Source organism: Cyprinodon tularosa, unplaced genomic scaffold (genome assembly GCF_016077235.1).
Source record: "Cyprinodon tularosa strain WSP-4 unplaced genomic scaffold, ASM1607723v1 ctg26, whole genome shotgun sequence".
In the NCBI taxonomy this organism is placed as follows: Eukaryota; Metazoa; Chordata; class Actinopteri; order Cyprinodontiformes; family Cyprinodontidae; genus Cyprinodon; species Cyprinodon tularosa.
The window spans coordinates 1,456,097-1,577,992 of NW_024038961.1; the positions used below are offsets into that span (position 1 = coordinate 1,456,097).

Consider the following 121,896-nt stretch of genomic DNA (forward strand, 5'->3'; position numbering starts at 1 on the left):
ATACTTCAACTTTTACCAAAGCGATTTTAAACTGCAGTATCTATACAGTGTTAATTTCGTCAACCATGATGATGACGAAAATATTTCGTCAAAGCCCCTTTTTCCCGTGACTATGACCAGACGATAACAAAAAAATAGATTCCAGAAAATAAAAATATGACGAAAACAAAAAATGATTTGTCAACGAGACTACTACACACGAAATTTACGATCCATTGACGAATGGACATTAAGAAATGTAATGTAATTGTTTATGATTGTTTATGATTCATTTTTAATTGTTAATATAAGTGTTTCTTGAGCGTCATAGAAGATAAAGTGTTGTTGCCCTGTTTGTCCCTACACGGCGCCTGTCACAGTGCCTCGTGCCGCTCAGTCGGTAGTAGCAGAGGGCTTATACTCATAGCTCAACTTCGCAGTCATTGCGGATACTGGTGTGCGGTTTGTTAAACTACGCCTGGATGTATGGAGCCATTTCGTTTACAACGCAAAGGAAAACACCGTAGGAAGGATGCCACCAAAGAGTCTGCAGCTTCAAATAGGCAGGGAAGAATACAGCGAAAATCAAGCGACATCTGAGGAGCCAACAGCTGACATATGGAAGACAGTAAGGAACGAGTGGGCCTATAGTAGCGGGAACGGGTGTGTTAGTGCGTGCATGGGTGCATGCATGTGAATGTATATTTGTGTGCGCGGGCTCGCATGCATCTGGCTGTATGTGTGTGTGCCTTCCTGTGCCTGTGTCTGTCTGTCTCTCTGTCATAGAAGAAAGATGTTCTACTGATAAACTGGATATTAATTGTTTAAATTTCTTCCTCCCAACTAGATACTTGACACAGTGACACCACAGCCATATCAGAGGTTGGGGTAGGAAGGAAAGTCTGTTGCACAGATGCAACCTAACCCCTGACGCCAAAGAGCAGAAAGCCCTGGAGAACTCAATGGCAAAGTGGATTGGGCGTTCTGGCCTCACTGCAGGGACCATTGAGGATGAAGACTTTATGGATATGATGAAACAAGCTGACAAAAGGTTTAATGTTTACAGTGTGATATATGTTAAAAAGAGAAGCAGTGTGTGAAGTTATATTCTGCACAGTGTTATATAAATAAAATAGAGAAAAAGAGAAGCAGTGTGTGGTGAAGTTTTATTCTGTACAGTGTGATATATATGTTTAAAAAAGCAGTGTGTGGAGAAGTTCTATTATTTACAGTGTTGACTAAAACTGGACTAAGACTAAAATTGATTTTCATCATTTAGACTAAGACTAAAACTAAATCGGGAAGGCAATGACTAAATATGACTAAGACTAAAATTGATTTTTGTCATTGTGACTAAGACTAAGACTAAATTTAAAAAAGCTGACGAAATTAACACTGTATCTATACTTCTACTTAAGTAACAAATGTGTGTACTTCTGACACCCCTGATGCACACACACTCACATCTAAGACAATGTAGTGATGCCTATTAAAATAACAGTATTGTTTATGGACTGTGGGAGGAAACCACAGTAACCAGAGAGAACTCACACATGGATGGGGAGAACTGTACCCAGAACCTTCATGCTGCAAGGCAATAGTGCTGCAAACTGCACCACCATGCAGTTCTAATACAAAAATATATATTTTTTTCACAGTTCCCTAAAAAAGTTTTAGGTTAAAGACCTGGAAAATGAAAATCAAAGTAGGCTTATAAATGATGATTGCAAGGGTATCGATTAGACAGGTGTTCAAGTGTTTATATATACATACAGTACACACCAAAGGTTTGGAAACACCTTCTTATTCAAAGAGTTTTCTTTATTTGCATGAAATGACTATTGTAGATTCACACAGAAGGCATTAGAACTATGACTTAACCCATGTGGAATTATATACTTAAGAAAAAAGTGTGAAACAGCTAAAAATATGTCTTATATTCTACGTCCATCAAAGCAGCCACCTTTTGCTTTGATTACTGCTTCACACACTCCTGGCATTCTCTTGATAAGTAAATTAATTCCACATGCTGTTGTGCAAATAGAATAGACAGCAACTGCAAACTATTGGCAAATGGCAAGACACACTCAATTTTTCCAACTCCAGTAACTGCTGCTTGTGAAGCGCATTATGCGCCTCAGATGCTCAGAAGCTCATGAATCGCTGCTTCAATGCGTCAAGATGGGCTGCTTGTGCTGCTCAAAACATGCTGCAGGACCTTGTCATGCGCCTTGACGCACATCAACCTTTGACTTTGCATGTAAAGCAGCTGCTTTGCTTTGCTGCTTTAGCAGCGTGCTGTCTGAATGTAGCATGATGCAGAATGCAGAATGGTTCATAACTGGGAGCAGCCATTGAAAGGTGATTCTTAGGGAGCATTTTTTTTCAAGGTTCTCCAAGTCATATTTTCAATTTCATATTCCAGTCACTCCTGTTGCACCCCCTCCCCCACCTACTTCTGGTCTTGTTTAACCTCTTTAGGCTTATGTATACACCATTGGGAGTAAGGTGTGGGAAAGTGTTAAAGTGTTCATACCTTATATGTATTAAATAACCAGAAGACATGACAACAGATTTTGATAGAAATTGTAATCTTACTCAGAACAGAGAAATTGCTTAGAATATACAGAAGCCAGCTGCTCACCTCACAGGAAGGGGCCCCTATTAATAGTTAAAAAGGCATTTTATACATCTGCAGTCTGCCACATCATCATATTTTACATCATACATTATATCAGATTATTAGATATCCATGGCTCCAGCCATGGATGTCAAATCATGTAAAATATTACACTTTGTTCTTAGCTGAAGGACACCACTCTCATTCCATTTCCAAATCTTTGCCACGTACAAAATGAAGAATTTAATTGTATATCCAGACATAGGAACTGTCCTAATTAGATTAAAATGTCAGTTCTGATGCGCAATAGGCAGCCCAAACCAGGGTGTGATAGACTCACATATCTTCAATGATAATTATCCTAGCAATTCCCCCTGAAAAGGTTACGTTTTCAATGTAACCTTTAAACAAACCCATTAATGTCTGCTCATGACCAGGATATTAATTATAGAAGAAAACTTTAAATGCTGTTTCTTTCAACATCATAGAATCATGGAATAAAAAAATAAACAGTCCCCCCCGATGATGTAGCATTAATCAGGGATCAAAAGTAATCACAATCAAAACTTCACAGACCAAATGTTGTCATTCAAGACCACAGTTTCAGCATTTAACTACAATTTGTGTTTCATCTAATTAAAGGAAAGCTGTTTTAGTTTCCTATGCGCACATTATTTTAATTTACATTAGACTAGGTAACCTAAGTCTATTACTCTAATAAGGTCAAATTTATCTACCCTCATTTCTGCCTGGAGGCCTCCTAAATGTGACCGCTCATCGTGGATAAACCATCCATCCAAGTTTACCAATTATCCAGTCACAGTAGTCTCCATCGGGAAACCCTACCTTCTCTAAAAGATAGTAAAAACCTGGGTTGACCCCAAGGAAATCCCACACTCGACCAATCTGAGCAAGAAAAACCTTGTTTTGAATCTGACAATTATACCAACTAATTAAAGAACCTTTAAGCCAGTCAGGTTCTTAGTCTTTCTATATCAAAGCAAAAGTGGCATAAAACTTGATCTTGGTGGGTCTGGAGCAAAATGTTTCCATGTTTTTATCAAAACAAAATCATAATAAATCAAACATATAAATCACAATAAGGTAAAACAAAGAATTATCCTGGCCCGAGTTAAAGGCAAATGATGAACATCCCTGATGATAATGAATTCTTTCAGTGTCTCTATTACTCATCAATCTAATTAATCAATCAGAGTCTCGTATGGCCTCCTCCACAGCCCCTTTGGTCTATGCTTTCTGATGGCAGATAGATGCTGAATCCACGTGGTGGTACTCATGGAGTGTTCTCATCCCAGTTCATCAATCCATTCCTCCAGGATCCTCTGGCACACAAGAGAGTGCAATTAATGTTCTTATCAGAATAAGCAGTGTCTTTAATGAGTAATTCATTATTTACTCAAAACCTAAGTGCCGTCACAACCAGATATTCTCATCCACAATTACTTTCACTTTATCCCTAATGTCATCATTAAATTCATTACATTTAAATGATCTGTAGAACGAATGTTTATTCAACAGATTATTTCAGAGTCGATTAAAAAACATTAAACATATCTTATGTTTCAATGCCTGGCAGTTGAAAGTTATTTATAACAGAATGTATTCAGCCTGAACATCCTATGGGTGTTTCAGCTCATTATTTTATGCATATAAGTTCAAATTACAGCAACTAATATAATCTCATTCAAGGAACCTGTAGATATGAAGAAAGCATTTAACCCTGTTTTACACATTGTAACATTTAATTAATGGACAACAGCTAGAAAAAATTTAAAACAATTTTTTACATCACAGCACGTTGAGTTTTAGCTTCGTCTAAACTTATAATTGCATTTTTAGTTCATTCTTATCCTCTCCCCATTGAAAGTGATTAAAGTTATTCAATCTCTTAGAATAGCCAGCTTGACGCGGATTCCCCCCTTAAAATTCCTTCGTCAGACTTAGTAGCTTTGAATGTTAGTGTACGAGAGAACATCATACCCATGTGGACCCTTGTGCATCCTACGAGTCCTAAACCATGTGTGTGGGTGTGTTAGTGAGTGAATGTAGGTGTGTGGGTGATCTTGTTTTACCTACAATGTGAGGGAAGTATTTCGTAAAATATCCTACATGCGAGGACTTACAGGTACATATGGGGGAATTCAACTGGTCCCTATATGGTAAAGTTCTGTTCTTTGAGTTGGGGTTAGGTTTAGGACTAAGGTGTGAATTCAGTTTAGGTTAGGAATTGGTACATCTTGGTAATGTTTAGGGTTAGGGTAAGGGTATGGGTTAGGCCATATAAAATGAATGCAAGTCAATTAAATGTTCCCATATGTCTTAAAAACAAAGCTGTGTGTGTGTGTGTGTGTGTGTGTGTGTGTGTGTGTGTGTGTGTGTGTGTGTGTGTGTGTGTGTGTGTGTGTGAATCGGTGTGAGTGGATCTATATGTGGGAAACTGGTCATGAGCCATCCTGCTAGTGGTCTTGGAAGAGAAAGTATCCTCTCCAACATGCAAAACATGCAAAACAGTTCAATATTAGGACAGCTTTGAACCATAAGAGTCTTGGGGCCCAGGTGTCCCCACACCCCCTGAGGGATAAGTCTTTACCAGTGTCATCAACAGTATCACATAGAGGCAGAAGGAAATAGAGCATCAAGAAAGGTATTCAAGAGGAAATTTCATATTTAATTGTTCATCTGCTCAGAGAACAGAATTGTACTCTGAGTTGTTTCTACGTTCCCAAACTTTGGCAATTCACAGTTCCTGAAAATGCTGAATTCGACTGAACCTCCTCTATGCAAAGTGTCCAGCTATAGTCCATTGAAAATATTCTCCATAAAAAAAGTGTTCCGATGAAAAAAAACAAACAAAAACAGTTTTAACATCAGAACCAGTCAATAGTTTGTTGTCATATCTGGACTCTGATCAGATCCAAAAATGTGCAGGAAATAGAATAACCTCCCACATGTGTTAAATCCAATAAACTACCGTATTAAAGCTGAAGTCTGTAAGTTTTTAAAAATCACTTTTTTGTCATATTGGCTAAAACTGTCCCTATGCCCAGACAGCAGTACATGTGATATGTAACCTGTAAAAAACTGCTTCAATTGGTCCCGCCTACTGCCTGTATTGCAATCTGGAAAGAATATTTAGGGACAAGACAAAACAACTAATCACAGCCAGAGGAGCGTCTGATGGAGTGTCAATCACAGCTCACACACGCTGAATCCCGCCCCCTCCCTCTTACCGCTGAACCTGCCGCTGCCGCCCGGCTGCCGCAGTCAGGAGGACGCGTATTGAAGTCATGGCGGAGCGACAGCCACCAGCGAAAGAGAAACTGCCCTTATTGCCCCTGCCGACAACTGCTTACACGGCAAACTTTGGTATAACCAGCATCTTATATCTAGCTGTTTGGAGGTGAGTGTTATCGCTCTTACTGGTTCACACTCCATGCCGCGTACGCTGCTTGTACGCTTCTGGTCGCATGCGGTAGCCGCGCAGATGCTGTGAGAGGGGTGGAGCTTGGAGGTGGGGCATGAGTGAAGCAGAGAGGGTGGGGAAGTGGCGTGAAACCTGTTTTTCTTAAAATTTTCAGTCGAAGTCTGCTCTCTTCTCAATGTAACAGACTGCAGCTTTAAGTGTGCATGTTCCATCTAATGTATTGAATGCAGCTGCAGGTGAAGATTATTTTTAGGCCCTAGAGGCCCTTTTTGTTATTTTTGAAAGTAGGCAGACAGGAACTAGTATCATGGTCACTGTCATATAGCGGCCACCCTGTTGGTCACTCTGGTCAATATAAATCAGACAACAAAACACATTTTTTTAAATAACATATTTGATAACTAAGCAAGACAAATGGAGAAGTTCAAAAAAAAAATGGCGAGAAAGAAAAATTTATTCTCAGTATACTACACGTTTTCACGTTTCATATTTTTAGCACCCTGGGTGACGCTTTTGCTGTGAGAATTTGTTGTTGCTTCCCTGAACTTTTCATGTAAAAATAGTATACTTGAAGTTTCCATGCTTCCAATACTTGAGTATAACTTATCTATGTTTTATTCTTATATATAACCGATGAAGAATCTGGTGCAACTTTAACTCTACTGTGATACATCCTCAGTGTCCCTCACACCCCCACCATGGGCTGTTCTCCATGCTGCCCTCTGGAGAGAGACTTTGCAGCATTTGCTGCATGACTTGCAAATTCTGGTACACCTTTTTCCTCACTGCTATCAGACTCTAATCAAGACTCTGCATTACACTTGTAAACATCATATTTGCACTATCAGCATGTCAGATTTTTTCATAATCTATTTAAATAGAACACAACTCAATGTTCTTCTGAATTTTGCACCCTATTTATTTATTTTCACCGCACTGAATCTTTCCATATCAATGCCTTTTGCACCATGTCTATAAACTGGTTTTCCTTTTCTCCTTCACTGTTTACATTCTGATCAATAGACCTTTTTCACGACAACCGGAAGCTGCGTCTGAAAGGGCTGGAGCACTTCCTGTTTTACTCTGAAAAATGTCTCTCCTCCGGTGCTTTTCGTCATCCTTACTTAGTTTGCCAACACTTTCTTTCGCGGATGTGGAGGAAATCGCTGCGGCAAATTCCCCCACCAACAAATCTGTGAAAGGATACAAGTTCTTCCACGAAGAATATATCCACAGCTATCAAGGTAAGAAAAGACGTAGCTTAGCGAGCTAACCGCTAGCTGCAAGATATGAGCTACACAAACATCGTAATAAAGCCTAACTTAGTATCTAAATTATGTGGAATATTGGAGACGGACATAGTTTAAACTTTTCAGTTATATTTTGACATTCTGAAATTTGTTTGCCACTACAGTTTGTGAAAAACAGCATGCTAGAATGTTATGTTAGTTCTGAGATTCTAGATGATGCTTGATGTTGAAACTATGCTTTATTTCTGCATGCCTGTAGTGTCAAATATTGTCGAGGGACAGGTAGTTGTCAGAGCTAGATGTTTCAGATCCATGAAGAAAAATGAGGAACCGCACAAGCTGCAGGTTTGAAACAGTCAGAAAGCCGGTTGGCTCTTGTTCGTTGGTTCGAGTTCCTGTTCATGTTTGACGGCTGAAGAACTTTCACGTACGACTTCTGGACTACTTAGAGCTTATTCTAACATGTTCCTGTTCAGTTGTTACTATTTGTTTTATGTTTCTGTTGCGGTTGCAACATAATCTGTGGGAATGCATGATAGGACAGATATGGCTCTTTTCTTGCCCCACATAAACAACCAGGTACAGAACAAAAACAACTGCGCCGAGACTGAGCCATTTTCTTAGACTTTTATGCTAACGCTATAGCCACCGGAAGTTGTCAAACCCCACATCCGCTTTAAAACCCGGAAGTGTGAAAAAGATCTATTCTGCACTTAATGGAAATGTTCTAAAGTGAAATGTTCATTTCACTGCTAAGCTGCTCATTCGCTGTTGAAAAGCTGTATGCGTCGACATTTCATTTTGTATATACTCTGTGAATAGAACATGACAGTAAAGTTTGTCTAATTATAAGTCTGATTTATAATACAGAGACTAAAGTATGTGTTCTTCAGTTGGAATTTGACGTCATTAATGTCAAAGGTGGAGGAAGTGCAAATTAACACCATCTGAAACGTTGGGAAAACACCAAGGACAACGTTACACATTGATCAGCTCTGCAGTTAATCTTTATTGTCATGTTTTTATGTGTAACAATATCTATTTATTGCAGCATAATAGATTTACTGGATTAACTGCTTTGACCTAGATAGTTGGAAACTGGGTCAATTACAACAAAAAAGTTAATTCACTTAAAAAAAATACTTTATTAATCCCAAAGGAAAATAAATGTTGCAACTTAATGGCTTTTTTTTTCATAAAAGTTGTTGAATATGTTAATGGCTTTAGGCAGGTAGGATCTTCTGTAGCAATCTTTCTTGCAACACAGAAGCCTTTGACTGAAGACACTAGGATGGATGCTCACTGTTGTCGATAACGTTTGTATCTTTATGAAGAATTCTTCTTTGTAACATCATCCCAAGAGGTTGTACAGGAGTTCGTAGAACAGATCCAACCTTCTTTATCAGCTTGGGCAAAACACTTCACCCACATTGCTGACTGATGATAGTCAGAGGGCCCAGAAGTGTCTATGTACGACAGCGATCATGTGTCAATGAGCCCTACTGCAGCTGTGGCTTCAATTTTTCTGTTGCTAAGGACAAAGACGAGATGCACAAACAAAGGGCTTTGGCTTTGAGCATTGATCATCATTCCATTTAAAGTTCGGATGTATGTTGGTGTATCCGCAGTGTTCATCTCCACCAACATTGTTGGGCTCTTTTTCAGCCCAATTAAAAAATGTATATTTGGACCCATCAGACCACATCCAAGCTCCTTCTTTGTGAACATCGGTAAGTCCAATCCAGGTTAATTCCTGAGTGGGGCTGAAGTTCTTGATCAGGTAATTGACAAAATTATGTTCCTCTTGGCTGTGGATGGATACCAAGTTGGCCCCCTCCGACACACAGTGGAGCTCTGCTTCACCCCAGGTCATGCGAGAGGAAACATACTTGTAGCAGCGGTAATTGAAGCTGTACCAGAACATGGGACAGCCGCCACGCAGAAGCTTTTGTTCCTGTCCATGTGAGGGAGTGACAGCAGGCAGAGTCAAAGCAAACAGGAAGAGGAGCCGCATCATCGTGTAGTCTTGAAGAGTCTTAGGCTGGGAGGTTTAAATGGCTAGTTGGAATTTGTCTGGTGCGGTAGATGGTAGACTGCTAAACTATATATCCAACAAAAGAGGAGTCTCCCTTAACTGAGAGTATGTGATTGGTTAGTGCATCTTGAAACATTAACAGACAGTATCTGCATAGAATCAATATAATTGTAGGGTATTTCCTGTTTATTCCCCAGGAAAAATCTGGATTAGGTTTATTAAATAATTTCTGTTTATCTAACTGACTGTTATGATTTTATCTAAAGATCTGACCCATATGCAGAAAACCAAACAGAGAGACCAGGAAAAAGTTTAACAGGTTTTATTGTGAGTATGTAGTGAGGAGTCCAGAGCTGCTCTGAATACTGTCGAACCGGGCCTAAAAAGTGAAGGGGAAGGTTCTGCGGTTAGTTCAGGCTCAGTGGGAAATTTGTGTCTTTGATTTGAAGAAAGAAATAAAGGCAACAGGACTCACATTTCCAGAAAAAGGTGTGTTTTGTTGAATCCAGTCGGTGTGGGTTTTTCCAGTAATATACTTGTTCATTGGAGAGCAGACAGGGTTTAACCAGGTTGAGGTGTTTCCTTGAGGAACGGAGGAGCTTACTGCCACTTAGATTTCTTGCGGTACTTGAACGGTTTCTTGTGGAGAGGAATCCCCTGCTCAGAGAGAAGCCCAAACTGTCCTTGGGGAAAAGTAGATTCAAACCACTAGTTTGAATCTTCAGCTCAGTTTGATGTTCAGAGAATCCTTTAAGGGGGGAGAAGGTCCAAAGACATCCAGTTTGCAGGATGACTTCCCACCAAGAGGCAAAGACAAAAACAACAAGATTAAGACTCAGGTGACAAAACTCAGTTTGACTCAGCAAAACTCAGCTTGGCTAGAGTACCCAAAACTGGCAAACACTCTAGCGACGAGGTAGTGGCAGTCAGCAGCTAAGAGTCCTCCGGTAATGAGGCAACCATCCGCAGGTGTGTTAGGAGGCCAACGAGAACCAGGCGCCACCTGGTGGTGAAGGGAAAACAAATAAAAGCACAACCCACACGAACTGGATTCCTAACACTGACAATATGATAAAGCCACTGAAACATGTGACTTAATGTGTCTACATTTCTTCTACCTAAAAAGTAATAATTGGTTAAAGGGATCATAGACTTATCAATTTAAACTAATTCACTGATCTTAAAAAACAATTTACAGTGAATACAGAGATTCCAAAAAAGTTAGAAAAGCAATCCACTCAACTTTGTTTCCAAGCTTGAAGACGTGTGCTTCCCGTCCAGGAAGCTTTTTAAATTCAAAATGTCAGAAAAAATGGCGTTGAGTTCGAGGCTTTAGTGAGTGGACCAAACACAAAGCCTTGTTTTGGCTTAGAAAACAAGCATACTGAACCGGATTAACGGGTCCGTCCCTTAAGAAAGGCTCCGCTCCGGTCCGGCCAGGTCAAGATACGCTATAGCAATCACACCAAACAGGAAAAAGAACGGCGAGAAGATCCGGTTTGTCAAATTAAAATATAGTAAAAACAGATCGGTAACTACAAATTAGAGCATCATTTTTCTATATTTTAAAAAGCTAATTAATTAATTATTTAATTATTTTATCAGTTGTAACACTGAAACTGTGCGTCAGATTTCATCTTCATATCCAGTTTTGAATCCTTATCCAACCAGGGTTTACATTAGCATTCAGGGGACAGCATTTCCCCATTGTTGCTTTAACGCTTTGTTGCTGTCCATTCACTTCACACTAGTAGCAGCTGCAGCTTTCACCCCTACAGTATATTTTCAAAAACATCAGGAAAAATGTGCTGCTTTGACGCCTCCACGGTTGCCTCCATGCTGCTGTGGCTTCCATGCTGCATTTTGTTTTGATGACGCACGCGGCGGTAGGCCACGACACTGGTAGCTGGTGTTGCCAGATTGGGTGTATTTCCCGCTACATATTAAGGCCTGTTTACGGTGTGATTTAGCCGGGGTTTCGCCTGGAGGGCTCTATATAAATTTGGCAACCTGTTGAACGAAGTTGAACTGAGAGAGCGTGCCGTTCACAGACACCAGAAACAAACAACTGAAAAACAAACAAAACAAATCTTAAAAAATAGCACTATTTGAACATGAATTTTGCCCTCCTTTCCTTCTGCCCTGCAAATTTCTCAATTACATTCTTGTTAAAGTCAGTCATCTCTGAGACTAGTCTTTTCTCCATGGACAACATGGCCAATGCATTCAGCCTGTCCTGAGTCATTGAGTTTCTCAGAAAAGTCTTGATTCTTTTCAGAGTTGAAAAGCACCTTTCAGCTTCTGCTGTGGTCATGGGTGTGGTGATGAGGATCTTCAAGAGCGTGACAGTTTCTGAAAAGACTTCTTCTAGATTGTTTTCCATAAACAGCTGGAATAGGCCCACAGCACCACAACAGGCTTTGAACTCTTCCTTGCTGTAGATGAGAGTAAGCTCTGTCTTCAGCTTACCTCGATTGAGCACTGGATAGGCTTTTAAGGTGTTGCTCAGTGCATACATAGACACTAGGTGGTGCTAAAGTACTAAGAAGTTTGCCCTTTATCAAAGAAAATGCCCTTTTGAAACTCGTTTTTTTTTATTGACTGAATTCTGACAATAAAAAAAAAAGATTAAAGTCAGAAACGTTTTCTGTTGTATAGGTTTTGTTAGGCAACATAAATTAACACATTTTGGTCACTTTATTGTCTTAATTGTATATTGATTTAATAATTGCAGCACAATGCCAAGAAAGGAGGGTTAATCATATTGAAAAATCTTAAAAGCTGTTCACATTTTATTTTTAAGTGGTTTTTGCAGCAGGTATTAAAATAGCTATTATTTTGTAGGCTACCATAAGTCATATCCACGTGACAAGACTTCCCTAATAGCCCATTATTTAAACTAATGTGGCATATTTGTTAAAGCTATTATTATTACCGTATTATTATTATTATTATTATTATTATCATTATTATTGTCATGATGGTTATTATTAATATATTGTAGCCAGTCACAGCAGGGAAGCTCTATACCATCAACATCTACCAGGACAGGAGATGAGGAAGAGTTCAGGGAAGACACAGAGACAGAAAAAGACCAGGATGAGGGAGAGCAGATGGATGAGGGAAAACGGGGAGATGAGCCAGATGAAAGAAGAAGAAAGATGAGCTTTAGTCTGTTCTGTTGGTGGTGTGACTTTTTTTCATTGAAAACTCACGTTTAGAGAATGTTACAAATAAAAGTCAAATTTCATTCAACATGCATGTATTTTTTTTTATAATTAAGTGTTCCACGTGCGCTAAAAAGTGCCCCGCCCCCCCTCCTGAGCACCTGCCCCCCAAAATGTCTGTGCACGCCTCTGTAAATAACAGTACTATAAACCATTGTAACAGTGATTTTCCACAACAACTCACCTCTGCAGCAATCCTTTCATGGTCTTCTACACTGAGTATCCTGTTTTTTTCTTCAAGTGAACGTTTTGTAAAAGCATTTTTTTGTAAACCACTCCACTTTGCAAACGTAAACGTGAATCGACCTAACGAACTGCAGCTGCTGCTGCGCTAATGAGTCAAATCGGGGATTGTCCAATCCCACAATGTTTAAAAAAAAAATTAGCCAGTACTGACACTCTACTAGTAATGACACAACAGAATGGGTGTGTCCGGGACGCAGAGCGCTGCGCCCTGCTGAAAACCTTAAATAACCAATTAAAAGTCAGCCTCAGATCACCTGCTTGCCACAAGTTGATGCGCCTACATACACTCTCATTAGAACGGCGCCCTGCAGGATAGGAAGTGTGTACAATGTGAGCAATTAAATAGAATTATGTATTTACTATTTTAATAAATTTAACATTTCTATTCGACACACAGTAGGAATAAATATATTTCTAAGTATTTTGCAGTTCAGAAATCATTTATTATCCAAACAATTTAAAGGGGGCGGCGCCCAAGCGCCCCCTACTGGCCAGCCGCCACTGCTTGCAACACAGAAGCCTTTGACTGAAGACACTAGGATGGATGCTCACTGTTGTCGATAACATTTTTAACTTTATGAAGAATTCTTCTTTGTGAAATTATCTCAAGAGGTTCTACTAGAGTTCATAGAACAGATCCAACCTTCTTTATCAGCTTGGGCAAAACACTTCACCCACATTGCTGACTGATGATAGTCAGAGGGCCCAGTGGCGTCTATGTACGACAGCGTTCATGTGTCAGTGAGCCCTACTGCAGCTGTGGCTTCAATGTAGTTTGCCACCATCAATATGTGTGTGAATGTCTGAATGTAGTGAGAATGCTTTGGTCAGGTCCCCTGACTTGAAAAAGTTGTATATAAGTACAGGCCATTTACCATGCTTTTACCACAGCAGATGATGACATAATAGATGACACTCTGCACAAGAACTTATAGAACATATGCACCATCTTGCTGCAAAAAGTGAAGAACCTGAGCTTCTCAAAGTATAATCATCTCTGTCCAGCCTTTCAGATGACTTCACAGTAGTGTCCTCAGTTGTGTTGTCCAGGTGAATGCCAAGGTGTTTATACTCCTTCAACACCTCCACTTCTTCTACCATAATGTTAACAATGTTCAACTTGCTCCTGTTTCACATCCAGTATCAGTTGACCGGTTCCAATCAATGCCATAAAGTGATTCACCAGCTCCCTGTAGTCAGCTTCTCTATCTCTAATGCACATGATTGCAGAGGCATCAGTGCATTACTGCAGATGAGAGGACTCTGCCTTCCACTAGAAGTCAGAAGTGTACAGAGTAAATATAAATGTTGAGAGTACCAGAAGCAGGAACAGACTTGTTTTAGGGCATATAGCACATCCTCACCTTTTGGCTGCCAAGAGGGCACTTTAGCATCCATCTTGGCTCCTCAGAGGATGGTTTTGATGTGCATTTTATGATGTTCTAACCTGTTTCTAAAATTATTCCAATATTTATGCCTATTTAAGCAAAACAATCTCCTCATTCCCCTTAACTGGGCCTTTGAATTATCATGCCTGCCCACTGACAACCTCATTGTCACTATCTACAAGCAGGGCAAAAGTAAATGACTCCTCAGTTTTGTTACCAAGAAAAAGCAATCAAACAGTTCATCAATTAGTCAATAGTTAATCATTGCATTCACAAAAATTAGTAACGTTAGTAGAATTTCATAAATCATGTAAAGAAAGTAAGGACCAGATGAACAGGGAAAAGATAAGTGTTAGTAATGATTAGAGATGCAAATTAATCAGTTTGTGCTTAGGCAGTTTCCAAACGGCATTATATACACTGATAAAGATAAGAAAAGGAGGCTGAAAACCCAGGGTCAAGTCACATCGGAATTGTTTTTAACTCTCCAGCCTCGCTTATAAAAGTTTGACCCTAGTGCCCTAGCTCGCCGCATGCCGAGACAACCTGCTCCTCAGTTTTTAACTGCATTTAGACACTGGACACATGAAACAACAACAGTTCGCAATCACCTCTGGGGGGCGGGCCGCGGAGTGTGTGTGTGTGTGTGTGTGTGTGGGGGGGGGGGGGGGGGGCGGGTAGGTGGCCATGCTGTCTGCGCGGCCCCGCTCCTGACATGGCTTAGCACTGCCTCTCAGTTTTAACCGCAAACAACACACATTTTACACATAGCCATGAGCGGGGGGGTGAGGAAAACGGGATCCTTTGATGCCCTGGCCTCCCGGGCGCTGCTGGGGGGAGGGTGGTGGCTGTTCAGCGGGCTCAGGGTCACGGCTGGCTATGCTGCGGGGGGTCGGCTGGACCCAGGGGGCGCCTGTTCTGCTGCGCCTGGGGATGGGGGGCGGTGGTTGGGGTGGCGGGGGGCGGCGGGGGCTTGGGGCTCGCGGAATGATGTTTAGGGGTTCCTGTATAGACGCACCAAGGTACTGTGTGAGTGTATCCTTTTTTTTTTTTTTTTCCTCTCTCTCTCTCTCTTTCTCTATTTCTCTCTCTCTCCATCACTCTTTTTGTTTTTTTTTTTCCTTTATCTCTCTCTGTTCCACTTTCTATCATTGCCTCTTTCAGTTTCGTTTTGTCAAGCCCAGCGATATGATGTAAAATGTTGCTATAAAAATGTGTAATTAAAGAAACAAAATTAATTAATAAAATAATAAATAGGTTCTCAAGGGGAACCCCCAAGCTCCCCTTGGCAAAGCAAAATCTGTTCAACACAATAAAGCAACCAGACTACCATTCTGCTTACTATGATGCTGGACAGGACACACAAAAAAAAAAAAAAAGTTTGACCCAGCTAATCTGTTGAGCTCTTGAGTTTATCTTAACCATTTGCTTAAGAACTGGTATCACCCATAGCTTGGTCACACATCTTCAATGATAATTATCCTAGCAAAAGAGAAAAAAGAAGACACTGCAGGATGAGTTGATGAATGGAAAATGCTTGGTGACGTGATTGTTGAAAAACCTTGAAACTCATTTGTGGCTCCGAAATACAATATCATCACTCAAGTGATGATATTCATCCTGTTTTGATATTGTTTTTATATCAAATTTTTGCAAATGGAATACTTTTTTTAGATTATTTTTAGGCCCTAGAGGCCCTTTGTGTTATTTTTGAAAGTAGGCAGACAGCAACTAGCAGTGTTGGGAAAGTTCTCTTTCTACGTGAACTAGTTCAAAGTTCAGTTCACACATTTTAAAATGAACTAGTTCTGTTCATAGTTCATAATTAAAAATTTTGAACTAAGTTCACAGTTCCAAAAAATGAACTAGTTCATAGTTCTTTTTTTTTTCTTTCATATATTGCTCAATTATACCATAGCCTACTGTAGAACCACAGACAGCAATTATTTTATCAGTTGTAACACTGAAACTGTGCATCAGATTTCATCTTCATATCCAGTTTTGAATCCTTATCCAAGCAGGATTTACATTTCCTTATTGTTGCTTTAATGCTTTGTTGCTGTCCATTCACTTCACACTAGTAGCAGCTGCAGCTTTCATTCCTACAGTATATTCTCAAAAACATCAGGAAACATGTGCTGCTTGAATGGTCGTTTTTATGAGGAATTATTAAAAGAAAAACAGGAAGGTAGTCTTTAAGATGCAAATGTTTTTTTTTATTTTTTATTATTTTTTCCATTTGAAATTCCATTTCAGTACATACTAAAAAGGAATACTGGAATCCTGGAAAATTATACCAGGCAGGTTTACATGAATAGTAAAACCCTCAAGAACATTTTACTAACACAAACTGAGGGACCAGGCTGAGGTAGGAATTTAAGGTTACTGAAGTGCAGATTTTTTTTACTGAAAGCCGGCGGGCAAAGTTTGCAGAGAAATGTAAGATTGTTGCCATCATCCTCACCGACCACCTGGTCATAAAACTGTTTTAAGTGATCATACTGCTGCTTTGTCGCCTCCATGCTGCTGTGGCTTCCACGCTGCATTTTGTTTTGATGACGCACGGGGCGGTAGGCTTTGACACTGGTAGCTGGTGTTGCCAGATTGGGTGTTTTCCCCGCTACATATTAAGGCCTGTTTACGGTGTGATTTAGCCGGGGTTTCGCCTGGAGGACTCTATAGAAATCTGGCAACCTATTGAACAGAGTTGAACTGAGAGAGCGTGCCGTTCACAGACACCAGAATGAACGAGTTCACAATAACGTTCATCAGGCAGTAATACAGTACGTTCAGTTCACGTTCGCCCAAAATATGAACGAGTTCATGAACTTTCGTTCAATGAACGCGTTCAGGCACAACACTGGCAACTAGTATCATGGTCACTGTCGTATAGCTGCCATCCTGTAGGTCACGCTGGTCAAGATCACTCAGTCAACAGGACACTTTTTTTTTTTTTTTTTTATAACATGACTGATAACTTAGCAAGACAAATGGAGAAGTCCCGCAAAAAAGGGCAAGAAAGAAAAATGCATTCTACGCATACTACACGTTTTCACGTTTCATATTTTTAGCACCCTGGGTGATGTGTTTGCTGTGAGTAGTGAAATTTGTTGTTGCTTCCCTGAACTTTTCATGTAAAAATAGTATACTTGAATTTTCCATGCTTCCAATACTTGAGTATAACTTATCTATGTTTTATTCTTATATATAACCAAGGAAGAATCTGGTGCAACTTTAACTCTACTGTGATACATCCTCAGTGTCCCTCACACCCCCACCATGGGCCGTTCTCCCTACTGCCCTCTGGAGAGAGGCTTTGCAGCATTTGCTGCATGACTTGCAAATTCTGGTACACCTTTTTCCTCACTGCTATCAGACTCTAATCAAGACTCTTCATTACACTTGTAAACATCATATTTGCACTATCAACATGTCAGATTTTTTCATAATCTATTTAAATAGAACACAACTCAATGTTCTTCTGAATTTTGCACCATATTTATTTATTTTCACTGCACTGAACCTTTCCATAACAATGCCTTTTGCACCATGTCTATAAACTGGTTTTCCTTTTCTCCTTCCCTGTTTACATTCTGATCACTTCTGCACTTAATGGAAATGTTCTAAATTGAAATGTTAATTTCACTGCTAAGCTGCTCATTCGCTGTTGAAAAGCTGTATGCATCGAAATTTCATTTTGTATATACTCTGTGAATAGAACATGACAGTAAAGATTGTGTAATTCTAAGTCTGATTTATAATACGGATACTAACGTATGTGTTCGTCAGTAGGAATTTGAAGTTATTAATCTCAAAGGTGGAGGAAGTGCAAATGAACACCATCTGGAACGTTGGGAAAACACCAAGGACAACGTTACACATTGATCAGCTCTGCAGTATTGTCATGTTTTTATGTGTAACAATATCTATTTATTACAGCATAATAAATTTACTGGTTTAACTGCTTTGACCTAGATAGTTGGAAACTGGGTCAATTACAAAAAAAAAAATCATTCACTTAAAAAAAAAAAACTTTATTAATCCCAAAGCAAAAATAAATGTTAATACTCCATGGCTTTTTTTCCCCATAAAAGTTGTTGAATATGTTAATGGCTGTAGGCAGGTAGGATCTTCTGTAGCAGTAATGAGAAACCCGGCAGAGTTAAACAGGTGAGTGGAATGAGCAATCAAGCCAGCCACCAGTGCCAGGATCATGACAAAGGAAGGTAGCTGTAATAAAACCTTTACTTAAGAACCCCATGACCAAGAGGCGAAGAGCACCCACTGATGGGACTTGGAGGCTAGGAGCACCTGCTGATGGGACTTGGAGGCGAGGAGCGCCCACAGCTGTTTTGACAGAAATTATTCTAAAGCTAAAATCTTTCTTCCCTCCTTCCACTGGCCCTGTCCCTCCTTAATTTTTATGGAGGCTTGGGACACTATAAGCCTGGTTGTTGGTGAGATAACTAACAGCAGTCTGTCTTTTGCAACTGTGCCTTCTTTCTGTAAAAAAGAAGCTGTTGAACCACTGATAAAAAAATAGTTTTGATGCCATGATTCTTTCTAATTATTGACCAATTTCCTGTCATTAAGTGGGACAGATGGACCCAGTATACAAGGTGAGACAGTAAAGTTCAAAACATTTATTAGATGAAAACAAACAAAACTAAAGTGGAGCTGCTAGGATCTGCGGCTCGTGGATGCTGCAGAAGGGGGGCGGGGCACCGCCCCAATCTTAGACACTCTGGTGGGAGTAACACAGGTAAGTGACCACAATCATCTGAAAGAAGATGATGATCTCAGTGAGTCACTTACCTGGTTCAACAGTCCAGTCCATCTCCCTGGAAAGGGGCGCAATCCAGCCGCTGGACTGAAGACAGACACGGCATGCGTTACTCAGAGTGTCCCCGGTGCAGCAGTCCCAGAGGACTTGCAGGATCAGACAGAACAGGCAGGATCCAGGGTTCCAGGCATCCTAGAGCTCCGAGGCAAGTTCAGAGTCCAGAAGCGTGACCAAGCGGCAGAGATGGGCAGTAACGAAGTACAAATACTTCGTTACTGTACTCAAGTAGATTTTTCTGATATTTTTACTTTACTTCACTACTTATTTTTATGGCGGCTTTTTACTTCTACTCCTTACATTTTTACACAAATATCTGTACTTTCTACTCCTAACATTTTAAGAAATTGGCTCGTTACTTTAGTTTTGAATAATTTCAATGGATTTACCGTTATTATTTTTCACGCCATCAATACCAAATTCAATCTTATTGGATGGGAATCTATGTTGCATTTGACGCACCACTACAAGATGAATCGACAGATTCGGCGGTATTCATTCGCGGCAAATCTTTGCAGCTTAATGGCGGTGGCGTTATCATAGTAGTATGGACGACGAGATGATTGAAAATGAACACAACAGAGATCTAGTCCTATTCGCAGACATCCATTTAAAATGTAGGCAACGGCATGAAAAAAGTGGTTTCTACTTTTACTTTTATACTTTAAGTAAATTTACAAGCCTGTACTTTGTTACTTTTGCTTGAGTAAAGAAGTTTTATCAGTACTTCCACTTTTACCAGAGTATTTTTTAACACAAGTATTTGTACTTTTACTCAAGTACAGAAAGTGAGTACTTTTGCCATCTCTGCCAAACGGACACGCACAGGAGCAGACAGGATCAGGTGCAGACGGGCAGGCTCAGTCGAACGGGGTAGCCGAGACAGGACATGGAACCAGAACTTCAGCAGGACCTTTAAACTGATCTCCAGCTTGGAGCCAGGCTTACTGGAATAAGAATTGATCCTCCCCGTGTATAGAGGCAAAAACCCAAAGGACTCAGCAGGGGAGGAACAGTGGACAAGCAGGAGACGAGACAGACACAAAAACCCTCTTTCCACTGGCCGCCAGGATCCAGGACATGAACCATGGCATAAACTTAACAGACAGACTGAATGAACAGAAAACAAAATGATCTGGCCATGATAGCTGGAACTGAGCCCAATAGTAGGGAAACTGGCAGGTGGATGAGATGAATGATAATTAGGAGCTGGAAAGAGTGACGCATGATGTCTATGCAAACTATTGTCAAATTTATTTGCCAATTGCTTAAAACAGCCACTGCCCCCTGACCTCCTTACTGGACTGGCTGGGTGACGTCAAGGACTTGTTATGAAAAAAAATTCTGAAACTAAGTGATGTGATGGTGTTTGGCAGTGCGATCTCTGACTTGGGACGATTTTGCACGTTCCAAAATAACCAGCCTTAGTGTCACCATGGACAGTGATTTTAAACTGGACAGACAAACAGCGTTTATATCATCTCCTTCTTTTATCCAAGAGCCAACAAGCTCTCTCTCGTCTGCAGTTAGTCCAAAACGCAGTGGCTCATCTTTTAACAGGGACAAGAGAGCATCAACACATTACACTAATTCTTGTGTCTCGGCATCGGCTCCCAGTTCATCTTAGAATTCATTTTAGGATTTTATTGTTTGTGTTTAGAGCTTTGAATTGTATGGCTCCTCAATACATTACCCTGCTTAAGATGAGGCTTACGTTACATTGCCCCTTCATAGACAAACAGCCTCCACAGTGGAGTGTTTTAACTCTCGTCTTAAGACCCACTTTTACATTTTGGCTTCTAACACCACATAATAGTGTGGTCCTCTGTGTCCTTCATTTTACACTCTTCTTGCTTTTTTGTGTGTGTGTTGGGTTTTTTGTTTGTTTTTGTGTATAGCATATTGGAAAAATTTTTGTTATTAATTGTGCTATATAAATAATGTGGCTGTGGTAAAAGAAATCTTGTTCATAGGTTGCTACTGTGCCTTGTATTTACGTTTTACATCTTTTATTTAATTTAAGTGTAACTTTAATTGTGTTTTACAAGTGATCAATGATCACCATTCCAACTTGAAAAAAATGAAGATTTATTTTGATATTTTCTATGTGGTCTGAGCTGTTCTGATATTTGTTGTTTTTATAAAAATATGCAATGACAACAATTTTATAAAACAACGCACAGTATGCACATGCTATATCTAGAAAGCAAAACCTGACATAAGACATTTTAACCTAAATCAACACATATGATAGTTTTGATCCACCAATGCTTGGATGTAAACAGGCATGTACCAGCTCAAAACCCTGTTCAGCCACAAATTTGACCTTTTCATTGTGTAAGTTTTTATCTATTTTGTAAGAGACTCGAAAACCATGGTAAACGAGCCATGGCAAACATGCACACAAGTTCATTTCACTGGCATACTCTTATGAGGAGTAGTATGAACAGGGGTCCAAAACAGCTCATTATATTTTTTTCTCCTAATAATTATTGAGCATGGGTTCAAAGATAATTTCATGAGGATATGTAAAATACTAGGTTATGGCTCCTTTAGCTATTAAATGAAACAATAGGCTTATTACATGATATGTGTGCTGGCTTATCTTTATTGGCCACTGTGTACTTTACAAAATATATGGCTCTCTGGACTTTTGAGTCCTTATAGTGGAACAAGAAAAGATAAAGCTACTATGTGTATCATTAACAGGAACAAAGCATACAAATTACTGTAAAATAGACCATGAAACACGGAACAGTTGCATTGTTCCATAACTTCTTTTTTAATAGGATTAAAACAGAAATAATGTTGCTGCTTGTTTAGTTTTGTGTGAAAATTCAAATGTGTTACCTGCATTTAAGCAGCCTTGCACTGGACTGGCAGCCTCTCCCAGGTGTCTCCTTAAAGACTGCTCAAGAGAGACACTAACGCCTACAAGATCCTGAAAAGAAAGTTGTATTTAAAGATGGATATAGGGGTTTAACATGTTTTTATATGTTTTTAAATAAGCTGCTACTTTTTAACAGATATACAAGAACTGCTCTTTTCTGTACAGAAGAACATGTTAAGTAAGTAGAACATTTACCAATCAGATCACACCCACACTGTAGACGCCCTTTCCAAGGGATATAAAAGAAAGAAGCTTTTCATATGTCTGTACATATGCCTCTTTAAAATCTATCACTCCAGAAGAATTCAGCACCAGCAAGAATTGAGAAACTCTCCAACGTAATGACATCACTTTCCAAGATGATGCTGTTCCTTTTCTTGCTTGCTCTGACCCTGGCTGCTGAACCCTCCTCAGGCGGACAGGAACTGAAGTTGGTGCGCGCTGGCTGTCCCATGTTCTGGTTCGGTTTCAAGGGCCGCTGTTACAAGTACTTTGGCTCAAGGGTGACGTGGGGTGAAGCAGAGCTCCTATGTGTATCAGAGGGGGCCAACCTGGTGTCCATCCACAGTCTGGAGGAACACAATTTTGTCAACTTTCTGGTAAAGAACTTTGATCCTACTCAGCAACGGGCCTGGATTGGACTCACTGATATTCATCGAGAGGGCGGTTGGATATGGTCTGATGGGTCTAAATATAATTTCTCCTTTTGGAATCAGGGACAGCCTGATAACGGCAGTGGAAGTGAGCACTGTGGACACACCAATCATGGAGACCAATTTTACTGGAATGATGTTTCATGCTCAGTAACATATGCTTTTGTCTGTGAATCTCGTACAGTTTGTGCTTAGTCTTGAAAAGCATCAAAACTAGAAATATTAAATCTGAAATAAAGGCAAATATCTAGAAATGTCACTGCTGCTTTTAATGTCTGTATAGCTTGTCTGCACTTTAACATGACCATCAATGTTAAATGAATCATTGTGTTTATGTGATTTTTTTTTCTAAATGCCGAAATTAAAATTCTGTATTTCTGTGTTTTTTTGTCCAATACATCATTGGAGAAATATGGAGAATATTACACTGACTCAGATGTAACTTATTCTATTCATTTAAACATTAAGAAATAAGGATTACATATTGTCATGCTTAAAGATTTAAGTGTTTCACCTGAGTTCTTTCTTTGGACAATACATTTTTCAATGAAGTTCATCCCTCCATCTTCTCCCACTTATTCCGTCAGGGTAACAGTGGGGCCAATGCTCTCCGGTCTCTCATGGTCTTGGTTCTGTTGTACTTTACTTTGCTCCTTGTTTTCTAGTTTTATTGGTTTAATTCCAGTTTTGTTGTAATTTCTACATTTATGTTAGTTCTCATGTTTTTCTGTTGTCCTCTGTTGCCCTCGTGTGTGTGTGTGTGTGTGTGTGTTCCTTTCCCCTCGGCTCCTTCGTTGTCTCCTCTCACACCTGCTCCTTTGTCTGCTCGTTAGCCCTCCCTTTGTCTCTGTCAGCTATATATGCTCTCCCTCTGCTCTCACTCTTTGTTGGTTCCTTGTTGTTGCTGGTCCTGTCGTCGCCGTTGTCCTCTCAACTCGTCTCTCCCTGGCTCCTTGTGCACGTTTCCCTTGATGTCTCAGTGGTTCTGGTCTGAGTTACATTTTAGTTGGATTTTTGGATTTTGCCTCTGTTATTAGTGTTTTCATTAAAACTACAAGAATTTACCTCAGCCTCTGCATTTTGGGTCCTCTTAACTACAACCAAGACGTGACACCGGCAGTGTATGAGTGAAAGGCGGGGTACACCCCTGACAAGTAGCCAGTCTGTTGTAGGAAAACGAGACACACAAACACACACCAGAGAAGTCAAGTAACGAAGTACAAATACTTAAAGGAAATAATTAAAGGAAGCTGTTTTAGTTTCCTATGTGCACATTATTTTAATTTACATTAGACTAGGTAACCTAAGTCTATAACTCTAATAATTTCAAATTCATCTACTCTCATTTCTGCCTGGAGGCCTCCTAAATGTGACCGCTCATCATGGATAAACCATCCATCCAAGTTTACCACTTATTCAGTCACAGTAGTCTCCACAGGAAAACCCTACCTTCTCTAAAACGTAGTAAAAACCAGGGGTGACCCCAGGGAAATCCCACTCTCGGCCAATCTGAGCAAGAAAAACCCTGTTTTTAATCTGGCCATTATCATGACCAACTAATTAAAGAACCTTTTAGCCAATCAGGTTCTTAGTCTCTCTATAATCAAAGCAAAAGTGGCATAAAACTTGATCTTGGTGGGTCTGGACCAAAATGTTTCCATGTTTTTCATCAAAACAAAATCATAATAAATCAAACATATAAATCACAATTAGGTAAAATCAAGAATTATCGAGTTAAAGGCAAATGTTGAACATCCCTGATGATGATGAATTCTTTCAGTGTCTTTATCACTCATCAATCTAATTAATCAATCAGAGTCTCGTATGGCCTCCTCCACAGCCCCTTCGGTCTCCATGCTGTCCAAAGGCAGATAGATGCTGAATCCACGTGGTGGTTCTCATGGACTGTTCTCATCACAGTTCAGCAATCCATTCCTCCAGGATCCTCTGGCACACAAGAGAGTGCAATTAATGTTCTTATCAGAATAAGCAGTGTCTTTAATGAGTAATACGTTTTTTACTCAAAACCTAAGTGCCATCACAACCAGATATTCTTATCCACAATTGCTTTCACTTTATCCCTTAAATTATTAAATTCATTACATTTAAATTATCTGTAGACTGTGTGTTTATTCAGCATATTGTTTCAGAGTTGATAAAAAAAAAACATAAAACATAACCTACCTTTCAATGCCTGGCAGTTGAAAGTTATCTAAAACAGAATGTATTCTGCCTGAACATCTTATGGATGTTTAAGCTAATTATTTTGTGAACATAAACTCAAATTACAGCAACTAATATAATCTCATTCAAGGAACATGTAGATATGAAGAAAGCATTTAACCCTGTTTTACACACTGTAACATTTAATTCATGGACAACCAAAAGAAAAAATGTTAAACTATTTTTTACATCACAGCATGTTAAGTTTTAGCTTTGTCTAAACTTATGACTTCATTTTTATTTCATTCTTATCCTCTCTCCATTGAAAGTGATTAAAGTTATTTAATCTGTAAGAATTTTACTCTACCTTGCACTAGAAGTCAGAACTGTAGAGAGTAAATATAAATGGTGAGAGCACCAGAAGCAGGAACAGACTTGTTTTGAGGGCAAATAGCATGTCCTCACCTTTTGGCTGTCAGAGGGCACTTTAGCATCCATCTTGGCTCCTCAGAGAATGGTTTTAATGTACATTTTATGATGTTCTAACCTGTTTCTAAAATTAATCCAATATTTATGCCTATTTAAGCAAAACAATCTCCTCATTCCCCTTAACTGGACCTCTGAATTATAATGCCTGCCCACTGACAACCTCATTGTCACTATCTACTAGCAGGGCAAAAGTAAATGACTCCTCAGTTTTGTTACCAAGAAAAATCAATCAAACAGTTAATCAATTAGTCAATAGTTAATCATGGTATTCACAAAAATTAGTAAAGATAGTAGAAATTAATATATCATGTAAAGAAAGTAAGGACCAGATGAAAAGATGAAAAGAGATGCAAATTAATCAGTTTGTGCCTAGGCAGTTTCCATACGGCATTATATACACTGATAAAAATGGATAAAAACAGGAGGCTGAGAACCCAGGGTCAGGTCACACTGGAATTGATTTTAACTCTCCACCCTTGTTTATAAAAGTTTGACCCAGCTAATCTGCTGAGCTCCTGAGGGTATCTTAACCATTTGCTTAAGAACTGGTATCACCCATAGCTTGGTCACACATTTTCAATTATAATTATCCTAGCAAAAGAGAAAAAAGAAGACACAGCAGGATGAGTTGATAAATGAAATATGCTTGGTGACGTGATTGTTGAAAAACCTTGAAACTCATTTGTGGCTCCGAAATACAATATCATCACTCAAGATATTCATCCTGTTTTGATATTGTTTTTATATCAAACTTTTGCAAATAAAATACCTTTTCTTTAGATTATTTTTAGGCCCTAGAGGCCCTTTTTGTTATTTTTGAAAGTAAGCAGAAAGGAACTAGTATCATGGTCACTGTCGTATAGCGGCCGCCCTGTAGGTCAATCAGACAACAGGACACATTTCTTATGTTTTTTAAATAACACAACTGATAACTTAGCAAGACAAACGGAAAAGTTCCGGAACAAAATGGCAAGAAAGAAAAATGCATTCTCGGCGTTGTACACGTTTTCACGTTTCATATTTTTAGCACCCTGGGTGACGTGTTTGCTATGAGTTGTGAAATTTGTTGTTGATTCCCTGAACTTTTCATGTAAAAATAGTATACTTGAGGTTTCCATGCTTCCAATACTCAAGTATAACATATCTATGTTTTATTCTTATATGTATAACCGATGAAGAATCTGGTGCAACTTAAACTCTACTGTGATACATCCTCAGCGACCGCTCACACCGCCACCATGGACTGTTCGCCCTGCTGCCCTCTAGAGAGAGACTTTGCAGCATTTGCTGCATGACTTACAAATTCTGGTACAGCTTTTTCCCCACTGCTATCAGACTCTAATCAAGACTCTGCATTACACTTGTAAACATCATATTTGCACTACCAACATGTCAGATTTTTTCATAATCAATTTAAATAGAACACAACTCAATGTTCTTCTGCATTTTGCACCATATTTATTTATTTTCACTGCACTGAATCTTTCCATAACAATGCCTTTTGCACCACGTCTATAAACTGGTTTTCCTTTTCTTCTTCACTGTTTACATTCTGATCACTGCTGCATTTAATGGAAATGTTCTAAATTGAAATGTTCATTTCTCTGCTAAGCTGCTCATTCGCTGTTGAAAAGCTGTATGCATCGACATTTCATTTTGGATATACTCTGTGAATAGAACATGACGGTGAAGTTTGTCTAATTCTAAGTCTGATTTATAATACGGAGACTAAAGTATGTGTTCTTCAGTTGGAATTTGAAGTCATTAATCTCAAAGGTGGAGGAAGTGCAAATGAACACCATCTGGAACATTGGGAAAACACCAAGGACAACGTTACACATTGATCAGCTCTGCAGTTAATCTTTATTGTCATGTTTTTATGTGTAACACTATCTATTTATTACAGCATAATAGATTTACTGGATTAACTGCTTTGACCTAGATAGTTGGAAACTGGGTCAATTACAACAAAAAAGTTAATTCACTTAAGAAAAATACTTTATTAATCCCAAAGGAAAAAAAATGTTGCCACTTAATGGCTTTTTTATTTCATAAAAGTTGTTGAATATGTTAATGGCTGTAGGCAGGTAGGATCTTCTGTAGCAATCTTTCTTGCAACACAGAAGCATTTGACTGAAGACACTAGGATGGATGCTCACTGTTGTCGATAACGTTTGTATCTTTATGAAGAATTCTTCTTTGTAAAATCATCCCAAGAGGTTGTACAGGAGTTCGTAGAACAGAGCCAACCTTCTTTATCAGCTTGGGCAAAACACTTCACCCACATTGCTGACTGATGATAGTCAGAGGGCCCAGAAGCGTCTATGTACGACAGCGATCATGTGTCAATGAGCCCTACTGCAGCTGTGGCTTCAATGTAGTTTGCCACCATCAGTATGTGTGTGAATGTCTGAATGTAGTGAGAATGCTTTGGTCAGGTCCCCTGACTTAAAAAGGTTGTATATAAGTACAGGCCATTTACCATGCTTTTACCACAGCAGATGATGGGATAATAGATGACACTCTGCACAACAACTTATAGAACATATGCACCATCTTGCTGCAAACACTGAAGGACCTGAGCTTCCTAAAGTATAATCTTCTCTGTCCAGCCTTTCAGATGACTTCACAGTAGTGTCTCCAGTTGTGCTGTCCAGGTGACGATCAAGGTGTTTATACGCCTTCAACACCTCCACTTCTTCTACCATGATGTTAACAATGTTCAAATTGCTCCTGTTTCACATCCAGTATCAGTTGACTGGTTCCAATCAATGCCATAAAATGATTCACCAGCTCCCTGTTGTCAGCTTCTCTATCTCTAATGCACATGATTGCAGAGGCATCATAGCATTACTGCAGATGAGAGGACTCTGCCTTGCACTAGAAGTCAGAAGTGTAGAGAGTAAATATAAATGGTGAGAGTACCAGAAGCAGGAACAGACTTGTTTTGAGGTCATATAGCGCATCCTCAACTTTTGGCTGCCAAGGGGGCACTTTAATATCCATCTCGGCTCCTCAGAGGACGGTTTTGATGTGCATTTTGGCTTTCAATAGGACAGCAGACATTTTACGAAAGTTGGGCCACAAGCTCATCAGAGACCACAGCACATACAATACCAATGAGAGGAGAGGGGGTGTGGCCGCTTTTATTAATAACCACTGGTGAAGCCCAGAACATGTTACACTTACTGAGATATTTCAAACAATTGAAGTGCAATTACATTGAGCTGTTGTACTGTAGTGCATGTTACTTAATGGGGTAAATACTTTTACCTTATTGCCATCAATAACAACATTATTCTGTTCCTCATCTGTTCACAGAACAGTTGAACTTGTGCACGAGGTTGATCGTCACATTTATGACACTCCATGCCTTATGTCATAGTTATCACTGAAATTGAAAATGATTTAGCTCACCACTAGATGGTAGGCCTGTGAGGAAATTTTACACACTGGGGCTTTAATTAGTGTTGCACCGATACCTATACCAGTATCGGGCAGGGCCCAGAATTAAAATGGTACCAGTATCGGCAAGTACCAACAAATAGGGCACCGATACGATTTTAAGACCCAAAAGTTTATTCAACTATTGTCACACATTCTTGTCCCTTTCATGTTTGATAGAATTATTGCCCTTCTGCTGCCCTTTAGTGGCTAATTTAACAGCACAGAACGCTTTTCCTGATGCTTTGCAGCTTAAAAAATCTCTCACTGGATGTTCTCAAAAACTGTATATGAAAAAAAAAGAAAGAAAAAAACTCAATCATCGTATAGCAACTTCAATTGATCTTTTCTTTGTCATGGATTTATATTGTTATCCTTATAGTTGTGCTCACATAACTGACTAATTTTTTTTCAGTGATTTTTTTTTTACACCTTTTTTTGGATTTATTAATATTATTCTTCTAGTGTTATTTTTAGCTGTCCGAGTATGTTGCTTACAGAATCTCTGTCCATCTTCTATCATTGTAATAATGCCATAACTGTGGCCGCAGGTATTTTTGCTTGTGCCGTTTCGAAGTAATAAAATAGAGCAGAAACTGTGTTTACGATTAAGTTTCAGATTTAAAATAAAAATGTTTTACTTGGTAGATGTTACATTTGTATATCATCCACCCATGAATTTGCACAATTTGGTTATTAAAATATGATCTGCATGTCCTACAATTCACAAGCTGTAGTTATAAGCCTTCAGCTAATCCAAAATGCTTCAGTCAGAGATCTGATGAAAATAAAAAAGAAAGATTATATCGCTCTTATCTTAGCTTCTCCTCACCGATTTCCTGTTAAATCCAGGATAGAATTTAAAATCCTCCTTGTCACATATAAAGCCTTAAAATGCCAAGCTAAATTTTTATATCAGGGATATGATTGTACCTTATGTTCCTAACGGACTACTTTGTTCTCAATCTGCAGGTTGACTAGTGGGTCCTAGAATTTCTAAAAGTAGTATGGGAGGCAGATCTTTTAGTCAACAGGCTCCTCTCCAGTGGAACCAAGGATATTTAGATTCCCAAACCACTAATCAATGTTATCTCCCTTTTGCTTTTTCATATGTCTTAATTAAAATAGGTATATATGTACATTTATTTCTGTTATATGTTATTTGTAATGGAAGCATTATAAAAATTAACTTTGAACATTTTGATATAACACCTTTATAACAGATCATTTTATCCTACACAGTTGGATACATATGTTAAAAAGTATAAGATAAGCACCCAAACATTACCCGTGATTCAGCTTTTTCTTGGATGTTGTAGGGAGAAAAAGATTTTAACAACCATAGAACATTAGAAGAAGTCACAGAAAAGTATTATACATTTTTTCTGTTGCTAAGGACAAAGACGAGATGCACAAACAAAGGGCTTTGGCTCTGAGCATCGATAATCATTCCATTTAAAGTTTGGACCTAAGTTGGTGTGTCCGCAGTGTTCATGTCCACCACTATTGTTGGGCTCTTTTTCACCCCAATTAAAAAATGTATATTTTGACCCATCAGACCACATCCAAGCTCCTTCTTTATGAACATCGGTGAGTCCAATCCAGGTGAATTCCTCAGTAGGGTTGAAGTTCTTGATCAGGTAATTGACAAAATTATGTTCCTCTTGGCTGTGGATGGATACCAAGTTGGCCTCCTCCGACACACAGTGGAGCTCTGCTTCACCCCAGGTCATGCGAGAGGAAACATACTTGTAGCAGCGGTCATTGAAGCTGTACCAGAACATGGGACAGCCGCCACGCAGAAGCTTTTGTTCCTGTCCATGTGAGGGAGTGACAGCAGGCAGAGTCAAAGCAAACAGGAAGAGGAGCCGCATCATTGTGTAGTCTTGAAGAGTCTTAGTCTGGGAGGTTTAAATGGCTAAGTGGAATCGGTCTGGTGAGGTAGATGGTAGACTGCTTAACTATATATCCAACAAAAGGGGAGTCTCCCTTAACTGAGATTATGTGATTGGTTAGTGCATCCTGAAACATTAACAGACAGTATCTGCATAGAATCAATATAATTGCAGGGTATTTCCTGTTTATTCCCCAGTAAAAATCTGGGTTAGGTATATTAGATCATTTCTGTTTATCTAACTGACAATATGATAAAGCTACTGAAACATGTGACTTAATGTGTCTAAATTTCTTCTACCTGAAAAGTAATAACTAGTTAAAGGGATCATAAACTTATCAATTTAAACTAATTTACTGATCTTAAGAAACAATTTACAGTGAATAAAACACGTTTTAAAGAGCAAAGTGTAACACAAATTCTTCACAGAGATTCCAAAAAGTTAGAAAAGCAATCCACTCAACTTTGTTTCCAAGTTTGAAGATGTTTCGCTTCCCATCCAGGAAGCTTTTTAAATTCAAAATGTCCGAAAAAATGGTGTTGAGTTCGAGGTTTTAATGAGTGGACCAAAAACAAAGCCTTGTTTTGGCTTAGAAAACATGCAAATTGAACCGGATGAACGCGTCCCCCCCCTTAAGAAAGGCTCCACTCCGGTCCGGCAAGTTCAAGATATGCAATAGCAATCACACCAAACAGGAAAAAGAACGGCGAGAAGATCCAGTTTGTCAAATTAAATATAGTAACAACAGATTGGTAACTACAAATTAGAGCATAATTTTTCTTTATTTTAAATTACCAACACTGTTTATTTAAAAGATTAGATGCAACCTATTGGTACTTCAACATCCCAGGAAGCAGATTTCTCATCTTGATCAGAAACCGCACATATGCTGGATAGTGATGGGGATTTTTTTAATGTCATTAAATTAAGCATACATTTCTGCATGTTTTAGTCCTACAAATTTAATTATAATATCCCGCATGCTCTCCCTGAACTCTAAGGATAAGTCTGAGCGCAGCAATACAGTAGGCTTTACCTTGAGCAGGAGGTCTGGAGCTCTGCGGGGCAGAGCGGAGACGGAAGATGTGGGATTTCGGGGTAATTGGAAGCGGCACAAGTGACATTTAGACACTGTGTCAGACAACATGCGGTAATTTATAAATGTTTTAAATCAGGTTGGGTCCGGATCAGGACTGCGGTCCGCTAATATGTGACCTCTGCATTAAAGCTACAGTGTGTAATAATTACAGGGATATACAGTCAGAAATGTAATATATTATACATAACTATGTTATTTATCATCATCTACGAGCTCAGCCTCTTAACCTTAATATTTGCGTTGCCTTAGAATTCGTTATTTATAATTACATAGGAGCGGGTCTCGCAGCCATGGAGGCAGACATCTTAGCGCTACGGCAACGCAGAGCAAACAAACTAGTGATTGCGAGATCGCCCATTACGCTCGAAAGTAACTACGGCAAGTTGAGAGAGATGAACTGAGACGGTACTGAACACACAGACTAATGAAATACTATATGTAAAATTATCTATGTAAACAAACCTCCTCACTTGAGAAAGTAGGTGATGCGGACGTCGTGGAAGACATTTTGTCCCATAACGCTCGCCGTACTGTTGGGGGGGAGAAGCGGTGGGGGGGAGATGTTCATGTTGCTGCGGTCTGCAGTCTGAACGTTAGATGTCGCTGAAAATTACACACTGTAGCTTTAAACCGAAGCCAAGAATAACGAGAAACATTTGTTTAAAAAATGTAAGGAATAGAAAGTACAGATACTTGTGTGAAAATGTAATGTAACAAAATCAGAAACACCGCCAATCACAATACTAATTCTTCAGGAACTTTTTATCTATATCTTTAGCTAAGTCTATCTGTCTAATAAAGCTGTGACAATCTCAGCTCTGTTGCTGGTCTGATCCACCAATCATCACACCTTGCTCTCCCATTAAACTGACCCTGCCCGCCTGTGAGTACCGGATTCTCCCTAACCCTTGTGAAATCTCTAAGCCTGCCTATTATCAGATCTGGACCGGACTTGGACCTCCTCTCGGATAAAACTACCTGTACTGCCGCTGGATATCTGCCTCTCTGTGTATGGACCCCGGACCCCTCTGGATAACGCCCCTGGATAACCCTGAACGGAGTGCCTGCCTGCCTGCCTGTTGGCCACGCCAACAATTAACCCCCAAAGCCCCGGACCAAGTCGCATCCCAGTACCGGACCTGCTCTCCGACATCTAGTCAGTTCTCCAGGCTCAGTAGCCCCGCAATCAGGTTAGTGATACAGTGTCTCTCACTCTTGCCCATTACTATCAGCTGATCACTGACCTGTTGTCTCTGCTACAAGAGGTTTCCTGCTTAGGAGCGCGCAGCACGCCCTCGAACCCTCACTCTTTGAGTGTTTTTAAATAAAGTTTGTTACAAACGTCCCTGACCTGTGCTGGTTTGAATTCTGAAAAGATATTTTCATTTGTAAAATCACATTAATGGCCTCGAATATCAAAATCCAAATAGTAACCTTAATAATTTTTTGAGACTTATTTTTTATTTTTGTCCATATTTTATATTAAATGTTTTATTCAATATCTGGTGATTATAACATACTGGAAGCAGAAAAAAAAACATTAAAGACAAATATAAGATTGCATGTGTTTTGTTTTTTGTTTGTTTTTTGGGGTTCACTGTTTGTCAAGGTTTTATCTAGTATTCTGACCCCCATTTAGAAGGGCTCTTAAGAGAAAATAATGCTGGGAAGAAATTATATTTTTTATACAGATTATATGAACAGAGGTGATTCATTGGGGAGGCAGCAATGGGAGTCACTGAGAAGAGTCAAAGGAGACAGAGAGTGAGGAGGCAGTTGATGAACTGGAAAGAAAGAGGCTGATCAGAGAGGAAAACGTAAATATTTGTTATTCCACTATAATATTTTTGTTATTTCTTTTGTGGCTTAGAAAAACAGTGTGAGTTAAACAAACAAATGTATTTGTATTTATTATTTCACATCATTCCAGTAAATATTCCATCCTTACGATTCCTAACCACCCCACTAGATTTAGGCCCCGTCCACACGAAGTCAAAACGAACACGAAACGCTAATATTTCCAGAACGTTTGTCGTAAAGACGGAGACGTAAAATAAATGTGATCATCCACACGAATGCATGAAAACACTGCAAAATGTATGCAAGGCCTGTAAGTGACGCTGTCGTGCCAAAGCATAAATAGGCGACGAAATGTTGGGCATGCGCACTAATATTTATACATGGTTGCCCTGCAGGTCCATTTTCGTGGTTCAGTCAAATTCAGGTGCTGAACTATGTTGTCGATATTGCTCTGTTCTTCCTGGAGATATTCCAGAAGAAGAAGATTCTGTTGTAAGCCCGACAGCAGGGTGAGTAGCATGAGCAGCAACCATTCAACACAGTACGGCGCCATTGTTGTTGTGATACTGTGTCGCGCATGCGTGTTTAGAGGCGACGCTATGACGCATGCGTGAGAAAAAAAAATGCGGTTAGAGCTTAAAGATGGAAACGCGAAAACGGCGTTTCAAAATCTTCCCACTCTGAAGGCTGAATAAAAAAAAGATAGTTTACAGACCCCCGAAACGCCGGCTTCGTATGGATGAGAGGCTGGTTTGGTGAAAAATTTGTGCATTTAGGCCAGGGTTCGGCTTCGTGTGGACGGGGCCTTAATGATTGACTGGTAAATATACCATTTCAAGTTTACCCTATTGCAGAAGTAGATTTTAATGTGTTGTAAACAGGTTCAGATTGGAGGTACTAAAATTGATAAAATAATGAAACACACATGGCTCTAAATGAACTGATGAATAGACAATCTTAGCAATCACTAGCATTGTATTGAAGCATAACTTCTGTTGGCCCTAAGCTCTCTAACGAGTTTGACTTACGTTTTTTCCTTTTTAACAAAATAGTTTGAAGTCTTCAAAACTGAATTGTTGCACATATCAGTTCTAGAAAAACATGGTATCAGCTCAGTATTACCATTACACAATTCTTTAACTTTTCTGATAAAGCTGGCATTTTTAATACCACAATATAGCAAAGTCTTATTTTTCATTATAACTATTGTTAGTTCTTTAAGTTTCTTTTGTTGTTTTTTTTCTCCTAGGTGAAATTAGCCATGAATAGATAAAAAAAACACAAAAATAGTGAGCCACAATTCATTCCAGTTTAAAGCCTTAATTTATTCTATAAGCCACCATTATAAACCATTTCAGTCTACACTCCTTAATGTTTCAACATAAGTACTAGTGGCCAAAGAATGACAATATTACAGCATTTCTTTTGAACTCTTTTCTCAATCATCAGTATCAATTATCAATATTTAATTTTACTTTGGTCATAACAAAGTTCATAGAATTTATTCAGACATAAAAAAGAAAACATGTTTCCACACCTTTGCCTTTGTCTTGACATTTGTTGGAAAAACTGATACTGAGTAGACAGGCAGCAACATATGTGAAAAAAGATAAAGGATTTTTCTTTTCATTTTTTGTGACTAAGGACAAACTGTGCGAGAAGCACAGACTGTTGGGAGCTGGAGAGGTTCCACCTTTCTCCAGCAGAGTCCGCCGTGGATCCTCTGAGGGAACCTCCTGCACAGCTGCAGCTCATCAAGATCATCAGAGGATCCACTACTTAAGCTGTCTTCAGACCTTGCCTCAACGCCGCAGTGTTGTTCCAGTTGGTCAGCGCTTAAGCCTAGATCCTCAGTGAAACTTTATGACTGTGAATCCAGCCTGGATTCTAACCATTGTCTCTGTCTTCCAGGAAAACAGTGTCTCCTCTGTGAAGCTCAGGAAGAGCTAACCTGCCGAGCCGTCCCTCCGAGCCAAACCTGAAGAATCCAAGAGAACCTCCAAGCAGCTCAGGGCTAAGAGCTGGAAAACCCAAAGCCAAGGTCTGTGCATTTCTAGAAGTGAGACGCTGAAGCAGCTAGCGGACTCTGCTGATGAACCCCTCTCCAGATCCAACAGAGATTCTCCCAAAGCTAAACCTCAAGAACCCTCAAGGTACAATCAGTAAGCTTCTGGAAATCAAACCTCTGTTGGCAACGCTAACTGAACTGTCTCTCACGCAGACTCCGGTGAACCAGTATCCAGGCCCCGAACCTGTGTGCTTGTGCAAAATAAACTTGTTAAACTTTCATCCCTGTGTCCGTCAGTGGTGTTCTGCATTCTTGGGTCGCTTTTAGTGAACCCATCATGACACAGACGAAAGCCAATTTCTTTGAGAACACATAATCATTCCAGAGAAATTGGTTGCCAGAGCTGGTGTGTACACAGTGTTCATTTCCTAGGTAGTTGTCAGGGTTATCTTGACTCCAAATGGAGAATCTGTGTTTGGACCCATCAGACCATATCCAATGTCCCTCTTTATGAAAATCAGTGAGTCCAATCCAGGTTAATGCCTGAGTAGGATCAAAGTTCTTGATCAGCAAATTGACAAAGTCGTGTTCCTCTTGACTGTGGATGGACACCAGGTTGCCTCCCTCTGACACACATAGCAGCTCTGCTTCACCCCATGTCACCCTTGAGGCAAAGTACTTGTAGCAGCGATCCCCAAAACTAAACCAGAACAATGGACAGCCACCACGCATCAACTTCAGTTCCTGTTTGTCTGAAGGAGGTTCAGCAGCCAGGGTCAGACCAAACAAGAAGAGGAACTGTATCATCTTGGAGCTTGATGGCATTAGTAGAGAAAGATTGTTCATTCTTGACGCCGTTTATCTGAAGTGATGGATGATAAAGAGAAGAATGTAGAGGTGTATGGAAAACTGCTTTCTTTTATATCCCCTAAGGGTGTGTTCACTGTTGGCATGACACGATTGGCCAGTGCTCTAGTAAACATGCTGTATGGTATAAATATATATAAATATGTTTCAATCCATATGTCTGTCTGTCTGTCTATCTATTCATCAATCCATCTGTATATATATATATATATTTTTTTTTTTTTTTTTATTAAAAAGCAATTACATTAATTCTGTTTGGACCCTATTGAAAAAGATTTAAAGAACTCAAGTTACTGGTCCATTTTCTTGCTTTGTCCCTGTTAACGTGGATGTTACACATGGCAGCTTTATCTTTTCTTATTACATTATGAGGTTGCAAAAGTCAAGAGAGATAAGGTAGAGCCATGCCTTTTATTAAAAATTAAACTTGGTATCTGATCCTAAGAAGACAAGAACCCAATTTAGATTAGCCAACACAATGTCATGTCACAAACCATTAGTTTCCTTATTGAGGTTTAAACTTATGCATTTTGAACTGTTTGTACTCATCAAAGCATTTAAGGATTACATTTAACTGTTGCTTTTTTCTGTATAGATGCAGTTGATCATAGCCAGCCAAATAACAATTTGCTCCCTAAAAATTTTTGGAAACAAATACAATTTTGTGAATCAGATTTGACTAAATTTACCAAGTATGCATATCAGTTACAATGAACAAAAATGATTGAATTGGACAGTTAGGCAGAAAGCTTTCACAATTGGTTTTTTATTTTATATAAAATTAGTTCTGTATTTAACTAATTTTCCCCCTCTTCAGCCAATATGTTTTAAACTCACACAATATCAACTAAAGATCACATGTAGAACTGCTTCTGCACATCCAAGCACTAAAGTATTAAACCTAACAATACATTACAGAAATGCATACATTAGTTTTCTTAGCATTTGTAACTTGTTAAATTTAACAGGACAGTTTTATTATCTGCTATTCAATCAAGTTTTCTTATTTATTAGATTTCAAAATCTGTCCTAATACAGTCATGAAATTAGGTATTTGAGGTATTAGAAATTGTTTAATAGTTTGTATTTATTGTGTTAGATGGAAAAACTGTTCAGTTCTACAATGTTCTATCAAAGGTTTTACTTCATTAGTTTATGGTTAGGGATGCAACTATTGGTTGTTTTAGTAACAAAATAAATCTAAAAAGATACTTTTATTAAATAAAAATTTAGGAAAACATTTGGAATAAAGAAAAAAAATTTAATTTGCAAATAACTAAAAATATCTATAAAATATTTATGAAATATTTAAAAATCGAGACTTCCGGTGACTCCAACATGGAGGCAGCATAGAGTGCGAGCTCCCGACCGAAGTTTTTTTTTTTCAGCCCTTTCTTGTCAATTAAGGAACGAAAAACAGATAAACACTAACCGATATAGGGCGTTTAATTATGTCAAAAGGGAAAAGCGCCAGAAAATCTCAAAAATCGGACCGACACGACAGAGCGAGCCCCGAAACGGTGAAGCTAGATGCAGAGCTAGCTACCCTGGACAGAGAGCCAAAACGTACAGCAGAGGGCGCGGAATCAAGCCTGAAAAGTCGAGACGACGAGTCCCAGTCTCCCCTGAATATGGCAAATTTGGAAACGATTCTGACCGAGCTGCGGGACTTTCGGCAGGAAAACTCAGAGAACCTCAAAGAAATAAAGAACGAGATTAAAGTCGCCAACAACAGAATCGACCATGCCGAAAACCGGATTCAGGAAGCGGAGGACCGTCTGCAGCTTGTGGAGCGGGCGTCTGTGGAGCTGATTGAGTTACAGAAACGCCTGGAGGCACGACTCGTGGACCAGGAGGGACGTTCGAGGAGAGACAATATTAGGATCCATGGTCTCAAAGAGGGAGCGGAGGACGGCGCGGGGTCAGTGGCGGATTTTATTGAGAGCCTTTTGAGAGAAAAGCTGGAGTTGCCGCCATCGCTTCCCATCCAGATAGAGAGAGCTCACCGGGCTCTGGCGGTGCGTCCCTCCCCGGGAACGCGAGTGAGGTCCGTCGTGGTAAAGTTTACAAGCTTCAGAATTAAAGAAGAGATCCTGAAAAAAGCATGGGAGAAGAAGGGATTTCTGTACGAGGGAAATAAAGTGTTTCTGGACCATGATTATGCTCCGGAGGTGCTAAAGAAACGGAGGGAATACGCAGAGGCCAAAAGAGTTTTGAGAGAGAAAAATATAAGGTTCCAGACACCATTCCCAGCCAAAATGCGTGTGTTCTACGAGGGAGAAACGAGAGTCTACAACTCAGCAGAGGAGGCGACTAAGGATATGGCAGAGAGGGGACTCCCTGTGTCAGTGATAAAACCAACGGAGGGCAGCCTGGAGAAGATCAGACGCCTGACATGGAAGACCAGCGGAGCCCAGAAGGGATCAACAACTAAAGACGCGTTGCCTGGATACAAACAACGCTTGCAGTCTTTTAGGAGAGGTCAGGATTAGGAATGAACATCTGTAAGGTAAAAGTGGTGTTACTCCGTTTCATGGCTGGGAATATTGATCCAAGTTATAAAAAAGTAAAAAAAAGAAAAAAACTGTTTAAAGATTTTTGTTGAAAAACTTTGATTCTCGTGTTTGAGTTAAAAGGATGAACCAGGATGAATACAATTCGGGCTCCTTCTCTTTTTTTTTTTTTTTTTTTTTTTTTTTTTCCTGACTGTTCGAGGTAATTTTCCCTGTTATAAATAAATGGTCGGGGCATTCCCACAGGTTAAGCACTTTTTTTCTTTATATATGTGTTTGAGCACTATTGTTTGGTTTTTGATCTATGAAAAACGCATGAAAAAAATTTGCTCCAACATCAAGGGCCCTCCACCTCTGGAAGGGAGAGGCCATCCCTATGATCAGACTTACCATCGTATCTCAAAAAGGGTCAAAACAAGGACCCCATATGAGGAGGTTATTTTGTTTTTGTTATTCACTAGTTCTTTAGTGAAAGTTGGTTTGTTTGTTTATGTGTTCAACCCAGTTTTGGGAGATCAGTGGCACAGAGGTTCTCAGAAGAGCGGGGATAGCAGAGAGAAACAAGGAAATGAATACCAAGAAAAGGTTAACAAAACTAGTGTCATTTAATGTGAATGGTCTGCTCAACCCAATAAAAAGGTCAAAAGTGTTGGGGAAGTTGAAAAAGGAAGGTGTGGGGGTGGCAATGCTACAAGAGACCCACCTGACGGACAAAGAACATGCCAAGCTTCAGAGACAAGGCTTTAATCAAGTATTTCATTCATCATATAGAAGTGGACATAGGAGAGGAGTAGCCATCCTCATCTCAGGTGGAACCCGATTTGAGAGGTCCTCAGAAATTATAGATAAAGATGGGAGGTTTGTATTGGTTAAGGGCAGACTGGAAGGTGAGCTGGCCACCATCCTGAATATATACGCACCCACTGGATCTAACTGGGCATTTTATAGAAAGATGTTGGACCTATTGGCGATAGAGGGAGAGGGAATTATAATATGTGGTGGAGATTTAAATTTAAGGCTGAACCCACAACTTGATTGTTCAGATCGAGGGTGGAAAAAATCTATAATTGGTAAAAAGATTAGGAAATTAATGGTAGAACTTGGTATAATGGATGTTTGGAGAGAACTAAATCCTAAAGGAAGAGATTACACTTACTTCTCCTCACCTCACTCTGTTTATTCTAGGCTCGATTATTTTCTAATGTCTAATAAGGATAGACACAGGGTGGAAAAATGTGATATTGGAATAAGGGATATATCGGATCACAGCCCAGTATATCTGACGTTGGAAATATCTCAGGAAGTAAGGTCAACCCTCTGGAGGATCAATGCAGGAATACTACAGGGGAATACATTGGAGGAATTTAAGGAAGAAATAAATACTTATGTGAATGAGAATGATAACGGTGAGGTTTCTCCCACTGTACTGTGGGATGCATGTAAAGCAGTTATCCGAGGGAAGTTAATCGCCAAATCGGCGTATCTAAAAAAGCTAAAACAAGGAAAACTAACTCAACTGAAATCAGAGCTAGAGAGGTTAGAAAAGGAACATAAAAATAATTTGGATGACGGGAAAAATAAAGAAATTAAAAGAATTAAGACTGAGATAAATGGCATCTTAGATGAAGAGATTAAAAAGAAATTGTTATATACAAAACAAAGGTTTTATGAAGGCGGAAGTAAATCAGTTAAGTATCTCGCGTATAGAATGAGAAAGCAGGAGGCTAATAGTAATATCAAAGGAATAAGGGACCCGGCATCAAATCTTGTAAAATATAAGACAGTAGAGATTCATAAGTGTTTTGAAAAATATTACAAAAAATTATATTCGCAAACACAGATTAAAAATGAAGACCAAATCCAAACATTGTTAGGGAAATTAAAGTTACCTAGGATAACAGAGGAGCAAAATCAAATGTTGACAGGGGAAATTACAGAAGAAGAATTAAACTCAGAAATCTCAAGATTGAAGACCAATAAAGCTCCTGGAACGGATGGATACACTTCGGAATTTTATAAATTACTTAGAAAACCACTGATCCCACTGTTAAAAAATACTTTTAATTGGGTATTGAAGAGTGGGGAGTTACCGATCTCCTGGAAAGAAGCTTATATATCTGTTATTCCTAAGGATGGAAAAGATAAACTGGAATGTGCCAACTATAGACCAATTAGTGTGTTAAATTTAGATTATAGGTTATTCACTGCAATAATGGCTAGACGCCTGGAAAAAATCTTGCCAGACATAATAAATCTAGACCAAACAGGCTTCATAAAACAGAGACAAACACAAGATAATGTTAGACGCACATTACTAGTGATAGAAAATATAATTAAAATGAAAACTGAGGCAGTTATATTAGGTTTGGATGCAGAAAAGGCTTTTGACTCCGTCAGGTGGGTCTTTCTGTTTGCGGTAATGAAAAAACTTGGTTTCAGTGAAATTTTTATCAAGACAATACAATCGTTATACCACCAACCCACAGCTAGGATAAAAATTAATGGGAGTTTATCTAGCCACTTCATGTTAGAACGAGGTTGTCGCCAAGGCTGCTCCATCAGTCCACTCTTATTTGCAATATATTTGGAACCTCTAAGCCAATGGATAAAACAGGATAGAAATATAAAGGGTATACATATGGAAGGGGGGGAACAAAACATAGCTTTGTTTGCGGATGATGTACTAATATACCTCTCTCAGCCAGACAGCTCGCTCCCAGCCCTAAAAAAGATCTTGGACGAGTTTGGCCTCTTGTCGGGCTACAAACTTAATGTAAAGAAAACCCAGGTTCTATGTTGGAACTACACTCCGGACGAAGTGATCAAAAAGAATTGTAACTGGGACTGGTCATCAAAGTCTCTGAGATATTTAGGAGTAGAACTGCCCCGTAACCTATCTGACTTAAAAAGTTGCAACTACAACCCCCTAATTACCAAAATAAAATCAGACATGGGGAAATGGAATTTAATCCCATTTACAAGCTTTTCCTCCAGAATAGAAATGATTAAGACAAATGTGTTACCAAGATTAATGTTTCTTTTTACCACTCTTCCGGTTGGGGTGACAGATAAAGAGTTTATAGAATGGGATAAATTAATTTTGAGATTCATTTGGCAAGGGAAAAGACCAAGGGTTAAATTTAGAACATTACAGCTGGCCAAGGATCGTGGGGGCTTAGCCCTTCCTTGTCTGAAAAGTTATTACCAGGCGGCACAGCTAAAACCTCTTCTGAATATATGTGATCCTCAATATAAATCAAAGTGGAAAGACATAGAATGTGCTATGTCACCCAAAATACCTCTACAAGCCATAATCAACGACAGCAAATTGAAACAACAATTAGAGAAGGGTATGAATCCATGGACAGAACTGTCAATTAGTACATGGCATGAAATGATATCAAAGCACGGCTTGACAGAGCAGACTAGTCTATTAAGATGGATAGCCCATGATTCAGATTTTAAACCGAACACAATGGACAAAACATTTGGAGAGTGGGCGAGGGGTCCGAAATCATATTGGGAACTGATTGAAAAAGGGAAAGTAATAAGCTTCGAAGATATAAAGAGAAAATTTGGCCTTGAAAATAAAAACCTCTTTAGGTATTTGCAAGTAAGGCATGTTATTGAGGAAATTAAAAAAAAGATAAGCTTTGAAGAATTGGAAACAGGGATAATTCAGATGTTTATCAGAGCATATGAATCAAATTTGGGCAAAAAAGTAATATCAAAATTATATTCAGGAGTGGAGAACCTGAAAGGAAGAAATACGTTATATATAAAAGAACGATGGGAAAAAGAGACGGGAGGGAGGTGGACGGTGGAGACATGGGAGGGGATACTTAGGCAAAACTGGAAAACATCATGTTCCCCCTCGTGGAGAGAATTCGGCTGGAAGTGCATTGTGAGATATTTCTTTTCTCCAGCGCAAAAGAAAAACCAAGATGCTAGATGTTGGAGAGGCTGTGGAGAAGAAAGAGCCAATCACCTTCATGTATTTTGGGGTTGTGCTAGTATTGATATATACTGGCAGGACCTAAAGGAATGTATGGAGAAAGTCCTGAAAGTGAAACTTCCTCCAACATTCGACACTTTATTCATGGGAAGAGGAATTGATAAGCTGACAACCTCAGAGGACAAATATATCTTCAGGATCATGTTGGTAGCCAGTAAGAAAGCTATAACTAGGAAGTGGCTGAAAACAGAGGCTCCAACAAGGAATGATTGGGTTGAAGTAATGCATGATATTTATATAATGGAAAGGCTAACTTTTTCCTTGAGGTTAGAATCTGGCAAGTTCAAGAAAAATTGGGAAAACTGGGTGAAATTCATATCACCAGTGAGATCAGACTTTGTTGTATGATTAAAATTAGGGCTGAGAACCTCCTATTGCCACACAGTGTTGTATAGTTTTTGTTTCTTTTATCTGTTTTTGTTGTTCTTTGTTTTTTTTTTTTTTTCTTTTTTGTTAAAAAAAAAAAAAAAGTGTATTTCTATTGGAGTGGACACTTGTAGATATGAATAAGGAGGAAAGGAGGTGTTCTTTCCTTCTCACATGAAGGCACGTGTGTTAGGATAAAATGGTAAGATTACCAAGAATATAATTGTCATCTAATTCATCCATGGGCTGGTTGTGAATTTAACTTGGTTATGTTAAGTCTATGTCGGAAATGGATGTGTTGAATGTATAAGATCTTTGAAATGCACTCAATAAAAATGTTATTTAAAAAAAAAAAAGAAATATTTAAAAATCATTCAAAATATTAAAATTTTGTTCAATATATTGACGTTTCATTCAATATATTTCAATGTATCATGTCAATATGTGTAATGATAATTTCCTAAACAGCATGCCATATATTAACTATAGTATTTAAATCAACCGATTAAAATAGATAAAAAAAAAAACAATTTAGATTTTATGTGTATGTACTGTGATATCAAACGCATTGTCAGCTCCCCAGAAACATACATGCAAATACAGATTTAGGCATTCTTTAATTTATTTCAATTAAGATATAAAAAACTGTATGTCAAACTGATCTTTATATTACACCACTTCAGTATCATCAAATCTTTAAAGCTACAGTGTGTAATTTTCAGCGACATCTAACGTCCAGACTGCAGACCGCAGCAACATGAACATCTCCCCCCCACCGCTTCTCCCCCCCAACAGTACGGCGAGCGTTACGGGACAAAATGTCTTCCACGACGTCCGCATCACCTACCTTCTCAAGTGATGAGGTTTGTTTACATAGATAATTTTACAGATAGTATTTATTAGTATCTATAGTAGTATTTAGTATCTATTGTTCAGTACCGTCTCAGTTCATCTCTCTCAACTTGCCGTAGTTACTTTCGAGCGTAATGGGCGATCTTGCAATCGCTAGTTTGTTGGTCCTGCGCTGCCGTAGCGCAAAGATGTCTGCCTCCATGGCTGCGAGACCCGCTCCTATGTAATTATAAATAACGAATTCTAAGCCAACGCAAATATTAAGGTTAAGAGGCTGAGCTCGTAGAGGATGATAAATAACATAGTTATGTATAATATATTACATTTCTGACTGTATATCCCTGTAATTATTACACACTGTAGCTTTAAAAGGGCTAGTTGCAGCTTTATAAATTTTAATTTAGTATTTATAATTTAATATAATTAAGAAAATATAATTAAGAAAAAAAACTGATTTGATACAGTAGTATAACTTTACTCATATTTATTTAGTAGTTTTAGCCACTTTCTATGATTTACAAGGGAATATACCACAACTTTATAGCATGATATGACTTTTTTTTGGCGCCAGTTTGACATGTGATATAGACCCTAGGTACATACTGCTTTATTCTTTTTATGATATTGTTGTCATTACAAATTTGTAGAATGAAGGAACATTAAACCAAAAAAGTACATAAAGAAAATGACAAAATACATTTTCTTTTAACTGGCCAGAATGGTCCAATCATGAATCATCATAGTCACTAGTTTGACAGAAATACAAAATGACTGAACACTGAGGTTGCTCTTTATACTATGCATCCCACACTGTCTACTACTGTAGGTAAAAGACGTATCTACAAAAATAAAAAGAATATATGGCTAACCTTTCACCTTCACAATATTCAGTCAGGTTTTAAAGGAAAAGTCTGGTCAGCAAGGAATAATGAATGGATCACTATTTATACCTTAAACTAATATGTTTGCATTTTAAAGGATTTAGCCTTAATCAGTAAAAATATATAGTATATACAATATACTACATATATATATATATATATATATATATATATATATATATATATATATATATATATATATATATATATATATATATATATATATAGTGCATGTCCACTGTGAGAGACGTAATCCGACATTGTAGCATGGCATAGACAATTTGCGTTAGCAGTTTGAAGAACACCTGCTTGCTTCTGATGATTTCCTGTAGCTAACCAATCAGTGTTTGCGTTATATGACTTATCCAATTACACTAGTTTATGTAGTAGATGTGGACGGCGCCAATGTCCTGCATTGGATGGCACACATGACATGAAATAAATATTTCTAAACAATAACCCGAAGCCAAGAGTAACGAGTAACATTTTTTTTAAAAAACGTAAGGAATAGAAACTACAGACACTTGTGGGAAAATGTAATGAGTAGAAGTCAGAAGTAGGAAGAAAATTAAGTAATGAAGTAAACTATAGATACCTAAAAAGTGTACTTAAGTACAGTAAGGAAGTATTTGTACTTCGTTACTTGACGCCTCTGATTTTGACTATGTATGATTTTAAAAAAGCCAAGACAAGAGAAGGATGTAAAAGATGGGTGGTATGTCAGCCAATTCTTTCACAGATAAGATGAATCTGTTAGTGGTTCATATAATAGAAAATTCTGGAAAATTAAACTGTTTTCTATTCCTAACTTTATCCATGGTTTATAAGCTTGCTTACTTTTGGCCTCATATTAATTCATGTTTAAAACTCTTTAATTAATCGATGGAGGGAAAAATTTAGCAAGCTACTCTGAACAAAACATGACAGTGCAAGAGCTGCAGCCACAGCCATATTGCCCTACTATGGACATCATGTTTCACATAACTGAGGCCTTGTTTTATTACTTCAAAGGGACACTCAAAAAACTTTGGATTAAATGCTGCATCTATCCTCTCCCATTTCCACCAGTCAATGAACTCTTTGGGCCGGATTTATCAAGATCCAATTTTGCGTGCAATAATTTGCGCTCGCAAACTTGAATTTTGCGTGAGGGGCTGAACCATGGTTTGCGGGTGATTTAACAAGAGTGATTGCGTAACTGGTGGCAGGTGCAAAACTGTTGGAGACGCCCTATTTAAATAATGGTTTTGCGCTTTGTATTGGCCTGTAGAAAAATGCACATACCAAATGGCTCACAAGAAGTGACTGTGGATGAGATGACTGTGCGGACGCATCCCCGCAGCATTGGCATGTTGCTCCACAGGCGCAGGGGGGAGGTCGGGGTTCTCCATTAGGGCATCAGGGCGACATGGCATTTAGAACGTCGGACAGCACTTCTGAAAAGCGAGATTGGGAGATCCCAGCTCTCGCTGCAACCGTACACTGGAATGACCCAGATGCAAAAATAGTGCAATGTTGCAAGGAGTTTTGTGATATCTGGTATTGCGTGGGTCCTCCTTGTGGCTGGCTCCAAATCCATTCGGAGTTCCCCCAACAGCTCCAAAATGGCAATGCTGGATAAACGATATGTTTTGATGATCGTTTCCTTGTTCATTCCAAAAATATTCACACCGAGTGAAAAAATGCATTCTCTGCGTCTCCTTGCTTCATTTCGATGTCTCCTTTTTGCGACAATAACCGCTGCCATGTGTGCGCAATTACGCAAACAGACCATTTGCACCTTCTTTTGAAACGTGTTAAATATAGAGTCAGATACCGTTACCAAAATTGCTTTCAGGTTTGATAAATCACTTTGCGAGTGCTAAATTAATATATTTACATGTTCTCCTCCCACAAGACGCACTTTTGCGTGTAAACGCCCCATATTACATATTCATTGCAGAAAAAGTACTAAATGGATAAGAGGCGCTATTTAGCACATTTTAAAGACCAAATCCTTTTAGCACACTGTTGATAGATCAGTTTGTACATTTTTTAGCGTGCGCAGTGAAATAGCTCACGTTTTTATACACGCAAACCTTTGATAGATCCGGCCCTTTGTGAGCAACTGTAATATTGCTTCTGCTTTGACCTCTTTGTGACTTTAGAGTTCTTCATATTTTACTGCAGCACATGCATGCAGAGTGAGCATAGTTTATTCCTGAAATGTACACTGCTATATTAACATCTTCACAAAGATCTGGATGTGCTTCTCCTACAGGTTTTATTAATGATTGTTCCACAGCAACCTTTACTCTTTATGGGACCAGCTAACCCTCTGTGGCTTATCACTAAATCAATGATATCTCATCTCCTGGGATCACAATGATTCCAAGGAAATACCTTTATAGTGCCTATGGTTGGATAAATAAACATGAGCATTCTTGCTTAAGACATGGCAAATACGATGGTACGGCTTTTTCTGTTCCATTGGAGGTCCTGACTCATACTTATAAAATAATCTCTTTCTTTAGACTTTAATTGCACTTTGCCCCACATCATGGAGTTTAAGGTATAAATAATGATCCATTCATTATTCCTGGCTGACCAGACTTTTCCTTTAAAACCTGACCGCATGTTGTGAATGCGAAAGGTGTCAGGCTTTGGTTGTGGTTTGGAGGACCCAAATGCAGAGGCAGAGAGGCTGGGGTGAATACTTATAGTTTTAAAGATGAAAAGGGTTAACAAAGGCAGGAATCCAAAAATCCAACTAAAAATTTAACAGACCAGAACTATGGAGACATCAAGGGAAAACACGTACATTGAGCCAGGGAGAGACGAGGAGAGACAACAACAGCGATGACAGGACCAACAACAACATGGAACCAACAAGGAGTGACTGCAGAGGAAGAGTATATGTAGCTGACAGACAAAGGCAGGGCTAACGAGCTGACAAGGAGCAGGCGTGAGGAGTCAACGAGGGAGCCAAGGGGAAAGGAACACACACACAAGAGAGCAACAGAGGAAAACAGAAAAACCAGAGAACTAACATGAATCTAGAAATTACAACAAAATAGGAATTAAACCAATAAAACTAGAAAACAAGGAGCAAAGTAAAGCACAACAGAACCAAAACCATGACAAAAGGTTAGTCATATATTCTTTTTATTTTTGTAGATACTTTTTTTACCTGGTAGACAGTGTGGGATGCATAGTATAAAGAGCAACCTCAGTGTTCAGTCATTTTGTATTTCTGTCAAACTAGTAACTATGATGATTCATGATTGGACCATTCTGGCCAGTTAAAAGAAAATGTATTTTGTCATTTTCTTTATGTACTTTTTTGGTTTAATGTTCCTTCATTCTACAAATTTGTAATGACAACAATATCATAAAAAGAATAAAGCAGTATGTACCTAGGGTCTATATCACATGTCAAACTGGCGCCAAAAAAAAGTCATATCATGCTATAAAGTTGTGGTATATTCCCTTGTAAATCATAGAAAGTGGCTAAAACCTTTAAATAAATATGAGTTAAGTTATAATGCTGTATCAAATCTTTTTTTTTCTCTTAATTATATTAAATTATAAAAACTAAATTTAAATTTATAAAGCTGCAACTAGCCCTTTTAAAGATTTGATGATACTGAAGTGGTGTAATATAAAGATCAGTTTGACATCCAGTTTCTATATCTTAATTGAAATAAATTAAAGAATGCCTAAATCTGTAATCTCGGCCCAGGAACAATTCTGGGCCGAGCTCTCCCCAAAAATGGAGAAATGGACTTATGCAAACATATAGAATGAACCACCTTAAAAACTACTACTATCATGTACTGAGCAGCTTAGTGACTGAACTTTTAAAAGGAGAAGACAACATATGCTCCATGATGTGGGGCAAAGTGCATTTAAAGTCTAAAGAAAGAGATAAGTATGAGTTATGAAATCCAATGGAACAGAAAAATCCTTACCATCTTATCTGCTATGTCTTAAGCAAGAATGCTAATGTTTATTTATCCAACCATAGGCACTATAAAGGTATTTCCAAGGAATCATTGTGATCCCAGGAGATGAGATATCATTGATTTAGTGATAAACCACAGAGGGTTAGCTGGTCCCATAAAGAGTAAAGGTTGCTGTGTAACAGTCATTAATCAAACCTGTAAGATGTTTTTTAAGGAAAACCAATTGATTGCATTGACTCATTAACTCAGATGCAATCCCTCACACTAAGCATGCTTGTAGCTCCAGTTGAGAGGAAAAACTCCCTTTTACTGTAACAGGAGAAACCTCCAGCAGAACCAGGCTCAGTGTGAGCGACCATCTGCAGAGGCCGACTGGGGTTCAAGGAGACAGAAGCAGAGATACAAAAAGCAGCTGTAAAAGGTGGCCTCGTCTAGGAAACACAGCCAGGCAGACGAGCTCCGAGCCAGCTCCCATGTCAGAGGATGAAGAGAACACATCCAGCCAGTCACAGTCAGAGAAACAGGACTACTTCGGAAAAACAGGCCGATCTCCGACATCTATAAATGGTACTATAAAAGGTTTTGATGGCAGCAGCACAGCTGATATAAAGTATGATCTTCTCTGTCCAGCCTTTCAGATGAATTCACAGTAGTGTCTCCAGTTTGTTGTCAAGGTGAAAACCAAGGGGTTCAAACTCCTCTACCACCTCCACTTCTTCTACCATGATTAACAACATTCAACTTGCTCCTGTTTTACATCCAGAATCAGTTGACTGGTTCCAATCAATGCCATAAAGTGGTTCATCAGCTCCCCGTAAACTACTTCTCCATCTTGAATGCACATGATCATCATCATATGACACATCATCAGATCATTACTGCAGATGGGAGGACTCTGCTTTGTACTAGAAGTCAGAAGTGTAGAGTGTAAAAATAAATTTTGAGAGTACCGGAGGCAGGAAAAAAGCATATAGCGCTTCCTCACCTTTTGGATGCCAAAAGGGCACTTTAGCATCCATCTTGGCTTCCAATAGGACACTTTAGCAAACGTTTTACAACAATTGGGCCACAAGCTCATCAGAGACCACGGGACACATAATACCAATGAGAGGAGAGGGGGTGGGGCCGTTTTTATTAATAACCACTGGTGAAACCCAGAACAGGTTACACTTATCGTCGAGAGATTTTAAACAATTGCAGTGCAATTACATTGAGCTGTTGTACTGTCGCACATGGTACCATACGGGGTAAATTCTTTTACCTTATTGCCATCAATAACAACATTGCTCTGTGCCTCATCTGTTCACAGGACACTTGAACTTTTGCACGAGGTTGACCGTCACATTTATCACACTCTATGCCTTTTGTCATAGTTATCGCTACATAATTTATTAAGCTCACCACTAGATGGTAGGAGAGTGAGGAAATGTTACACACTGGGGCTTTAATGCAGAAGTTTGTATTGAATCTGAAGGAGGGACCAACCTAATTGTAACATTATTTCATTGTTGATTTACTTAGAATATCAATTCATTGTTGCTACTCTAATTTTAAGGTACCTATATTTTTTATCCTGCAACATTAAATATTTGATAGTAAAGAGGATTAGGGCCACTGAAAAAATAAAAAGCTAGCAAATTTGTTAATTTTTAATTTAATTTTATTTTGATTGGGGAAAAAAGTCGAAATTCTGACTTTAATGTCAGAATTCTGAGATTAAAGTCAGAAATCTGACTTTCTTCCCATATTAAACTGAAATTACATTTTTAAAATCTGTTAACTTTTTGTATTTTTTTCAGTAGCCCTAATCCTCTTTTGTAATTTGAAGGTGGTTTAACTGGAAAACTAAAGTCCCCCTGTTGCCATGGAAACATGAGTAAGGTCACATGGTTGCGTTTTTGACAAAATCTAAAAATTTAAGTTAATGCAGTAGATTTATCATTAAGTTGTTTCAATATTGTTTTTTTTTTATCCTGACCTATCATGCATCTTGCATCATTATAGTTGTTTGAACTTAATACAATGAACCGCATAATAAGAAACCATCCTCACCTAGTCTAATAAGCACTAGGTGCTCATACACTATCTAGTTAAATTAAGTACTTGTTTAAATTTTTTGGAATTAAAGTTCTTTATTCAAACTGCAGGAATATGACGCTGCATTCAGTTCAAACTCATTTATCTTCAACTGTCTATTACAGATCGAGAAGACATCATGCTCGAAAGCTTCAACCATCTGATGAAACAAATGTTTGATTTCTCAGATCCATAGAGATGCTCTGAATAGAGTATAAATCAAAGCCATGCTTCATGAACAGACTGCTGAGCAGCATCTCAGCCAGAACAGATAAGGGATGTTAAAAGGCCTATACTAAAATATAAGGGGAACTACATTTAAAGAAAAGTGAAACAAAAAAAGCAGCCTGTGGGATGGTTTATAGGTGCTGAATGAAGCACTGAGAGGTGATTCACAGAGAAAGACGTGAAATTTGTTAAGTTTTTATTTTTTATCATAAACAGGAGAGAGTGATAAGCTGCACTTACCTGCACTGTAGCTCTTTGTAAGGCTCAAAGAGTATCATTATTTTAGTATACTGATTTTCTGTCCGTCTGAAGTTTTTGGAGGTCTTTTTTTCTTGAGTGTATTAAGCTGTGCTTTCTACTGTTCCTCATTTTGCGAGTCTCAAATAGGATCAATACTTAATCCGTTTTCTGTTCTCCTGAACTATCATGTTTAACCATTCTGATTTCTAAAATGATTTATTAATTGTTGATGCATGAGTCTTCCCCTTTCTGCTTTATATGTGCTGTAAAAAAGCATTTTCCTGTACCATTCACAGAATTAAGGGCATTAACAGGCTCTCAACTATGGGCAAATTAATTTGCAGACTTGCTGATGGTTAAAACAAGTACATATGCTTTGGCTTAAGTCTTTTGTGTACAATCCAAATGTAACACCACTCCCTTTTTCATATTTATAAACTGTAATTTGCAGGAAGACTACTAATTATTTCCAAAGCCATTCATCCAACTGCATGTCAATTTACAGCACCAGAGTCTTCTGCTAAAGATCCAATTTCATTCATGTCAATAAAACTAAATTGCGACTTTTCTCTGAGTCTCTCCTGGTTGAATTAAAGATCATCATCAAAGCACTGCTTGTGATATCATCCAGAATTTCCTGACCTCAAGACCTAATTCCATGTATTTTCTCTCCCAATCTCTAATTAACCGCAAAAAAATGCTAAAGTCCCCGTCACATTACCAGTAAACTGCTATTCACATAGATGGTAGAAAAGTTAAAAAAAAAAAAAACAGTCGACCAATGTTCTCTTTCAAGAGAGAGTCCAGGGTTTCCTTTGTGGTCAGTAACAGATTATATTTCTGAATTTTTAAGACACTCTGCTTCTAAGAATTTCATTGAAAAGAGTAATATTATTTCAAACATAATAGTTTAGGATAAATTCTAACTTGGTTTTCTATCCAAAGGCATAGTTCTTCAGTATAGATATGCAACACAACAAATCTGATAATGTAATGAGTTGGCTATTCAATATAGTTCTTGAAAAAATAATAAATATGAAATTCTGTTTATATATGTGGTATTAATTCAAACATTATGTTTAGATCTTCTAAAAAAGTCAATCTAAGTTAATTTGTATTTCAAACTGATCCTAGTTTCCAAGTACTTTTCAGTACTTGAACTAAATACAACCATGCTTTAACAGAAAGAAACTTCTATGGTTCAAGACTTACAACCATAATAGGAGAGGAGAAATAAAAATCATATTTCTTTAGTCACGTTACTGTTGTTCTTAAATCATGATCATATTTCATTATAAACAAGATGCAAGCAATTATTTGTATGTGGAAAAAGATGAACATGAACCTGAATGGAGGAGACAAGGAGACATATTGGTTTTTGGTTCACTTCTTTTCCATTTTAAAACTCATAAATAATAACATACCAAACATGAGCATATATTTACACAAACAATGTTACAATTGTACAAATCCTGTCTTTAACTCTTACATTGTGAATTTTGTGTGATTTTATTCATGCAAACAGGTTTTAAAGAACAACTTTAAAAAACAGAACTGTACATTTCTTTTACAGCGGCTGATAAAACACTGAATACAGCCTGCAGTTGTATTCTTGTCCCTTTCATGTTTTATAGAATTATTGCACTTCTGCTGCCCTCTAGTGGCTAATTTAACAGCACAAAACGCTTTACTTGATGCTTTGCAGCTTGAAAACTCTCACCCGCTATTCTCAAAAACTGTAAATGGCACAAAAACCAAGACTTTTTGTCACTATAAATAAACAAGATTTTTTAATAAATAACTAACTTAACTTCTTTACACATGGTCAGCAAAGGTGGGTGTATGTACATCGTGCACAGCTTTATAGTAAGCAACAAATAAAAAGTTACATTGAACATAAACTGCTTTGATGTACAAGCCGTAGCAAATGTACACTGATGGAGCATCACCGGGAGCATTTTCACAATAAAGTTGTATAATTGCCAAAGAAGATTTAACAGCGACTTTCATTTAACAAACAAGCTGACATCTGAAAGTGATTTAGCTCAGTATAGTAAGAGTTGCTGGTAAACTGTTTAACAAGTGTCAGGTGAATCTAGACTGAATGTATGACTGCGTAACCTGTGTGCTGTTATCCTCCTGCTCTGATACAAAATAGATCAAACATTATCATGAATGTTTCCGGATGGACCCGACTCATTTGGGTAAAAATGAGCGTTTGTAACAGCTCTTCCTTTTTGAAAGTATTTCTTACAAGTTTATTAGTAAACCGTCTGACCAGAAATGGTTAGAGGAAATCTCTTCTACTGGTATAAGAATGATGAAAAAAGCTCTTCGAAAATACTTGTGTTGAAATCGAAATGAAGATCTGTAAGAGGATCTCCACAGTCTTGATCTTGAACTGTTTTAGGAATCACCATTTTTAAATACCTAAACTTCACTATTATAGGTGAAAAGAAATGTGCTAAAGGCATTAACAGGCATATAATAACTGATGATTTGCCTCCAAATAAAACATGCTGCATTTGTATGCAGGCATAAAATAGAAAGTTTCATGAACTATCAAAGCTTCCCCCACAGTGACTGGAAAAACAAATCTCAAAGTCATTTCCTTTGGTTCCATTAATCTGTCAGCATCCTGAATTAGTTCTCACAGTATAAATGAGACCGTTTCAAAATGAAACATTGTTTTCAGTCTGTAGGAATGAATTATCTGTTTTCTTCCAATGAAAGTGATTCAGTGGAACAAAGCTTTTCTGTTGTGCTGCAGTACGAATAAAAAACTTTGACACGATGACCTTTAAAGATAAAAAAACAAAAAAAACATTGATCTCTGCTAGTTTCCGTAGAGACCAGATTTAATAACACCCTAAAGTCAGTCATCACAATGACAGAAAGTATCTCTGCAAGTATTCAGAGTGGCTTTACGCGATACAGCAGCAGACATCATGCCAGGGCCTCTAATGGGGGCCGACGAAAGCTGTGCTTCCAAACAAAACAGGAGAACTACCACAGCCGGGCTGCAATACTCAACATAAACATTTGGCACAGAAATGTGTTCAATCATCAGTATGTACAAAGCTAACTAATCATTTATGTTGATAACACGCCATAGAGATGAGAACCTTTCAGGCCTTTAAAACCAGAAACAAAACAATATTCTTCCTGCGCAATGGCTAAGTAGTTCAACGGGATAGCATGATTATGGAAGCATCTTTGAGCTATAGACTTGAAATTATGCTGGACAATCTATGATACACGGCAAGCTCTTCAAAAGAAAGTGTTTGAGTTTGAAATAAGGAGACTTTTTCTAGTCTATGCTCAATGGGAGCAGCAAGATTTACAAAAATAAAGAAATATTCCACCTGATACACAGGATATTAACCAACTGATAAGAACTAAAGCCTACTCAGAAATGTAGGTACTATACAAACTCATCAATAGCTTCCTCAACCTTTCGCTCAGTTTCCACCTTCCTGCACACATCCTGTATCTGTAGGTTCTCGGGGAGTGTGTGGCATTTCAAAAGCTTTTACAAGCACATTTTCAGTGTAAGAAAGACTTTTGAGAGTGAACAGTGTTTGAGGACAAATTAGTGCCCATCTCACATCACTGCTGGTTGTGTGATCTTGCTGCAGTGTACTTATGACAGCTTGCTGTACAAAGAGTCCCCATTAGCAGACTGCCAATTCCCACGTTTTTCCCTTGGCTTTTTTTTTTTTTAAGCTCGTGGCTCCAGTTTGTGGGACAGTTCAAAAAGTGTCTGCTGATTGTCGATGATGTGCAGGTAGTGAACGCTCGCCCTCACTTCTGCACTGTCCACTCCAATCACTTCATTGCCTAGGAGACAAACAGAGCACATCCTGAAGTCAAACACAAGTCTTTTCTGGAGGTCTCCCCACTGGGAAGCAGTAAATATATGCATATAGATAAAATAACCAAAAACAAAACTGACAGGAAGCAGTTGCTTGGCAACCATGAAAGCTAAATCTGATGACCTGGTACAGGTGTAATACTCTAAATAGACCTGTAGATGGCAGTGTAACTCCACCAAAAATAAAAATAATTGTTAAAATCTATCCTAAACATTGCAGCTTTAGTTCCTGCACTTCTTAATCATTTAATGACTTGTAAAACTAATTAGCTTCATACCAGATCCAGTATAAAGAAGCCGACTTAGTTTATATACAAATGATGGTAAATAAATAAGATTCTGGAAATAAGGAGGCTAAATGCATAAATATTTAGTTGTTGGGAGTGTAAGTAAACATGATCCAATAGAAAGCAAGGCTCAATACAGGGTCACTGATATATTTTACAACGGATATATATGAACATCTGATCAAATTCTAAAGTTATTTCAGAATTTTGGTGTGAAGAATTGTAGCCTCACAAGGCAATTAAGGAATGTAGATTAGTACAATCATTATACACACAATTATGAATACTAATTAGATGTAGCATAATTTGTATACTGCAATTATAGAGAATGTCACTAAAAAGCTTTTATTTCCTTTATGCAAAATCGAATCTACTGCTAACTAAAATTATGAAAAAAATAATGATGATGATAATGATGATGAATGACTACTTAATCATAATACATACCATAATACCACATGACCATCAAACATTGAGAAAAAATCTCCCAGGACTAGTTAGTGAATTTATTTTTTTAATATTTAGGAGAATTTGATGTTTGATGTTGATCAAATGTTTTGATTACATTTCAAGGTTGCAAGTATTTGTCATTGCAAAGAACAAATCAGGCGCTGCTGGTGTTCAAAGTTTCAGATTCAATGTTGGTCCAAAATCATAATTAGGTGAAAAGTTCTATATCTAAATGCCATAGTTCAACTAATAATGGTCATACTCCTTTTAATTACCAATGAAAGAAATGTGGATGTCAAAATAGCATCTAGTGAAGAAAATAGTAGAAATGTGCAAATGGTTGTGCTCAGCAAACTGCAGCTACTTAGAAGGGTAGATATAATTAGCAATACAAGCAGGTAATTTCCCTTGGGATTTGATACGGTCAGATTAGAGCAGTTTATCAAACCACAGCTGTTCTCATATTATTAGTTAGCTCACTATGAAAATTGCAAAGGACTGCTTTAATGTAACATTTGGGAGGCTAACATTTTCCTAGCGCCTTAGTTCCAGATTCTACACTTTAAATTCTACATTTGGCCCGTGGAAATGGATTTCCCTGGCCTTTTAGGTCCACACTTTATATATTATATATTATTACTTCACATGAAATGCTTTCTTAATCTCATGCAGCCCTAATTAAAAGATCCCACTAATATCCCACAAAAAAAAACAAATGTTATAAAAAAAAAAAAGGTTGTGAACCTTGGTAGCATTAATTTTCTCACGCTAAGGTAAAGGTTATAAGTACAAACAATAACATGGAACCTTTTAGATTTTTTTTCCCCCCTGTGGTGCATAACTATTGTATCAATTAAAGAAAAAAGCGGAAATGCTGGCACACACCTGGTTGGTCGCTTTGGCAGTGGCGAATCATCCTCACTGTCTCTGCAATCATATGCTATGGAAATGAAAGAGGGTGTGTTTAAACAATTAAATGCTACATTTCTATCATTAGCCATACAAAAAGAAATCAAAAACCCTTAAGGAAAACGCTACACAATCTGCCACCTACAACTCATAGACATCAGTAGAGGTTTCAGGTAAAATGTATTTTTAACAAAGAAGAAAAAAAATATTTCTAAGACTTTGATTTATTAAGTTACTGAAATATTTGATTTAAATGGTTAAAGCTGCAACAACCATAAGACTTAACTCACCAGCTTCTCAAAGTTAACCAGGTTATCATGAAAGGTTTTATTTCCTTCATGGATGAAAGTGATATCTAAAGGCAGTGGACAGGCATATTAAAGTTTAATTCAGTGCAGTTTTTTTATATATATTTATGTGTGAGCGGAGGATTTGGTGAATACCTTTTAGAAGAAGAGGCATGAAAGGGATCTTGGGAGGTTTCATCCTTTTGAAGGCCTCTCTATAAGCTTTGTGGTTCAGAGAAGGATCCTGTGAAGATTCAGAGGAAGAGAGAAATTATTTTTTTTTAAAAAGGGAAAAATTTAGGGATTTGTCCATCAAAGAAAAAAAAATCCCACAAGCACATTTAAAGCTCTGTCTGCAACTCTCTCAGTTCTCACCGTGATAAGCTCCAACTCTGAGAATAACTTCTTGAACTTCCCTGGGCATTTCTGAAACAGAGTATTTGACTGTGATTAAAGAAAAGTCTAACAGACACTTTTAATTTGAATAAATGGCCATCATCACACATTCTCACCTCCCAAGTTTGGTTTAGTCTGCTGACAGCAGCTGTGTTCAGACCCATTATAATGGCAAATGCAGAGTTTAGATTTCTTTGGGCTTTACAGCTACAAGCAACAAACAACAGAATGAGAAAAGGGAATCAGACGAAACAGACTCTTAATGCTACCTTTCGGTTTGTATTGTTGTTTGGTGTGCACTCACTGAGCTGCGATCTTGATGAACTTCTTTAGCAGCTGAACTCTCTTATTGAGAGATACACACATGAGCACCTCAGACATGACCCACTGCTGGACCTCGTTGCAGCGCTGGAGGAGGACGGTGAGCGCTGCTGTTTGGCCAGAGCGGCTCAGAGTGTAGTACACCAGCTCCTGCTGCGAATGGCCAACAGAGATATGCTTTTGAAATAAATACTGTACTGAATCCCTAACAGCTGGCATGAAGTGTTCACCACATTCCCATCTGATGACAAAAGCAAGACACATTTTTTTACAGGTATTTAAAACTTCTTCAAAAATAAAAACATTTTTCAGCCTTTGGATGATGGTGGCTTGCATCATGTATAGTGACTGTCCTCTGGATTACTAAACTGCACAACTTCTTATTCAATATCATGTGAGGTAACAGTAGAAAATACAGAAATTGTGTTTTCTTACAATTAAACCTGCTCTTTGTAAGCAGCTCCCAAAGAACACACAGATGAAAAACGTTTTAAAGGGGTTAATTTAACTGGACTGCAAGACACAAGAAAATCCTATCATTGCATAAGTAATGCAGAATATTGAAATGAAAAGAACAGTAAAGAAAAAATCTACTTTATTTCCACAAATCTCTTTCTCAAATTTTTATCACAAAGCATTAAGTCAGCATAAAGTGTAGGAAGACTCCAAACTGTCAACTATATGATTCCATTGTGATTTTCACGCAGCATTTGAACATGTAATCACTGTTTACTGAAATTTCCGATTTCCTAATTTTGTCTGAACTTCTACAGTGCGATTATAATTTTTTTTCAAATAATAAAATAGATTCTAAATGACAAGCCTAACTGTACAAGACCTGCAGTTTTGTGATTTTTTTGCAACACAATCCATGTCAGGATTATGATTGAAAAAGATATTTTGGACACTAGATATTTGTAAAAGCATGTATATATACCTCATGGATGGATTTAAAGAGACTCCAATCCAGATGGGTGAGCGCTGCTGCCACATCCCAGGTGTTGATGCCTAAGAGTCGAACCGGCCTCCTGCACAATTCTGCACAGTCTGTAAACGGTGGCTGCAAATACAAGCAAACAAGAAGTAGATTTTAAATAATAGTACAATTTTAATACGTACACAATTATACAATTTTAACACATGTACATATAAATTTTCGTTTAAAAATAGCATAATAATTATTTCCTTTTCTGATCATATCATTTTGTGACAAACTTGCCCATATTATAGAACAAATCAGAAGTTTTTTTCCCCATGTCTGATTCTATGAAAGGATTACACCACACAAATGTTACGACTAGAAATAATAAGAGTACAGATTTTTTAAGAAGCACATCTTTATCTTCATTTTGTTCATCCTGATTTGATTTCCACAGAGAAGTGGATTCATAATAAAAATTGTATTTACATACCATGATCTCTGTAAGATCCCTGTGACAGACCACCAGCTTTCCTTGTGGGGTCAGTGACTCTGAATAGACGCAGTCACTGGGCTGCAGCATCCTTCGCTCTGCAGAGAGAAATTAATAAAAACACATTATTAGGATGATGAAGATAATCAGAAAATGAGAGAACTTGGTACCAGCTAGGAATAGTTGGTACCAAGTATCCAGAAAATTATCAGTGGCTATAAAGTTACTCTAGGTTTTATAAATGAATGAATAAAAAGGTCAGAGAACAAATGAATTTATTGTGAGAGTGAAATCAGTGTGAATTAATGTTTTTTGTTTGCGCACCTCCAGTATGTAACACCACAGCCAGCACCATGTCTTCATCTGCTTTGTCCAGCTTTAGAGCCACAATCCTTAGCAGCTCCCGAGCCTCCAGTGCAGGGTGTGTGTGGACACTTAGGTAGGAATCAGGGCTTACATATACGCAACATATCACTGGAAAAATTATTTTACAAATGTACCATTAAGGGGGAAATGCAACGTGCCTTCAGTAAAACTCAGAGAGGACAATCTTGGTCAATTATTGTCTAGTTCAACATTTGAGAAAAAACATAACAGTTTGCCTTTGAGTTATTTAAAAAAAAACAACAGAAACTTAAATCTGCGATTCTTTATAATTATATGGAGCTGCTCAGTGTTTATGTCTCACTCACCTTCTCTGTGGTCTGTCTGTGGACTGCGAAGCTGCAAAGTGTTTTCCTTTAGGCTCATCTGCTGGTACATTTGTTTACTCTGCCAGAAAAAGAAGAACAAACACAGAGATTCAACAGAATCCAAAAAATATATGTGACATTTTCAAAGATCGTTTGGACTCACTGTCAACTAAAGCTTCAAACCTACAGTACATATACCTTTAAATGTGATACTACCTATTTTACACACCTTTTGGTTAGTAGGGCAGTCATCCACTGTGCTGCAAGACAGTGACACACAGTGTCAGTATGTAGCAGTAATGCAGCAATACAGACACACAACATGACACTGAAATCATTTAGCAAGAAGTGCTTACTGTCTGCGGCGCAGAAGTTTCTGAAACTCTTTCAGGTCTTTCTCCAGCGAGGGGAACTCGTATAGATCCTCTAGAACATACCTGTAGAGCGTCTGACAGACAGAACAGGAGAGATGATGAACATTAATGAAAGCACAGCTTCTGTTAGAGGACGAGTTGGGATTTTTTTCAAAGGACTCTTCAGTGAAGAAGTAGCAGCTTGCAACAAGCTGACATTACACATGCTAGCTTCTAATTTTTAATCGTACAGTTTATGCATGCACTCGTTTATTGTATGAAGATCAATTACAGCTCATCTGTCTCAATATCCACACTTTAAAAAAAAAAAAAAACTCATGTGGAACCTATAAAAAGACAGTGATCCGAGTTTTCCTGGATGAATGTTATTTTATTTATTGCCTGGTCAGCTGAACAAAGAAGAAGGCTCCCATATTTCCCATTAACTTATTGGAAAGACTGATTCTGAAGTTTAGAAATGTTCCAGTTGAGAAACAGGTAATATAAAAATTTCAATTGCCACACATCCCTGTACTGCGATATTAGTTCTGCATCAGTTGAGTTGTTTATACGTTATTTTTGGCAACTCTTTGCATAAAACTCAAATTAAAATTAAAGTTGTGTTATAGATTAAATGTTTTATAGCAACATCAGACAGAAAAATAAAACTGGTATTTTTACTCAGCTCAGAATTACATGGTTATTAATGAGACAACTTTTCAAACTATGTGTTGAGAGTGTGATGTGCTTGAAATATAATTTAAAAGATTTTAATAAGAATATATAATATGTGAAACATATAGCATATTAATCTAGGTGGAAAAAGTATGATTCTTAAATCTTGAGATAAAAAAAAAAAATCCTTTGAGGCAACATGAACAAATATTCTCCTTAGCTGAGCATCTCCTTCTGAGGTTTCTCTCTTTAAGACTAATTATTTTATGAGATTTTCCTGCATACTTTAAAATGTTCTAAAACTCCTGGGTGTACTTAGGAAGCTAAAAATAAAGATAAAGCGTACAGGACTTTTTAGATTTCTTTTGGACAGAAACAACCCTAAGACATGGCCATGCATCCTTTCCAGTTTTGTACTATTAAGGTAACCATCTAATCTAATCAAGTTCCATGCTCATAGCTGACAGCACAACTTTTCTAATTAGTAAGCAACTGTGACTATGCATTTCCAGCTAATCCATTTTTATTTATTCAAAGTGTTTTGGTTACAGATATTCCAGAAGAGATTGCAAAAGAGTGGGAAATCACGCATAATCAAGCTCAGCATTAGCACAGTCTGTGTGGCTAAATTAATAACCATTTTGAATGGGATCACCTCAGTATGGTGGAGAATTAATAACCTTGTGCATCTCAACAAGCTGGAACTACACATTTTATCATTGTCGCTGACCCTCTATAGCCCCATGAATCCCAGCATCACTCTGTTACTAGGCAACTATCACCTGGGTTACGAACTCCATATAAAATGATACCCTTGCCAACCCTACGACTGTGGTTTCTATGGCAACCTATCAGAGAGCAAAGGAGCAGGCGGTTTATGTAAGAGCAAGCAAGTGGAGGGTTGTTTTTTCACTTCTCAGTGCGTTTGCTGCTCCTCTGGGGTCTTGCATTAAAAAAGTATGGTCTGATTCATCAAAGTCTATTACGACTAATTATTTACAGCTAATACGCCAACCTGTCCCATATGGAAGACCGCGAGCTACAGATTGTACGTCTAACCCTTCAATATACACTCAGTAATGTTTTGTACTGAGATAAAAACATCAATATTTAACATAAAAATAAAAACAATTTTCAGATCCCTCAGGAGATGGCATATTACAAATCTTCAGGTAGTTTTAATTAAAAGGCTCTTATGAATCAAAAAGGATGTATGCAGATATAAATATATGTGTTATAATGAATGACTAATACTAGTGCTTCCATACCTTCATAAAGCTCCTGACATGCTCCTCTTCCTTGAGGAAGTCCTTATAAAGTCTGCTCCAATGAGACACCAGCCGCAATACTTTCCGCTTCCTAAAGAGGGCATCTTTGCCCTCCTCCTGGCCCCGGCAGCGTGCACTGCTATAAGTGAATGTGGTCAAGGAGACAACAAACCAAAACGTTGTGTGTAAAGAGTAAATGTGTGGGATTTTGCAGGACTTCATTCATGCTGTAAGGATATTGTCCCAGCAGGGCCTGACAGAGGTCATGAGTGGACATGAACACAAGGTAGGTTAGCAGGAAGTCATCCAGCAGCATTTCTGCAACACAAAGCATATTATGAGTCATTTTAAATGCCTTTGGTATCGTTTCAACTATCCTACTAAACATCATATCACATTAGGAATACACAGCATTTGATTACAGCTACCTGGTGTTTTATGGGACAAATAAATGACCAAGCAATGGGAAGGAGATGAACAGATAAACAACAAATCTTACATCTTGGACAAACATTAATTTCTGGGTAAAGTTAGATTTATAAAAAAGATTCATCATGAAAATAACTATCCTAACCTAACCACTCTGTTGGCTAATTAAATATGGTTTACTTATGCAAAACCATAACAGGAATAAATTCAAATTGAATGTTGTCTAGAAGAATAAATAAATAGCATACACCTAAGTGCTAAAATGGCATAGATCTAACACTTGCTAAAAGAGGCAGTCCTGATATTGTAAAATTAATAATGGGATTATTTCTCATCTAAACAAAGTCCATTTTAGTATCAACCAGCATAAAGTCACCTGAAGAAAAAAGGTCATTGTTATCATCCCGTCATATCAATGAGTGCTTAAATTTCAACGTTTTGTATCCATGTAGGAGACTCTTATTTTGAGGTATAATAGGGAGTAGTTCTTGAGTTTTTCTCTTGTTTTGAAGTAGAAACAAAAAGGGGTAGTTGATGGCTTAGAGGAGAGTGCTAGTGTTCTTAAAAGGATGCAAGTCCCCTGTTCCATCCCCAACATTCTGGGTCCCTGAGAAAGACCCTCAGCCACCCTCAGCTCCCAGGGAGCTTTAGCCTGCCCAATGCTCCCAAAGGGTGATGGACCAAATGCAGAGGACACATTTTATTTAAATATTTTTGTTTTAAAGTAATGAATACAGAGATTACTAGAATATATTATACTATAAAAACGGTTCATCCAGCTGTTTGAAACCCCTCAGTGCAATATTTTGTGTTGTAGCTTATCAGGTATTCAGGTACTGGTGAATGATGTGGAAAAAAAAGTAAAAAAGTAAAAAAGTGTTACTAATGTCATTGTGGAATCTTTGGTCAGTGTTTTCATGTATAGCAGTAAATATCTGGTAACCAATTATTGAAAAACTCAAATAAGCATGTTTGGATTATTTTAATGCAAAGCGCAGGGGCTTTAGTGTAGGCATTGCCTCTGCAAACGTTAATATAATAAATATACTCCAGCTATCTTTAGCAATAGAAGGAAACCAGTTTTTGTTTGTTTTTTACAGTAAAAAAATCTAAACTAGCTTTGATAGATCAGCAGCATAAAGTTAAAAGGCTTTTACATTAACACCATAAGATATTAACTCAAGTGTTTACAACACAGCAAGAACAGAGAGGAACAGATTGAAGTGCAAGTGGGATATCATGAGAGCGGAAAACTCAGCAGGTGATCATTGGGTATGAATCACACAGAAATGGCCCTTAGCGCCCATGGGTAATGAGCCATTGTTGTAGGATGGGAGAGCTGTGTTCATTTGTGTGTTGTTAAACTTTTTCTTCAGCAAAAAATAAAAACCCTGCGACCCAAATTTGGCCATGTGAGGCAGAGAGCACAGAAATCAATTATAGAAGACAGAGTACAGCCTGTGACATAAATAATTTATCAGATGTCTCTTTTTTAGATATAAAAATGCAAGTTTCTTCAGAAATATTTTAGGAAGGACTGACTGAGATTGCCATGTATTAAAAGGCTCTTATTTTGCTTTATTATTACTTTCTTTAAATTGCAATCAATAAACGGGAGTCATTTCTCCACCAGGTTGGTTCCATTCCCAGTCTTCCCCTCCAAGAGCACGCTCCTCTTCTCTCTTCATCCCCCGTTTTTTCCTTGTCTCCTACTTGCCTTCATAATTCCTCCTACTACTCCTCTCCTCCTACGCTCATACTCGCTTAGCTCCATGCAATGATAAATATCCATTTTCATCTCAAACATATGCCCCCCTGCGTTTGCCCGCTGGCATGCACAAAGTCAAACACACAGTTGCAGATGGTGCAGTGCACACACATGCACGCAGCACCCTAATGAATAACTCATTCAGTTCTGACCTTGGGGACTTTATCTCTTGTGAGAGAGAAGGAAAAAGGTGGATAAAATGTGTGTGCTGAACTAATCGCAGTAATCAGCTGCTTCAGTTGTTTTTTTTTCTTTTGTGTGTCTGGTTTACGTGTACACGGCGATGGGGTGTTTGGGTAATCGCTCTCTCTCCATGGAAGCATGTTAGAGCCTGTTCAACACGCTGCACTGCTAAGCCAGTTAAAACGGCGCACTGATGCTTGGCAGCACCTCAGGGAGCCAAACCACGCACACAAACATAAAACCCCATATATGTGCAGGTTACATCCTGCTGCATAAATACACAGGGCAGGAAAACATGGACAGTCTCTGATTCCACAGTCCCTCCCTTTTATTTACGTTCTTTTACCCTCTTCCGTGAATAAATATTAGGCGGACTTCCTTGACAAAGCCCATCTCAGTTCTCTCCCACATTTATCTCTCCCTCTTTCTTTCTCTGCTTCCTGCAATTCAGTGGGATGGCTCCCTGTGGATTTTTTCGTAGCTTCTGGTGAGCAGGCCTGAGCTGATTCATAAAGACTTCTTGTCTTGAAAAAAGCACATTTGAAATAGAAACAAGTCAAAGTAATATAAGTTACTATAATAAATGCAGGATATAAAAATATGATTGAAAATGTAATTAGACACTAAGACTGATAATTTTTTTGCTGCAGGTTTGCTCATCTTTTTACAAATAATCATCTTTTATTTTAGGGGAGAAAAGTTGATCTCCAACTAAAAAAGATTGGTGATTTGTATTTAAATCATATTTTTAAATGTTTGTTTGAATACTGTTTAGTCTATATATTTAAACCACAGCTATGAAAAAAAATATCAACTGAAGTACCTGAACACAACATATTCTTTTAAGATTAACAAAATTTTTTAAGATGTCAAAAACTTTCAATTGAATGCCTTTTGAAAACTTTTTAATGTGGGAAAACCAACAAAAATAATTTCATAAATTCAAAGTGGAAATGATTTTGTTTCTTTCCCCATTCCCCCTAAGGAAATTCTACAGCTAGAGATCCCGTGAGGTATGTATCTGCCAATTTTGGCTCATCTATTCATCCATCCATCATCTAAACCTGCTTTAGATGCTGGCTATGGTGGATTGGTACACTACTTAAAGTAAACATTAGTACAGGTAACACAGAGACATGGGGGGAGGAAAAAACAAGGTACACACGTTTTTAATAGAGTATCTGACAGAAACCGAACATCTTGTTTGGTCATGTTTTTGAATCCAGATTCAAAACTAGGACCGTTTCTGTGCAACGCAGCAATGCAATGAACATCACACCTGAGCAGGTTTTTCTCTTGTTAATTGCCTATCCTTCACTAAACAGCCATATTAATGCTGAAGAACGCTGAAGGCTGCTGGGTTTTATTCAGAAGTAGCGAGGAGAAACGCATGCTAGTTATTTTTTTTATATATATATAAAAAATAAAAAAAGACTACAGAAAGTACAGGAAATACAGAAAAATACTGGCTAGAGCTCATGGCTGCAAAAGAAGTGAGGTCTCTGAAACATTTCTACAAACCATTCACTATAGAAATATGTTGAGCACCCTCCGGCTGCTGTTTCACAATCTTATTAGAGCATTTAGCCTCCTAAATGCTCCTCATATTTACAACCAATCACATGGCTGAATGAATGCACCTGTACGGGCTGACTCAAGCAGGGCTAGCTGACTCATGCAGCTGCAATCACATTAAGGCACTGAGGGAAAATGCATACCTTGTGGGTTTTAAGCCACCATTGCTAGAGTAAAACCAGTAGCTGGACTGTGTTGTAACTTGTGCTGCACTGAAAAGTTGATTCCTTAGAAGCGGTGTGGTATGCAGTATTGTGATTTGCTTTTCTTTGCAGTCTGGTCACTTATATAAAAGTAGTGCTTGTCATTTATTTATCCAATTAAACAGAAGAAAGAGAACATTTTTATAACTTTGCTTTTATCGAACCCTTTGCAATTATATTTTTTACCAAAGACAACTGGTTTTTGTATCCTACAATCTCAAAGTAAGTTTCTCTAACATGCATTGATTGGTCATGCTGCTAACCTTACCGCTCTCTCTGTTCTCTGCCGCTCCTCTCTGATCATCCAGTCGGAGGTCACTGAGTAGATGCTCCAAGATCTTCAGTGGTGTTCCCGACACCACAACATACCTATAGGATGAAGAACCGTAAGAGTCTTCTTCAAAAATACTGGAAAACAAAGTGTGTCCAGCTCCATTTCTCCATCCTCTCTCCTTATCTTCTTCATCCACATCATCATCGATGTAGGGAAAATGTGGAACATCAAAAGCACATGGCTCCGACCCGCCACAGTCTCCATCATCAGAGCCACTCTCACTGTTGTCTTTCTCATTATCATCTTCATCGTCATCAATATCCTCCTCTGCCTGTGCAAGAGTAGCTAGCTCAGAGTTCATCTTCATGTCTTATCACATGCCAACAATCTGTCCTTTCTAAGTTTTGCTTCCCTGTGAGGAAGAATCCTCCATGGGGTTCAGTGTCGTGCTGGCTCCTGCTGTAAGCTATAAGCCTTTGAGATTAAAGCCCTCTCCCTGACAGCTCCAACAGTAGCCCTGGGAGGGAAATGATTGTTACTGAGGATGCTTTGAATTGTATACACACACAGAGACTCCTAACCTGCCTGTCTGACACTCCCTGCTTTGTGCCCCAGGTCTTGGCAGACACTGCAGAAACAAATCAGCTTTGAATGTGTACACTATATGACCCAAATAATAGAATCTTGGTGTCATCTTGTTTCTCCCTTTAAACTGAGAACAAAAACCCATTCTCTTCTTACTGCTCGAAGCCAGAAGCTAAAGCATACATTAACTTGGTCACACACAAATACAGTAGCTGCTGTTTTGCTGGGCTGGAAGTTGAGATCCCGCAGCAAAAAGAGAAAAGTAGAGGGAGGAGCGCTATAATTATGTGTTTTTGTTGTCACTGTTAGTGTGTAGGGTTCTGATTATAAAGGCAGAAGGACTGACCTCTTATTGCAGTCGTCCTCCCGGGACACTCCCCCAGACGACGTAGGTGACGGCCGATCAGACGGCGATGTCACTGATGTTGTTACTCTCCGCAACACCAATACGTCCCGTCCTCTTTCCTTCAGACAAACCCTACCCACTGCTTCCTGTAAAGAACCAAAAGAAAACAAAAGAACATCACAAAGGAATGTGATAAAGTGAAACAATGACAAAAATGCAAAAGGACACACACATCTAATACTTAAACAATGTACTAGTCATTACATATTCCGTACTTGAACCTCAACATCTTTATTTACAACATTTCCTGATTATTAAGGCAGTAACCACTTCATGACACTACATACAAAAAGACTGATGCAGCCATATGTGTATTGAATACTAGACAGCAGAGCATGCCTTGAAATTCCAATGCAATTACCTGTTGCGCCCAACAGGGTGTGGAGAAAATTCTGAATGACTATCAGGTGACATTGGAACATTATGGTATTTTGTTTGGTAGGTCATAATTATTCAATTGTTGCATGAAATTATTTGATTATTATAGAAAAAAAACTTTAAGACATGAAACAGTCATTAATTAAGTTTAAGCATGTCAACCCAGCTTTGTCTGGCTCCATTAAATAGAAGGATTTCATTTCCTTTCTTTTAAAGGTGTGGCCCTTCATATCAAATTACGCTGCGGGGACACCTAGGTATGTGGGCTAACATCTGAAATGATCTTGTTTTCAAAAAGTGAGCAGCAACTCTGAGAAGAATACGGACACACAAACACGTTTGCCGTGCCAGTCAAGTGATACAGAAATTAAGTTCCAGATGAGCACAAGAAGAAACAGTATGAGCTTGGAAAAAAAAGAAGACAAGAGGTAGAGATGAAAGGCAGAAGAGCAGGAGCAGATGTTCACTGCAGTCTGTGACACAGCAATCAAACTGACATGTAGCTCCCAGCATTAGCTTTACCTTTCTGTTCTGTTCAGTTGGCTCATAGTTTCATATAGATGCTAAAATCAAGGATTCAGGGAGCGAAAGTTGCCGTGCCAAGAGTTAGCCTTTATCAAGCTGTAACAATGCTTTATCAGTAATTGGAGATTTCAGGCTTCAAATGATCGCTCAGATACTCCGATAACATTGAGAGCATATCAACAAAGAGATGGGCACCAGCAAGCAGACATAAACAAATCCACACACGCCATGTCTGTCTTTCAGATAAAAGACCGTCTGATCCTGAGAGACAGCAGGTGGGATATGACTTTGGTCAGACCAAACAAGGCGCTCCCACATCTCTTTGTGATTCCTACAGTAATAAGTCATTCTACCAAAATCTGGTACAGATGTTCAACAGCTACCAGATCCTCCTACCCAGGTGTGATAGTGGCAAGTCTCAGCTGGACGTATATTTAACTAATATTCCTATAATAGGAACCATAAACTTCACTTTAATTTATTACCGTAGCTTTTCAGTGATACAATATGACAAAGTGAAACTTATTTGTATAGTTAGCTAGATTTCTTGAAACGTACAACTTCATAAAATGCAGTGTGACTAATGACCTTCAGAAATCATATAAAAAAAATCTAATTAACTTGTGAGTGCATTCACTCACTGCATTTCTTACTATACAGATCAACCAACTCCCTTTACAGTGGAGCCACATTCACCTAATAACCCTCAGAAAGATGCAACCATTCATAATCATAGAGATGACAAGGCAATATCTAAGTTAAATGCCTTGCTTATTACACTAGTTTATCAACAAAGTGATGGAGAAATCTGGCATAGAACCTAAGACTGTCAGATTTGATACCAAAAAATATAAATATTTGTCAAACAGTTTTTTGTATTTCCCATAATTCTTATCCCAAATGAATCAATTTATTGCCATTCACGTATATTTCATCTCAAACATATTAGACTGATCAACTAGAATACCACAAATTACCATTCTCAGTTCTAGTATGACAAATTAAAATTCCTCAGTTGAAAATAGCATTCAGTTGGAGTCTTAAGATAAGCATTATTTGCCTGTGATGGCCAATTTAACAAGATGTAACACTTTTTTAATAACTGTACTGGGGACTGGCACCAACACCACACCCAACAGCTCAGATCTGATGTCATGATATTACATCTACTAAGTGGTGCAAGTGGTACATGCAATTAGACCACATCGTCTATGCTTCAAATACCACCCAACTTTATCAGCTTTGACTGTTCCTGTCTCAGAACAGGGTCTGATGCGTAATAAAGGAAGGGCTAGCTAGAAATAAATAGTAAAAATTAAACAAGCATTACGTAACCAAGAAGTCCTGTATAAATCATGAAGATAAGAAAATATATTTATATAAATATATTTATTTTAGATTGGTGATGGTGAAAAAAAAACATCTCTAGGCTCTAAATACCGAATTGTTAAATAAGTGTTTCAACTAAAAAAATAAAAAAAAATCGGAAAATAAGTATAACTTACAGTAGTATATAGTTTTCAATTTGGGCAATAAGTTAATTTTGGCCTTAGGTAACCTTCAAGTGTCAAAAAAGGAAAACAAAATAAAAAATGTGAAAAGAGTAGACCAGAAGCTTATATGACAGAAAATTAGATAATCAAGCAGCATGATAGGCAAGACGCTAGAAAGTACATTTAAATACTGAAATTGTACAGGAAGAAACACAGACACACTGATAGAAGCATTTAGACATGATAATAAAGCCCTTTAAATTTAAATAAAAAGAAAAAATTGTTTCATTTCCTCACGGATATAACTTCTATAGTCTTTTCAAATAAATCTTTGTTCTGGTCTATACTGATTTTTTATTGTTTCGTTCTTTTTTTTTGTTTGTTTTTTGGTGGACTTGACCTCTATTCTTCCCAAGTTCAAATAAAAATGTATGCAAATTCCTTCATAGTGATTAAAGTTTTGAATTAAACTGAAATTAAAAGCAATGTTCTCAATTTATGAAAGATTTGGATGCTGTATTTCAAGATAAAAATAATGGAAGCTATTAATTTTGATGCATAGCAGAAAGCTGTTTGTCGAGTGTGCACCTTTCTCTAGGACAATGACGTGCTTGCAATATTCAGTAGGCTACAATGCTCCACGTTTGGTAGGAGTCCTTTCCTTTGCCACAGAAAGTCATCATGACTTGCTCGAAGACTTGGCAAAGCTTTTAAGCCAGACGCCCTTCTTGACACAACCGGCTATAATATTTTCAGTGACATGCCTTTAACCTGTATGCATAAAATGCATTTAACCAGCAGGATGTCCCCTCACTGTTCTTATCTCCAAAACTTCACATAGGATTTTAGATTTAAAGTAGACAAGGTGCTCAGACTTTAAGAATCAGTGTTGATTCTTAAATCAAATTTAATCAGCCATAGAAGAAAAGTAAAAAATTACAAAACATTTTAATGAAATCTAGCTTGATCTGAAATATCACATATGCTGATTTAGTAAATTAAGAACAGTACATATTATTAGTACAAATATTAAATCTGACTAATAGAAAAACTTTTAAGTTTTGAGATGCAGAGGTTTTTGCATTTATCATAAAATGTAGTTCTACATTATAACTAGCAGGGGGTCAAACTAACTCCTCCACTTTTTCAGAGTCAACCATCTGTTGCTACAGTTTTCTCTCCTTTTACAGATTTTCCCACAGGTCTGTTTCACAACAGGGAGACTTCATGCTTGAGAACTTACAGATTTTGGAGCAAAAAAATAGGCCAGTTAAAATGCCCTGGAGTCAAACTATATCTAAAAAGTTTAACTTATCTACATAAATAATGAAAAACATAACATTATGTATTCAGCACACTGCAATAAATTAAGATGCTTGGCTACACTCTTTTCATGTCATTCACACATTTGATTTTCTGCCATGCGCATGCATACTAGAACGTTTTCTGAAAACCTCATGTAAACCTGAGAGGAGGTTTTCGCTTCCAGTGAGTATCTGTGTTGTGATAGAACATGGCAAAATTCCAAGGGAAAGAAATGATAAGAAAATGAAACCCAATCCCTTTAGGTTGGTGGCACAAAAACAGGCACTGTATTGCAACTCCCATAACAGCTGGGAGGAAACACCAGCAGAGATGCTATATACCTGAATAAATGAGTGCAATGGGAAGTCTGCAACCTTGTATAATTCTCTCTGCAGGACAAACTGAAGTTGACTCTGACATCTAAATAAAGCAAAGCAAAACTAAAGTCAGAAGTGACTGACAGGCAGAGAGGAACTTGGCAGAAAATACGGGCACCAATGATATCACTATGGAAACAGCTCACATTGATTTGTCAGAGCTTACCAAACAGGAAAAAGGAAACAAAATAATCACGAAATGCCAAAGAAAAGCCTCTCCTGTTAATGAAACTGATTGCTTGGTTTTTTCCATCTTCCACAATAACTAGCCTAAAATTATCAATTTAATTTTGAAGAACCTTAATAGTTAAAAGAAAGGTTCATTTTATTTACTGCAGGAAAAAATATGTTTCAAAAATAGTTAATATACAAATTGAATTTCAATTAATAACAGAGATAACAACTGATTTAAAGGGAATATAAAATAATAGAGGTCTTAAGGAAATTTTACAATTTCTGACCAAAATACAATTTTTTCTATAGTTACTTTAGTAATAAACTACTAAACAATTCCTAATGAGGCGCACCAGCTCAAAACTGGATTTGTGGAGTGGTAAGCCTATTATTTATAACATAATGCTTGCATCCTGGGTAGGCTACATGTTCCTTGACTGCCACTCTGCATCCCTTAGCATAATGCTTCCTATTCCTAGAATGATCTATGGATGCAGCACAGCGGCAACCCACTGCTCCTTTAGGGGCATGTACACTACAAGTTGCTATGGCAAATGAAGATAATTATTTTTATTACTTACTCAAATGATTAAAACACCACCAAAGCATCACTAAAGATTCTAATCATGGTCTTCATCACAATATAGACTGATTGATCGTAACACCACAATTAGTGATGTCCAAATACATTTTTAAAAATTTCTAATACAATAATAATGTTGCAGCTTTGAGTATTTACCAATACCCATACAGGCCCGATACAATATCAGCATGAATCATATACAATTTTTATACTTGTTTAGTAGTGGAGGGTGGTAGAAAAGGATAGATAAAGTGATATTTCTCAAACAACAGTATTTAACAACATCAGGTATAAGAACAACTGAGCCATTTCTTACTCACCATAATGTTACATCAACTTTAAACAAAACTGGATACAAGCAAAGTGCTTTTATGAACTTTCTAATATCGGAGTTTTTAAAGCAGGCCAGTGTTTTCCAATACTCATGTTCTGGCTGAGTTTCGTCATAATATTGTACACAGAACAGAAGAAAATCTTGGTAAACAGTAACCAATATTATAATTCACTACCGTATATACTGAATACGTGTTTTCCTTGTGCAACTTTAAATTTTTTATCATAATTTTTAACATTTCTTGAAAAATCTTTAATTAAGCTCATTTATGACCTGAAGAAAATATAACTTTTAAGTATCATTCACTAAAATCAGGCTAAATAGGGTTTTATGGGATCTTAGTAACAGTTGTTTTCTAGCAACAATGTAGGTGGTTTGATTTAATTACTGTAGTAATTCTGATTTTCCTATGAAATAATAATAATCTGAAAACATCATAGAAAGCAAACATTTCAACGTAAAAGAGAAAAAAAAACAGAAATCTGAATATTTGCATGTTATATTTTGAGTACAAATGGCTGAAAAATGTTATCATTCATTATATCAGTCTGGAAATTATTAAAAGGTTAATCTGCACCCAGTTTGAACTTACTTGGCTCTGCAATAGTGTATTATTACCGCATAAACATTAAGCAATCTTTCCTATGAACCTGCAGCATTGCTGTCAGATGGCCGGTATTTTTGCTTTTGCATCTTTGCCAAAAACTGAAATGAAACTATGCACAAAACAAAAGTATTCTTTCTATATTTGGGCTTCCAAAAAACACCAGGGTGATCAGCAACAGGTTTCATAAACACATCAAGTAGGAGGAAATCAGACCGCTTTTGCTTTGCTCACTGCCCTTAGGTATACACTGTAGAGTAGGATTATACAGTTAGCCTCACTAACACCGCACTCATTATGAGCCTGTACTGATTCAGTCTGCCACAGCACCCCGCAGCACATGAACGTTCACATAAAACCTCTTACAAATGATTATAAGCTCTAGCCAGAAAAGTGACACACACACAAATGAACACACAAAGATTCTGACAACTTGTAATAAAAGCTTGAGATGCAACTGCAGCAAGCCGTTATTAACACCCACCAACAGACGAGCTGCAGCACAGAAGTGGTGGTTGTTAAAAGTAATCTAAATGAAGCTAAGACCAGTTTATCTGCAGCGAGAGATCTTGCTGGTGTCTATGTCAGATCACAGTGACTGTATGTCTTCATGAGTGATAATCAGACGGGTCAGTGCAGCAGGAAATGTGCACCATGGAGGGACAGAAGCGCCAGTCATGGTAGCCTTGATCAGGATTTACTCTGCTCATCTTTGACCTAAATCCATGACTAACACTTGGGTTTGTGTTTAAAAGTGACGACAGCCATGACAACATTTCCCGCATGACGTCCATTACTTTCTACTCATGCTAACCGTCTAGCCACAACTTACTTTGCAGATTACATGTAGTAGTTTGCAAAGCGTCACCATCAATCATGAATATGCACTGTGTGCACAGTTATCAGGAAATTTTTATTTCTGATTTTAATTTAATAGTAATACATGTTTTGATCTCAGGTGAACCAAAATGTAACAAACCCCAAATCTGAATGTCATCAACATTCTTAAAAAGAAAAACAGAGTGCACCAACAATGGGAATCTGTCAAAGTATGTTTTTATGTAATAAAGAAAATAAAAGATAAGAAAATTATCATCATCCAACATTTTGATAAATGACTGTCATCAGCCTTTATGCAAATCTTCTAATTATTCGTTTTTGTTGTTGTTTATTTTGTTTTTCTGGCAAACTTGCAGCCTACCTAATGTGTTTGGAAGAGATGCACTGTTTTCCTTTTTAAATTTCACACTATAAAATAGTGTCACATTTTGTTCAAATATTCAGAGGGACATACAATATCTTAATGGGGTTAATTTTGTTTATCTGCTAAATGGTAGGCCTTACTGGTTACTCATTATGGAGTCTCTGAGGATTGTGGCGTCTCTTGCATTAAAACATATCCTCCTGAATGGTGCTGAATATTTATAGCCCTAATGTAGGAAGAAAATGTTTTTAGAAACTGTGGAGATTATTTCAATTTTCAGCTCAGAATGTTCCATCCAAACCTTGCATCCAACAGCTGCCCAAACCTGTACAAGACTGCAGTTTCTGTCTGTAGCCCATCTATCTGCTTCATCAAGGTTTGACTTGATATTATTTTCATCTATCCAGGAAAGTTAAGAAAAAAAAAACTGTCCTCAGAGATAGTAAAGGCGACATTGGATTTGAGAGCTTTTTAAAATGTCTTCTATATCTTGTTCAGTGACGATTGTAGCCATTCCCACCTTGAGCCCTGAGCGCCATGCGTTTTTGGACACCCCAGACAGGCTACTGTTAAGGAACACAACAGCATCAGTAGACAAAGGGGTTCTTAAACTACCAAAGTTAGTTTTTTAAAACTGTGATTCTTCTTTGAAACAAAAAAACATGTTTTTCAGGAATTGTTTTCTAACGCCTTTACCATTAAAAAAAAAATGCAGCAGCATCATAAACAGCATTTTACAAACTTGTTTGTTGGATCTTCACTTTTCTCAGTTATTTGCCCATTTGTCTCAAATGAGGTTGCCTTACTATTGCGCACACTCTATATAGGGCGCATCCCTCATTAGGAAACAAACCTACGGTACCTCCGACACTTGCAATTAAAAGAAGGGAAACAAATTATAAGGTCCAAATACTCACCTGCCCGAAACTGTAATCTGCAATTAAGACCTTTAATAAATTATATTAAACCCAAAACAAGAAACTCTACTAACCGCCTGGTTTCTGTCAGGTAAACGGTAGTTGTGGTTCTGCAGGAGCCGGCAGCCATCTTTCGCCAGCCGTTGAACAGCCTCCAGTCCCAACCGGCTGGTGAGCTCCTCTCGGCCGCATACCGTCCCCATACCGCCGCCGCCACTTCCATTACCGTCTCGCAAAGCACAAATACCGCCCAGCTGCAACACAGGAGGCATGAAGACATATCTCAAACCGCAGTCCCAAGACATCATAGAAACGCTGGTAATGCTTGAGAAGCTGAGGTCAGCTCAGATCAATGCGCTTCTCAACAGAGCAAAATGCAGATGTGATGCAATGAGAAGTTTTTGTCCATGTAAGAAGGATGAGAAGAAATTGTAAGTCTCTCTAGGTTATCTTGTTCTCTCTATTATTCCTCCCTGTCTCTAATTCATTTTATCTATTAGAGTCTGTAATTCCTTTTATCTATTGCACGTCTTTGTGTCAGACTGGCTGCTCTGTGTCAGAGAATCTAGAGGTGAGAAGAGTGAGTGTGTGTGATTAGTAGTAAGTGGGCGGGATGGATGTCTGAGTGGGAAGGTAGTGTGTTGCGTTTGTCTCCTCCCTTCTATAGTCAGTTTACTGGAAGAAAAAAAAACCCAAACAAGAATATCAAAGGCTAACGTCAAAGAGAAAATGAAACGCAGATTATTAAAAAGTTTATTTTTAAACAAAAAAGCTGAGGCGTAATAGGGCAACTAGTGCTTTTTTTTTTCTTGGTCTGCATGTAATCCCTTGCGTGCAGCCTGTGTGATGGTTATCACCAGTGGCGCGGAACTTTGGCTGTTTATTTTCCTTGGACAAGAGACAGAGGGGCTTGTTTCGTTTGGCTCTGAGTTAGGCAACCCTTCCTGTAAGCTCAGCGATCCCACGGTACCATGCTGTAGCAGAGGGTACCGCACACACACACATACTTAACATCATTTAGTTTGTTTACTAGGAAAACACCCCCTGCCCAACCCTGATGACAACTCTTATCTCATAGAATACCCACGTACGCACAGTGATATTACACCACAACCATAGGCGCTTGTACCTCTCTGCTTCCTGCAGAGCTGCTGCAGACTTCCTGTCCTAGGCATAAAACATACCAAGATATCCCTATCTGTGTTTGGGTGTTTTTAGTAGTAGCCATTAACGTCTGAGCGTTTCTGAAGCTTTATTTTTACTAAAGAGGATTAAAACTTTAAAGAGTTTAAACTGAAAAACAAAAGTAAATTTTTTTTTTTAACTTTTCAGCTTTGGATTTAAAAATGGTTTCGTTCACATCATATAGTTGCTTCATTGTCCCAGTTGTCAAATAATATGTAGTATTGACTCTGGTAATAATCAGGCAACAAATACACCCAGAGACACTGAGGTATAAATGCAACAATCAGTGTCTAGCAAATCACAGCAGTGGCTGGATGGTCTACTGTTCTTTAACAAATGAATAGAGCCTTGCAAAACCCTTCATATCCCTCACATTTTGTCATATTTAATCACTTTACTGCTACAAATTATAATGCATGTTATATGGATTGCACATGAGACAAACACAAAGTTATAAATGATGGGGGACAGTGAAGTAATAGATCCAAACTGATTTCTAAATGCAGCCTGTAGTTGTATTTAACGCCATTCCCTTATGCAACCATTTTCAGAAATGGGTGAGAAAGAGTAGAACAGAACAGAAGAGCCAAGGATACAGAGCAAAATTCTAAGATAGGCCTAATTCTGATCTAAATGGAGGCATCACAAGAGGGGAGCCATTGTTAAAGGAAAGCTATAACTAGTCTCAAAACTGCTGTTTTCTACAGATGAGACATGGAGAATACCCAAAATGAACAAAACAAAAAACAAAACAAAAAAACATAACATTTATAATGGCCCTGAAAGCACCATCTCCATGGAGAAACATGGCAGTGGCAGTAATGTGCTGTGGGCATGCTATTCTTCAGCAGGAGAAAAGAAGTTGGCCAGCATTAAAGATGGAAGACAGATGGGGCTAAAAGCAAGGCAATCCTGGAAGAAAATACACTAGAGGCTACAAAGTATTGTAAACAACGTTGGTCTAAATCCCACAACATTATATATCAGAGTAATCCAATCAAAGATTAACCCCAATGCCAATAAGGAACACTCGGCAATGGGAATTGATTTTCACAGATATGTATAAAAAGAAAGATGACAAGACTAATTTAAAAAGAAAAATTCTACCTGACAAGCTAAATATGTATACACACCATATAATTTTGTAAGGCACTGTGATATTTTTGGGACAGCAAACATTGTCCTAGTAGCAAAGGTCAGCTAGCACCACCACAGGATGGCAGAAATGCACCAAGTTGTTAATCACCAATCACAGTGATTATTCAGGTTGAGGTGGATATGTTGACCTCAACCCTCAAACTGATTTTTTTATTTTTTTGCTTTTCCAGTTTAAGTAGAAAAGGATTACAAATATAAAAATAACACAGCAGAAAAGCTGTGCTCTTATTTTCTATTTCTACCTTTTCACACTTGGAACAGGAATAGCCAATACTGCATACCTTAAATGTCTTTCTATTGAAGAGAATATTTTCATAAGTATTTCCTGTTAATGTCAATTAGAATATGAGTCTTCATTCCAAACAAACAAAGTTACTCTAGTAAATAAACCTGAAGCAAACAGCAGTAGGTAAGATTACCCTTGATGGAAATAAAGCTTGCATAATCATTTCCTTTAATCTGATACATTAAGGTTTTATTTCAGATTAGTGGAAACCTTTGAAGGTAGCAAATGAGAACTTCCTTTTTTCAGACAATACAAATGCTTTAAGTGCTTTTCCTTATAATGTGGACTTAAGACTAAGATTCGAAGTTGATTTTTACTTGTCTTTCAACGTTTATGTAAAATATAATTCTAGAATCTTTAATGATACTAATATGTTCCTACCTAGTTAAGCACAGCATGTATTCAAACATCAAGCAAATTGTTTAAATACTACTTTTGATTCAATATGACATTTGTTCTCAGCAATAACAACCTGCTCTTTGCATGTTCTCACTGATGTTTTGATGATTTATCTGTGATGATGAGGTTGGAAAGCTATCACCCTTATCTCCACAGATTCAATTAATTTGTGGTTCCAAAGAAAATGCTATAAAATGTTATGATTTATTTTTCTTATTGTACCGATGTAGTTTCTTCATTTTTTTCTCTCTCTCTCTCTCTCAGGGCTTCCCTTCTTAATGCAAACTGGGTTACATTTTACTTCATAGTATTTCACCTAGCTTTCTGTTCTTTATAGTCAAAATCAATATCACTCCCAATGCGTTTTGTACATTTTAATGATTTCCTTTCACTTTTTCCTTCCACTTTTGTGTTTAAAAGCACAGTTGATCTGGTGTTGGGTAGGGCAGACTACTACAATATATTTTTTATTTAACAATAGCTCATTTAAATCTAATAAGAACAAGAGAAATAATAAATAGGAAAATAACTTTTTTTATGTTAACTCAGCTGTAAATCATGTAAAGTGCTGAAGTAAAAAACACTGTGTGTGATGGGGCTCTCTCCCCACCTTTGCTAATCTCTATGATGTGATGAGAGAATTAATAATTGATGGAGGGAAAAGGTTTTGACTGTACAGACACGGGATGAGGGAGAGCACAGGTCTTGCTCTGCACTCTTCTCTGACCCCGTTTTCTCAGTTCAGCCATGTGTGTACCTCCACATAAATAAAACGTGGACTCAAGTGACCTTTTTTAGGAAAAAAAAAGTAGAAACCTCCTCCTATTTCTTTTAAAGTTGTGTTTAGCTTGCAACTGAACTGGCTGCTCTGTATTTACTGCATTATGTGTGTGTGTATGTGTGTGTAACAGTGTATGTAGGAAATATAGTCTACATTAGCATACTGCAATCTCCATGCAGTATAGCAGCAAAGCAACAGGGGAAAAATGGTTTAAATAACTGATTGGGCCATTTCAATAACATACTCCAGTTAGTGTTGGTGTGTATATTACCGGGCTGCTCTCCTCACTGGGCGTGCTACATTCCTGCCGGCTTGTTTCAGTCGTCTCAGAGTCCTGCTCTGATACTGCAACCAAAGAAAATAATATTCCCGATTATTATTTAATACATAGCTGCATAGTTTCAGAGTAAATGACGGTCAGTTATAATAAAAGGTGCTTCAAGGAAACAATCTGACTTCAACATTACTTACAAGCTTTGCGAGTCTTTCTAGCGAGAGCTGCTGCCAACTCACTCTGTACCTGTTCAAAACAATAATAAAAAAAAAAGAGTGACATGAAAAAATACAAACAATGATTTTGAGGATTTTCTTTAATCAGATCTATTTATTTGTGTGTTTTTTTTTTGTTTTTTGTTTTTTTTATTCTGGGTTGCACTAACCGTAGAAGTAAGTCTCTCCAGAGCTTTCATCTGAAGGATTTCGCTGCAGATGTCCCGGTTACCTTCAGAGTCTTCCTCTGACCTTAAAGAAGCAGACAGAGCTTTATTTGCAACTGTTTAATATTCTAACCAAACAACCCTCAGGTGTAAAAGTTCCCCTCAGACCTGTGTCTGCAGTCTTTCTACACTGCCCCCTGGCATCCTGTGAACAGAACTACATCTTACATAAATATGAAAATCTCCTCTGGATATTTGAATCCATGGACATAAAAAACACACATGTTGAATATTTTATATGAAAATTAGTCCTCTTTATTCAAACAAATCCACCTTCAAATTTCCCCTTTTTTTAAATATCCTGCTGTTTCAGATAAATGTGGATGTGTCCTTTAATTCCTAAGATTATCTATCACAACACCTCAGAACACAATGCATTATGAAATAATGGTCCAGTCATACAGAAAATAAGAGAAAAAAGGGAAATATTCCACATTTGTAGAACCTATATGGATTTAAATGTAATAGTTCTTTGCATTTTAGTTTTAATCAAATAAAGAAAAAACTTGAGTTTCTTTAGAATAGCCTCTATCCTTAAATGGATGAAATCCTACACCAAGTATCCTTCTCTAGAAGCCCAAACACCTGCTTTAAGAAGTTTGCTTCTGGTCTTACTTTTTATTAAGCCTATGCGTTCACGAAATGTCTATTTTTCATTTATGTGGCCTCATGTAAAAATGCTCCACATTCAGGATCTGTGGATGTAAGTTCAGCAATGCAGCAGCTGTAAGAATATATTTTTACAATGCAAGTGGATGTCTAAATCCTAAGGATTTTCCTAAGCCTGTGTGCATTCATGAATGCATTAGTGTTTGTCCTCATCGGTGCGCATATATAGGATAGTGAAAGGACTTGGGGTAAATTCTACATTATTCTAACAGCAGGGATAAAAGGTTTGCATAGAGGGTCCTGAACAGCAGTAGACAGCACCTCAGGGTGCCTCTTCCAATATGAACTCTAAGAAAACTAAAGCACAGGGCTGGATTCCCATGCACTGCATCCCCCCCAACACACACACACACACCCATTCAACCCTGAAGCATACAGACACATACAAGCTCAGCTCCATTTGCATACAATTTGGATTGCATCCACACATCCCGGTGAAACTTGCTGTAGAGGAAAGAAGAGGAAACCTGGTATGACTTTGTGTGTGCATGTGTGTACAGTGTGATCTGATAAGGGATATGATAGATGAAGAAGCCAGAGACTAGGTGATAACACAATAGCCTTCAGCCTGACACAGCAGCTACAGAACTCCAGAGCAGATATAGACACAGGCAGGTGGATCTCTAGATGCCTTGAAGGAGAGTGAAAGCGCCATATGTTTACTGCCAATCCTGTACAATAGGGATAAACAAAAGTGTTTTTCTCCTAAATATGGTGAAACGGGGCTAGATGTTTACCAAATATGGAAGTCCCTTTGTAGATATAAAAAAAAAAAGGTTATCTAAATTATCATGCTAAATCCATTCTCTTCGGGATCATTAGGTTTTATTTTCAGCCGGTCTTCAGCTGGTAATTTGGTGACTCACTGTGAGCCTGAAGGTACCAGAGCTGGAGGTGAAACACAGTAGGAGATGTGTCACCAGCCATTAAGCAGCAAGTAGCACTGCTGAGGAATTACATGATCTGTGCCTGCACCACCTCCTCATTCAAAGCACATCAAGCGCCTCATGATGCAAAGAACACAAATCGTTCTTCATGAAAAATGTACATGTTCAGTCTTAAGAGCTGAAAGCTTGTGCTGTAATGCAGATGGACGTATTTACTGGTGCAAGATTTTTTTTAAAGTAACAGATGAATGTCATATGCTGTAGATGCATTTTGCAGAATCTGAATCTTTCATTTAAAATAGATAAATGAAGCATGTGGAACCAAAGTACTATGCAAAGCGAGCAAAAACATTCCTCCTTTCAGTGCAAAGGTGTCATATTTTAGCTCTTGGCAGTTCTGTTCCTTCTCCATGCAAAGACAGGGAAAGCAACTGCTAATTGTTTCCAACTACTCTACCAAACAATTTACTACATGTGTATAAGGAGAGGCATGAAAAATAAACAAGTAGGGATTTTTTTTTTCCTAATGGAAAGCTTAGATTCAATTCTTGTTTTAAGTTCGTAAAGATACTGAAGTACCCTATGATTTAATGAATTACATGCACAGGTAGTGTGATTTAAATATTAACATCACCCCTTCCATAACAAGTTCATAGTCTGATCAGCAAACTTTAACAAATGCAGCCTTCCACTGAAGTTGCCAGAACATCTAACAATTAAACATTAATGTTGTCTCTCACCGCACTAAACCTTTAAAATGCACTTTACACACATATTTCCCTCAAACTCAAAGTACCAGATTAAAGCTCTGCCTAAATTTTCATAAATTATAGATGAATGAACCCAAGTTGAATGAACTGGCAGAAAAATGAAAAGCTTGATTAAATTAATTATTTTGAAAAAGCAAAAATCAGATGAAGCCAAACATTGGGTTTGACAGGAAGCATTATGTTCTGATGCTAAATGAGTTCATGTGAAGAAACTACCAAAGTATACATGTTACAGTAAAGTAATTATATGAATTGTGATGTTTTCAGGGACACAGCATAAGATCCCTCATACTATCTCATCCCAGAATCAAAGTAAACCTTCTTTGGGTAAAAGACTAAAGTACAGAGAGAAATAATTGATAAAGAACAAAAGTAACAGTCTGTGACAGAGGAGACAAGCGAAGCATGCAGAGCAGAATGCCCAATACATTTCTGGTACATCAGGTGTTTTTGACCAGCATGCTGGTTACATAATTCTATTTTTTGTTTGTTTGTTTTTCCAACATAGCTTGAAGGTTTCACTTTTAAGTAGAAAGGCAAACAGGGAGCGAGACTGTACAATGGTCCTCTGTTGAGAAATGGAGAGACATTTGCAAACACATTTTACTGTATTTTAGGTTTTTGCACTAATAGTTATGTATAAGTTCTAAATCCAGTCCTTGAACTTTACCATAACAGCATGATACTAATTATACTATACTATTAAAAAAAAAAAATAATGGATTCCTAAAAAGGGTAATTTTCAGTCAAATAAAAACTATGCATTAAAGCCATATTGTACCTTCCAGTTGTTATCCCTTTTGAATCTTTTCTCATTTTGAGCTTGAGTGTGTTTATATTTGGACCATCACAAAGGAATGCATAAACATTGAGCTAAAAGGAAAGGCTGCAAAGATTTCAATTTCTTTTCTAAAAATAAAAACATGAACATAATGGCATGCCTACCTATTTAACCCCCTCCAGTCTAATGCGATAAAATAAAATTCTGTGCGACCAACAGCCTTTAGAGCAGAGGTCTCCAAGTTCTGCAATTTTAAGATGCACCAGCTGATTCAAACTGTTGAATTCCTCAATCATTACTGTATGTCATCAATTATCTGAAAATGCAAAAAATAGTTACACTTACATACTCAAAATTTCCATGATCTGCTCTAATCCTTGTTTAATTGGAAATGCAAAATCTCCATTTATCTGGACACAAAGTAAAATGATCTGATCAAGACATGTGTACACATCTACCAAGTGTTTAATCAGATTTAATAATTTTAGCATGTGCAAAACTGTCTAATTTTTCCTGAAAAATGTCTGAAAAACATCACGCTGACATTGCACACATGCGCAGTGGAGATTATTTTTCTCCAAAGATCGAAACTGGTGTGAACATGGACACCAAATGGAATGCCAATCAGGAAGAACCACCTCTCTCTTTCCGATCTGATGAAATCAGATTGTAATCTTCAGATTAACATGTTAACATCAAACATTTTTTATCTGATCAGGCCTCTAATTATAGATAAATCACAGATTTTTTGTGTCGTAGCTAGGGAAGCACAATTAAGAGCCTTCCAAGACACAGCTTTCCACCTGTACCGACAGACCAGATGTAGACAGGAGGCTGACAGTAACTTTTGAGGAGATACAGAGATCCACAGCTTAAGAGATAGAGTCTATAAACCAGAACACCATTATCTACACAACCACCAAATCTGACCGCCTGTATATAGAAGAATGTCAAGAAAGCCATGAGAAATTCCATTTGTCGTTTTCCAGGGAACACCCCAAACATGCAGAGGAGGTTGCTCTGGACAGATGGGACAAAAAAAAAAACTTTATGGTCTGCAATAGAACTAAAACGGAACATCACTTTTAAACCTCAATTCAAACTGTGATAAATAGTGGTGCCATATTTAGAAACCCATGTATTGTATTCCTTCCTCCTCACCATGTGTTTGTTTCTGTTGCTCAATAATATAAAAATGAACTACAAATCCATTGAAATGTGTAGTTTAAGTAAAAAAAAAAAACTGTATAAATTACAGTATATTTTTCGCTGGTACCATATAATAATTTCACATTTGTAAAAATCCAGCAGAGACCTGAAACCGGACCTAAGGAGATGAATCATGCTATTTCTACTATATGCCAGGTTTTCAGGTGATAACCTTCTCATCCCAGTGGTGCCAAAACACTGTCAGACTCTATTGCTTGATTGTCAATTTGTCCATGAAGACACTCTGTTCATCCCTTAAAATGAGGAGCATTTATGTCTGATTTATGACCTCAGTCACTAGAGTAGCTTGTCAGACATAAAGGATACCTCTGAAAATTATCCTGCACTTAGAGTAGATTGAAAGACAATGAATAAAGGATTGAAGGATAAAAAAAAAACGACATAAATAAATATTTATGCCTCTGAAGAGCTATGATTCAAGACTTTTCAACATCTCTGCATTTGTAAAGCTATAAAAATTCTTTGGTTTTTAGAGCTTTGCTGTCAGAACACGATTAGTTAGAATACTCAGCTGGACACAAAGTGGCTCTGATGTTTTCCACTCATTAGTCTGAACCCTGCTGACTTGTGCAAGCAGTGAAATAAAGTAACTCGGAGTGCCTGTCAGCCACAATACTGTATAGAGTTACTGATACAAATTACAGATGTCTATGTGCCTACTACACAAGAGTTACCATAAATATGACATTTGGATTCATCTTGTCAGCTCCTCTACATGCTGTCTGTACATGCACCCTTTCAAGTTGACATTCAGAAGAATACATTGACGTGAGAGTCTCTTCGCTCTCCATATACAGGTGCTGGTCATAAAATTAGAATATCATGAAAAAGTAGATTGATTTCAGTAATTCCATTTAAAAAGTGAAACTTGTATATTATATTCATACATTACATACAAACTCATATATTTCAGATGTTTATTTTGTTTAATTTTGATGATTACAAATGACAACAAATGAAAATCTCAAATTCATCATATCAGAAAATTAGAATATTACTGAAGACCAATAAAAACAAAGGATTTAAAGAAATGTTGGCCAACTGAAAAGTATGAACATGAAAAGTATGAGCATGTACAGCACTCAGTATTTAGTTGGGCCTCCTTTGGCCTGTATTACTGCAGCAATGCGGCGTGGCATGGAGTCGATCAGTCTGTGGCACTGCTCAGGTGTTATGATAGCCCAGGTTGCTCTAATAGTGGCTTTTAGCTCTTCTGAATTGTTGGGTCTGGTGTATTGCATCTTCTTCTTCACAATACCCCATAGATTTTCTATGGGGTTAAGGTCAGGAGAGTTTGCTGGCCAATTAAGAACAGGGATACCATGGTCCTTCAACCAGGTACTGGTAGCTTTGGCACTGTGTGCAGGTGCCAAGTCCTGTTGGAAAATGAAATCTGCATCTCCAAAAAGTTGGTCAGCTGCAGGAAGCATGAAGTGCTCTAAAACTTCCTGGTATGTGGCTGCGTTGACCCTGGACCTCAGAAAACACAATGGACCAACACCAGCAGATGACATGGCACCCCAAACCATCACTAACTGTGGAAACTTTACACTGGACTTCAAGCAACGTGGATGAAGTGCCTCTCTTCTTTTCCTCCAGACTCTGGGACCTTGATTTCCAAAGGAAATGCAAAATTTACTTTCATCAGAGAACATGACTTTGGACCACTCACCAGCAGTCCAGTCCTGTTTCTCTTTAGCCCAGGCAAGACGCTTCTGACGCTGTCTGTGGTTCAAGAGTGGCTTGACACAAGGAATGCGACAGCAGAAACCCATGTCTTTCATACGTCTGTGTGTGGTGGTTCTTGAAGCACTCACTCCAGCTGCAGTCCACTCTTTGTGAATCCCCCCCACATTTTTGAAGGGGTTTTGTTTCACAATCCTCTCCAGGGTGCGGTTATCTCTCTTGCTTGTACACTTTTTTCGACCACATCTTTTCCTTCCCTTCGCCTCTCTATTAATGTGCTTGGACACTGAGCTCTGTGAACAGCCAGCCTCTTTAGCGATGACCTTTTGTGTCTTGCCCTCCTTGTGCAAGGTGTCGATTGTCGTCTTTTGGACAACTGTCAAGTCAGCAGTCTTCCCCATGATTGTGTAGCCTATAGAACTAGACTGAAAGACCATTTAAAGGCTTTTGCAGGTGGTTTGAGTTAATTAGCTGATTAGAGTGTGGCACCAGGGGCCATCAATTTTTAACCTTTTCACAATATTCTAATTTTCTGATATGATGAATTTGAGATTTTCATTTGTTGTCATTTGTAATCATCAAAATTAAACAAAATAAACATCTGAAATATATGAGTTTGTATGTAATGTATGAATATAATATACAAGTTTCACTTTTTAAATGGAATTACTGAAATCAATCTACTTTTTCATGATATTCTAATTTTATGACCAGCACCTGTATGCTTCAGTTTCATTAAACACGTACAGATCTCACTATATTTCTCTGAGTGACAGATTGAGTTCAGTGGCTGCCTCAGCAGGAGCCAGACTTACAGTCACGGCAAAGCAGGGAACTCTGAATGACACGACTCGGAGTGTATGACTGAAAGTGGCCTGAGACCATCTCATGTATGTGAGTGATCACATCATGTGTCACTTTTTCAATACAAGTGCCCTTCATCTTTATAAACAGGTGTGTATGTGGGAATAAATGGGCTACTATGGAGACAGGATGTAAAGCACTGAGCAGAGATTAAGCTCCTCACAGGGATTTTAAGGAGGATCTTTGGATGCATGACTTATTTATTCCAAGGACAGAAAAGCACACACACCAGTGTAACTTACATTTTATTTCTTCCGACCACAAATCAAATTGACAAATGACCTTCAACGCAAATGCTCGTCACTTCGGGCTACTATAAAGGAACAATGAGCTTTTCATTTCAGGTCAGTGAAGACCTTCTAGTGTCTCCAGGGCTTCTACGTTTTTTGGTTAAACTGCAATTTCCAGATTTCTAATTAGTTTATTTCGTTTTTTTTTTTGTTATTTGATGTTAAAATGTTAATGGTAATATAATATTTATTACAGATTAACATAACAGCATAATTTTCCAAAGAGGGAAACAGAAATTCTGAGGTGAAAAATTTGCATCTCTTTAAAAGCTTCTTCTTGGAGTTTAAATAAACAATTTCCATTTATTTAAACCATTATAGGTTTTTTCATTTATAGCCTCAAATATAAATCATCAGATTGATCAAAGAAATGTATCATTCTAGCTTAAAAATTTCTTTTTGAGATTACCTTTTACCTGGAAAGAAAAAGTCTTTCTGACTTAAAGTGGGCTCTCCCTCCTAGAGAATTTTGCTTGTATAATTCACCATCACTGCCACAAAATAATGACTGCTACAAGTGTTGGAAACACTTTTCTTATTCCCAAGATTTGCAGCAAAAAATCAGTTCATAGACCCTTGCTTCTGCATGTGCTTAAAATATTAGGAATATGGCTATGCATCTTATTTGTATCAGAGTTCTGATGGGTGAGATGACATTTCTTTAGGTGATGCTTTGCACAGAAGATAAGCTATTTTTTCTGCTCTTCAGTGGCTCTAAAGTTGAATACCTCAGCTGTTTGGGTTCATTGAGAGGCGGGTACAGAATAAAGCTGGGGAAACAACACAGGAGACACAGAGCACAGGCAGCAGCATGAGGAGCATATACCTACAAAACAATATGTGCACCAAAGTCGTCTTCACATTTGTATTTTAGGAAAGAAAAATGTATATAGGACAGATTTTTTCCTTTTTTTTGTCCCAGAAATATTTGCATTGAGATGCTCGGAATCAGAAATCTGCTTTACATGGATAGGTCAATATATCAATATATATAAATAATAATAAAGTCTTTAAAAAATTTTTGTAAATTACAATGATAGCTTTCCCAAATTGTAGTTACATCTTTCTTTATGCTATTATTGGGAATCAGATAACTTTTTATGTATTGTGTCAATTTACAGGAATGATGTTGAAAAAGTGTCACTCTGTATTCATAGAAAGCTGCCCCACACTATGCAAACCACTCTGCATAGATTAAATTGTCAGTATGTGAAGTGCCTGAAGACCCGTTTAATCACTTGACTTACTAATCATGATGCGTCCAGAGCTTTAGAAGCATCTGTGAGTGCCAATAGCCTTGTTTTTTAGTGAGCAATCTGAAGTATCGCATCAGACAAAGTGGACAAAATCTGCAAAATTAAAAATAACTTCCCTAAATTTCCTAATACATTTTTACACTCACCAAAGATAGTAATTGGCTTTACTGAAAAAGAGTTAATAAGCTAAACAGGAGACGGAAGCACAGAATAGGTTCTGGACATTCCTTCAGCATATGAAAACATGGCTGAAGGCAACAAAAGGTACATATGGACTGAAGAATAGACCAAAGCATTTGTGATATATCCATATTCCTGAAAATCTCGCTCACTTGTTCTCAGATGTGTGATGTGTTATAAAGAATTTGTTTGGTTATAATTAGTATTTCTTATTACGAAAATAATAAAGTGATATAATCATCTGCTCTCTTGTAGGCTTGTCCCGATCCGATCCACGTATCGGATCGGGACGCCGATATTGGCAAAAAAATGGGTATCGGCAAAGCATGTAAAATGCCGATCCAGACTGCCGATCCAGTTTTGAAAAAAAAAATCTGGTCCGTATTTTCCAGTTTCGCCGATTGAAACGATCCATTCCACTATTTTGCGCCAGTGCTCCCCTGTTTTGCATTTTTATTAAAACTTACAGTAATACTTGCACTTTTAACTGTTTACGGTTTTACTGCTCACTGTGCAATTTCAGATTGCTATTCGTAATTTTGTCCAGTTTGTGTTTATCTCTTAATAAACAGGTAAGTTTGTTGTTACCAAGCAATGTGTTTAATTCAATCTCACCTAATTTAGCTGGCTAGATGTTATCAAGAGTACTAAAACCCTTTTCAACATGAGTCTTACAACTAAGGCTAAATACTTTAACTTAAACTTAAATACATGCTCGGATAGGCTGGTATCGGATCGGAAGTCCAAAAACAATATCGGTATCGGATCGGAAGTGCAAAAACCTGGATCGGGACATCTCTACTCTCTTGTAACATCTGTTTGCCTCCCCTGTCTTGTCTTTTTGCCTTTTCTGGTTTGAATGATATTGTTTTTGTTTCTTGTCTCTTCTCTTATCTCTAGAGGTTTATGTATTGTTTTGTTTCATTTACCCTTAATTTGAGCCAGTAAATAAGATGATCAGTCAATGGCGTGAGTATTTTTACCCTTAAAATAAGATCATTAGATATTATGCACTTGAAATAAGAGACTGCATTTGTTGTTTTTCCTTATTTAACAAATACATAATCCTATTCCATTGACAAAGTATGTCAGTTATATACTCAATACAAGAAAAAATTCACTTATTTGAAGAAAAATACATTTACTTATATTTAATTTTTTTGCAGCAAAAATACACAATACGATCAAAACCCGATTGGATACTTTTAAAAACCTCCAAAAGGCACCTTTACTGTATAACAACCCAAAGGTCTACAAAGATGGATAACTAATGTATATCTATACATTTATTTATTACTTACGGGCTATTGGCTCCACCTCCAGAGCGAAACTGAACGTATGGTGCAAGCTGTAGGAGGAGCTTAACAGCTTCTGGCCACTCCCCCTCATTGGAGCGAAACTCACAGGAGGCGGACTCACACTCCTCAAAACTGAACTGATAGTAGGAATTGGAGTCTGAAAACACCACCCGCTGGTCCACTGAAATTAAATCAAACAGAATGAAATCAAAAACAGCAGGTGGTAATGTGAGAAACTTTACCTTCAAATAAATATTTTTAACATGCAACAGTAGCTTTATGCAGTAAGAGTAGGAAATATCAGTCAATCCTAAAATATTAAAAGTATTGTTTTTAAGGTTCTCATTAAAAACTGTTCATATTTGAGGTCAGCCTTACAAATAAAGCTTCAAGCATTTTATAGATTTCTGTGCCAGAAGACTGTATTTTTTCTATAAAATAGGGAACTTACTGCCATATAACAGCGGATTTTCTACACAGTGGTACTTAGTTAAGGGAAGTGACTCCAATAAGCATGATCATAATAATTACACCATATATCCTAATGCTTCTTAATTAAATAGTTGGGTTTAAGATTTTAAAAACAGGATGTGCACGTAAACAACATGTTATCAAAAATTGTGATCAACCAACCCCAATAATCAGAAAAAAGTTGAGCGAAGATGATTAAATGTTTTGATTATTTGTTTTAAACCTGCAGAATTTAACAAATGTTGCACTTAAATATGTTAAGAAACCATTAAAAAGCAGCAAGTCTTTGTTCAAGGTCCTAACAAAAGGAAAACAGAGGATCCATCCATCATACCCCCAAACTCTACCATAGCAGGAGAGTTCATTCTTTTCAGAAGAATAATGAAACAATAGTGGAAAATGGGGCTATGATATAGGGTGCTGTAATTCCCAGTTTCAATGTGAAAGTTCTCCACTAAATTCAAGCTCATGCGCTGAGCAGGTGAATGAGGCAGCAAATGAAGCTCTCCTTTCTGCTGAAAAGAACAGTTAAGCACTTGTATCTTTAGAGATGTGCTGATGTCGCTGGTAGGTGGCTATAAATTTGGAAGCCCTGTTCTAGCTATCTGCATGTGTGAGGGTGTGTGGGTGTGTGTATTACCAGACAGCAGGACTCCCAGCTCCAGCAGCACCTGCCAGACACGCACAGCAGTAGTCCGACAGCGCACGTACACGCACTGCTCACACAGCCACTGCACCAGCTCCACTCCCACATAGCTACGCCTGTTAAAAACACAGGCATAGACCAACATTTGAACGCACAACTTGGACCATATAATGTCATGAAGCGCACACAGTTCTTGGCAAGAAAGGTTGTTCTTTTTTTCAAATCAATACCCATTGATTATTCATTAGTTCCACGTAAGAGTTTTCCTCAGAAGCAGTGAATGCCCTTCTTCTGCTTCCCCACAAAGATAAACTGTTGTCTGTGCAGGTGTGTTTAAGGTAGCAGTATCCACATATTTATCATTTTCTTTGTTTTTAATTATCTGGGTATTTTGTAAGTATGCTTAATTTCATTCAACTTTCATTCAGCATTTGCCATAGAGTTGTGCTCCACATTCCTCCTTGTTCATTGTACTGCATGAACAACCTGACTAACCAATTAAAATGGGGCTCTCCAGTGACTGGTGAGGCAGAGTACATGCTTGGCTGAACTAATCGATTCAATTCTGCACACAAACAACCAAATGGGGAGAGACGAGCGTACCGTATGATTCTGGCCAGGTGGATCTTGTCTTTAGCTGGGTACGGTCCATGAGAGAGGAAGGCATTCCTAACAGACCGACCGGCACATGGAAAACTTTGCGAGCAAGACTGAAACAGACACATATAATTAGAACATACATTTCCTTTTAAAATAATAAAAAGAAAACAAGAGGAGCAGATTTTGTTAAACCTGTAAGTTATTTGCAGGTGCATAAATCAGATTGTGGGAAGCTAATGTTGTTACATGCTGTTGTCATTGACCGGCTCACAAGGACGGCTCGATTTCTTTCCCCCTGATGAATCAGACATTGACTATGTCTACAGTCCTGCTGTCAATGCCGTCATAAACACATCTGTATTTCCATTAAACTGTTTACATGGCTGATGCCTCTGTAGTATTTATCAGACCTTTTAGTGAACATGCCCCCAGAGCATACCTCATAAGTAAAGAGGCTTCACACATTGCACTGAACATCAGATGCTTTCAATAAAAGCTCACACGTGCTTTAAGCTTGTTGAAACATAATAAAAATCAATAGCTAGCACATGGATCAGCTTGAAAATCCAATATTAACCTTTCTGGAGCCAAAACAGTCCTCATAGTGTGGCACCAGAAGCAGGAGGTGCTCTAATTCTTTAAATTTGGGAAGTAGATTCACTGTTAGAATTGTTTGTCCAACATTTACAGGGGCTGATCAATGGGACTGATGCCTCCTTTCTCAAAACTATCATCCACTAATTAAGGAGATCCTAATGGCACAACTGCAGAAGGGAGTTGACTAGCGCCCAATGTGCACTGATACCTTTTAACTTTACAGTTATCAGGCTAGGCATAAATTCCTGTATAGTTTTAAGCACTGCAGATTTTAACATGAGGCCTGACAGTGGAACCTGCCTAAATGGAAATAGGCAATGAGCCAAACACTCCATTAATTTTACACAGAGACAAGTACAGCAAAACTAGGATACGGTGCACGTTTTTATTATTTTCATATACAAAAAGGTCCAAAAATACTAAAGGGAAATGTATGATCATAGTGCCAGGTGTCACTGTGAGGGGACTCCGAGGTAACCACCACAGCAGTGCTAAAAAAATGACTTTCCCGTATCAAGCATGTAATGTTACACTCCATCCTCTCAACAGTAGACATGGCTCTTTCACAAGTGTTAAGGGATGCCAAGGATTTCAAAAGCACCAAAGTTAAAACTGTGCAAAAACTGTTTGGTAGTAATGAGATAGCAGAGAAAGTGCTGAAGTAACCAAAGTTACTCCTGACTGTGCAAAGCACAAAGCAGAAAAGCACCCTCTCTGTGCCATTGGTTTCTGACCACTGCCAGTCATTACTTCCTATATATTACCTTATAATTTGAAAATATATCTGGCTACAAAAACAGACAATGATGGTGTAGAAAAAAGGAGTACCAGAAATCACTATTTAAAGTAACATGGGTTTAAAACTGCATTTGGCAAGCTATGAGTGGCATGATCGACAGCAGGCTATACATGAGCAGATAGCCGGACTAATAAACCAGTTCATAAAGTCGTCCTGTTGGTGCCCAGTTTCTTTAGTCTATATCAGTAAAGCTGTTACAGAAGGAACATCTGGTCAATTCTGCAGAGGATGTGCCAAAACGTCCTGTGTTTTTTCTGACACTGCAGACTTTATTATAAAAAGATGCACTCGAGTATAGTAGGATTCTCCTTTCTCAATATTAAAAATATCTAAGGATATGTGTAGTTTTTGAGTCACTTTTTTACTCTGAGTTTTGAGCTGTCTCTCTTCTACAGAAAAATAAGTATTTTTATAGTATGCAATGCAAGTTTCAGATCAGTGAAGGCCCTGCAAAGAAAAGTGGTAACAATTGGGTAATTACACTGTTTGCAGAATTATTAGGCAAATAAGAATTTCGTCACCTCATCCTTTTCATACATGTTGTCCTACTCAAAGCTGTATAGGCTTGAAATCCAACTTCCAATTAAGTAAATCAGGTGGTGCGCATCTCTGTAATGAGAAGGTGTGAGGCCTAATGACAACACCCTATGTAAGGTGTGCTTAATTATTAGCCAACTTCCTTTCCTTTGGCAAAATGGGTCAGAAAAGAGATTTGACAGACTCTGAAAAGTCAAAAATAGTCAGATGTCTTTCAGAGGGGTGCAGCGGTTTGGAAATTGCCAAGCTTTTTGAAGCCAGATCATCGCAAGCGTGAAGCTGCCAGGAAGCCATTAGCACCAGTTGTGCCATATTTCAGAGCTGCAACATGTCTGGAGTGCCGAGAAGCACAAGGTGCTCAATACTCAGGGACCTGGCCAAGGTAAGGAAAGCCGAAACACACAAGGCAAAACGTCAAGATTGGGCCAAGAAATATCTGAAGACTGATTTCTCCGAGGTGTTTTGGTCTGATGAAATGAGAGTGAGTCTTGATGGGCCAGATGGATGGGCACCAGGCTGGATCAGTAAAGGGCAGCAAGTTCCGTATCGACTCAGACACCAGCAAGGTGGAAGTGGGGTACTGGTATGGGCTGGGATCATCAAAGAAGAAAAAATAATGACATGGCCCCCTTGTTCACCTGATCTGAACCACATCGAGAACCTGTGGTCCTTCATGAAATGTGAGATCTAAAGGGGGAGAAAACGGTCCACCTCTCTGAACAGTGTCTGGGAGGCTGAGGTGGCTGCTGCACGCGATGTGGATCGCAAACAGATCAAGACACTGACAGAATCTATGGATGAAAGGCTTTTGAGCGTCATGGTGAAGAAAGGTGGCTATATTGGTCACTGAATTGTTTTTTGTTTTGTTATTGAATGTCGCAAATGTTTATTCCTGAATTTTTAGTTGTTATATTGATTTACCTGGTGAAAATAAACAGGTGAGATGGGTATATATTTGTTTCTTATTACATTGCCTATTAATTTGCCTAAAAAAACACATCAACTTCCGAAAATATGAAACTTTGATATTAATGAGTCTTTTGGGTTGATTGAGAACACAATTGTGGCCCAATAATAAAAATAATCCTCAAAAATACAACCTGCCTAATAATTCTGCACACAGTATATAAGCGTAGCATATGGTGCCAGCTAGCAACTAAGAGCGGATAGTTGATGTCTCACTTTAGTTTTCTGTGTGTTTCTAAGGAACTTGGATGGGAACAAAAAATGTAAAACATCTCATATGTTTGTACTTTCTTTTCCAAGCTACTGTTGAAACTTGTTGGTTGTGGATAAACCAGAATAGGGATGTAGGGTTTTAGTATCATCTATGCCGTTCAGAGAAAACGGTTTAACCAAAATTATAAAATGACTTATAAAACTACAAACATCACTCCCATCCAATATGCATAACTGCATTAAATGTCGGACTAACTGGCTTCATTGGAATCCATGCCAGACTGGTTCTCTATAACAGAAACTTGGACGTTAAAGCACACATTTTAAGAAATTGACCAAGCACGCATCATTTTCAAATATAATGTTTTTAGAAACATAATTATGGGGGGAGTTTGTTCTTTATAAGTTTGCCGAGATGTGGCTTCAGGTATCCCTTTAAGCTAAATCTTCTGGAAAAAAAAATAGGAAGGGAAATAATCTACCTAAAATATTCTAGCTCTAAGGCTTTTTGCATATTGCACTACTGAGAAATAGGTTACGGCAAAATCATGTTATAGTGAAGCACAAAAAACAGGCCTGTGTGTGAACATAGGAGGTGGAACAACTTGGACAAAGCTTTAGGTGATATCCTGACTGATGTCATCTGTGTATGAATAAACACTTTATTGTGCTTCACAGCAAAAACTAAAAAGGGATGATGTCATTTATATGCGTCGTATGCCTCCTCCTTACCTTGTGAGCTGTTGATCCGGTGCTCGGTCCAGGGATAGTGTCAGGTGATTGCTGTTGAAACAAAACACAATCCATCAGAGCCAAGTCGCCCAACATGTTAACACACAAACACTCACATGGTAAACAGTCTAATCAAACACATCTGAGGAGAGAGGACGGGTTTTATTATTCTAAAAACATTAGTCAGGTTTGTTTGACCTTATAGCAGAAATAAGCGCAGCTGATCCACATATAAATGCTTTTATTTAAACCTGTTACCATGACACACTTTTAAGGAAAATAGGATTGCTTAATCTTAAAGTCTTGTCAGGAACCTTTACAGATCACATTTATCCAAATTAAAAAGAAAAAAAAGCCCAAAACACATATTGGCTCATTTACTATCAATAAATAGCACCCATCAGAGGGAACACCTCCTCCCTCCCTTTACAGGAAATCTACAAAAAACCCTCAACACCCCCAGCCTTTCTCCTTGGAGTATCCTAGCCTACTCTTACTTCGTTATCAGGAAATAAACCCTTAATCTTTATGGATCATTGTGGTGCCACAACAGGAAGATGAATGTAGACATGGTGCAGAAAGACTGGTTATAAACCAGATTAACAATGACTAAAGGTGTAAGGTAAATAAAGAGGGAGATGACTCGACACAAACACTGTATTAACTTGATAATATTTCATCTATTAAGAGTAAATCAAATATTTTAACAAGCAGGAAAGTTGAAGTTAGAAAAAAAAAAAAACAAATGATGCACTGTCTTTCAAAACCTACAACATCTGATCATACTATTACAAATAGGAAAACAATTTAAAAAAAAAAACTAAACACAATAAAATCACAAAACATATAAATAAACCGGGCAACAAAAAAAGTTTTTAAAAAACTGAAGACTTAATGTAAGAATAAAAAAAGAAAAAAAAAGAAAAAAACTCTGCCTCTCGGATCTATAAAGAAAACATTTCCGCTTCCTGATTGACTGATTGCATTCCAAAGTGCTTCAGGTTGAACTGGTTTACTTTATCAAATAACAGCAAAGGTGTTAGAGCGACTGAATCACAAAGAATACCATCATGTTGAGAAATCTTTCGAAACAGAAATATCACCATAAATCAAACAGAAACTGGTTGAATATTAACAATCTTCACACCAACAGATCTTCCATCTCCACCGGAGTCATAAAGGGTTTCCCTCCCTTTATTAAAGGTCAAGTACTTTGTTCAACTTGTGTGTAAAGTTAAAGTATACAGACAATTGTAATTACCGTATTTTCACGACCATAAGGCGCACCGTACTAAAAGGCGCACTCTCAGTTATGTGTGCCATTTCTGTATTTAACACACACATAAGGCGCACCGGACTATAGGGCGCGTTTTTTATATACAGGTACATGTCCTCTACTACCTTTAAATACCTCTACTGCGTATTTAAAAATACAGCGGGGGCAAAACTGAGTATGACTGTGCTTTATTCATGTATTTATTACAAACTATTAATCAAACCTGGCAGCTGGCCGTGAGACAGACACATCGCAGATGACACAGCGCTGTGGTCACTCCTAAATTAACTTAAAATCCTGAAACCTGCCGACGGAATATGTTCACTTTTATTACCGGTATCCTGGTGCCTGCAGTTTAAATTATTTAGATGAAAAACACCTGCCAGCAGCCGCGGTGAGGCTGCTGTTGAAGGGATTTACTGTCGGTGCACCGCTGGTATGTGGGGGTCTGAGCGCCTCCGACAGAAATAGATAATCTGGATGAACTGACTGCAATTATGAAGTTTTCAGGTGTATTTTCTCACTTAAAAACATATTAAAACTACTTTATTCCCACTGATCACAGCAAATATAGCTGCAAGATTTAGATTATTTAGATGAAAAACACCTGCCAGCCACCGCGGTGAAGAGGAGGAGACCCGCCCAGAGGCTGCTGTTGAATTAAGTTTTCAGGTAGAAAATAGAGCGGGAGCAAAACTGAGTATGATTGTGCTTTATTAATGTATTTATTACAAAGTATTAATCAAACCCATCGAAGTCATCATCCTCTGTTTCTGAATTAAACAGCTGCGCTAAATCAGACATGCCAATTTCCCCTTCTTCGCTGTCAGTCACTTTCCGTGCAGCGCAGCTCCTCAGAAATAATGCCTGCTTTTGCGAAAGCTTGAACAACAGAGCCAGCAGACACGTTAGTCCATCTACAATCCATCCGCAAACGGTGGCGTAACTTGCCCGGCGCTGCCTTCCACTTATCCTGAAACTGTGGTCTCCGTCGGTCATCCATCGCTCCCACGCCGCTCGCAGCCTTACTTTGAATGGCCGCTTCACACCGATGTCGGGCGGTTGAAGTTCCTTTGTCAGACCCCCGGGATAACGGCGAGCACAGCGTTCATTTGATTCATCTTTTTTTTCACATCAGCTGTGAGATGGGCACGCATGGAGTCACAGATTAACTGCGATGGTGATGCGTGGAAAAAAAACACCTGGTCTCCTCACATAGGCTACACCTGCCTCAGCCACGCTTTCATCATCTCCTCATCTATCCAGCCTTTTTCATTTAATATCATATGTCATCAGAGCGCTGTGTCTGTCTCGCTGTCAGCTCCCAGATCAGCTTCTCTGATTGGTTGATGCGGCGCGTCCAGCAGCAAAACTTCAATTTTTCCATCTCCAGCAGCAGCAGCGCGTTGGCGGTGCGTCAGATGCTTAAACGATCCCGACGTGCTGCACCTGCGGCTCAAAACGCGCTGCGGGACCTTTTGCTGCACCTATACGCGCGTCAACCATTGACTTTGCATGTAAACTCGCTGCTTCTGCTGCACCTGCTGGGTCCGGTTCACACCGATGTCGAGCGGTTGAACAGCGAGCACAGGGTTAATTTGTTTCCCCATGTTTTTCACATCAGCTGTGAGATGGGCACGCATGGAGTCACAGATTAATGGTGATGGTTATGAGTGGAGAAAAAAAACACCTGGTCCACCTTACATTCAGCCACTCTTTCATCATCTCCTCAATGAGGTGGTCTCAAAAGTCGCAGTTACAACACACATAGGGCGCACCGCACCATAGGGCGCACCGCACATTTTGAGGGGAAAAAAAGACGTTTAAGTGCGCCTTATAGTCGTGAAAATACGGTAAGAGGATTTCTTTGCCGTTGATGGCATGAAAGTGAGCCCTCAGGTATGGGTCAAAACAAAACTTTGACAGCAAGTTTCAGGATACTTTCAAGTAATACTAAAATATTTTATAGAACACAGCGTACATTTAAAATCTGTGCAAGCAAGGAAGACCAATATTTACACCACAGTGAGTGAATCTCTCTAGCAAAATGAGTATTAATGAGAAATCTAGGAAGGAGCAGCTGTGCCAAACACATTTCCAGGCAATTTGATCTACGCTCAGTCCAATTAAAGCAGACAGAGTGTTTCAGGTAGACTATTGTAAGATGTGTGTTGTTCTAATGAAGTGGTTGTTGTGAAGTGTCAATTTACAAAACATTAAATGTAAAAACACTCAGCAAGGCCAGTATGAGATGACATTAGGTAAGTACCTGGGAGTTGCAATTAATTGCATTTGCAAAATAATCCAAATTGAAACAAACTCAATTTTGGTCACATTATATATTTAACAAGATTAAGACAACAGCTTTCTCACTCCAGCCCTTTAGGTGGTGGTAATATGTGATATAAAGAGGCTTTGCCAACACACAGAACCATGAATGTGAGTAGAAGCAACACTTTTACAGGCAGCATTAACTGTATAGTCCTGTCACAATGGACTCAACATTTCAAAGCCATGTAAAAAATGACAAATCCACATGCTAAGTGATAAATCAAAGAAATCAAATGAAAAATAAAATTGTTATTGCAAAATTTGTTGGAAAAAGATACATTTTCGGAAAAAAATCAAGCTCTGGTAATTACCGTGGTATGGTTTTAGTATAACAGTGTATTTATACAATCTATACAAATTATTAAAACTGTTCATAATATCTCCAGTGGGCAAGTGGCAGGGTACACCCTGAACAGGTGACCTAGCCATTGCATGACAAAAGAGAGGCACAGGACAACAATCATTCAAGCAAACACATATCCAAAGAAAATATAGAGCAACAAATTATCTATTCATGTTTTTGGGCCATGGAAGGAAGCTGGAATACCCAGAGAGAATAAACAAATGCCTGAAAAACACATGCAAACTCCGTATAGAAATAGCCCAAGCTGGAATTGTTACCAAAAGAGCAATAACACTACAAACTGTGCAACAACCATGCAGCAGTTACAGTAATTTTGATAAAAAAAAATGTTTATTTATTTTTTAGGCAAGAGATATGAAACAAAAATTTAAAACATTTTTTTTTAAGACCGTTATATCCATCTGCTGTTCTGCTACTTTTATAGTAACACAAGTAAGAAGGTGATACTAGTAGCTTAATTAGTGGAGCTAGTTGCTCAAATAGCTTGGCTGAGGAGATACCACACATAGCTTACTAACTGTAAGCTAATATTCTCCTGTCAGTCTTACCTTTATGAAAGTGACAGGAGGTTCCCCTTTAGTGGTACACCATGTATATTTGTTTTCTGGTCACCAAAAAGATGTTTGTTAAAAGCAATGGGAAAGTGTATGACCCACATGCAGTGCCTCTTAAATGCTGATAGAAAGAAACTTTGCTCACTCTGGTATGCAAATACATTACAACATGGCTTAACCATGCCAATGGTAAAATTAATCATTTTGGTAGTTTGTAAACTCACCTTTAGAAAATTGGTGTACCTTGCCTCTGAAAACTGACTTATGCCACTTTTAAACAGTGAAGTTTGTATCCTACCAAAATGTGATCTCTACCAATTGCAAGACTGCCTTTCCAGTCTATTATTTTTGCCAGATAACATAAAATTGAGCCTTCTGACGACACTGTAAATATCATCATGGCACGATGTTCCCATTAGGCCTCTGCAAGGATGCTTGGAAATTTAATATAATAACGAGCCTTTTGACGATATTGTTAATATTGTGTAAGGATACGGAGAGATGCAATGCTCTATTAAAACCTTCACTTCAAACTAAAAACCTAGCAGGGGACACTGCAAATGTAGTTTTAGCTTAAAGAGTGTACCAATATGAGAGATCAAAAGAGCCTAAACATTTTCTGAGACCCATTTGCTTTTATTATGCACTCTAACAAGATATTACATTAAATTTAAAATATCAAAATAAAACACAAAGTATAGTTCCTTTAAATTCTGTTAAAAAAAATAATAAATCAACAGAACTGTTGGAGCATGAAGGCAAATTGGTAAGTGAATGTTGCATTCAGGGGCGATTCCATCTAGACAAACAAAATCCATACTCTGTAAGTGTATTAGGATGACGGTCACGTTTCCAGTTGAGTTTATTGGACAGAGACAGATAAGCGGCTCTGCAGTGAGAGTTTAACAGGTTTGTGAGCTGAGTCAGTGAAACATGAACACTGATGGGGTTATCCTTAGAGTCTGTTCTACTGAATGCTGCCTCACCTTTACTGTTAATAAGAACCAACTAACAAACGGCAAACAATGACAAAGGACCCTAATAAACATGAATGATGGCTATAGATATACAAATGAAAATGAGCTAATTAAATGCAGGGGGTGAATACATGTATGACAGCTGGAGAGGAAGAGAGAGGTAGAAAGTTAATTGCAATGATGAAGAAAGAGTGAGAAAGACGATGAAGTAGAGGGCGAGAGCAGAGGATTGGAGTTGCAGGGAAATGAGACGGAGAGATGATTAGATGAATGTAGATCAATCTGGGTGATCCTCATTACAGAGATGACACTATCTGGAATGCCCCATGATCGCTCACACATACACACACATAAGAAAAATTTCAAACATACACACACCCTTATACAGAGGCACTCAGCTCCACTATTCTACATTATGCTTTGGGAATATGTAAGAAGTTTTAATCTGCAAATTACATGATTATAGATTTCTTTAAAATTGGCTCAATGAAAAGAAAGGGAACATATTGCAAGTTTTTGAAATGCACAAAAAAGACATTTTCTTAAGATTTCATATTATTTACCAGGTAAGTACAGTGACTGTATCACTTTAAGCCTGGCAGGCAAAGAAGAACCCAGGAAGTCTTTAGCTAACTGATTAGCTGTATCCGACTACAACAGTCCTATTGATTCAGCACTTGGCAAAACAAAGTGCTAGGTGCGCTTCCAAAAAAACAAACAAAAAAACAACCCAATAGCAGCCAAGTCAGATGTTTTCCATCAAAACTTAATCCTGTTTCGCAACATGAGTTCTGCTCCTATTGCAGCTAGACTCTCTCAGTCTACAAAGGCAGTGTTTCCATACAATTTACAACCTCTGGTTTGTGCTCTCACCTTCACAAATTAGTAGCTAACAATTTAACTTATCTTAAAAATTTAAAAGCAGCGTAAGTCGGACAGACTTTGCATATTTTAATCAGCATCTGAGGGTGTAGCTCTAGTGGTCAGTATCTATCCAAAGAGGTCCACGGGGAACAGCTGAACTTGCTGACAGGATCATGGGAGCCAAAACTCAATGATGCATGTTATTGCTGAGATGTCGAAATTGGACTTCAAACAGAGAGGGGGACTTGCACAAGGATGGCAATATCTGTGTTGTCTACCTCGGAAAACGGGTTGCCAAGATGACGGAGACACTGATGTTTTTGGCCATTCGACTGGGAAGCAATTCTGACATCCATGTAAACGTTATTTTGGCAAGTACAACCTACCTAAGCATGGAAACCATTTCTGTCCTTTGATACAAACATTATTCCTTACTGGTGTTGTACTCCCTCAGGAGGATAAGACTTCCTACCACAGAGTACAGAATGAAGAGATGGAGGACATGGGCTCCAGAAACCCATAACCCAATGGGACATCCATGGAATGTGCTGGGAAAGCAGGTGTGATGCATGAAGAGCCTTCTACACAATTTAAAGGATTTAGAAGATCCGCTGTTCAAGGGTGCGGTTGAGGCTATGTCTTGATGGGTAAACTATGTTTTGGCAGAACATAGTCATAATTATATGCCTTAATGGTGTTTGGTGTATAAATGGGGATAATCTTATATTTCCCCACGGATTATAAAGACCTAGTATAGGAACTGGAGGACACTATTTCTTTCATGATCAAAATCATTTAAGGGATATTTGTTTTTTCAAAAATAAACAAAAATCCATAGATTAAAAAAAAATGAAATTTGAAAGGCAAGACCTTAAGCTATGCAAATACTCTATGTATTCAAAAAAAGAGTAATACATCAAGTAAATTGTACAGCAAACAAGCACTCCTGAAAACAACAAAAACAGGATTTATCAAATGTATCGGGATAATGTTCAGAAGAAAGACTGAAAGGGAGAAGAATAATTTCCTTAAGCGAAGTAACAATGACAGTCTAAGACTGAAGGTAAAAAGCCCACTTTCTTTCCGTAAAGATGTCAAGTCTATACAGAAGCAGCACAAATGCAGCATTTGGATCGAGGGTTAAATAGAGCAAACCAGCCAGCCATCTGGGTAGACAAAATACACTTCTTTCCAACTATTCCTCTTGCTCTCCATCTCTCCTTTGTCTTTGTTTCTCTATCCTGTCTTGTAATCTCTGTGCCTGTTTTTCTGGTTATAACACAGATCTTTCAAGGGGGCTTTGTTTATCCAGCGTCATCTCTTCTCACAGACACGCTTGGGAATCGCTCCAGCACCAGAGGTGTTTCATTCGTACTGTATCACACATCAAGTTGGAGTTCTGCCGCTATGTTTCTGTGATTCTTGATGTTTGTGCATTATTTCCTGTGCAGAAAAAAATAAACTTAATTCTGACAAGGCATAGGGACTAATGTCACTGCAGAAGAGAAGAGAAGAGAAGAGAAGACATGCTGACACGCTTATCTGTGCAATGACTTCAAAGTGCATATACAGAGAGTGAGAGACAGAGCAGGAGCAGCAAGGTCATTATCTGCAAGAAATGGATTACTCTCAGATTAGATTGCTGAGCACAGTGAAGAGTTGGAACACGGCATGCTTGGCGAACCCCCTCTCGCACACTCCAGCACACATCCAAGCTAAGCTCCTGTCGACTCCTCGACACATTCATCTCTCAGGGTAGTCAAAATGGAGTCATCAGAGGAAAAAAAGACAGCAGAAGCATTAAACTCACCAAAGCATGACCTTTGGCTTGTTTTCGCTTATAATTAGTCTAAAAACAACAAATCGACAAAATTTTATGCTTGTTTTTTTTGTCTGGAAGGTAATTAGTAGATCCATGCCAAATGCTGTTATCAACTAATAAAAAACAGATGAAAATGTAAAATATCGTAACAGGGGGAGACTTTAGACTTTTGTGTGTGCGTGAATGAGTGAAAGACTAAATGTAACATAAAGTGCTTTGGTCAAGTCTCCTGACTTAAAAAAGCACTATATAAGTTCAGGCCATTAACCATTTAGCATTTTAACAAACGTCCTACATTAAGCTTGGTTTATGCTCGCAGCATAGAACAGGGTGGCAGTGTGCGCACACCAAAAGTGACGCAATCATGCCATCCCTGCCCCCGAGTGCAGACTGCGCACGCAGGCTCCACGCTAGGTCGCGTACCTGAGAGTTTTTGCAACTTGCAACTGAGCAGCTGTGCCAGCCTCAATCCAAATGGGAGGATAGAAAGTTGTCATTTACAATCAAGTTTGCGTGTAACAACATCAAATGGTGCCAAAGGTTCAAATGGAACAGTTTGGTTAAACACAGTGTTGTTATGGTTTATTCAGTGACTAAAACCAGCATACTGAGTTTATTGTACCAAGGTGGTGGTACAAAACAGGATTTAGTTTCAGTTTCCATCACATATAGCAAAAATAAAGCCTGAAACAACTACCTGAAGTATACAATGCATGCAACTTTTATTTTGTAAAGCAACATTGTTCCTGTGACTGTTATTTAAAAAAAAGGTTAGTATGGATTTCGTAAGGGGGCTGGTTTCCACATCATCACATCTCTGTGTTTGCAGCAGGTAAACTTAGCGTTTTATTCCACCGTATATTTCAGTGTAGCTGCCATAAACACACCTACTAATATTAAATAATCATAAATTTGTAAATAAACAATATCCCACTTGACCATTTTGAAGTGGGGTGTCAACTGTTTCTTCTCTTTCTTTCTGCATTTCCACTTGTTATGTTGATTACTGCCCCTCGGTGGATTTTTGCCTGTCCTGCACCTACACACGCGTCAATCATGGCACGAACAGACCGGTGTGACAACCCAATGCACAAGTATATCTCAGCCCTAAGACTCCAATAACATTTAAGTACATTTGGGCAACCAGCAGTGTTATGCAACTTCTATATTTCATAATTAACCCTCTGACTTGAAATATATTCTGTGTACATACTGGAGCTTTGCATAGGTTTCTGCTTGATGAGACATTTTTTAAATCCACATTTTCATTTTTTTTATCTTTTTTTTTTTTTTTTACATGTTTGATGCAGTTAAGAATATGTATGCCAGAAAAAAAATTACATCCGCGGCTACTGTTTGGAGAAGTTATATAGAAGAATTTAGATCAGCTCCTGAGAAACATGAACAATAAATGTGTACGGCACTTCTATGGGCTCGGACACGGCGTGCACAGATCAGCATGACAATCTCAACCTTTGGACAATAACGTTTAAGTTCGTTTGAGTAACATCCAGTACCCACTGTGGTTGAAGAGCCTTTTATAGAGAAGGAAAAGAAAGTGCCAGTTAATGTAGCACCACCCCTCCCCAACCTGTTGCTTTGCATTAATAGTGTGAAGGCTGAGAGAAGGATGCTACAGCCTTTTATTTTACACTTAGGAAAATTTAGAACATTAAGAAACATCTTACGGTAAAAACACAGGGAGCTGTAATGTGGGGATGATACAACCCTAGACATTACGCTTTTAAAAGTAATGTTTTTTTGAAACTCAACTTACCAAGCTACCACTTGCATGTTCATTAAAGTCGTAGGGTCTGTTCCAACGGCTGCATTTCCGAATTCTCTCGAGCGGTGTTTGACTTTGCACGAGTGAATAAAGTGAATACGATTGGTTGATTATGAAGGGGAGTGGGACTGTTGTGGCAGAAGGTTCGCAAGCACGTTTGATTGTAGCCGTTGTCTTGGAAGCATCTTACTAACCATTTAGCAACTTAGTGCAAGTAGGTTCCCAATGGGAAATTACATTGGGACCAAGTAGCACTTAGCAACCACACTGTCAAGGAACGCTATGGACAGAGGAAACATGCAAGAGGAGGAGAGTTTTCTTTCGGAGGTCATGGATATGTCTCCTCCGCCATACATCTTTTTATTTAGAGGAGGAAAGCGGGAACGAAGTTGTTGTGGAAGAGGACGCCAGGATGGCAGAAGCTTGGTTTGGTGTAGAAAGGCTTACAGCCGTACATGTTTGATCCCTTGCCTCGCAACACTGCCAGTTCTGTTAGCTCTACACCTGCCAAAGACACAGACGTCCATTCCTGTGACTACTGAATGTAACTCAATGGTAAAGTACATGATTCTTATTTCTTATCTCAACCGTTGCGTGTATTAACTGCGACATATGAATCAAGATGCTATGGCCGAAAAATTTGATAGAAATATGACCCTTGATATATGATTGACCAAATTTAGGTGTACAAGCTGATGTATAACTAACTGGCCTGCAGAAAATATGTATGGTATTTTCTGACTTTTGGGAGGATATAGTCTGATAAAGAATACATATATACATCTTCAAGACAGAATGATTTGAAATTTAAAAATGACTTCCCTACGACTTTAAGAACCTAATGTCTCTAACAAACAAGACAAACTAACTCACAAACCCCCAATCATCATCATCTTGTTATTACTCCTTATGCTACTCTGTACCAAACAGAGTAATGAAAAGTTCAAATATCTCACTCCATTAGCAGGTTTGCTTTATTACAACAGCTAGTAAATTTACTAGACATTTTTTGTACATTATTGGTCAAGTCTAAAATCATTTAAAAAGCTGGCACTGAAACTGTAAGAATATATGCTATTTTATTTTAGCTCAATCAGAGGTTAAATAATAATATAAATTAGATCATTTATTTTAGTCTGTTTTTCTTTTAGTAAATGTATAACGGCACAAGTTTAAATGCTTCTTACATGAAGATTATGTAAAGTAATTTGATCTTATACACAGTTTTTTTAAAAACAGATCTGACGCAATCATATGATCAATATTATTGGCAAAACATCAAACCCATGTTTATGTCAAAGAGTGGCACCTTAACTGGTTCATATTATTTGTAAATATTTTTGCTTATTTAGAACTTCAATATAAGCACATTAAACACTAAATGTGAATACATTATCTTAGGCTATTCCACTTAGCAGTAAATTTTTCCTCAAAGGATTCTGTAATAAGGCAAGTTTAACTTATTCTTTCTTCTTTGTTTTATCAGGAATCCAACAAACAGTGTTGCACTGTTATGCAACTTCTCTATTTCATTATTACCCTTCTGGCTTGGAAAATATTCTGTGTGTATAGCTGCTGGAGCTTTGTATAGGTCTCTGCTTAATGAGCCATTCTTCAAATCCACATTTTCATTCTTTTATCTTTCTTTTTTTATGTTTAATGCAGTTAGAAAAGATGAATATATATGGCAGAGCACAAATCACATCCAAAGCCAAAGTTTGCAGCTTTTTTATTGAAGAAATTTTATCAGCTCCTGAGGAACATGAACTGTTCTGTAAGGTACTAATCATAGAGAGTTTTTTAGAAAAGCATTAACAGGCAAAAGCAATCAACTTTACATTTAGATTTATTTTCTGTCAGTTTGTTTACAGACTTTTCATTCAAGTTTCATCAACATGAAATCTTGACTCATTCATGAGTGTGAAGAGAACTGTACTGGCTAGGGGTGCACAATATATCACTATAAACATCATATCAGCAATCTTTTCCCCTATTGGTACTTGTCCTGTAATTACAACTGGGCTGATATTAATAAACGATGTTTATTTCCATATTTTTGAGCGTGTTTCATGTGAGGTATGGTTGGCCATATTTGTTCAGGAATGTGAAAGAGACGATGTCTTCAGCACAGGATTTTTGTATCTGTAAATAGCTTTGGCTGATAAAGCTAACTGTGTCATGCAAACTGATATGCAATGCCTTTAGATCGAAGGTCTTCAACAGATGGTCCACGAGCCCTAAGGGGTCCAAAGAGGTACTGCACGGGGGTCGCAAACGTTTTGGTTGATAATTTTTCTTTTTTATTCGCCCCTGCAATTTTTTCCACTGATTGAAATGTCTTTAAATACACATTAACATGAATTCAATAAACTGTAGTAAACAGATAAATGGAGGCAGAAGATGTCTTTCAGTCATCAATGCTCACATTCAGCGACACACAGGAGCTCTTTCACACTGGGCACCATTTCATTCACAACACCTGTCCCATCAATGAGGAATCAGCATCAGAAATACTTTAATAATCCCAGAGCAAAATTACTTTTGTTACATTACGCCATATGTAATAGAGTGACTATAGGACAAGTTTGATATAACACAATTTCATACAATATATATAATTAGGGGGTCCCCGCTCCATCTTGCCATCACTCTAGGGGTCCTGGAAAACGTTGAAGACTCCTGCTTTAGATTATAGTTTGAAAGGGCAGCAAAGGTGATGATGAGTTCTATTTAAAACAGTAACAGTAAAAAAATAAAAAATAAAATAAAAAAAATTATGTAGATATTGCTCATAAACAATTACTTTGAATTACACTGTCAGCAGGAGTTTTTTGGAAAATACAAGTATTTGCTGAGAAAACCTTACATCTTTTAAACCAGAAGGCTTTCATGCATAAACCTAGCATCAAATTGGAGAACATTAGCAAATCAGTATATTCTTAAATTAGTAAATTCAGTGAGCTATAAAAATCATAAAATGTCGCCTCAGATCCTTTTTCAAGAGAAAAAAAAAGATACCGAATTGTACTAAATTTTTATCTGATAAGAAAAATGTAAGAAAAAATGAAAACAATTCAATTTTGATCTAGTTTCTTATGAAAGATAAACCTCCCCAAATCAAATGTATTCACTGATAAATCCAAGCACCAAAACATTACAAATATCAAGTGAACTATATTGATTAGTTAATCTAGTGTTGAAACAATTAATCGGAATAATCGTGATAAACGATTATTAAATTAATCAACTAATTTAGTAATTGATTAATCGTTAACTTGAGTATTGAGACAGTAACATATACCTTTAGCTGACAGAGTAACCGACATAGAGCAGTAATTATATCAAAACTGTAAAAATATATATATAACCATTTTGCATTTAAGATAAAAAAAAAAAAAAACTATGTTTTCGACTGAATATGCTCTATCCAGAACTCCACAACTGGAAAATGTTTAGTTGCACCTGGTTTAATTTTGAAAAAAAAAATCTTCAAGGAACCTTTGGCTATCTGATTATTAATCGATTCATCGAAAAAAATTATTGACAGATTACTCGATTAGCGAAATAATTGTTAGTTGCAGCCCTAATCATAACATTATTTGAGGGTGACGTTTGGCTTGGGAAACAACCTCAGAGAGAGAGAGCAGATCCCTCCAACAGCAGCAGAACGCAGCTCCACAAACACAAAAATAGCCTGCAAAGGGTTAACTCGGTTGTCAAACTCCCTATACTGCAATCTAATAATGCATCTCTGATCCACAGAGGATTAACCCTGGATTCCACAAGACCCACCGGATTCACTTCAAACATCCCAGTGCCAATCCCCACAGGACTCACTGAGCATATCTACTGTAATGTTTCACAGATATTTCAGAGAAACAGAGCAGCACCTAAACAATAACACATGGGTAGCTATCAATCATTGACTTTTAATTCCAGCACCTGCCAAGGGTTGAAAAAAAGCAAGTGGGAGGAAAAATAACCAGATTATTCTGTTTAACCTTTTTTTTTTTTACTTGCAATCTGGCTAATGTGATAGAAGTAAAAGATAAAGTGTTGTTAAATATTTCTCTCTCTCCATATTGCATCCGTTCAAAGCAGCAACAGCCAAGCCACAGAGGAAGTAATAATGTGACACAGGATTCTCCAAAGTAAGGGTTCTAAAGGCTAGACTCTGAGGCAATGGATGGTTTAGATTCACTGTATATTTTATATTTGCTGTGACAAACTGGTGGTTTTGAAGGATGTTTTTAGAGCAATCTCTTCTGTTAATGTTTTTATTGCATGCAACAGCCATGTCAAGTGAAGGAAACTGATAGCATTCAATGAGGACCAGTCTGCAAACATTCTTTACACTAATTTCATCTGCCTCATTGCACAACTCACAAAAGTGAAACAGAAATATGTCACATCTACTTCATCACTGTCTGAAATGTAGATACGCTTGTAATGCTTTAATTTTTTGTTGAATATAAAACTATTACTTCTATCCAGAAACTTGCAGCTTATTTTTTTCTATTGTGTGTAACAATGGTTTTAAAAAATATACATGACCATCAAGATCAGCCAAAAAGAAAACATGCAGGGCCCACTTGAAAGAAAGCAGGAAACCTTTTCTAGACAAAGTAAAGGGTCAGTGGTTAATTTCTAATTAAGATTATTGAATCCTAGATCCTATACTTTGTATTTCTGATTATATCAATGTAGGTTCATGCATATTTTATTCACCTCTGTATTAAGGTCCAACATGAGCGATCAATTATGTGAGAAAACGTTGAGAATTTCCCCCTTAGCAGGAGACAGGGTGACCTCAATTTGTAGTTCATTTGCACATTTCTTAAAATTACCTGATGTAACATGACAAAAAAAAAAAAAAGGAGTCTTCTTGGTGGTCCTGTGTGGCTTTAACACGAGAAAAGCTGCATATTTTTAGCACATCTGGCTCCTGCGAGACAGGAAGTCCTGACACAACACAGATGATTTTCAAAACGGGAACTGAGGGAGAGTATTTGAGTGATTCCCACTGATAAGAAACGTGAGCAGAATGGACACCTTAGAGCAGAGCAGTTGGCTTGTTGGGTGAGTTTTGTAAAACACAGCAAAGCAAAACTCAGATAAATCACAAGCAGATTGATTCATTGGCTGATCTTGAGTAAAGAAATCCAATAAGAAAGATTTACCTGTATTGTATTTATTTAAGGAATACTGCATTTGAGACTTAAAAAACACAAACCATAAAGGCTTTAGGGACTACATTGGAATAGGAATGAACCAGGTGGCAGAAGCTGTAGAGAGGCTTCATAAACTCACATTTTAAAGCTAAAACTTTCTGTACTATGGTTTCTTATAAAGATGCCACAGAAGGTGCAAAGAGGGAACAGAGTTTGATTCCCCACCCCCCTGTCACAGCTACACTGATTACTTTTTACCTTTAACAGGAGATATATATTATACAGTTTAGAAATGTTTTCAATGGTAAAACAAACAAAGCTCAAGCAAATAGTCGAAACAATTAACCAGCTAAAACCAGCTTTCTATATTTGTGATACTTTATAAGAAATAGAATGGCAAAAACAAGGTAAATTATTTGCACTTAGGACTTAAAAACTAGTAATTGTGTTAATAATTGTGTTGGTTTATATTTTCTTTTTGGTAATTGGATTGAAAGCTAAATAAATTCATAAGAAAATAGTATATTCAATGTTGCTTCTACTGCAGGAAACATAATATAAGTGTTTTATAGATGCAGTGTTGTACTTTTACTCAAGAGTATCCTGCTTTGAAACTGCACCATGCAGGCCATACCACATTTGCATCAATAATCCTACTTTTAACTTATTTTGAAACTGCTGGCATTGAAACATGAACAGGGTGCTCTTGAGTTGATCTTCAGAATATCAATTTCATTTGAAATTTACATTTAAAAAATGTTTTTTTCTATTTCTAGCCATTTAGATTGTTGTCTCATCAAGACTGAAAAAAGTATATAACTGTGGTTTGAGTCTGTGATGTTATAATGGGTCTATCATTTTTGTTTGTTGGCTTAGGATAACCAAGAATCTGCCAAAATGTATGAGTATGTGGTAAGATTTGGTAATTAATTACACCTAATTTGGTGAGGAAAACAACTCACGTTTTAATGCCAGCTTAGATTACATCACTTTTAATTAAATAAATACATTTTCCTATTTTTTAAATTGAGATGTTATTGAAATAAGGAGGGGAAAAAAACATGTTTGATCAGAACAGAGGGAACACTGTGCAGCAGACACATTTCATCACGACAGGTACTTTTAATGTGACTGTGGATCTGGTGCTGTTGCCTTGACTACGAGACTGTAAAGGTATGGTGTCCAAAAGCTATTCTAGTCCTTATGCATGTAGTAGGATACAAGCATAGTTGCGCACGCACACATTTATATATAAAAAAGGTTGCCTCTGCGACATCTATGCACGTGGGAACATGAAAAACACCTGAGTCGTGACGAGGCTACAAAACGGCCCTAGAACACAAAGTAGGGTCAGCCAACCTGACAGTTAAAGATAACACAGCTGGTAACGTTCATTAAATATCAGACACGGAAGGACAGAGAGTCATTCAGTGGTCTGTTTGAAATACTCACGCTCTTTTTCCGCAGGTGCAGCCCGTGCTTGAGCAACCCCGGCAGATCCCGGATTTTGTGTTTGAGCTGCGCCTGGTCCCGTGCGCTCCGGTTCCACCGCAGACCCGGGAGCAAGCCGTCCTCCGCGGGCTCCGAGTCCTCCATGGTTCACCCTCTTCTCCCACTTCTTGAACTGTGTCCTCGAGCTGCCTGACTCACTGCCTCCGCTCCCAGTTTCTCTACCTAGTGTATCCTCACGAGGCGCATCGCCGCCCGCGCCCGTTCGCCATGTCCCCCCGCTGCTTCACGCTGACGTTCTCCGACCCGCATCTGCATCCAGACCGCGCGCGGCGCGGTTAACGACCTACCGAATGTGTTCCGCAGCAAGCGCCGTTGCCTGCTCCACCCAGTGGCTCGCGCGTCCCGCTGCTCTGTAGCCCTACTACCAGGTCGATGTGTGCGCTTTCCAGGGAGGGGAGGGGGGGACAGGTGCACAGACACATTGCATCACTTCCACCTTTCATTCACTGACGGTCAAACCAAGGAAAAGCGACAAACGCACTATGATACCCTATAATCATCACCCAATATGAGTTCTAGTTTATTTTAGAATGAATACTTGTTTTTCTGCATATTTGTGACACAAGTTCCTCAAGAAAGGACAACAATGTTTGGGGGAAGGGAGAAAAAAAACAGAAGAGAGGTCTTAGTGACGTCAGCACATCACCTGGGTCAAATTTCCTAAAGTAAACAATGGGACAGTCACAAGGGTGTCTTCCTAGGTGTGTGGTAGCCTGAGAGCTTATTTTTTATAGACTAACAGTGGAATGTTGTTTAGTCTGAGGCAGGTGCGCAACATGAAATATGAGAGGGATCCTAATCCTGTGTTTTGTGGCCTGGTGGAGATGAAAAGCTCTCTAATGTGGCTTCCAAATGACTGTGAATGTTCACAATCCGTAAAAGTCAGCATCAGTCAATAGCTTGCCTTTTAAAATCTTTCTTTTGAAGCAGGGTTCAATTACACAATAGAATCTACTATAATTTAGGTCTAAATCTTGTCCCAAGTAGAAACCTGATGATGTTCAACATATCTGACAACTAAATTAATGAAATTCTAACTCAACATAGAGCTTGGGAATTCACACACTATTATTTTATTATTAGTAGTAGTATTATTCGTTTCTAATTGAAAAGTTTTGAACTTATCAAGTTTAAAAGAAAACATTTCTGCTATAATTTTTTTTACAGTAAGTGTTTATCTTTATTCTTTAAATTGTTTCTTGAATCTTCAACTTTCTTTAATCAGGAATATCTTTTGACTAACCTAACACGCCAAAGCCTTTTAAAGTTCACTGTTTCATAGGTGATGTTAAATATATAAACTATTACTTCTTTCTCATCGCATATTTCTTCCCATTAAAATATTAGAAATTTTTCTTTTCGTCTTTTTAAAGGATTATTATACTTCACATTTGAATTAAAAAATTAAATTATTTCAATTCAATTTCAATTCAGTTTATTTATATAGCGCCAATTCAAAACACATGTCATCTCAAGGCACTTTACAGTTCACCAGATCATACAGTCAATTGAAAAAGTTTTCTATCCAAGGAAAACAAGTTGATTGCATCGACCTGTTGACTCAGATGCAATCCCTCACACTAAGCATGCTTGTAGCGAAAGTGGAGAGGAAAAACTCCCTTTTAACAGGAAGAAATCTCCAGCAGAACCAGGCTCAGTGTGAGCAGCCATCTGCCAAGGCCGACTGGGGTTCAAGGAGACAGAAGCAGAGATACAAAAAGCAGCTGTAAAAGGTGGCCTGGTCCAGGAAACACACAGGCAGGCAGACGAGCTCTGAGCCTGCTCCCGTGTCAGAAGATGAAGAGAGCACATCCAGCCAGCCACAGTCAGAGAAACAGGACTAGACTGGAAAACAGGCCGATCTCCGACATCTACAAACAAGGGTGTCGATGGCAGCAGCACAGCTGATATTTCTCTTAAACAGCTGATATTTCTCTCCAAATTAAATTAAATTATTTGTTATTTCTTTGTAAAACCTTTTGCTCTTGTTAATTCATTATTCTAAAAGGGAATTACATAAAATAGTTCCACATTGGTGCAAAGCCTTGAAGCCTCCAACTTTCAGTGTTGTGTTCTAAAGAAGCCAACATTATGGACAGTTACTCACCAACCCAGCTACCCTTCTTGAATCTTTACAGTTTCTGGAATCATTAAACCTTCCAGTAGTCCTAATGAAAGCAGCGATGAGACAGCGAGACGGTATTGAATGCTCACCTTGAACCAAGAAAAAGCTTAAGCCTATACAGTAGGCATGCCCCTCCACTTATCCCTTGGCTCATAACTCAAGTCTGAGTTTTTTTGTTTGTTTTTTTTAACATGTCCTTTCTGGTGTAGCTCTCAGACTTGTTTTCTTAGCGCCAAAAGAGAAGTCAAACAGATTTACTTTCAAAGCATTGTTGCTTTTCCTATAAAGCTCTGCTTGATACTTTTATGTAGGCAAGTAAAGAACAGAAAATAGATAAAAAAGGAAAAAAAGGAGAGAGGTAAGGCAAAAATTTAAAAGGGAGAGACGGTGATAGAATTAAAGAGGACAAAGAATTCAAGTAAAGTAAAAACAACCAATGCATATGATATCACTAAAAAATATGTAGTATTACAGTATCTTTTGGTAAATGTACATATTTAGTCTCAGCCAAAGCTAACTGGGTTTATCTGTATAGATGTACATCTGTAAGCACCTGGATAGAAGCAACTGTTAGTGTACAGAATGTTATTCTGCTGGTATTTGTAAGATTCTTATAAATAACAAAGCTAATTGGTGGTTGTGAGGAGTCAAAGATTTACCCCCACTGGGCACAAAGGTAGACATGGGGTAGATCAGACATCTCAAATGGATAATGGCTATATGGTAAGTTGTGATTCAGCCAACAGGTCTTCGACCAGCTGTTTTCTTTTTTGGTGATTCTGTGGTCATCCCTCTTACTTCAGTTCTGTTAGTTAATGTCTTGGCTCATTTATGTTATCAAAGTTATTCACAGCAAGTAGCACATTTGTTTGGATTTGTTATATAAAAGCATTTGTTATAAAGTGCAAACATTGATGGAGGTCCGTGGTTTATAAATTCAGAGACTTTAACTTCTTAATTGAAGATCACATAGGTGAACATCTTCAGCTGTTTATTGAACAGTTTGCAATTAAATCATAGTTTTAATAGCTCCTTATTACAAACGTTATATAGAAGTTAGAAAATGACTTGCCGGTATTTTCTCTAAAAGATCGATTGCAATTAAACATTATTGCCTGTAGAGGACAAATAAAAGTTATACGAGAAAATCCTTAAACACCTTATCTAGTATTACATACAATCATCCCCTAGCAAATTAATTTGGCCTTTTCTTCTAAGTAACAATACTCAAGACTACAACGTCAATCACAGTTACACAGTCAAGCATCAGGCAAACTCTTATGTAAGGCCTGGACTGAGCTTGTGATTGTTCTTACCATGCATTCAACTAAACAGAGAAAAGCAATTATGTAGACTTTTGTTTGGGATGTAAGATCTGTTTGTCAAGGGGATAGAACTATTAGTCTCTCCAATATGGTTAATTAGTTAGAAACCTTAATTGTACCCTTATTGGTTCTTTTCTTTCCCATCAATTTCCTGTTTACCAGCTATGCAGAAAGCAATGATTAACATTATTTCAGTAGCTCAGTGTTTCATTTATAAATTACTTTTCAAATGCATCTTCAACAAAAGCCCCCTTGGCAACAGGCTTCAGTTAATTTTCTACTATTGCCACAACTACTGTAGCTCCTGGTGATGTAAAAGAAAAACAGGACTGTTTTTGCCTGCTCCCTTTTCAGCCTCACTGTTCTTTCAAACAACATCACTACATGAATGCACCTTATACATGGTGTAGTTACCTCCATATCTTGAATCTGGGCGGATAGTATAGATAACATACCAGATAAAACCTGGACATTGTTTACCACAGTGACATTCTGCAGCTCATTCTGGGGAATTCAAAAAGATCTTTAACAAAAAGGGATGCATTGACCCTATAGTAAGTTCTGGGACTGCCTCAGTGTGTCCTGCTGTTGAGACTTGCACATGAAGCTGTATGATTATATCCAAACCAGTTGGGCAAACTTGTTTCTTGGCAGAGGATAGAGGTTCTTTTCTGTGTCGTTTTTTTCTTCTTTTTTTTTGATTGCTTTTGATTTAATCATTTTTCTTTTCATATAAGGAAACGTCTAATTGTATAAAATAAAATGCATTTTACTCTGAAAGCAAAGTGCTTTGATTATAATTTTGGGTTTTTGTTAGTAGAATGAATTACGGGTCAATAATAAACTACTACTTTACATAGCAGTGACATAGTGTAATAAGGAGTTTTAATTACTGAATAATTCAATTAAAAATTTTACTCTGATAAGATATGACACAGAATTAATTTAAACTTAGTAGATAGGAGAGGATTTGAGTCTGATATTCCCAGACGACTTTAGGTCGATCAGAGTTCAGCCTGAGTGCAGCTAGCTCAGTTGGAAAATTCGTGTCAAATCTAGATCTTGATAGCATCTGTAATTTGGGATGATTGGTCCAGTTTCTGTGAATTCTAGTGAGCTGGTACTTTATGGGCTGGAGAGTGCATTAGTTGAACTTTAAATGAAGAGAGGGAAATAACTTTTACACAAGTCACATAAGTCAATGTCACCTTAAAATTCTTGCATATGATATTTTGGATTTTTTTTTTTACTTTTCTTGTAACATCTTTTATAAATTACTTTTACTTTTTTGTTAATCAGAAAATATTGCTGTAATTATCAGGCAATAGTATCAGGTTTCTGCCCTCTGTTTTGGTTTATTTTTATTTTCTTTGTAATTTTGTGTCTTGGTTGTTTTCTAGCTGTGTTGAGTTCTTGAGTTAGGCTACTCCCTGTTGCTTCCTTGTGCTTGTTTCCTTTTGCTTTAGCTCCCTTCTAGATAGTTCTATTCACACCTGCTCCATATTCAGCTCATTAGCCCATCCTTTGTTCTGTTCCCCATATATATACACCACCTCTGCTGTTTCTCATTACTGGTTTCTTGTTGTTTTGTTACTTCATCGTCTCCTTGCTCCCCATTGGTGTTCATTGGATTTTTTGGTTTTCACTAGTTTTGTGTTTTTGGACTTTGCTTCAGTTGCCTGCGTGATCTTTCATTAAATCAGCAAAACTAATCTCTGACTCATCATCTCTGCATTTGGGTCTTCTAAAAACCTCCACCAAACTGTGACAAATATAATCATAAGCTCAGTATTTTTGTCATTCGAAATCATTTGTCATTGCAAAACCTACATGAAACTAAGGTTGAGAAAACAGATTAAGGAAACACTGTTAAAGTTTCAAAAATGGATGTTAAAGCCAAATAAATCAGATCAAAGTAAAATGTTTTCACGTTAGCTCGGGTTATATTACCTATAATTATGTATGTTAACTAGATGTCAACATTAGTATGTGAAAGGTGTACTAATGCTCAGCAGGAATGCATAATTTGCACATTGTATATTGGCCAATTTTCTTTGCATATGAACGATCATTTAAACTGACACAGAACTAGTTTGTATGCATTGTCCTCAAGATATTCTGCAGTGCTTTTGAAATTAGGACTTTAGGGAGGCATTTAAATGTTTTTTCCATGTCTACTTTATCCATTTCATAATATGTTGTTTGGCTTTAATGTCCTGCTTAACACCCAGGATTCCCAATTTAAACTATTTCTCTCTCAATTTGAGACCAGGTGGTAGAATCTAGGGGGAAAATGTCCCTAAACCCTTCTTGGTGCATCCCCCATCATGCTTTGCAATTTGACAAAAGTAATAGCTCCACCTTTATTTAATCTGAACATAATGTTTTTTCCCCAGAAAATATTTGGCTTGGCCACGTGGACAGCCATAAATGTCAGTGGGGCTTGAACAGTAGTTTTTTTTTTTTTTTTTTTCAAATACAGAAAGCCCAGTCTTACTGTGTAACTCTGTGTTCCAGCACAAGACAGGGTCCTGTTATCTGCAGAAATACATGGATGAGTCTGCAGTCATTGGGGGGCATAAAAAATGGAGAAGAAGCTGAGTACAGGGAGCTGGTGAACTGCTATGTGACATGGTGAGGAAACATCTGATCCTGAAAGTAAACTAATAATGGAGGTGATTGTAAATTTCAGAAGACACAGGAACAAATTGAAACATAATGGGAAAAGAAGTGTAATAGTGTAACTACCTCTGTGTTCACCTGGACAACAAACTTATCTGGAGATAAAACTGTAAAGTTATCTACAAGAATGGACAGGGAAGAGTGTACTTATCGAAGATAAAGGCCTTCATTTTTTGCAGAAGGGTGCTGCATATCTTTTTGTGGAGAGTCTGATCTCTTCTGCCATCACCTGCTTGGGTGGCTTGGTACAACATCAGGACAAATTAATTAACAAAGCTCAACAAGTACACCAGGCACTCCGCTTGAACTGCATTTGACCCATCCCCTTGTAGAGCAGTGGGCAGCCATTGTGCGACGCCCAGGGAGCAGTCAGGGGTTAAGGGTCTTGCTCAGAAAAACCCAGAATGGAGGCTGTGTGGATCGAACTGGGTACTTACAACCTTCTCAGAGCACAAGCGCGCTCCTCTAACAAACTAGATGTCAAATGTGTATCTTAGCTGAACATTCTACACACAATACCATATTTTGACAATGTAAAACACCTTTTTTTCTAAAACTAAGGAATTACATTTGTAAGTATTCATATCCTTTGCCAGAAACCTCAAAAGGAAGCTGAGGTGCATACTGTTTCCATTGGTTAACCTTGAATTGTTTCTACAGTTTAAATGAGCTCAACCTGTGGTGTATTCACTTAATTGGAAGTGTGCAAAAGCATACACCTGTATATGAAAGAGCCCACATTGCATGTCAGAGCACAAACACCAAGGGTATATCAAAGAAGATGTCTCTACCTCTGAAGGATAGTCTTTGGCTTAGTTTTCGGAACAATATGGGACATTTCTGCTGCTTTGAATGTCCAAGAGCAGAGTGGATTCCATCATTTATTAAAAGGAAGAAGCTCGGAACCACCAGGACTTTTCCTAGAGCTGGCCATCTAAACTGACTTGAATCTCCACAGTCTCTAAAAGCATGCTTGCTGTGAGGGATTGCCTTTGAGCTTTGAAGCAATCTGACTGTATGATCTGGTTAAATTGTCTCTGTAAAGTGCCTTGAGATGACATATGGTGTGAATTGGCACTATATAAATAAACTGAATTGGATTTAAATAAATCTGGTTAAACATCTCTGTAGAGATCTGAAAATGGGTGTGCAGAGATGTTACCTATCCAACCTGATGGATTTTACCCTAAAGAAGAATTGTTAAACCTGCCCCTATATATTTGTTAGACGTGTTGCATTATATTTAAAAAGATATTAGTCCGACTTGCTGCAAAAGGTAAATTAACAAAGTATTAAGAAAAGGCTATGATTGCTTACATAAATTAGATTCTTTAGTTTTCAATGTGTAATATATTTTCTATCTATTTTTTGTTCATAATGGGGTATTGTGTGTAGAATTTCTGAGGATAGATACATTTTAGACCCTTAGATAGAAGCTTTAACATAACTAAATGCTACAGCAAATTTAGTGCTTTAAATGCCTTTTTGATGGATGGTATACAGATGAAGACTGCTGTCACATGAATATCAAAGTAATCTAAAGATAATGGACATTACAGGATTGAGAATTAAAAGAAACAATGTTTTATCCAGGGGCTGGAGAGGGACATCGTGTGGCATGGTAAAGAATTACAGACACATTATTTGGCTTTTGTTCTTGTTTTTTAAATAGCTTCCCCTGAGATTTATGAATAACACTAAAGCAGAGACTGTGTTGTACCGCATCCACTTTACAGTGGGAACTACTGTTTTGTGTGTGTGTGTGTGCGTGTGCGTGTATGTGTGTGTGTGTGGGGTGTGTGTGTGGGGGGGTATTCCCTTTCATTTAGATTGTCAGGGAGAGTCCTAAACCTCTACGCCTACGCCTACACCAAAGGAAAGTTTTACTACCTTGCATCTGAATTGGGTTTTTTTCTCATGTGCATCATGTTATTTGTAAAATGGGGTCAGCAGGGTAATTTCAAGACCCTGATGCTAAATCCAAATCTACAACTTCCAGTTTTACAGTATATAAATCGTTTCATTCTGCCTCATTAAGTACCAATTCAAATTAGCCACATTTTAAAAGGGGAAGCTAAAGGGTTTCATACAGTGATTTTGCTACTTTTACTTGCGTAATACATTTAAGTTTTTACCAAGAGATAAAAGAGAAGCATGCTAAACAAGCGCAGAAGAAGCCCATTTTTCAAAGGATTTTAGGACAAAAATTTCAGAGTTTCTCCATAAACCCAAAGAGAGCTCCAAATCTCACCTCAGAACACCAGAATCTACCTGAAAGTGAAAGGCAGAAGTGAGGAAAGCACTGGATAACACAGCAAATCTGCTGAAGATGCAAAATGCAAGCAGGGAACTTCGTTTTTATTTTTATTTTATCTTTTGTACGGCGTCTGGGTGATGATGAAATATGATTCTTGGGCGTCCCTGGGGAGCACACTGAAACCAGCCCACGACACAACCACATACAAGTCGCACATGCACACACAGCACATTCAAATAGCTATACAAAACACAGGGAAAAATAGCATTGTTTGCATGCTGTACAGGGCTATACAGATGATGGTTATAAGATGAGGCAGTGAGAGAAGAATTAGATTATAGGAAGGGCGGGAATAGGGAAGGAGGTTGGAAAAGAAAGCAAAGCAGAGATAATGAACTGTTCACCGTATGGGGAGAGCCTTTCATCAACTGTCACCACACGCACAAATATACAGTACACACTCTCCTCTGTTTTTCTGCCTCCCCTGCATATGAATGCAGCAGACACACAATGGTCAGACATCCCTTTTTTATCTCTCACTCTCACACACATTCTGAGCTCTCTTCAAACAAATGCAGTCTTGATTAAATATTGAAAAGAGCCCATGGCGAACTGAGCAGAGATACAATTCCTCTTGTCACTTACAGAACGCTGCATGCAGAGGGGGAAAGAGGAAAGGAGTAGATGGAAGGGAAAAACATAGTGACCTGAGAAAATGAACAAACGGCAGGGGTGGATGAAGAGGATGGGAGAGAAAGGGGAAACATAAGATGGGGGCGCATGAAGAACTGTACAGTAATGTTAGATAGGAGAGCAGAATATGGGACACAATCAGGAAAAGGGAAAGAGATGAGCAAACTACCATATATATGATGTTCTGTATTCTTTTTGTCCCTATTTTTTTAAACTCACACTTCGCTCAGACAAATTATAGCTTAGATAAGGCACATTTCTGCATTTAAAAGGTGTATTTTTGCCCTAAAAACTGCTTTTTAGATGCAGAAGCTGTTCTTATTCCTCTTACACTACTTCATATTTTATTACAATACAGACACAGCCTTCTAGAAGGAAATGATACATAGCTTTTATTATTTTTCTGGAATAAATATCTTATGGGTGACATGTATTTGTATTTGTCTTTCCTTTGATCATAAAATTG

General features: G+C 37.9%; 4 protein-coding genes across 4 annotated transcripts; 1 reads left to right on the top strand and 3 right to left on the bottom strand.

Annotated features, from left to right (window-relative positions):
• Window positions 1-8,820: 8,820 nt before the first annotated feature.
• Window positions 8,821-9,373, bottom strand: LOC119785850 (galactose-specific lectin nattectin-like). Its single transcript, XM_038288691.1, has one exon. It carries the CDS (start codon window positions 9,309-9,311, stop codon window positions 8,826-8,828), a length of 486 nt encoding a protein of 161 aa, XP_038144619.1. The 5' UTR covers window positions 9,312-9,373; the 3' UTR covers window positions 8,821-8,825.
• Window positions 9,374-22,191: 12,818 nt separating this feature from the next.
• Window positions 22,192-23,129, top strand: LOC119785849 (galactose-specific lectin nattectin-like). Its single transcript, XM_038288690.1, has one exon. It carries the CDS (start codon window positions 22,262-22,264, stop codon window positions 22,766-22,768), a length of 507 nt encoding a protein of 168 aa, XP_038144618.1. The 5' UTR covers window positions 22,192-22,261; the 3' UTR covers window positions 22,769-23,129.
• Window positions 23,130-29,953: 6,824 nt separating this feature from the next.
• On the bottom strand, window positions 29,954-30,593 carry LOC119785954 (lactose-binding lectin l-2-like). Its single transcript, XM_038288949.1, has one exon. It carries the CDS (start codon window positions 30,544-30,546, stop codon window positions 30,061-30,063), a length of 486 nt encoding a protein of 161 aa, XP_038144877.1. The 5' UTR covers window positions 30,547-30,593; the 3' UTR covers window positions 29,954-30,060.
• Window positions 30,594-55,163: 24,570 nt separating this feature from the next.
• Window positions 55,164-112,853, bottom strand: rapgef5a (Rap guanine nucleotide exchange factor (GEF) 5a). The gene is made up of 26 exons (XM_038288888.1): window positions 112,289-112,853; window positions 95,692-95,742; window positions 91,851-91,957; window positions 91,242-91,363; window positions 90,134-90,311; window positions 80,163-80,244; window positions 79,975-80,023; window positions 79,775-79,848; window positions 75,769-75,948; window positions 67,741-67,886; window positions 66,804-66,904; window positions 62,617-62,695; window positions 62,378-62,522; window positions 60,438-60,529; window positions 60,311-60,341; window positions 60,082-60,160; window positions 59,714-59,863; window positions 59,390-59,487; window positions 58,915-59,037; window positions 57,961-58,130; window positions 57,773-57,863; window positions 57,636-57,686; window positions 57,417-57,504; window positions 57,264-57,328; window positions 56,950-57,004; window positions 55,164-55,293 (listed from the first exon to the last, which is right to left on the bottom strand). Exons 1-26 carry the CDS (start codon window positions 112,430-112,432, stop codon window positions 55,175-55,177), a joined length of 2,670 nt encoding a protein of 889 aa, XP_038144816.1. The 5' UTR covers window positions 112,433-112,853; the 3' UTR covers window positions 55,164-55,174.
• Window positions 112,854-121,896: the final 9,043 nt, after the last annotated feature.

Coding starts and splice junctions, on each gene's coding strand:
- LOC119785850 (XM_038288691.1), bottom strand. CDS start 9,311: ATGATGCGGCTCCTCTTCCTGTTTGCTTTGACTCTGCCTGCTGTCACT.
- LOC119785849 (XM_038288690.1), top strand. CDS start 22,262: ATGACATCACTTTCCAAGATGATGCTGTTCCTTTTCTTGCTTGCTCTG.
- LOC119785954 (XM_038288949.1), bottom strand. CDS start 30,546: ATGATGCGGCTCCTCTTCCTGTTTGCTTTGACTCTGCCTGCTGTCACT.
- rapgef5a (XM_038288888.1), bottom strand. CDS start 112,432: ATGGAGGACTCGGAGCCCGCGGAGGACGGCTTGCTCCCGGGTCTGCGG. Junction 75,949..79,774: donor CCAGTGAGGAGAGCAGCCCG/GTAATATACACA, acceptor CCTGTGTTGCAG/CTGGGCGGTATTTGTGCTTT. Junction 57,005..57,263: donor TGGTTAACTTTGAGAAGCTG/GTGAGTTAAGTC, acceptor TCATTTCCATAG/CATATGATTGCAGAGACAGT.